Source organism: Centropristis striata, chromosome 1, assembly GCF_030273125.1.
Source record: "Centropristis striata isolate RG_2023a ecotype Rhode Island chromosome 1, C.striata_1.0, whole genome shotgun sequence".
NCBI lineage: Eukaryota > Metazoa > Chordata > Actinopteri > Perciformes > Serranidae > Centropristis > Centropristis striata.
Genome location: NC_081517.1, coordinates 20,762,549 through 20,906,727, shown reverse-complemented (window position 1 = coordinate 20,906,727; position 144,179 = coordinate 20,762,549). Strand labels below are relative to the sequence as shown.

The following is a 144,179-nucleotide window of genomic DNA, read 5'->3' as shown; positions in this document are numbered from 1 at the left end:
CACACACAAAGTTTTTATACAACATAATCACCACAAAGAAGATGATTTGTTGTTGCTGACTCTCCGGTGCAGTTTTATCATAAAATACCAAATCTGTATTTTATTTTATTTTGCCAACTCTATACGTTACATTTTTATACAGCATTGTCTGAAAATAAAATAAATTCTATTGCTGAAAATTGAAAGACAAAAAAGTTGGTATGAAGAGTTTTCAGCACCCTTCAGCTAAACCACCAGTGGTGATGAGGTAGGGTAAATACTGGATATATATATATATACACACACACACAGGTTATGTGGTGTGACATCACCCCTCTTTCAGGGGTGTGGTTTACTATATTCAACAACTTTGCAGTGAATGGCGATAGAAAATAAGTAGCTAGCAAGATATTTCAACAAAGATTTTTTAAAACTGCCTATGTTGAGCTAGTTTGCAATTTTAATACTAATCGTAATACTAATCACTAGCTAGCAAGTTAGTATAAAAAATAAAAAAGCTAGTTTGGATAATAATTTGTCAATGCACAGATTAATAATAATGGTGATAATAATATAAAAAATAATAGTATGAAATTAATGAGCCTATCAATCCCCCTTAACCCATTAACGCCTAAAGCGCCTGGAAAAAAATGCCTGGAAAACCTATGGGCGATTTTCAAATGACCCCCTAAAACCTGAAGTTTTTCTGGAAATTCAACACCTACTAAATAATAGATTTTTCAGCCTCTGTAGCAGATGAAAATGAAATTCAAAAAGTATTTGAGAGCTTATACCCGTGACTTTCATACGAAGTTGAGTTTATTTGTCCAAACCTTCAATACATTTTTTTTTTAAAATCTACAAACTTAGCAAATGTTACATTTGACTGAATAAAAAATCCTATGCATAATACTAATACATGCCCATTAGCAAGATGCAAACATGATATGACCACTGGAAGAACAAGACATAGTTCTCATTAGCCTACTCTAATAAAAAAAATTAAATAATAATAATAATAATAATAAATAATAATAATACATTTTATATATTGCACTTTTCAGGGTACTCAACGACGCATAAAGTAATATAAGACATAAACAGTCATGATTTCTTATATCATCATCACAATCAATTAGCCTATTATTATTATTAATATTAATATATTATTCAGATGGCCACAAACCTGTCTGTTCTTTGGTGAAAATATGTCGTCTAAAAACATATTCCTCATCCATAAATCCCGGTCGATTGGTTCCGGATTCCAATTAAATGATCGGCGCTGTTTTAATCAGATCTCTTCCGTCACGCCATGAAATATAAGTTCTGGAAAAGTCCAATGTTGCATTGCGACACTCCCGCATGTATTCTGATCATGTTCTGATGCATTACATTGGCCAAGAGACCGAAAATAGGTGGAAAAAAATACAAATACTACAAAATGACATATTCACTGTCCCGGCCTTAATGGTAGAGTGACGCAACATCGCTCCCGGCTTTAATGGTAGAAATGCGGTAATGCTTTCCCGGCGTCAATGGGTTAAACAGGGACTCTCTGCTGAGTAGACTGACACCTCATACAAGTTGCTACGACACATGGTTCAATATTTATAAAAAGGGGGCGTGGTTTAAGCATAAAGGGCGGGACTGTATCAAATATTATTATGTAGAACTATTCAGTGATGGACCATCATCATGCATGACAAGTTTGACGCAGATTTGACAATGTATGTTCAAGTTATACAGTCTTGTAAAATTATTATTTTATTTAAATTTTATTGAAATCAGTTCGTCTATTACTAGGGCCCGAGCACAGTGCGAGGACCCTATTGAAATTGGTCTGTCTATTATTATTATAATTCTGGAATTTCAAATGCCCTTTTGAGGCCTTTATCATTTTGAAAAACTCAGCATATTTGCAATATATGTCAATCTTCGGTGAAATTTTCGTATTCTACGCGCCCCCTATGAATTTTCAAAAGAGCTTCACAATCCAAGAAATTTACACGTAGAGAAATGAACTTTGTCTAAAAGTCTGAAAAAACAAGTCTGAATAACTCATTCCCGAAAACGAACAGGAAGTCGGCCATCTAGGATTGAATGTTGCACTTTTCATTGTTTTACCCCATTTTCACATCGCATACTTTAACAAACTCCTATTTAACCCAATCGACTTCAAATTTTGTCAATGCCATCATAAGGCCTTTGGGATTAAAAGTTATTAAAAGCTTGAGTTTTCATAAAACTATGTGGGCGTGGCATGGCAGCAAAAATATGCCGTTTTGTCATAAAACACAAGATTGTTCTAACTTTTCCATACTTTATCTGATCTGGTCCAAACTTCTCATGCAAGAGTCCAGTCCTGAACACTTGTACATACTAATATTTCTTAAAGCCCTGCCCCTTATCCTTCATCCACGCCCCCTTTCGTAAAATTACCACGTTGCATTTTTTAGTGAACTCCTCCTACCGATTTAACCCAATTAACTTCAAAGTTGGTCAGCACCATCAGAACGCCTTTGGGATCAAAAGTTATTAAAAGCTTGACGGATCGTCACACTATGTGGGCGTGGAATGGCGGCAAAATATGGCGTCTCACCACAAAAAAAATCTCACATATGATGAGAGTCCAGCCCTGAACACATCCACATTTCAATATAGACATATTGTCATAGTGACCTATGCTAGCGATAGGAAGTAACATGGTTTACACCTAGCCCCAGCAGTAGGTTTCATGTTTAGGCACGAAATTTCGTACACAAATGTATCATGTGGAGATGCACAAAAAAGCCTCTTGGAGCAATACCCCAAACCCAACAGGAAGTCAGCCATCTTGGATCGAAAATGGCATTTTCTGCTGTTTTTTTTTTTTTTTTTTGCCATTTCCATGTCGCATACTAAATCCTCCTACAATTTCAACACAATTGACTTCCGACTTGGTCAGCACCATCATAAGGCCTTTGGGAACAAAAGTTATTAAAAGCTTGAAAGACCACCACATTTATATTATATTTATATTAACCATTTTGCATAGAAACTTTTATGAGGTGTCAGTGTACTCAGCAGAGAGACCCTGTTTAAAGGGTGATTGAGACAGTCTTGATTGAGATATTGTTGCACTCGGCAGATACTGCCTTATTCCTTTGCTCCACCCATTTACGCTAGTCACGCCCCCTTTCACAACACAAGCTGTTTGTCGTCCACTCTTTTCAGAGGTGTCGTTGCACTCGCCACAGAGTTCCTATTTCATTGGTGTCACCCCTTTACCTGGCCACATCCGCTTCCGTAACCTGTTGCCTGTATGTCGAAGGTTCTCCCCCATTGGCTCCAATCCACTCGGGCCTGTTCATCGCTGCTTGCAGCTTTAATTATAATTGTTGTTGTTTATGTTATAATTGTGTATTCAGCCTTTTGATTCCATACAAACTGAATGGGTTTTAAGTGTCCTAATTTGACAGTAATGCCTAGAAAATGTGGTTTTGGGTGATGATGTTTGTGTTTTATGTTTCATTCTTTTGTATAGAATAGTAATAGTAAGAGTTCTTAATTTTTAATCATTCCTTACCTGTCTTTCTTCCTAACCCTCCTCTTTCTCCCTGTCTTACCACTTTTACCACTCTAGTTGATTTATGACCTTGGTGTGTCATTCCGCACCATCATGTGGGTTTGGTCTGGAATGGCCTGCCTAGTCTTCATGAACTGCTTCCTAAACTGGCCTGCTGAATCCTTCCCTGCGCCTGAAGACGTCAGATACATGTCAGTGCACTCTCCCACCTGTAGTCACATTATTGTACTCATAAAGAAACACACACAAACACATCATCACTGAAAATGACTGTGCTACTCCTCCTCTATGTGTTATGTGTGCCCAGAATGTGTCAGAAATTCTCATTATGTGATTAGATCAGGAAACTCCTTTGTATGCATCCAACACATGCTTGTAGTTTAGTCGTCCAGTTAAAAGACCCCCTCCAATTGACTATACTGACTCATATCTGTGCAGTGTCTCTAAGCTTTTCCCTTGTCACTAGAGGGGTGTTTTCCCATTCCTCTAACAAAGGTGGAGATGTTGCATTTCCCTAAAATCAGAGATTTGGTACGTCATTTCTCTACAGTCAATCAAAAGCTGTAAAAAAAACCTGAAATTCTCTGATGTTTATTTTAGTCTATCCAGCTTAATACTCACTGCTCTTCCACCAGTCAACCCAACTCAAGCAGCAGTGGTGTGTAACAAACATGACCTTTTTTCCTAAGCTTAACCAAGTAATTAGGGACCGAGCACCGAGGTGCGAGGACCCTATTGAAATTGGTCCGTTTATTATTATTATTATTAGGGACCGAGCACTAACGGTGCGAGGACCCTATTGTAATTGGTCTGTTTTTTATTAGGGACCGAGCACTAACGGTGCGAGGACCCTATTGAAATTGGTCTGTCTATTATTAGGGACCGAGCACTAACGGTGCGAGGACCCTAATGAAATTGGTCCGTTTTTAGGGACCGAGCACTAACGGTGCGAGGACCCTATTGAAATTGGTCCGTTTATTAGGGACCGAGCACTAACGGTGCGAGGACCCTATTGTAATTTGTCCGTCTATTATTTTTCTCCTTCTCCCAAATGAATCGCCTTTTTGGAGGCTTTATCATATTCAAAAACTCACCATTTTTGGAATATACATAAATCTCCGCTGAAATGTACGTATTCTAGTGGTCGCAGGAATGGGCGTGGCAAAATGACTCAACAGTGCCCCCTTGAAAGTGAAGAAAATTCAGCCCCTCGCACAGGAATGACGTAGAGACACGAAATTTGGTACATACATGTATCATGGGAAGACGCACCAAAAAGTCTCAAGAACCCATACCCTAAAACGTACAGGAAGTCGGCCATCTTGGATCAAAAATGGCGTTTCCTGTTGTTTTGGCCCATTTCCAGGTCGCATACTTTAACGAACTCCTCCTACAGATTTCACCCCATGGACTTCAAACTTGGTCAGTACCATCACACGGGCTTTGGGATCAAAAGTTGTATAAATCTTTACCGAATGTCACACTATGTGGGCGTGGCATGGCGGCAAAATATGGCGTCTCGCCATAACACACGAGACTGTATAACTTGACCATACATTGTCCAATCTGTCCCAAATTTCACACACATGATTAGGGTCCAGCCCAGAACACACCCACGTGTCAATATTGACCCACAGTCATAGCGCCCCCTGCTGGCAACACGAAGTAACATGTTTTATACTTAGCCCTTGCAGTAGGTTTCATGTAGAGACACGAAATTTGGTACACACATGAATCATGTGGAGACGCACCAAAAAGGCTCTTGGACCCATACCTCAAACCCAACAGGAAGTCCGCCATCTTGGTATGAATATTGAACTTGTCATCGTTTTTGGCCATTTCCAGGTTGCATACTTTAACGAACTCCTCCTACAGATTTCATCCCATTGACTTCAAACTTGGTCAGTAGCCTCACAAGGACTTTGGGATCAAAAGTTGTATAAAGCTTTACCGACGGTCACACTATGTGGGCGTGGCATGGTGGCAAAATATGGCTTCTCGCCATCTAACACCAGACTGGATAACTTGACCATACATTGTCCAATCTGTCCCAAATGTCACACACATGATTAGGGTACAGCCCGGAACACACCCACGTGTCTATATTGACACACAGTCATAGCGCCCCCTGCTGGCTACAGCAAGTAACATGTTTTACACCTACTTTGAGCTGAGTAGTAGGAGACACGCGATTTTGTATGCATAGGGACTGGGCCCACAGCGCCGCGCCTGACGTGTCCTCCCGTGACAGCTATTCTTCTTCTCCCAAATGAATTGCCTTTTTGGGGGCTTTATCATATTCAAAAACTCGCCATTTTTGGAATATACGTCAATCTGCCGGTAAACTCCCGGTTTACGTATTCTGGTATTCACGGGAATAGACGTTGCAAAATGACTCACTAGCGCCCCCTTCAAATTTTCAAAACAGCCTCCCAATATAGGATTGTTTCACCTACACACACAAAACTTGCTACGTATGTGTATCAAGGGCACACGCACCAAAAACTCTCAAGAACCCATCCCCGAAAACGTACAGGAAGTTGGCTATCTTGAGTCGAACACGCCGTTTCCTGCTGTTTTTGGCCATTTCCACCCCGCATACTTTAACGAACTCGTCCTACAGATTTCTTCTGATTGACTTCAAACTTGCTCAGTAGCATCATAAGGCCTTTGGGATCAAAAGTTATTGAAAACTTTACCGCCGCTCACACTATATGGCCGTGGCATGGCGGCAAAATATGGCGTCTCGCCGAAAAAACCCCGATCTTGATAACTTTTCCAGACTTTGTCCAATCTGCTCCAAACTTCTCATGATTCATCAGAGTCCAGCCCTTGACACTTCTAAATAACCATCTTTCATCAAGCCCCGCCCCTTATGCTTTATCCACGCCCCCTTTCATAAAATGACCACGTTGCATACTTCACATAACTCCTCCAACAGATTTCATCCCATTGACTTCAAACTTGGTCAGTACCATCACAAGGCTTTGGGGAACACAACTTATCAACACCTTTACTGACCTTCACAATATGTGGCCGTGACATGGCAGCAAAATATGGCGTCTCGCCATCTAACACCAGACTGTATAACTTGACCATACATTGTCCAATCTGTCCCAAATTTCTCACAGGTGATGAGGGTCCAGCCCTGAACACACACACATGTCAATATTGACACACAGTCATAGCGCCCCCCACTGGCTACAGGAAGTCACATGTTTTATACTTTGCCCAAGCAGTAGGCTTTACGTAGAGACATGCAATTTGCTACACACATGGATCATGTGGAGATGCACCAAAAAGCCTCTTGGACCCATACCTCAAAACCAACAGGAACTCCGCCATGTTGGGTTGAATATCGCACAATTCATCACTTTTACCCATTTCCACGCTGCATACTTTAACGAACTCCTCCTACAGATTTCACCCCATCGACTTCAAACTTGGTCAGTAGCATCACAAGACCTTTTGGATCAAAAGTTATTGAAAGCTTTACCGACGGTGACACTATGTGGCCGTGGCATGGCGGCAAAATATGGCGTCTCGCCAAAAAAAAACAGATCTTTATAACTTTTCCATACTTTGTCCCATCTGCTTCAAACTTCTCATGCTTCATCAGAGTCCAGCCCTCGACACTTCTAAATAACCATCTTTCATCAAGCCCTGCCCCTTATGCTTTATCCACGCCCCCTTTCATAAAATGACCACGTTGCATACTTTACATAACTCCTCCAAAAGATTTAATCCCATTGATGTCAAACTTGGTCAGTACCATCACAAGCCCTTGGGGAACACAACTTATCAACACCTTTACTGACCTTCACAATATGTGGCCGTGACATGGCGGCAAAATATGGCGTCTCGCCATCTAACACCAGACTGGATAACTTGACCATACATTGTCCAATCTGTCCCAAATTTCACACACGTGATTAGGGTCCAGCCCTGAACACACCCACGTGTCTATATTGACACACAGTCATAGCGCCCCCTGCTGGCAACAGCAAGTAACATGTTTTACACCTACCCCAAGCACATTGGTAGGAGACGCGCCCTTGGGTACGCAAATGGACTGAACCCACATCGCTGCACCCGACGTGGCCTCCCTCGACAGCTCCACTCTGCTCGGTCCCGTTCAGTCCTGCTTGCAGGCCTAGTTATTAGGGACCGAGCACTAACAGTGCAAGGACCCTATTGTTATTGGTCCGTTTATTATTATAACGGCAAATGAATCGCCATTTTGGAGCCTTTCTCACATTCCCACGCTCACCACATTTGGTAAAAAGAAGAACCTCCGGTGAAATTTGTGTATTTCAGTGGTTCTGAAAATGGGCGTGGCAAAATGACTCGACAGCGCCCCCTCGAAAGTCAAGAAAAATTGGCCCCCCGCACAGGAATGTCATACAGCCACAACATTTTCTACGTACGTGTATCATGGCAAGACGCACCGGAATGTAACAAGAACCCATACCCTAAAACGTACAGGAAGTCAGCTATTTTGAGTCAAACATGGCGTTTCCTGCTGTTTTTGTCCATTTCCATGCCGCATACTTTAACGAACTCCTCCTACGGATTTCACTCAATTCTCTTCAAACTTGGTCAGTACCATCACAAGGCCTTTGGGACCAAAAGTTATTGAAAGCTTTACCACTGGTCACACTATGTGGCCGTGGCATGGTGGCAAAATATGCCGTCTCGCCATAAAACACAACATCCTCATAACTTTTCCATACTTTGTCCGATCTGCTCCAAACTTCTCATGCCTAATCAGAGTCCAGCCCTTAACACTTCGAAATAACAATATTTCATAAAGCTTTTTTTATGCTTTATCCATGCCCCCTTTCATAAAATGACCACGTTGCATACTTTACATAACTCCTCCAACAGATTTCAGCCCATTTACTTCAAACTTGGTCAGGATCATCACAAGGCCTTGGGGAACACAACTTATCAAAACCTTTACTGCCCTTCACACTATGTGGGCGTGGCATGGCAGCAAAATATGGCGTCTCGCCATCTAACACCATACTGGATAACTTCACCATACATTGTCCAATCTGTCCCAAATTTCTCACACCTGATGAGGGGCCAGCCCTGAACACACCCACGGGTCAATATTGACACACAGTCAATGCGCCCCCCACTGGCAACAGGAAGTAAAATGTTCTACCCCTAGCCCCAGCAGTAAGTTTCACGTAGAGCCACCAAATTTGGCAGACATATGAATCATGTGGAGACGCACCAAAAAGCCTCTTGGACCCATAACTCAAACCCAACAGGAACTCCGCCATCTAGGTTTGAATATCGCACACTTCATCTATTTTACCCATTTCCACACTTTATACTTTAACAAACTCCTCCTACAGATTTCACCCCATTTACTTCAAACTTGGTCAGTAGCATCACCAGACCTTTGGGATCAAAAGTTATTGAAAGCTTTACTGACGGTCACACTATGTGGGCGTGGCATGGCAGCAAAATATGCCGTCTCGCCATCTAACACAAGACTGGATAACTTGACAATATCTTGTCCAATCTGTCCCAAATTTCACACACGTGATTAGGGTCCAGCCCGGAACACACCCACGTGTCAATAGTGACACACAGTCATAGCGCCCCCTGCTGGAAACAGCAAGTAACATGTTTTACCCCTACCCCGCGCCCAGTGGGACTGAGCCCACAGCACCACGCCCGACGTGGCCTCCGCCAACTTGGCCTCCCCCGACAGCTCCACTCGGCTCGGTCCCGTTCAGGCCTGTTTACAGGCCTAGTTTTGTTTGAATTCACAACAAAACGACTTGGCCACATGCTCAACAAGTTAGAAACGGACTCAGAGCATTAAAAAGTAATGCCAAGCGGTCCTGACCAAGTGTCAGAAGGCCCTTTCATACTGCCGTTTCAAGCTATAGATATTCACGCCTCTGTAACGTCTCGGCAAAACTAATAAGCGTATCAAGTGTTCCCGGCTCTGTAACGCCTTCAGAGGTACGAACAGAGATGTAAAATTGGTGGGACTGTTGGAAGCCGGACCACTATGAATCGGCCATTCCGTATGTGACGTATCATCAGAAAAACTCCTCTCACTGAGTCCAACAGTCATCAAATCATGTTTCGCTTGAGTCTGTAGAATCCCTACAGCTAATTGTGCAGCCTATTAGCGCTGTGCTACTGTGCAGTACTGCTGCTACTCTGTAGCACGTCACTATCATCTCCTCCCACCTCGTTCCACGACTGGGCACGAATATCATGCCTTTGTGGGACTTTTCCGGGAACACACTATGAAAGGGTCTAGTGTGCGATGAGTTGGGAATGAGAATGGGTTGACGATGTACTTCAAAGCCATACCTAAACAACATATATGCACTGATGAGCATCAGTGAAGCCTATGATACATTGAAATATTATTACCTTATTAAGTTGTTGCATTGCATTTATTTAGCTGACACTTATCCAAAGTGACTGGCAATAAGTGTGTTAAATCGTGGTAATCACATGTATATAATATGTTATTACATATTCTGAACTGCTTCGAGTGCTACATTAAGATAATTTTTAATGGGCCAAGATAAAGTCTGAAGAGATGATTCCTCAGTCACTGTCAGAATATGTGTGGAGTATCAGCAGTCCTTCAGATGTCGATAGGGACTTTCTTTCCACCATTGTGATTGTGATTCTCCAGTTTGGAGAAAATACTTGCTCCCTGAAGGTTTTCAAAAGCACATGACATTAGTGGTAATGGATAACGGTTCTTAACAGTAATGTCATTGAGGCCCCGATACTTAACACAGGGCCGGAGGGAATGGTCCTTCTTCTCTACAAAGAATAATCCTGAACCTGCTGGAGACGAGGATGGCTGAATAAGGGAGTTACTGAAAAGAGAAGGAGTTGGAATCAGAGAAACCTGAATCACATTGTCCGAATATCTGTGGTGTAGGGAGACACTGTGCTCTAAGCGTGAACAATTCCTCCTTGTGCACAGATCTAATTCTGCTGAGTGCAGATCTAAATAGCGCATGGATTTCTTCCTGACTGTTTCGACTTCCTGGAAGAGATAATCATTTTGCGCTCTCAGTGATTCTACTACCTTTTCTAGAACATCTTTGCTCTGAGAAGCAATGTTGGTTTGCCTGTGGAAGTTAAAAAGCAAACATCTTAACAATTGACCATTAGATGCAGCTTGTGCATCACACCTGTCTCTGAGCAGGGAGTTTATCTCATTCTTGCACTCACTGAAATTTAACCTGCTGATAAATTCAGGATAGCCGGGTTTAAGGCTCTGTGCTAGGGATGAAATGAACTGTTCTACGCAGGGGCTCTGCATTCTTAAGGAACAGAAAACCAACCAAGGGAGTTTAGTACACAAACAAAATGGTTGGTTGAGATGTTGTTTTGACACCTGGTGATGTAGCTTTGACACTACACTAATAAAACAAAAGGGCTCTACACTATAGAGAATAGCTTCCTGTGAAAGAGGACAGCTACAGAACCAACTGCTGGCTGGCATATGTTTTTTCCAGTAAATGTAAACCTCAGTTTACAAAGGGGAACTTTGCTTCTTAAGCTTCAAACTTGCACACTAACTGAAATGCAGGGCTGTAAACACGTGAAGTAACTGCTAGGTACAAAATTATTAATTTCACAGGGCTGGAAGCAGGCTGTGACTCAATCTCAGTCTCTATCTCTTCCCGATATTGAAATGCACAGAAAGCAGCAAAAATACAACTCTATGTGCACAGGGCCGGAGGCACACTGTGTCTTACTCAACAAAGGAAACAGGGGAGCACTTAATTTATCGCAATTTTGGGACGGCTGTGGCTCAGTTGGTAGAGCGGTCGCCTACTGATTGGAAGGTCGGTGGTTCGATCGCTGACCGTGGCAGCCTACATGTCGAGGTATCCTTGGGCAAGATACTGAACCCCAAATGGCTCCCAATGCTGCGTTCATCAGTGTGTTCATTAATTCCCAATGGATGCAGGTTGCACAGTTGAGGGTAGCCTCTGCCATCGGTATGAATGTGAGTAAGAATGGGTGAATGAGCGCAGCCTGGATTGTGAAGCGCTTTGAGTAGTTGCAAAGTGACTAGAAAAGCACTATATAGGTGCAGGTCCATTTACCATTTTACCAAATATCTGAAAAAGTTGCATTGAATACCCTGTATTCAGATGCTGAACTAAACTTCTTAACTTCTACAGAGTAGGTTAACTTAGATAGTTATCAACAGCAAGTGGTTAACTTACTGGGGATTTCCACCGGGCATGTTACAGCAGCAGCACGTCTCCACACCGTTTTTGCTGCGTCTTCTGCCCGGCGTCAATTCACACCGGGCGCGTTACAGCAGCAGCACGTCAGCTTAGCGAGCCGGTCGTATACACGCGAGATAACGACATCATGCGATAATCCTGACCATACGGGAGACCGCAAGATCCCGCTCTCATTGATTAGAGTGTTACCTATATGCAACGGCATACGCGACGCTGACGTGACGCTGCAGTAACGCGCCTGGTGGAAATCAGGCTTTAGCACAATGAACAGAATGGAAGGTTTAACGTTGGAAAATACCAATACACAAATCTCTTTAAAAAAAAAACTAAATTCATGAATAAATTATTTTCCAACATAATGTACTTTTGTAAGTACAGATATATCTACTCCTGTAGCAGACTACTGGTGTAAAATGTAAAGATAAGTAAGTCTTAAATTGTAATACATTTTTTTTGGTGAGGACCAAAAATGAATATGCTGTTATTAATATTGCACAATTATGAACGATTGCCAACTGTATGCATCATGTGGGGCACCAGGGTGTTGGGAATTTAAGGAAACCTCTTTTATGATTAAATGATACAGGAAGTCAAATATGTAAATAAAAGGGCATTACCATAAATGCTTTCCCTCCCATAAGGATATAAGATATGTAAGGATGAACCTGAGCAACACTTGAAGCCTGTCACACAAAGAGTCATAAAGTACCCTGCTCTGAAGGGATGGCCTGGCCTTTTCCTGCCTTAGAGGACAAATAGCCCTGTGCTATTTGGCCTTGAACATCTTGACAGTGCACCTCTCCACCACCTCCTCCAGTGTGTCCAACCTGTCTCCGATCACTGAGCCAGCTCTTTTGACCAGTCTGTTCAACCGCCTTGCATCTCTGTGTCTGACACTGCCTCCCCAGCAGACTGCAGCATAAAACAACGCACTATCACCACAGACTGATAACATACCTGCAGCATCTCACTATATACTTCCTTAAGAAAAAGAGGTGCCACTGCCCCTTTTGTGGAGAGCATCTATGTTTAGGGACCAGTCCACCATATTATCGAGGTATACACCTAGATACTTATAACTTGGCACATCCACGATGCCCACCACACAGGTATTCACTGGCTGAAGAGGGGGCTTGAATCTGCGGAAATCTATGATCATTTCCTTAGTCTTTGAGGTGTTCAGTAGGGGACAGTTCTTGTCACTCCAGTCACTGAAGGCTTTCATCAGATTCACATTCCTGTCCATTCCTGATACACGCCACAATAGCAGTGTCATCCAAGTATTGGACAGTGCACAGTTTGAACTGGAATGGAACCAGAACAGTCCCTTGTGGAGCCCCTGTGCTGCTCATTAATGTCCCAGAAACACAGTTCCCCAACCTGACATACTGTGGTCTTCCTGTCAGGTAAGGTGATCCAGGAGATAAAGGACAGATCCACTCTCATCGATGTGAGCTTGTTTTTGAGAATGTTGGGTTGGATGGTGTTGAATGCACTTGAAAAATCAAAGAACATGGTGGAGGAAGAGGAGGAGGAGGAGGAGGAGCAGCAGCATTGGAATTGGGCGAGGCCGCTGTATTGAATCTATTGAAGAACTGGTTGAGTTCATCAGCTCTTTCTACATCACCTGGCACTGGCTGTCTTTTCTTGATCTTGTTTCTAGATGGTGTTGATTCCTCTCCACATTTAACGGATGTTGCTGTGCTGTAGATTTCTCTCCAGTTTCTTCTTGTATTCCACCTGTGCCATCTTTAATCTCTTCTTCAACCTATATTGTACTTGTTTGAGCCGTGCTTTGTCACCATATCTAAAAGCTATCTTCTTCTCATTGAGGATTGCCTTAAAATCACTAGTAATCCAAGGTTTGTTGTTGTGGAAAAAGCATACAGTCCTAGTGGGTATGACCTTGTCTCTACAGAAGTTGATGTAATCAGTAAAGCAGTCAACCAGCCTGTCAATGTCCATACTGTTCTCCTCTGTTTCCAGCAACACATTCCAGTCTCTACATTCAAAGCAGTCCTTTAGAGCCTCAGTTGCCTCTGGTGTCCATTTCCTCACTCTGAGTTTAGTAGGAGACTTCCTCCACACACACAGGGGTTTTAACAAGTCTCCAGAAGAACTAAGTTGTGATCTGACCTTCCAAGTGGTGGTAAGGCAGTAGCCATATACGCCAGAAGCATATATGGCTCTGTGTTGTTTAGGCTTCGCCAGTGGTCCACGCTGTGCCCCGGCCACATGGTAACATTTTCTGGATAATATCCAGTATTGGTTGCTTACCCATAGCACCTTCTTGGAGACCAAACATACGCAAGTTCTTCCTCCTGCTCCGGTACTCTAAGTCCTCTGTCTTCATCTCCATTTATTTCAGCTGTTTTACAGTTGAAGCCAAGTCTGCCTGTACACTCTCAAGTTTTCCCTCCACAGCCATCACTTGGCCCTCGGCTATTTTGATACGTTGAGTGTGTTGCCCTCTAGTGCCGTTATAGTATTGGTCACGTCTCAGAGGCGGTAATTAATGGCGTCCATTTTTTGTCCAAAATCGGAACAGAGCAACATTAGCTCTTTTAGCACTGCTAAGTCGGCCATCTTTTCGGTGTCTGCTTGCTCAAGTGACGAAGCCACTTTCTTGTTTTGAACATTCAATCTTCGAGCTTTGGTAAAAATGTCACAGTCCTTTGAAGTTTGAGATATCAACATCATTTACATTCAGTTAAAAAAATGAATTCTAAGCCACTTTTCAGGGAATAAAAAGATTTATGTGCAACATTGACCAGAGCCCCTCTTCGAGGCTATCATCCTTGTTGAGTGACATGACTTCCCCTACAATAATGATTATAATTAATCATAATTTTGTTTTGCAAGGGCATAGATATCTTCAGGTTGCGTGTGTCACAGTTCAGCTCTGTCTCCCAGTAATTTTCCACTGAGGCTGCCTCCTCCTCACTCCACCTGTCAGCCACTCCTTCCTCATCAGCCAGACTCTCTTCACCTGTTCACCCAGCTGCCTCTGATCGCTAATCAAGCCACTATAATAATATATATATATAAACCTGTTACAAAGTGACTATGATGAAAACACAAGAAAACACCAAAAGGTCAATTTTTAGTCTCATACACATTTATTACAATACTTCAATTACTAAACACTAGTATTACAACATTTAACAACAAGGCAAAACAGGGAAAGGGAAACTGGCTAATGCTAGTGAATTATTTTAATGAAGCAGAGTTGTATATTTTGTAGCTGGTATGAGTCCTGATAAACAGATGTGATGACTGGTACATATCAACCATCACAGTTAACTCATGGTACAGCAGCTTAGTTCTAAATTTCTAATTTAAGTTACAACTTGGAGACTGGAGTTAGATGTGTTTCTTGGGTAGAGAAGCTAGAGTCTGGATCGGTTTATTCCTTTTGGGGAGAGATCCTAATTTTGGCTATCCTAGTTTTGAATCTTAGTTCATGACTGGGATCTTTTGATAGTTCACCATTTATTGTCAAAAGACAAAAGCAAAAGCAAATGGACCAAAACTCAGAAGTATCAAAATGGCAGCAGCCAGCGATCAACAGCAGGGTTTCCTTGGACAGGAGATCCTTTAAAAAGTTAGGACTGCCTCCAGAAGATGGATCCTGGTCAATCACATTGAAGAGTTCTGGGGGAGACAGAGTTAGTCCCTTTCTGCTCAGGAATGGTGTTACTGTTAAAAGCAATTGAATAAAGGTCTACTCAATCCAAACATACAGTTGAAACCAGAAGTTTACATACACTATATAAAAAGACACATATGCTTTTTTTTCTCACTGTCTGACATGAAATCAGACAATCACTTTTCCTGTTTTAGGTCCATTAGTATCACCAAAATTATTTCGATTTGCTTAATGCCAGAATAATGAGAGAAGGGTTTTTTAAGACATTTTTTTATTACTTTCTTCAAAGTCAGAAGTTTACATACATTAACATTATTATGCATTGAAACAATTTGGGAAATCCCAAAGACATGCTATCATGTCTTTGGAAGCTTCTGTTTATTGACAACATTTGAGTTAATTCGAGACACACCTGTGGATGTATTTTAAGGCACACCTGAAACACACTGCTTCTTTGTGTAACATCATGGGAAAGTCAAAAGAAATCAACCAAGATATCAGGAAGAGAATTGTGGACTTGCACAAGTCTGGTTCATCCTTGGGTGCAATTTCCAGATGCCTGAAGGTGCCACATTCATCTGTTCAAATAATTATACCCAAGTCTAAACACCATGGGAATGTCCAGCCATCATACCACTCAGGAAGGAGACGGACTCTGTGTCCCAGAGATGAACATGCTTTGGGCCAAAATGTGCATATCAACCCAAGAACAAAAGCAAAAGACCTTGTGAAGATGCTGGCTGAAGCTGGTAAGAGTGTGTCATTATCCACAGTGAAACGAGTACTGATTACAGATTACAGTTTTGTCAGACCACAGGACATTTCTCCAAAAGTTAAGGTCTTTGTCCCTGTGTGCATTTGCAAACTGTAATCTGGCTTTGTTATGTTTCTTTTGGAGTTATGGCTTCTTCCTGGCAGAGTGGCCTTTCAGTCCATGTCGGTACAGTACTCGTTTCGTATTTATACATTCAAATAAATAATGATATACTATCATTGTTCTTTGTCCACAGTGAGATTGTGAGTTGTCTTGACAGAAAATCCACAATAGATGTTTATTCAGTGGTGGCAAAGGTTCACACTGGGGTTTGAAGTGGTCTTGCCATCTTGTTGATTCTTTGGGATCTCGTAGGTTCAAAGGTCAGTGGTGTGGTGTGCTGGTTTGGGGACATGTAGGAGAAAAGGGAAGTAACTTTATCGTTGGTGTTTGCAGGATATAGTAAATAGTGAATGTTGCACAGAAGAGAAGAGATCTTTAAACTTCATTTATTGTCAAATACAGTTGCAAAAAGCACAACTTAATGAAACTGGATCTGTGTATGAACCCTTCTCTGCATTTACATGTTCTAAGCATAAGGAGCCCCCAGGGAACAACCTGGGTTTTAGTGTGCATGCACATGATAATGACCATAATATAGTCTGTGGTGATTAAAATTGTATTGCACATGATGTTAATTAGTCAGTCTGATGTATTAGCTTTCCTTCCTGCAGAAAGGGAAAGGAGTTTACAGTTTACAGTTTGATGGCGACAGGTCGAAAAGATCTCCTGTGGTGTTCTGTGTTGATCTCTGGTAGCCTCAGTTTACTGCTGAGGGTGCTTTTGTAGGACTCCAGAGTGTCGTCCAGGGGGTGGAAGGTGTTGTCAATGATGCTGAGCAGTTTCCTCAGTGTCCTCCTCTCTGACACCTCCACAAAAGACTCCAGTTTCACTCCCAGGACTTACTGAGCTTACTGAGTCAGTGTCAGCTGCCTTCAGCCTGCTGATCCAGCACACTACAGTGTAGAAAATGACACTGGACACCACCGACTTATAGAACATCTGGAGTTGGTTTTCCCAGCACCACTCCACAAACCTGTCCACCACACCTCTGTACTCAGCCTCCTGGCCTCTGCTGATGCAGCCCACGATAGCAGGGTTATCTGAAAACTTCTGAAGGTATACTTGAGCCAGCGCCATGGGAAAGCAGTCCAACATTTAAGTCCAATGTGTTGTGATTAAACAAGTACTGGAAAGATTACCATGAAAATGTTTAAGACGTAAAAGCCATCAGAGGATAATGCCTCATGAGCTTGGTACGTCTGTTCCTCTAGAATCACCAATCAAATTGCATCTAATAAACAGACGCAGATGTTCAGTATAGTAATCATGAATATAATACCCAACACTCTGCATGTTGGAATCTTTTCTCATCAGTAAAAAAGTGAAGCTGGATGGAGTTGTGACAGAGGACAAGATGACTGGGGACAGGTATGTCACCCATGTGACTGTAATGGAAGACATGATGGGACCTAAGGAGCCAGAAACCATGCAGAAAGACTCCAAAAGCACAACCCAGGGTAAGAAATATTACATTTTTGTTGAATTTACATAAAATGGGGTTTAACCTCTTAACACTCAAATACTTTTTTTGATAATTGGTGGTTGTGGGCAATGGATGTTTAGGAGGTGTGTCACATTTTATACAGTGAGGTCGAGACTCATGAAATGCCTTCACTGCAATGAACTGGCTATTACTGATGTCTAACATCATCCCACATGAAGAGAACTGGACTCATTGAATCCACAAGAGTTAGAGCTTTCCAGTGATACCCAGTTTATGTATAATTCACAGCCTGTTTAGAGACCCCAGTATGCAATATGATTATTATGATGATATTAATATGATCTCCAATATATTCCTAAAATTGAGCCCACTATGGCAACCAGAAAAAAACTAAAACGGCAAAACACGGTAAGTATTTTAATAACAAATTTCTATAGACGTCTTGTAGGGTGATTTCACAACAGGATTGAGAGTCTTCTGCAGCCGCTTAACATCGTAAAAATAAGGAGAAAAACAAACTGTAATTCTCAAAACACCTGCAAAGGGTTATTTGCACCTTGAACTATGCTGCCAAACAAAATGGGTCTCAATGCTCCGGTTCTATTCATTTTTTGCAAAATCAAAAATCATTTCTTTGCAAATGAGCATTACAAAAATATTACAATTCACAAACACCAGCACTATAGCCACACGCGGTTAGAATGAAATAATTACCATCTGCAGAGAGCTGGTGGGAAATTAAGCACATTTCTAAGGACAACTAAAGGGTCAACTCAAACTCCCTTATTTTGGTATTCAGTGACAGGATGCTCCCTTTGTGTGTCATTTTAAAATTACATGACAAATTCATGAAAAATAAGGTTATAAAAATGAATAAAATTCTGTCTCAGTCTGACTCTTGTGATGTCCACAGCTGGTTTCGCTCACATACATTTAATGTATGACTGTTGTTGTGATCGGACCACAGGTGAATCCTAGGTTCATTTGTGGACTTTAACTGATGTGGACTAAAATGCAACAGCATGCTCATTCAACTCACAAAATGACATTCTCCCTCAATTTTGGGGCATCTGGCAAGAAACAGCCAGATGTTTTTGTCCCGTGACACCGGCGTTTATGACCCCGACAGATCACATCATTGGTCATGAGACTTGTGACACCACATGGGGTCTCCTGTTATATCAGATCAGAGTCTTCTGATCTCTCTCTTTTCTGCACTGCTTGCTGAAGCAGCAACACCTCAATCTTCTTCAGGAGGGGACACAGAGGCCTAGATTCACAAGCCCCCTCCTCCCTCATCTCCTGCAGAGCCCTGCTCAGATGAGGCCCTCTGTTCAGAAATCTCCTTTCCATAAGGAATTCTGAAAAACTGCAATCCTGATCTACCTTGTACATCAAGGTTACATGAATGAATGCAAAGGTCATTGCAACTGCCAGAGAAGCAACAACGATGAGTGAGAAACTAAATTTCAAATTATTGAAACTCAGCCTGAAATCAAACTTCCTTCCACGGCCTCCATCTAATAGGATTTCTCCCCTTTTCCAACTGGACTGTGAGTAATATAACTGGTCCTCGATAAGCAATCAGCAAGGACTTTAAATACAAAAGATTTGACCTGTGATTAATGATTGGGTTTATATGTGTGTTTTTAAGTATAATTGTTGTGATATTGGTGTAGCTAAATCAGTTGTATGTTAACCATGCTTTACACCAGTCCTTCTCAAATAGTGGGGCGCGCCAAATATAAGGTGGCGTACCAAATTGCTAAGTGCAAAAAACCCCACACCATAGCAGAGGAGCTGATACTGCCTGCAGCATTAGACATGGTTTCTGTCATGCTGGATGACGCAAGTGCTGCAAAATTAAAAACTATCCCTCTGTCCAATGACACTGTGGCCAGACGAATAAATGACATTGCTAACGATCTTCAAGAACAGCTGGTAGATAAACTCAAACAAACGTTTTGCCTTACAATTTGATGAAGCAACTGACAGCAACAAAGACTGTTTGTTTATTGCTTATGTACGTTTTGACATGACAGACTCCCTGTGTGAGGATCTACTTTTTTGTAAATATGTCTGTTCTGCCCTCAGAGTTGTTTTCATAGTTTAAGATACTTTTGCATAATATTTGCATTATTTGAATTACATTAATATTGTGGTAGGAATGTACATGAAAGACACTCACTCAGTTGTTATAGTTTTAAAGAGAACTGGACCTTTATTTTGAAAGTGCAACTTTTATTTTGAAGCGTGATCAGAGGCTCCGTAGTGTTTACATTAGTGGCGACGTTAGCAGCCAGCAGTAAGAAAGACGGACAGTCACTCTGAATCTTCTCTTCTCTTCTCTTCTCATGCTCACGAAAGCAATGGCTGTAAGTTCATAAAGCAGCAGTTTATATGAATGATTAGGAGTACATGACATTAAGTTTAGTGTGACAACATATGTTTGTTGACTGATAAGTCATGCAAGAAGTTAATTTAATGAGCTAATGTAAGTGTATATCCACATTGTACGCTAGCAATGATAGTGTATTAGCCTATTGTTAATGTGAATGGCTATTTTTGGTGCACAGTTCTTGTGTTATATTTTAATAGTATACTTCAACATTGTTTATTGGGAACATGCTGTAAAGGAAACTGAGTTTTGTATTATTTTCTTTTGCAGTTTCACTTGTGGTATTTCACCATATTAGAAAGGAAATAAAGGGAGCAAGACGCTCCAATCCTGGCTCAAGTGTAGTGTCATACCTGAGTTTGGCTGACTGTTGAACTGTGATAACGTACAAGAAGTACTCAACGCACAGGGAGAACAGTACAGTGAAAAGCCACTACTACTACAGTGTGTTGAAGAATCGACGAAAGACTCAATCATGGCCACCTACAATGTATTAAGTGTTGCCGAAAGTGAATCGGTGAAGGCCGAAGAGCGACGACCCCCCTCACCCAAGTCTAGCGCTAGCTCCAAGGGCTCATCTTCCTACAAGTCTGTCATGGAGGCTGCCGCCAGAGCCAGAGCTTCAGCCGAAGCAGCGGCAACCAAGGTAGCCTATGCTAAGAAACAGTTGGAAATTAAAAAACAAAGAGCTGCGCTAGAAATAGAATTAGAAGAATTAGAAATTGAAAAGGAAGCAGAAGCTGCACGGGTGAAAGCAGAAGTTTTAGAAGCAGCTGCAGCTATAGAACATGAAGATGTGTTAAGTGTGAATAGTGATGTTCTGCCACACGTGATTCAGAAACGCACTAGAGATTACGTGCAACGCCAATCACGGCTCAGCTCACAGTCCATTTTGCCCTACAATGGAGTCTGGCGCAGCGAGAATAACTCCAGACAGTGGCCACCGCCTGCAGCAGCTGAGGAGATGCACCCACGGAGCGCCTTCACAGCACCGGTGAATGAGCGTGGGGAATGTGAACAGTTTCAAGATGACATAACCTCACAGTATTATGGCTCCCCATCTCACAGCGCAGTCAGGCGATGTGAATACAACCCTGCAGGGCAGTCAGAACCTGCAGCTACAACCAGGTCTCCTGCGGATGATCTCAGACCCCCAGCAAACCCTCCACGAGCAGCAGGAGGCACACTTGCCCCAAAGCCAATGAGCAATCCGCATATACAACAGGATCAGCACTCTCCCCACCATGCCAACACTCCACCCATGATGGACTTTGCCAAATTTCTTGCACGCCGAGAATTAGTGACTACCGGCCTCACAAAATTCGATGACACACCAGAGAACTTTAGGGCGTGGCAGTCGTCATTCTTTAATGCAACGCATGGCTTAGGGCTTTCATATAGTGAAGAATTGGACCTTCTAGTGAAGTGGCTGGGTAAAGAGTCATCTGAACATGTGAAGAGGATCCGTGCTGTTTATGTCACAAACCCCAACGCTGCCCTACAGCTGTCCTGGGACAGACTTCAGGAATGCTACGGCACACCAGAAATAGTGGAAAACGCCCTGTTCAAAAGACTTGATAGCTTCCCCCGTCTGTCTGCGAGAGACAACACAAAACTGAGAGAACTCAGCGATCTTCTCATGGAGCTATTAGCAGCCAAAAATGATGGATATCTCCCTGGCCTGGCCTACCTCGACACACCTCGTGGGATAAAGCCCATAGTAGAGAAGCTGCCTACAGGCCTGCAGGAAAAATGGCTCAACATCGGCTCGAAATACAAGGAACAGCACAGAAGAACTTTTCCTCCTTTTTCATTTTTTGTGGACTTTGTCTATGACCAAGCCAAGGCCCGAAACGACCCGAACTTCATCCTGTCAATCACCAGCCAGCCATACAGCAAAGGTGAGAGAACTCCATTTAAGTCTAGTGGATTCAAGACTGCTATAGCTGTGCACAAGACAGATGTGTCTGCCACTGTTGATACAGGCTACGTAGCTGCTACAGACAACGACCCAGCTCGATACTGCCCTGTGCACAAAAAAGCTCATCCATTGGACAAATGCAGGTCATTCAGAATGAAAACACTGACGGAACGGAAAACCATCTTGAAAGAACACAGACACTGTTTCAAGTGCTGCTCCCCAAACCACCTAGCGAAGGACTGCCAGGCAACACTGAAATGTGGTGAGTGTGACAGCGAAAAACACTGCTCTGCATTGCATCCAGACACTTCTCTGCCTCCTCATCCATCGCCCACTCCACAAGCAGATACAGCGGCACAAAGCAGTTCCCCTCTCGAAGTGACGTCACGGTGCACTAAAGTCTGCGGCAAGGGCAGCCTCTCACGCTCTTGCTCAAAGGTGTGCCTGGTGCGCGTCTTTCCCCAGGGTCAGCCAGAGCGCTCCATCAAGATGTATGTCATACTTGATGATCAGAGCAACCGCTCTCTGGCCCGCTCTGAGTTTTTCCACATGTTCAAAGTCGAGAGCAGCATCTCTCCTTATCTGATGAAGACCTGTGCAGGCACCACAGAGATGACCGGAAGAAAGGCAGCAGGCTTTCAGATCGAAGCAGTGAATGGAGGTGTGTGCCTGGACCTTCCACCTCTCATCGAGTGCAACGAAATAATGACCAACAAATCTGAGATTCCGACTCCAGAGGTAGCCCTTGCACACACTCACCTGAAGCACATTGCTCCTCACATTCCCAAGCTGGATCCTGACGCTGAGATGATGATCCTGTTAGGGAGAGACATGATACGCGTGCACAAGGTGAGAGACCAAGTCAATGGTCCTCATAACGAACCCTTTGCTCAGCGTCTAGACTTAGGATGGGTGATTATAGGTGAAGTGTGCCTTGACAACGTTCACAAACCAACCCTGAGCGTCTTCAGAACACACGTGCTCCAGAATGGACGTCCATCACTCCTCACTCCTTGTCACAACAACATCAGTGTGAAAGAAAAACTGTGCTACGGCGGGGAGCACAAGTATTGCCACTCTACACACACACTGAAGCCTATGCCAGCTGAGGAACGGCTCGGGCTGACTGTCTTCCAACGTACAGACAGTGACAACAAGTGTGCCATGTCCTTTGAGGATGAACTTTTTTTGGAAATAATGGAAAAAGAAGTTCAACAGGATGAAAAGAATAACTGGGTAGCTCCCCTACCATTCAAGTCACCTCGTCCTCTGCTCCCGAACAACAGAGAGCAAGCGCTATCCCGTCTCAGCTCTCTAAGGCGTACTCTGAGCAGAAATGTTGAGATGAAGCAGCAGTTTTCCTCTTTCATGGAAAAGCTGTTTGAAAACAGTCACGCAGAGATTGCACCGCCCATCAATGACACACAGGAACGCTGGTATTTGCCCTTTTTCGGGGTTTATCACCCACAGAAGCCTGGGCAAATACGAGTCGTGTTTGATTCAAGTGCCCAACTGAACGGCCTCTCCCTCAACTCGGTGCTGCTAACAGGCCCCGACCTGAACAACACTCTCCTGGGTGTGCTGCTGCGTTTCAGGAAGGATCTCATCGCAGTCACTGCAGACATCCAGCAGATGTTTTATGGATTCCTGGTGAGGCCAGAGCACAGAGACTACCTCAGATTCCTGTGGCATAAAGACGGTGACCTGTCTAAAGAAATTCAAGAGTACCGCATGCGGGTACATGTCTTTGGCAATAGCCCGTCGCCAGCCGTTGCCATTTATGGTCTCCGGCGAGCTGCTCAAAAAGGCGAAGCAAGCTATGGTGCTGACACAAAGCAGTTTGTTCAAAGACACTTTTATGTAGATGATGGGCTTGTGTCAGTGCCCACAGAGGCTGCAGCCATAGGCCTGCTCAGACGTACCTGTGCATCACTAGCAGAGTCCAACTTGAAACTGCACAAAATTGCATCAAACAGCATTGCTGTGATGAGAGCCTTCGGACCTGAAGAACTGGCCTCCGGCATCAGAGACTTGGGCCTGGAAAACGAGACACTGCCTGCACAGAGGAGCCTAGGCTTGTGCTGGGACATCAACACAGACATGTTCACCTTCAAGGTAGCCGTCACTGATAAGCCTTACACCCGTCGCGGGGTGCTGTCAATAGTCAACAGCGTCTTCGACCCGTTGGGTCTGGCAGCCCCAGTGACAATCAGAGGCAGGCTGCTGTTGCGAGAGCTGTCGAATGGAGTCCAGGACTGGGACACTCCCCTGCCTGATGAAAAGGTGAGCATGTGGGAGACGTGGAAATCATCGCTCGAGGAGTTGAGCAGCCTCCATGTGCCCCGATGCTATGTTCCAATGTCACTCTCAAAACCCAGGTACACAGAACTTTGCCTTTTTTCAGACGCCTCCAACTGGGCCATAGGGGCAGTTGCTTACTTAAGAGCTGTCACTGAAGAAGGCCATTGTGAAGTTGGATTTGTGATGGGAAAAGCTAAACTGTCACCGCAGCCAGAGCCCACAATCCCACGCCTCGAGCTCTGTGGGGCCGTCCTGGCTGTTGAGCTGGCGGAGCTGATTTTGGATGAGCTGGACCACAAGCCAGACGCTGTTAAATTCTACTGTGACAGCAAGGTGGTCCTCGGATACATCTTTAATGACTCAAAGCGCTTCTTTGTATACGTGCACAATCGTGTGCATCGCATACGCCTGACAACGTCTCCTGAGCAGTGGCATTACGTGCCCTCAGAACAGAATCCTGCTGACTTAGCCACCAGGTCAGCAGCTGCATCACAGCTGGTGGACACAATGTGGTTCAAGGGACCTGACTTCCTCCACAAGCCTCCAAAACCAGACATGCATGTGCATTTTGAACTGATAGAGCCTGAAACAGATGTGGATGTCAGACCGCATGTGACTGCTTTAGCCACACACATCGAAGCCAAGCTGCTCACATCTGAAAGATTTCAGCGTTTTTCCACATGGAACACTTTGCTGAGAGCTGTCTCCTTTCTGATACATCAGGTGCGTTCTCACAAGTCAAGCTCTGTCTCAGACACTTCACAGGGCACCTGTATAGGATGGCATCGGTGTAGTAAGCCTCACACTCCTGAAGAACTCGCGGCAGCAAGGAGACTCATAATAGAGACCGTTCAAAGAGATTCTTTTCTGCTTTCATGCTGCTCTGCAAGCAAAGAGGAAAATCCCTGACTCGAGTCCGCTCCTGACCCTTGACCCCTACATCAGTGACGGCCTGCTGAGGGTCGGCGGGCGTCTCAGACATTCCTCCCTGGAATCAGAGGTAAAACATCCTATTATCCTCTCAAAAAATAGCCATGTTACTAAACTGCTTGTGGAACACCATCACATGCAAGTGAAGCACCAGGGGCGACAGTTCACAGAGGGAGCCATAAGAGCAGCTGGACTGTGGATTGTCGCAGGCAAAGGGCTAGTACGTTCTATCCTCCATCACTGCGTGACATGCCGTAAGCTCAGAGGGAGACTGGAAGTACAAAAGATGGCTGACCTCCCGTCAGAGCGGCTCGACACCTCTCCACCCTTCAGCTTCGTGGGGTTAGACGTATTTGGACCATGGACAGTGGTGACCCGACGCACTCGAGGAGGTGCAGCGCAAAGCAAGAGGTGGGCCATTCTGTTCACATGCATGTGTACCAGGGGTGTACACATTGAAGTAATTGAATCTATGGACACAGCCAGTTGTGTAAATGCATTGCGGAGATTCTTTGCAATCAGAGGCCCGGCAAAACAGCTCAGGTCAGACAGGGGGACCAACTTCATTGCTGCCAGTGCTGAACTGGGAATGAGGCCTTCTGATGAAAAGCAGAACAGCATCCTGAATTATCTCCACAGCAAGGACTGTACATGGGAGTTTAACCCCCCACACGCGTCCCACATGGGAGGTGTGTGGGAGCGCATGATTGGGGTGACACGCAGAATACTAGACTGTATGCTTTTGCAGACCAGAAACACTCACCTGACACACGAAGTTCTGTGCACGCTGATGGCAGAGGTGTCTGCAATAATCAACGCAAGGCCGCTGATTCCCGTCTCATCAGATCCCTCCTCTCCAGTCTTGCTGTCTCCCGCTATGCTCCTGACACAAAAATCAGGCCTGCTCGCTCCACCAGGCGACTTCACTGGAAAAGATCTCCTGAAAGGCCAGTGGAGACAAGTGCAAGCGCTGGCTAATGAATTCTGGAGCCATTGGAGAAATGAGTACCTGAGCACTCTCCATCCAAGACGTAAGTGGCACAGGACGCATCGCAACCTTCAACCTGGGGACATTGTCCTTTTAAAGCAAACTCAAGTACCAAGGAACGAGTGGCCAATGGCTCTCGTTACATCAACCTTTCCAAGCAGCGACGGAAAGGTCCGCAAAGTTGAAGTGAAGACATCGTCCCAAGGCACTTCAAAGACTTACCTGCGGCCCATCTCAGATGTGGTTCTTCTCCTAGGAAAGAATGAATAGGGACGGTCTGAATTAACAGAAGGAAATGGTTTGAAGTTAGTGGCTTATGCCAGACGGGGAGTGTTCTGCCCTCAGAGTTGTTTTCATAGTTTAAGATACTTTTGCATAATATTTGCATTATTTGAATTACATTAATATTGTGGTAGGAATGTACATGAAAGACACTCACTCAGTTGTTATAGTTTTAAAGAGAACTGGACCTTTATTTTGAAAGTGCAACTTTTATTTTGAAGCGTGATCAGAGGCTCCGTAGTGTTTACATTAGTGGCGACGTTAGCAGCCAGCAGTAAGAAAGACGGACAGTCACTCTGAATCTTCTCTTCTCTTCTCTTCTCATGCTCACGAAAGCAATGGCTGTAAGTTCATAAAGCAGCAGTTTATATGAATGATTAGGAGTACATGACATTAAGTTTAGTGTGACAACATATGTCTGTTGACTGATAAGTCATGCAAGAAGTTAATTTAATGAGCTAATGTAAGTGTATATCCACATTGTACGCTAGCAATGATAGTGTATTAGCCTATTGTTAATGTGAATGGCTATTTTTGGTGCACAGTTCTTGTGTTATATTTTAATAGTATACTTCAACATTGTTTATTGGGAACATGCTGTAAAGGAAACTGAGTTTTGTATTATTTTCTTTTGCAGTTTCACTCGTGGTATTTCACCATATTAGAAAGGAAATAAAGGGAGCAAGACGCTCCAATCCTGGCTCAAGTGTAGTGTCATACCTGAGTTTGGCTGACTGTTGAACTGTGATAACGTACAAGAAGTACTCAACGCACAGGGAGAACAGTACAATGTCAGAGACAGAGCCACGGCTGAAGAGCTATTCAAAATGCTGGACTGCGTCCTGACTGAGAATGAGCTAAAGTGGGAGAACTGCATTGGTGTTTGCAGTGATGGTGCACAGATCATGGCAGGGATGAGAAAAGGACTTCGGGCACTCATCAAGAAAGCCTCACCTAATGCTGAGTGGACACACTGTGTTATTCACAGAGAAGCACTGGCATCAAAGCACCTTTCCTCTGAATTAAATGAGGTCATGACTGACATTTTGAGTGTAGTCAATTTCATAAAGACCAGACCACTAAAAACAAGAGTCTTCTCTGCTATCTGTGCCGAGATGGGAGCTGAACATCAAGCTGTGTTGTTTCACAGTGAAGTAAGGTGGCTGTCACGAGGAAAAGTCTTGTCCCGAGCTTTTGAACTCAGAGAGCAAATAATAATGTTTTTGTAGCAGGAGCAAAAGTATGAAGTCGCAGAAAAATTTGGAGATGAGAACTTCCTGGTGAGACTGGCCTACCTGAGTGACATATTTGGAAAGCTAAATGAACTAAATCTACAGCTTCAAGGGAAAGACAAACACCTCCCTCAGGTCACAGACAAGATCAGCTCTTTCACTCGAAAGCTTGCAATGTGGGGCAGGCGACTTGATGAAGGAAATACTGATTCATTCGAGAACCTGCATGAATTTGTTGACTCTACTGACTATGATGCCACCTCAGTGATTCCATGCATTAAGCAGCATATCTCATCACTGATGGGATTCTTCAAAAAGTACTTCCCTGAAAACAGTTTCCAGTATGACTGGGTGAGAGATCCTTTCAATGCACCAGCTCCGACTGGCTTCAGCTCTGCAGAGGAGGACCAGTTCATTGACATGACATCTGATTCCACATTGAGATTGAGGTTCACATCACAGAAACTGAGTGAGTTCTGGCTGAGTGTAGAGAGGCAGTATCCACTCTTAGGCCAGAGGGCTATGAGCATTCTTCTTCCTTTTGCAACATCCCATCTTTGTGAGACTGGCTTCTCTGCTGTTGCTGCACTGAAGACCAAGTACAGGTCCCAGCTAAACATTGAGCAGGAGCTGAGAGTTGCAATATCGTGCTTCAAGCCCCACTTCGAAAAGCTGTGCACTGCAAAACGTGCTCATTGTAGCCATTAATCCAGACTTCTTCATTTTGATGAAAGAAATATCAGCACATGTTGTTTTATTCATTTTTGTTTTGTAGGTTAAATTGTTTTATATAGAGTGCTCCTGAGTTAATGTTGCTGATCGATTTTAATTTATTATTTATTGATTTTATTTCATTTTATTTTTCAGTATCAAACTACTAGAGAAGGACTGAATTAAAAAATGTTTACAGTGAAAATAAGGAGTAAATATATTTTTTTATTTTGCAAATTGCAAGCATTGTGATGCACTTTAAATATTTTCTGTTACCACTGTTAAAAAACAATGTTAATAAGGTTATTCTTTGTTGTAAGTTATGTTGTAAGGATACAATGTTATGCATACAATATAGGTACACCTTACACCATTGTTATAAGTCTTATAAATATAAGAGACAAATTCTACTATTTATAGTCGCGGCGGAGAGGTGGGGGGGCGCAAAAGGTTTTCTTCTTCCTAGGGGGGGCATAACAGAAAATAATTGAGAAGCACTGCTTTACACAGACAGGTACATGCAAACTAACTACTAACTTCCTTGATTTGCTTACACACTGATTCACATACAATATACTTTAAATTGGCAAAACTTTGTAGGGGCTGCCGAGCAGCACCCAACCATTTGTCCTCCAAAGCAGGAAAAAGGCCAGTCATCCCCTCACAGCAGGATATTTTATGACTCTGACTTTGTTAGACGATTCACCCCCACACAACCACACACACAGTGTTTACAATATCGAACACACACAAACAACTAAATCATTACAGTGGCTGTTTGCTCTCTGGCATCTAACATCGAAAAATGCACATTTGCACAAACATGTTTACACATACTACAGCAACCTCTTTTTACAACACAAGCACCATCACATAACATCAATATATGTGCCCACCTAGCAGGAAAACAGCATACGGAGTGGTGACTTGATGTGAAAGATGAATAGTAGAGACTGGCTACAGCTTGGCCATGTCTTCTCCCCTCTCAGCATTATTGAAGTGCAATCCATAGACTGTATAAATAATGGACGTAATGACCGTGACATAACCCATTGGTTGGTGGACTGCCCGTTTGAGGCATTGAGTTCGGCGTTACACTTCTCGCCATCTTGCGTTGACATCTTGTTTTCGGAAACGGGGAGCAGACCATATCTGGACTGTGGAGGAGCGAGAGGGATCTGATCACTGACTACAGCCTCTCTACACCTCAACCTGACAGGGCAAATTCGCTGCTAATTCATGTTAGCATTTAATGTAGCATTTACTGGGATGTTAATTTTGGCTCGCAAAAAATGAAAACAAAATGTACATTACTTACCTAAGAAAACTGAACAGCGACTCCTTGGAGTTTCTATTAGTCCAACCAAACGCTGAACAAGACATTTTAATGGACAAAATGTTGAATTAATTGACTAAGGCATAAAGTGAAAATACAGTGTGAAAGGGTCAAAGTTATGAGAAGAAACCGGTAAGCCTCCTTTTAAAAAAAATACATATATAACTTTATTGACATGTTGCCGTGGATACGCATTGTTCTGCTTCTTTCCTGATGACGGCTTGCGTTGATCTGTCAATCAAAGGTAGCCACGCCCCAAATCATACAATTCTTTATCTTCTGTTTTCTTCTAAATGGGGCCATTATTTACACTATTTACATCAGATTGTCTTGAAGAACAGTCTTTACTAGCAATTGAGACCATAGTGTCATCCTAAAAAATTTTTTCTAAGGTAATAAATAAAGTTTTCTTATTTTGCATTGAAATGAATGGACGGAAATGCTTTTGGAACCTTCATCAGCACCCCCTATTTTTGGTAGAATGCAGGCTTTAGAAACCTCCTGGTTTGCCTCCCTGCTCGGACCCGGAGGCCGCCTGGTGCAAAAGCATGCGCTAGTCCAAAAACATGCAGCTTAGCTTAACTAATGACTCGAAATTGCCTGTAGGTGTGAATGAGATGAGTGAATGACATCTGTCTGTCTGTTCGTCCGTCCCTCCGTCTGTGTTTCAGTTGGGTCCAGCCAATCCCAGGTTTGGATAACGAAATGAAGATCCCAGATCCATATTCTTCATTTTAAACATGATAAGCCTATTACATATCTGTGATGTCCACAGTACCTGTTACTGTCGACTACATTACATTCAAAGCTGTAATAACTAAAGGACACATGAACCACATGAACCAGTGAAAATAGCTTCAACAATGCAACTGAAAGTCGACATGATTAGAACAACTAGAACATTTCTAAATACATTTTTAGTGTGCTTGACTCTGGCCTGTGACTCTCACCCATACATTATTGACACTGCTAAGTAGTTTACAGTATACTATCTCCACCATTGCTTAGGTATGTGACAGATCAAGCTTTCAACATGTGTGTGTTCATATGAAAGAAGAAATGGGCTGTTAAAATGTACCATTAACAGTTTGCTTTGAAATGTTGTAGAAGGGCGTAAGAAATAAATTGCATTTCCTCCAGAAAGTGTGGTGTGGAAGCCTTCTGCTGAAGTGCCCAGTGCAAGGATTTGTAGTTTGTTCAGATGCTGCTGCATGGAGAAGGCCAAAATGGCCGACAGACAAAATGAATGAGAGTAGACAGTCACACGGCATGGTTGAAACTATGTGCTATGTTCATCTATGTTCCATATTGAAATGTTTTCAAAATAGGTTTAGGTAGCAAAGCAAGCAGGGCCAGGTGGCGCCACCAATCAGAGTAGAGCAATCAACTGAAATCAACTGCTTCTGTTCCATTTGACGCCAGTGAGACAGAAAAACAGGTGAGAGTTCACCTCAAATAGAAAGCATTTTAGGCCAAACCGTAACTCCAGTCATTAAAGCAACTTCACTTTGAGCATCCTGTGTTCTTCCTGAACGTCTACATATGTGTTTTGTGAAGAAAAAAAAGAAGAAATTGTCTTTTTAGAGCAATCAAAGAAAAAATGGTACCTCTGCTTTCCTCCAGAAATTTTCCCTCCTTTTTAACACGGCAGTCTATGAGGCTGTGGGAAATTTTGAGCGTGCTTGCCTCTGGACCTTGATTCTCACCCATAAATAAACAGGTTACAATTCGAACTGTTTTCAAAATGGAAAAGAGGAGGAAGTCATGTAAGATAATAAAGCATACACACACACACACACACACACACACACGCACACACACACACACACACACACACACCGTGTGTATGTGTGTATGTGTATGTGTGTCTGTCTGTCTTTGTCCGTGTGTGTGTGTGTGTGTGTGTGTGTCTGTGTGTGTCTGTGTGTGTGAGACAACGAAAAAAGTCAAAATGAGAAAAAAGTCAAAGTCACCAGAAAAAGTCAAAACCAGTTAAAAAAATTCAAAGTGAGAAAAAAAGTCAAAATAAGAGAAAACATTGAAGTCACAAAAAGAAATCAAAATTAGAAAAAAAAAGTCAAAGTCACGAGAAACAAGTCACAATAACGACAAAATAGTCAAAATAACAAAGAAAAAGTGGAAGTCACTAGAATGAAATGAGGAGGAAATCATGTAACATAATAAAGCCGGTGTTGGTGTGTGTGTGTGTGTGTGTGCGTGTGCTGTCTGTGTGTGTGTGTGTGTGTGTGTGTGTGTGCCTGTGTGTCTGTGTCAAACTTTTGAGTGAGAAATCTGTGTGATGCTGTGCAGCAAAAGTCTCCTGCACATCGTAATCATAGCTCTGATTATCCATTTAGAAAACATACATTTTTCTCAAGATTTCTGCTTGTGGTCTTGCAGACAGACCTTAGTAAGCGAGAATTCAGACTTCTTACACATCAGCTTCATGATGATACCACTTCTGATTCATGTTTCTTGCATTTGAGGACGACTTACCACTTTTAAATGCAACAGGGCAAAGACCGTCTCTAAATTACTTGATTTTCTCGTCACTCCCCATTTTGAGGTCATTATTTGATTTTTTATTTGATCTCTTGAGTTGAGACTGACGAGTTTGGATTTGATTGATCACTATGTCATGTGGAGTTAGTTTTAAATACACTTGAAAGTTACCTGTTGCTTAAACTGAAGGCTGCATTTATGTGTCTTCTCTTTCTTCAGGCTCAGTGCCACTCTGTCATTCTATCTGCTCTCCTATCCTCCTTTGGAGTCTCATCACCATGTCTATGACCCAGCTGAGGCTGATCTTCTTTATGGGTGCCATGAACAAGATGCTGGAGTTCCTGGTCACCCACGGCAACCCCAACCGTAAGAATAATAACCTACATGAATATCTTTTCAAATAATATAAGTACTACTTTTGTGATTGAAAAGACATCAAGAAGAGCGTAAACATTATTTGGTTTCCTTTGTCATCAGTAAAAAACATGAATGGGAAGCTATAAGAATGATGTCATAGTGTTGAAGCCTCTTTGCTGTTTTCTGTTTCTTTCAGCCTCAGAAGAGCTGCAGAAGGACGTGGATGAACAAGGTGAGCTCAGGGGACAGAACTGACTGCAGCTACTATAGTGTTCTGACTCCAGTTATATTCTCTGTGTTTGCTTGATGTCCTTATACTTTCCTGACATTATTCTAATTCAGTGTATTTATATCTTCATCAGTTGGTATTTTAGGATCCAGTATTTCTAACAATGTGCAGAGGGCTGTTAGCGCTCAAATTTCATTTCGAACCTCCACACAGTCTGCAAACTACAGCCGTTTCTTAGCCCTGTTTTAGGGATCCAATCACAGAACGGGGAGGGACGGCAAGACGATGACGCGTACTACTCGGCAGACAGAAGCTTGTAGTTTTGTAGTTTTCTTATGGATCCAACATGGCTGCAGCAGACGCGAAACTCTCTTTAGCTGTAGACGACATTTTAAATAGTTTAGAGCGAAAGTTGATTTTAAAAGAAGAACAATGTTTGACTTTACACTGCTGTTTCACCACCAAAAAGGATGTTTAAGCCTTGCTTCCGACAGGATTTGGCAAAAGCCAACTAGCCCAGCTATCGATCACTGCTGTAACGCCGGTGATCTCGCTACAAGCCGGGGGACAGCGGAGCCGCCGAGAGACCTGAGTAGCTCGTCTATTGACCATAAAATCAGTGGATGTGTGTGGCTGAATGACATGAGGGGGAATAAGACGTAAAAATAAATAATCTTGAAAGCGAGAACTGGAGAAGCAAAGCAGCAAGCAACGCTCTCTCACAGACACACACGCAAACAGACAGACACACACACACACACACACACACACACACACACACACAACAACACTGCCAGTAGACGGTGAGCAGCCAGAGTCAGAACATGCTGCAGAAAATCGTTGCAGAAGCAGAATTGAGCATTTTAGTCTCAAAATATGGGCTATGTAAACATTAATTTCTGTCGCTCTACATACGTCATCTGGTATAACTGATACGATTGGCTAAGACCTACGTTCAGAGCTTTTGATAGACATTCATAGCGGCCAATAAACGGCTCTGGAGGATCGTAAACCACCCCTCCTCTACGGAGAAATGAATGGCTGGTTTCCAGACTAATCTCATTTGTGATTAGTCTGGCGTTAGCCAGGCTAGATGGCTATCATGTTGACAACTGAAACCTAAAAACATTTGAAAAATAGGACTTTCTCCATATGTTTCTATGGACTACACTGTCTCTGTTTTATGGCATCATATTTGAGTCATAAGTCGCACGAGCGATAACACATCTGCACAAGCTCAGATTTCAACTGCCGTGCGGACTTGTGAATCGAGTGAAGCAGAGGTAGGCGCGCGCGAGTAAAAAACAACAGCAACATGCACAACAACGCTCTCTCTCTCTCCCTCGTGCTCGCTCGTGGTGGAGCTCTGCAAGGACTTTTGACACATTGGGGGCGGAGACCAAGACTGACCCCGGCCATCTTGTGATTGGTCATTATCCAGCCCTCCACCTGGCCTTTTCAGTTTTCTGCTGACAGCTTAGTGGTAGCAGCGGCATCATGTAAAGAACAACAACGGTTGTTTCATGACGTTCACGACCACAGCTCTCCGCTTCATCACTGGTAATAAAAAGGTTAAAAAGTGCCTTACAATGGACATCATACAAATGACCATACAGTAGTTAAGAGTGTTAGATCCATGGGTTTGCTGTGACACAGAGCAGAGAGCTACAGTCAAGCGGTGCAGGCTGTCTCTCTGAAGCAGAGGATGGCGGTCGCTTTAATCTAAGTCAGTCTTCTCAGACAGCCCACAAACATTGAAAGACTTTCTGATCATATCCTTGTCCAGGTTTCTTGTTCTTGTTCTTTTCTTTTCTTGTTTTTTTTTTATTTTGAAGTTTTGATCAGGCGGCAATCTCCGTGTCTGAGCATGGAGGCCAACCAAGAAGTGCCTTAAGCCTGCAATCACCCGGAAATTCCAGCTGGGGGCGCTAAGTTTGGCTGCAAAAAAATTCTGCCCATTCATTTCAGTGCAAAATTTGAAAACTTCTCACTTGATTTATAACCTCAGAATTTTTTTTCAGGACAACACTATGGTCTCAATCACTAGTAAAAAATCTTCTTCAAGACAATTTGATGTCAGTAGTTCTAATAATGGCCCCATTTAGAAGAAAATAGAAGATAACGAATCATATGATTTGGGGCGTGGCTACCTTTGATTGACAGGTCACTAACAAGGCGAGCCGTCATCAGGAGAGAAGCAGAGCAATGCGTATCCACGGCAACGTGTCAATAAAGTTACATATAACGTTATATAGATAGAAAAGAGGACGTTTACCGATTTGGTCTCATAACTTTGACCCTTTTTTTTATTTTCACTTAATGATTTGAACGTTTTGTTCAGTAAAAATGTCTTGTTCAGTGTTTGGTTGGACTAACAGACACTCCAAGGAGTCGCTGTTCATTTTTCTGAGGTCAGTAACATACATTTTGTTTTTGTTTTTTGCTAGCCAAAACTAACATCCCAGTTAATGCTCCAATTAATGCTAACATGAATTAGCAGCGGCTTCTCTCAGTCGGGTTGCCAGTGTAGAGAGGCTGTAGTCAGCGTCGTCAGATCCCTCTCGCTCCAAATATGGTCTGCTCTGCATATCGGAAACAAGATGGCGACGCAAGATGGCGACGAGTGTAACGCTGAACTTGATGCTTCCAACGGGCCACAAACCAATGGGTGACGTCATGGTGACTACGTCCATTATTTTTATACAGTCTATGGTTTTGATCCAGCCTGTGCTTGGATCCGGCCTTTATTTGTTCATGTAAACAACGCCCCTGGCCATTATATGAGACCGGCTATTTCTTGAGAAAATACGGTAACTAACCGTCACAATTAATGATGTAACGTTAAATAAAACCAACATAGCAGTCAGAAATACTTAAGAATCAATGAATCAATAAAGGCTGGATCCAAGCATAGGCCGGATCAAAACATTAAACAGAAAAACAACAAGAAAAGAAAAGAACAAGAAGCCTGGACAAGGATATGATCAGAAAGTCTTTCAATGTTTGTGGGCTGTCTGAAAAGACTGACGTGCAGAGAGATCTGCGCGCATGCAGATGTGTTATCGCTCGCGCAACTTATGACTCAAATATGACGCCATACTGTTTGTCCTCCACAGTTGGATTCTACTCCTCTATCTTCGGTACAATGCAGCTGCTGTGTCTACTGACCTGTCCTCTGATTGGCTACATCATGGACTGGAGGTTGAAGGAGTGTGAAGAGGAAAATGCAAATACACAAACAGAGATAAGGTATGATTGTTAAAGAGCAAATACATAGCTGTCAGATAAAATAGATGATTCTTGTAAAGATAAGTCAGCTTTTAGAGATACTTGACACACCATGTGAACATGTGCTTGCCGTCTATATGCCGTGAAATGATCCCTGCCTTGTCTACACTGTCAAAGATGAAGAAAATGGTGCAGTTTTCAAATTCTGTTTCTTCTTGGACTCTAACATCCACACCTCTCCTGCATTTGACATTTGTCCCCTTTAGCCAATCAGACCGCCCAAAAAGAGACAGAAAGATCCAGAAACTGACCAATGCCATGAGAGCTTTCATCTTTACCAACATCCTATTGGTCATCTTTGGAATAATTTCCTTGATTGACAACCTGCCCTTACAGGTTAGAGAAATACTAGAGGAATACCATATACTGTCCAAATTCTGCTCATACAGACTAATGCCTATGATACACATACACACTCACACACACACACACACACACACACACACACACACACACACACACTCACAATTCATCATCATTTATTCATGTATTCTCTCATGTCGTTCTGACTTTCCTGCTCCGTCAGACGGTGTCGTTTGTTCTCCATACCATAGTGAGAGGATTTATCCACTCCTGCTGTGGAGGTCTCTATGCTGCTGTGTGAGTAACACCACATATATTTTTAGATAAAGACTGACCAGTGAAATGTGTAGTAAGAAACCCAGTTGACCCCTGACTCTGTAATCCTCCTCAGTCGTACACATTGCTGAATGGACTGACAAAAACAATCACACACACAATCTAAAATTTGACATAATGTTAGAAGGAGTTTCTGTAACAAGCTACACTCAAAAAATAAATAATACTGCATATAAAAATGAGTAATGAGTAAATTTAAGTAATATTTTCAAGTACGTTTAAGTGAATTCACTTGGCTCGATTACCACATATTAAAAAACAATATATGAAATATTATGTAAACCATATGGAAAACCTGAGTAGAAATCACTAAACAAACTGAGTAAATATAATTGAAAACATTTGTAGGATATAACTAATTTCTTCATGATTTACTAATTTTACACTTATTGTACACTTATTATTACAAATATTTAAACCACGTAATCTTCAAAATAAATTAATATTTGACTCACAGAGGTAAACTTAATTTATATATGGATATTTTACACAAAGATTCCTGTTGGAGTTCTACTAATGAATTTTGATGAAGTCCGTTCAAATACTCATCATGATGATATTCAGCATTTTTATTTAGTTTGCATAGATATGAATGTCACATTTACAGGCTCCTTGAATCATTTCTTAGAGTGTAGCAGTGAGAACTGCTCAACATTAAATCTGATCATTTCTACCAGAGGTTTGGTTTTTCACAATATCCGGTAACTGCTAGACACGAGGTGCTGCTCTCGTCATGAAAAAAAAGTCTAAGTCAGGGAAAAAAAGTCAAAATGAGGAAAAAAAAATAGTCACAATAATGACGAAATAGTCAAAATAACGAAGAAAAAGTCGAAGTCACTAGAACAGGGATGGGCAACTGGAGGCCTGGGGGCCGCATACAGCCCGCACCCTCACTTGAAGTGGCCCTCAGTACAACTACATGCATTTGAGCATGAAATCTTAAAAGCGCAGTCTAAAATTGCACAAAATTACTTTTTGCAATTATTGTTGGTCTGCTGTTCTTGCACTGAAAAAAAAAGAAATCACAGAAAGTGATTATTTTTTATTTGCTTCAAACCTTTTGTATTCCTATTTATATTGTTATACATGCATTTGAGCCTGAACTATGTTAAGTTACTGCACTGTAAACATATTTAAAATTGCAGTTTCATCATATCTGGTTAAGTGCACGGTCCTATATGTGGCCCCGTGGTAGTGTCCATTAAAAATTGTGGCCCTCTCCAGCATTTAAGTTGGGCCGTCCCTGCTTTAGAATGAAATGAGGAAGAAGTCATGTAACATAATAAAGCAGGTGTTGGTGTGTGTGTGTGTGTGTGTGTGTGTGTGTGTGTGTGTGCGTGTGTGTGCGTTCACTGTATTGTGCCCAGTTTAGAATATTTGAACTTTGAATTAAGAAAATACTTTATCTGTCTTTGGATTCTGAGGCATGTGTCCCGTCCTGCTCCAGGTATCCAGCCAACCACTTTGGAACACTGACAGGCCTGCAGTCAATGGTCAGTGCTGCTTTCGCCTTACTTCAACAGCCACTTTTCATATTGATGGTGGGACATCTCAGAGGAGATCCTTACTGGGTATGGAGCGCACACACACACACACACACACACACACACACACACACACACACACACACACACACAATCCGTGAGAAGACCAATACATACAACAGGTTGGCCACATACACTGACATGTCTCTCCTTACAACAGATCAATTTGGGCCTTCTCATCTTCTCTCTGGCTGGTTTCCTGTTGCCAGGCTATCTCTTCTTTCACCGTAGAAACCTGATCAGGGCAAATGCAGAGCATGATAGGTTGGGTGCCAGCCATTCAGACAAAGAGAATTCTCCTCTCACCCAATCAGATAGTGGAACTGCTAAAAGCCAGGCCAATGGGCATGCGGCTAATGGATACACCCTGAATGGATAAACTGACTGATACCAGTGAAATGATCAGTTCATAGAACAGTGTTTTTGTGATTACTGTTCAGTGTATAAATATTCTGAGGATATAAATGGTTTGAACACTATGACATCATCACAAAAACACACATATTGAGCACATTTTTATTTTATCCTTATTTAAAACAAGCAAAACACAATTTGGCAAAGTTCACAAATGGGATGGAGTATAACACGAATGTCAATCTTTATCTGACATGTAGAGGCTCAGTGGTTAGCACTGGGCCCTCACAGCTCTGCTCCTTCCAGCCTGGAGTTTACATGTTGTTCTCTTTTTCATGGGGATTTTGCTTCTCCAAAATTCCCTCTTCATTTTGTCCTGAACATTGTCCCCCTGTGTCCACTTGATCTGGACGGTTGAAACTTCATTTGAACCCCAGATAAACAGTTGAACGCATTTTAGAAAGAAATATTTAAGGAAATGCATGTTCATATGGAATCTCAAAATAAAGAGATGTTTAGAGTGAAACTCTAACTGGAAAAAAATACATACATCTATATAATTTTGAATCTTATGAATGAAAAGTAGAATCATTAATATTGAAGCACTCAGGGATTTTATCCTTTGTCCATTGAGACCAGGAGCTAAATGTTCCTGTTGCTCCAAACTTCAGCTCCACTAACTGCCATTAGGTTCTTTTACAGTGCAGTCCCGCAAGTCCCCCCTTAGGGCATTCATAGTGATCCCGGGAAGGTGTGATATTCATGCCAATTCATAGTGCAGTCCGGCATCGTGGAACGAGGTGGGAGGAGACGATAGTGACGTGACAGAGCAGCAGCAGTGCTGCACATTAGCATAGTGCTAATATGCTACACAGTTAGTTCTGTAGCAGTACAGTGTGTATGTGTTGCAGCAGTAGTATGTGATCAGTTAGCGACCTCCCTTTGTTTACAACAAGCACCAGACACTGTGCACAGTTAGCGGTGCCGGTTTGTTTACAACAAGCACCAGACGCTGTGCACAGTTAGCAACGGTGGCTGCAGTTGTTGTACATGCTGCTTAACAGTGATTCGATGACTGTCGGACAAAGTATGAGGCGTGTAAGACGTCATGCGCGACGTCAAATATTCCGCCTTGCCGGGATGCAATTAACCTATGGGTAAGCCCCGCCCCCTCCACTCACTCGGACAAACAGTCAACATTCGGTGACAGGCGCTATGGCAGCTGTCACAGTAGGAGACATTTTACAGGAGGCAATTGATAATTTTTGGAGAACAAGCCTTTTTACCATCTTTACCAAGAGTACCTCTCCGTTAGTTTGGTGCTGCGTTGTTGACCTACCTTAGAACAGATGTAGACATCCTGGTTAATTTTATCCACCTTTAGTTGGTGTTGAGGTCTACCGCATAACTTTATCCAGAACAGACACTTATCTGGGTTGAGATGTGGCTTGGGAAAGGGTAGAAAATCCATCCCGTGGCACAGCGTTTGACCATTTTAAACTAAAAATGTCAAGAAAAAACGAATGAAAACTGACCAACTCCAATGCATTTCAATGGAAGCAGAGAATGTCCAAGTGTATTGGGTTAGCTATGCGCACTGTGATTGGCTCATCGCATTTGGGGGCGTGGCTTAGCCATAGGTCAATTCATAGTGGTCCCACTCCCAACAGTCCTACCAATTTTCTGCCACTCACTTGATCCTGGCATCCCGCTTCTGGCGCTTTCAAAGTGCAGATGAGATGTTAAGGGGCCGTAAATGTAGCGGCTAAAAACGGCACTATGGATAGCAGTAACACAGTGTGGCTTTATTTTCTGATGTTAAGATAATGCACCCAAAGAAAAGCAGCACCGCAGCCACACTGGTATGAACATACAGAATATGACAGTATTGACTTAGTATTTTCTACTCTCGTGCATATTCTGCTAAACGCAGAATGCTCACATGAAAACAAACATGAAATGTTTGGGTTTATCTGACTTTATGAAATTAACATGAATGCTCATTGCTAAGTGCAACAAAATAAGGGAGGATCTTTTCTCTCCTGATTTTAGCTTGTGTTAACATGGGACTTTAGGTTAGAGTTGTATTTGCACAACTTTGGTATAGTTCTGTCCATGATGATCTGACATTACTACGACTGTAACAGCTGTGATTAAATCATTTCACAGGATTATTTTAATTTAAATGGAATACTGTGAGTTAATATTCTGTTAACAACATAGATTTTTAGTCCGAAACCTTTGAAGGTAATTTGATAGAAACATAAAACAGCACAAGTCCAATTTAAATCCAGTTTTATTTGGACTTGTGCTGTTTTATGTTTTTGTCCTCAAAATGAAGAAAAAATAAACCGAGACATTACTCAAAGCAGGAAACAGACTTTTCTAATTTTTGTACATTTAACAAGATCTCTCAACTGTCTGAAGCTGTCAGCTTGTTTTTCTCTACACTTTCACCTGTCACATTGTCAGTTTGATATATGGTGCCTTAACAACAGCTATACTGACAGTCTCATAGCAACCATCGTAGCACCTCTGTGATATTTGGATTCGATCCTATAAATGTTGATTGCATTAAAAAAAAAAAAGTAAAAGTTTTTGAAAGTTTCAAACCTCAGAGACTCATCCTCACCTGTGCAGGCACAGCTAAGGAGTTCATACAAGACTAGTGTAATATTGTACTTCCTAAAGCTAAAGCTGCTTTATCTTAATGTTGCACAAAGCCTTCTTGTTACTACTTTCAGCCTGAGAGGACATTGTGGCCTCCAGCATGTATAGTGTTAATACAGAAATGTTCAATGAGAAATTGTATTTAGTGATTACATGACGATATGTGAAAAAGTTAAAATGTGTGTTTGGATGTGTGACTTGCTTCGGAAGTGCAATCTGCTCATGTTTGAGCATGCTGATTTAAAGCCAACATACGCACAAACCAAGGAGACAGCTTGATTAAAAATAATCTTTTCTCCTGTGACAAAGGTCTATAGAAACACCGAACAGAATATACAGCAGAACATACAAAGTAGGAAGAAGCTGCTACAGTATGTAAATGATCTAAACTTGTGTGACCCTGGGAGGAGATTAAACCCAGATAAACTAGAATTATCCTGTTATTCTCCCAGATTTAAGTCAAACTCATGTATTGATTATTTCCTGATTTCCAACTCTATGCTCCCCTCTGTGATAGAATGTAACTATGGCCCTGTTTACACAAGGGCTAAAAACAACAAAATATTTAATCAGAAGTGCCTTTAGTTTAGACGGTGACGTCGTTTTTGGGGCATAAAAATGCAAAAAAGTGAAACCAGCCTCCAGAGTGTAAAACTGTAATCCGCTCCGCCGTAGCGTGTCCGTCTACACTGCCAAGACACAAAACTCTGCTCAGATCTGCTCACGTCACGTACGCGTTTACATCACATACATGCTCCAGTACAGGGAAATAAACAAACATGTGGGATTATTTCCATATGTCAGACCTTCAAGCTGCTCTGGCAGCTCTAATAAACTTACAGGAGTCTTTCCACCAAATGTACAGGATATGTACAGATAGTATTAGTGAACAGAGAAGGATCTGGAATGATCTCTATCACATTTTGGATGCACCAATTGGTCAGAGGCGAGCCAGACGGCTTTGGACGAGACCTGGGAGATCTAGTGGTTGGTGGAGAACTTTGTGGAAGGAGTAGCTGATGAAAATACGTGGCGTGAAAACTTCCACATGCCCAAAGATGCTCTTATGGCACTAAGTGATGCCGCCTGGCATGCATACCCAATCCAATTCACACACTTTAGCCTCACCGTATGCACGTGAAACGTAAAACGCTCGTCTAAACGCAGAATAAAAAGTGAAGACGCAACGCCACTTTTGCGTCTTCTGATCAGACCGTCATCATGTAAACGTAGCCTAAAACAGTATATTACTGCCAGACCACTCGCCTACTTTACTTGAAGAGCCCAGGGGGTAATTAAAGGCACTCCTAGATGGAGATATCATCCCAGATGGCTTACCAATTTGAACTTTCTACAGTTTTTAGAGGCACAAATTGAGTCCTTCTTCAATACAAATACAGATGAAACCTCTGCTATTGTCAGATGGGAGGCCTTTACGGCATGATCATATCTTATACCAATTCCATAACAAACAAACTCAAGTTGAAAATGAATGAGCTTGACCACAAAATTAGACAATTGGAAAGAGAGGCCTTTCTGGATAGCTCAACAAAAACAAAACAAGAATTAACGTTACGTAAAGCCCAATACGAGGAATTGTCCACATAGAAAGCAGAAAATAATTTAATCCGACTCAAACAGAGTTATTAGAGGACCAAGGTGAAAAACAGGGGAGATTGTTGGCTTGGCGAATAATGAAATTGGATGCAGTGGTGCAATATCAACAGACCCTCAGGAAATGAATGATACTTTATCCAGCTACTATGAAATATTATATACATCTGAATACTCAGAAAATTTGGAAACACAATCTAAATTCCTGGACAGTCCATACCATTTCAAAGGACATATGGATAGGGAACAAGATGTCACAGAAATTGCCGATGCCATTACCAATATGAGGGGCGGTAAAGCTGCATGGCCAGACGGCCTCCCAGTTGATAAGATCTTTAAAGATAAATTAATTCAACCTCTTTTAGCTATGTATGAGGAGGCCTTTAACAAAGTCGTCTCCCAGAATCCCTGAGGAGTGCGCTGATATCACTTATTTTGAAACCCAATAAGTCCCATACTAATTGCACATCATATCGGCCTATTTCACTGCTCAATACAGACATTATTGCTAAAGTAAGGGCTAGAAGACTGGAATCGGTGCTTCAGATTGTTATCAATTTGGACCAGAATGGTTTTGTGAAAAACCGTCAAGCCTTTCATAATGTCAGAAGGGTGCTGAATTTGATACATTCGAGGGAGGGAACCCCTGACACTGCCATTCTATCATCGGATGCTGAAAAAGCCTTCGATAGGGTGGAGTGGAGCTATTTATTTGATGTGTTATCACGCTTTGGCTTTGGTAACTACTTCTGAAAATGGATTTTGACACTTTATACTGACTCAGATCTGGCTGAGGTACCTGTCAGGGGTGCCCTCTCTCGTCAATGCTATTTGTTTTGCCAATGGAACCATTTGTGAGATCACACACCTCAATTTCAGGTATAAAAATATCGGACACCAAACATTGTATGCTGATGACACCCTCTTACTTCTAACAGATTTAAATAATTAAATTAGTTATCTTGTTAACTTAATTGGCACATTCTGAACATTTTCAGGCTTTAAAGTAAATTAAACAAAATCCTCTATCATGTTTCTGAATAAGCAGGAGCGAATAAGTCCAGTGATAAACCACAATTTCAGTAATGCAGTAAATGGATTTAAATATCTTGGTATTACCATTACCCCAACCATCAAGGATTTAGTATCCTGTAACTATGATCCTGTAATTTTCTCAGTAACTGAATCCATGAATAGTTGGTCAACAATGCCAATCTCCCTTTTAGGATTTTTTTTTTTAGGAATATACTACCTATGTTTTTATATCTATTTCAATCTATCCCTTTATCACCACCACCACACTACCCTACAAAACCTAACTGCAGTAATTACATTTTTGTAATTACTGCAGTTAGGTCAAAATCAAAATTGAGTTATAACTAAAAAAAAAAATAGAACTGCTTGATGTTTGTTTTATCATGTGACAAAGTTTTAGATTTCAATTTTGCTTCATTTCAGATAAATAATTATATAAAAACCACAAAATCCAACTCAAAACCAAGCAGTAATTGCAGTTACCATAGTCTGCTTTGGATATATATACTAATTTAAACATAAAAATAATAGAAATTATAATTTTATTTTAAAGGGAAATTATTATCTAGATAGTGATGAAGATAAAAAGTGAGATAAAATGATATTAAGACTAAAATATAACATTTCTTGATATTAAGTCTAAAATACACAAATCTTGGAATAGAGTTGTTAAACACTTTTAACTGCACTTCTAACAAAATCAATTTGAAAATGTTTATTCACTGAAAAATATAAAAGCTGAAAGAAGTCAACAACATTGTAGTTACTGTATTACTATTAGAACCTTTTACAGCAAGACCAGAGTGCAGTAGCTACATTTTTGGGGTCAAAGGTCAAATAAATCATCATGATTCTTCGCATAAAAATTACACCATCAATACATGTAGAAATAAATGTCATATCACTTATCTATAAATAACCAATTTGGCTGGCAGGTTAAACCACGTCAATTTTACCTTTTGCGTAGTTACTGCAGTTAGACTTTGTAGGGCAGAACAGTTCTTCTCAAAAATGAAGCAAATATTTACAAAGTTTATTTGGAATAACAGACAAAAAATAAGCAGATGTCCCCTTGATCCACGATATTTCTGATTAGGTAGTTCTTCTTAGAAAGCAGCTTTTATTTTAGACTGTTTCACTTGTTTGATAGAAAGATTCCACGGCTTTTGCTTGATTTCAAACATTTTAAGAAAAATATTGTACATACAGATAAAATTATTTGTATCTGTATCAAGAAAAGTACACTAGTTTATAGTATGACTTTGCTGGTTTCAAGAAATATAATGCCTCTGTATATCATCATGTCAAGATGATGGCTCTAGCATTTATTTATTATTAATTCAATAATATTTTTCAACATTCAGAGAAAATAGGTCACATGTATTTCATTAGAATCAAGAAAAATGCACTCGATATTAGTTACAATACACATATTCTAAGGTATTTGTGGGTTCATTGAGATTAGATATGTTTTACTTGTTTTGGAAAGTCTTGACAAGCCAAATTTTATTGTTCCATTGGCAGATAATTTTACTATTTTTAAGCAAAATATACCTATTTTAAAATATTTTTTCCCCCTTGTTTTTGAGAGCTGTTTTTTTTGCAGTGGACATGTGTTCGAGCTCAACTTCTAACAATAAATACTCATCTCAAACTGATTCAATATAATTGGATTATGAGAATTTATGTTACTCCAGAAAGACTGAATAAGATGAATCCAAATATTGCTGACAGCTGTGTTAAATGCAATGTTGAAAAGGCACCTTATTTCATTGTCTGTGGGACTGTCCTGGAATGAAGTTATAAAATGTATTTCTCAGATGACCTCAAATCCAATACCTGACTGTCCCATACTTTGCATTCTTAATTTGTATCCAAAGGATTGTATGTTATTGTATTTCTTTCCTTTAACTATTTATTGTTCCTTGGGGGTGGGTGGAGTGGATTCCTTATAGTTTGACTGTTAAATGCTTTGTCAAATGTATTAAATTATAATTTTGTAAACTGTTAAAACTCAATAAATACACGTCTATTAAAAAAAGAAAGAATACACAGCAGGTGAACCTTTAAATATACAACAGAAACACTGGCCAAATTCAGTAGTCTGCAGGCAACTGGACATTATATGCTTCACCAAGGTTGTATTTATTGTGTATTGTTGCATTGGCTTACATTTGCATACTGTGTGTTGTTATTTCATTGTTTGTTAGTGGTAATTAAATTCATCATCCCTTATTTTGGATCAATAAGATAAAATCAAGATGGAATGTAATTATTTTTGAAAACTTAATGACGAGGGAGAATGCAATTTAACATAATTGTTTAGTGTAAATACATTTTGTGTTATATTTGTTTCCTGATCAAATTGCATTGATTTGCTGTGTTCAAATGTGAAGAATAAAATTAAATAAAAGCATTGAATGACATTCTCTTGATGTTATTGTTCTTACATTTTACAGTTTTAATAACAGCATTTTGGCAAGAAATAGGGACTTCACTCCCAATTACTCACGCACACAGATGTCTGCAAGAGGAGGAAGACAGAAAAAGGAGGGGGAGAGAAAGCTAGAAACAAAACACAAACAATTTCAACTCTTTTTAAACACTCACAAACTCAGTTAAATGTCTCAGAACATAGGCTGTGCTAGGGCTGCAATATTAATTTAATTTTAATCATGATCACCATTTTGGCCGTCACGATTAAATGAACCTGATCGTCGGCGATATTTCCATTTTAAAATGCGACTCTCCTGCATATCTAATCAAGCACTTTCTACACCAGTAGTCCACCAACCACCAGGGGGTGAACGCATAGTTAAGGTTTCATGTAGCTGCCTAAATAAATAACGAGTGAAGGCTAAGCAGGATGTGACGTAGTACTCGACGCCACATATTTTAATATATATATTGCTATATTTAGCAGCTTTTCAGACCCCCTGAGCGACTATTTTTCAAAAAAGGGACTGGCGAAAAATCCAGCAACTTTTTCTGGTGTTATTGGAGACTCCTTCTTACTCTAAGAGTGAGTCGAAGCGGCACAGTTAAGGTCTACTCCCCGAAAAATTAATAAGGGACACCTCATTGGCAGGGCCGGCTGACCTGATTGCCTTCACCCATCCTGGAGTGGTGACATTTTTTAGCCCCTTTTTCGTGAGTGAAATTATTTTTTTAACGATTTGACTCCAACCTGAACTGAATTAGATGGATATTTTTGTGTGACATGAATACATGGAAAACAAATTATCATCCAGCAATTCACTTTAATACAAATAACAATTAGGCCCTGTTCTTCAAAGATATAGTGGAGTTTGCTAATAACAATTTGATTTACCCCTTTTGTTGGCTTTTAAAATGCAGCATGTATATAATTGAATGGCCATTTTGGAAGATTATGGCATTCCATATTTCCAAATTGGTTCAGTAAAAAGGCATGAAATTCATTTCATGAACACATGGGGACCTGGTCTTCAAGAATGCACTTGAGTTTAATTTGATTTACTTATTTTATTGGAGCAGCATGAATACAATTGAATGGCTATTTGTCATGCAGCTGAAAAAAGGTCTACCGTAAAGTACAATGTAATTGCGCACTAGAATTTAAAGTGGAGCTGGCGTGACCGCAGTATTGGAAGCATGTTGTTTCAGATCAGTCAGTCCACCATGGGCTATGGAAAAAGAGCGCCGGCACACCGTGCAGTGGCTTTATAGATGGTATCACGCACTTTTCCCACCCAGGTGTTTCCTTTTTCCCATTCCTCAGTATTTTTGCATCCTTTTCTGTTTTTTTCTCGGAGGAGTACTAGTGGCATTGCTGTTCGAAAGTGTATTGCCCCGTAAAGCAGTGTTGGCGTCTGTGTCAGTTGTAACCTACACATGCTGCTTTGTTGTCTTCTGCTATCTTCTCCTCGACCAATGGGATGAGCGTATTCTGTATCGTCATATTCTTACAAGTAAAAGTTATACATACATACAATTTGTACATACAGACAAGTTTACCGTAAGTTTACATATAAAGCGCTCTGTTATTCATTTTTCCTTGGCATATACTGACTATTTTTTGACTGTCACAATAATACGGGACAAAATGCGTCCCTTTTCATCTCAATATGGGACGGGTGCTTTTGTTTCTACATACGGGACAATTCCGTTTTTCAAGGGACGGTTGGCAACCCTAGGCACAGTCCTGATGTTAACCCCTTAGCGTTCAGTCTGCAAATTGCTAATAGGCTAACAATTAGCTCTGTAGCAGTACAGTGTGTATGTGCTTACACACATTACGCCTGGATTCCACTGGATGCGTAACGACTCCGACAGGGGTCTGTCCGCAACGGCTGCGTATCTACGCAGTCCGTCAACACCCACCGGATCCGTCTGTGTCGGAGCTGTTGCGGACAGCAGAGTCCCGAGGACGCACGAGATCTCGCAAATTCACGCCTAATCAATTGATATAACTGGAAGATAATCAACATCTCCTCGTTAATGACTGGAGACAAATCCAGCGACTCCGTCTTAACGAGCGCTAACGAGGTCGGCCGGCTTGTTAACGAGCCGGCCGACCTCGTTAGCGAACCCGAGGTATTTTATTTTGAAAATATACCGGTGTTTTATTTTGTGTCTGTGCAAGACTTCCTGTCCCGAACGATGTGCTCTGTGCTGAATTTATGCGTAGTGCTCCGTCGTCCGACAAAAATAGAAGCTCTGCGCAAGTGTTGCGAGGGCTGTCGGATGGCCCTGCGTTGTCGGACTCATTACGCAGCGGATCTGCAGTCGGTGGAATCTCACACATTGATTATAATGGGTGCGTAACGGCTCCGACGACGGATCTGCAGCCGTTGCGCATCCAGTGGAATCCAGGCGTTAGTACACACACTAAAAACTGTCCCTAATGTTTGTTTAAAAGTAGTACAATAAAAATACAGATGTTTTCCCTAACGCAATGAATAATCGTGATTAATAATCGTGATTACAATATTGATCAAAATAATCGTGATTAGCATTTTGGCCATAATCGTGCAGCCCTAGGCTGTGCCATATTTAAAGAAATAACTAAACAGTTGGGAACAATTGACACTGATATCCAACTCCGGAAAATTTTCCAACCATTGGAAAATGAGGGTCTTAGAACAAGAACTTGTAAATTACAATACATATTTTAGAATAACAAATTGAAAGAGGATTTAAACAAAAACAAATCATGGTTAAAGCTGAGTAGAGCTTGTCTGCTTCTCAAGACTATTGAAAGTGAATCCCCAATCCTGGCAATCACAGCCAGACCTTGAATTAAATAAAAGCACTCAGCCTACCCAGTGCTTTTAAGGTCTGATTAATTAATACACTTGATCATCAGTCTTAATTTAACAACGGCAGTATTAAAATGGACCCAAATACAGACACCCCTAAAGATGTGCTTCATTTTGGATCCACTTTACACTCTCAGAGTTTTTTTTTTTAATTAACACTGGGGTAACACTGGAGTTTTCTGAAAAACTTTAAATACTTCTCAACAAGAATACAGGTTTTCATGGAGGAAAAGGATCCACACTGAATGTTTTCTCTGCAGGCTTCTGCTTGCTGATTGTGTGGCCTGCAGCACTGGAGACCTGTTCACTGCTGGTGCTACAAAGCAGTGATCTGCACTGTAAAAAACCAAACTGTTGTTTTACGGTAAAAAAATGGCAGCTGTGGTTGCCAGAACTTTACCATAATAAATACGGAGTAACTTTTTCTAACAAACTGTTATTCCACTCCAAGATTCTTTAACAACATTCAACAATTAATTTACATTTCTTGGTTTTGCTTCAGAAACAGCATTTTTGATGTCAACCCACAAGTTCTCAATTGGATTAAGGTCCACTCCATAACATCAATGTTGTTGGTTTGGAACCAAGATTTTGCTGGTTTACTTGTGTGTTTGGGCTCATTGCCTTGTTGAAACACCCATTTCAAGGGCATGTCCTCTTCAGCATAAGGCAACATGACCTCTTCAAGTATGTTGACATATGCAAACTGATCCATGATGCCTGGTATGAGATAAATAGGCCCAACACCATAGTAGGAGAAACATGCCCATATCATGATGCTTCACCACCATGCTTCACTGTCTTCACTGTGTACTGTGGCTTGAAATCAGACTTTGGGGCTCGTCTCACAAACTGTCTGCCCTCGCACCCAAAAAGAACAATTTTGCTCTCATCAGTCCACAAAATGTTCCTCCATTTCTCTTTAGGCCAGTTGATGTGTTCTTTGGCAAATTGTAACCTCTTCTGCACATGCCTTTTTTTTTTAACAGAGGGACTTTGCGGGGGATTCTTGTAAATAGATTAGCTTCATACAGACGTCTTCTAACTGTCACAGCACTTACAGGTAACTCCAGACTGTCTCTGATCATCCTTCTGTTTTCTGCCACCTGTCTCTGGTTTTGCTCTCCATTTTAAAGCATTGGAGATCATTTTAGCTGAACAGCCTATAATTGTTTGCACCTCTTTATAAGTTTTCCCCTCTCCAATCAACTTTTTAATCAAAGTACGCTGTTCTTCTGAACAATGTCTTGAACGACCCATTTTCCTCAGGCTTTCATAGATTAATGCATGTTCAACAAGTGCTGGCTTCATCCTTAAATAGAGGCCACCTGATTCACACTTAATTTTACACAAAATTGATGACCTCACTGATTGGATGCCACACTGCTATTTTTTTTTAACACACCCCTTTCAACTAATTGCCCAATTGCACAGCCTTAAGAGCTGCATATCATGAATGCTGGGTCTTGTTGGTTTTGGTACCTTGTTTGCCATGTAGCAATAAAAAAATATACTAAAAACCTGGATTAATCTGGTTAGTCACATTTGACTGCTATTATATTGAACACTACTGTACATTTAGTCATTTAGCAGACGTTTTTATCCAAAACGACTTATGCTGGGCTTTCACCGAACGATTTTCACATTCCCAGACTAAAAACTGAAAGTCTTTAGTAAATCTAGGAGTTTTACTGGAGTCACGGCGTTCCCGTCATCTCCATGGTTAAGTTTAAGGTAGTAATCTGCTCTGTTTCATATCAGTCTTTTCCTAGTCTTGGGTTTGGATCATATCAAACGTGTTTGATATTATCTCAAGTCACAGTGAAGTATCACCATCAACAACCAATAGATGAGCGGGGGAAAGGTCCCCGGTTGCAGAATGGCCAGTAAAACCACTTCCACAGGAAAAAGGAACATCACAATGATGCTAGTAAACTCTAGCGTGGCTAACACCAGACTAATCACAAATGAGATTAGTCTGGAAACCAGCCTTTCATTTCTCTGTAGAGGAGGCATGGTTTACGATCCTCCGGAGCCGTTTATTGGGCGCTTAGAATGTCTATCAAAAGCGTGTGTAGGTAGCTCTTAGCCAATCGTATCAGTTATACCAGATGACGTAGTAGAGCGACAGAAATTGATGTTTGTTGTGTGTGTGTGTGTGTGTGTGTGTGAGAGTGTTGCTTGCTGCTTTGCTTCTCCAGTTCTCGCTTTCTGCAAGATTATTTATTTTCACGCCAGAAACAGCACTAACAAATTGAATTTTAAATGTCAGAACACACAAAAACAAGTCTCAAAGACAGAGACACAACAAAAGCAATATTGCCTCCGGTGATCCTCAGAATGGTCCTTTTTCAGGCTGAACACACCATCTCTGATTGGCCAGCCCCACAGGTGGGAATCAGCTTTCCAGGTGGATCCAATCAGCTGGTTAGCACCTGGGAATGACACAGAAAGGAGAGGGGGAGGAGGAGAGGCAGAAACACACACAAACAGTCCTCTGGCACGTAACAGACACAAAATTACAAAAAAAGACACAAAATGACAGAAAAAAACTAAATAACTTAAAAAAATAACTAAAATGAACACAAAATGACCCAAAATGACACAAAATAACTAAAAAGGGACACAAAATGACCAAATAAAGACATAAAATTACTAAAATAGACACAAAATAACTAAAAAGGACAAAAATTGACACAAAATGACAGAAAAAGACACAAAATGACCAAAAAAGACACAACAAAAAATGGACACAAAATGAAAAAAAAAAGACACAAAATGACCAAAAAAGACACAACTAAAATGGACACAAAATTACTAAAAAAGACACAAAAAAATTAAAAAGGACATAAAAATGACCAAAAAAGACACAAAATAACTAAAAGGGACACAAAATGACCAAAAAAAGTGGCAAAATAACTAAAACAGACACAAAATGACCAATAAAAGACACAAAATAACTAAACAAGACACAAAATGACCAAAGAAAGACAGAAAATTACAAAAAAGACACAAAATGACAGAAAAAAAACTAAATTACTTAAAAAAATGACACACAATGACGGAAAAAAGAGACAACATAACTAAAAAAATCACACGAAATGACAGAAAAAAGAACACAAAATTACTAAAAAAGACACAAAATGACCAAAAAAGACACAAAATAACTAAAAAGGACACAAAATGACGAAAAAAAGACACAAAATTACAAAAAAAGACACAAAATGACCAAAAAAACATAAATTACTTAAAAAAGACACAAAATGACAGAAAAAAGACAAAAAATGACCAAATAAAGACATGAAATAACTAAAAAAGACACAAAATGACAGAAAAAAATGAAATTACATTAAAAAAAGACACAAAATGACAGAAAAAAGACACAGGATAACTAAAAAAAATCACACAAAATGACCAAAAATAACTAAAATACTTAAAAAAGACAGAAAATGACAGAAAAAAGACACAAAATTACAAAAAAAGACACAAAATGACAGAAAAAGACACAAAATTACGAAAAAGACAAAATGACAGAAAAAAAACTAAATTACTTAAAAAATGACACAAAACAACGGAAAAAAGAGACAACATAACTAAAAAAATCACACAAAATGACAGAAAAAAAGACATAAAATAACTAAAAAAGACACAAAATGACAGAAAAAAAACTAAATTACTTAAAAAAAGACACAAAATGACAGAAAAAAGACACAAGATAGCTAAAAAAAATGACACAAAATGACCAAAAATAACTAAATTGCTTAAAAAATGACACAAAATGACGGAAAAAAGAGACAACATAACTAAAAAAATCACACAAAATGACAGAAAAAAAGGACACAAAATTACTAAAAAAGACACAAAATGACCAAAAAAGACACAAAATTACAAAAAAGACACAAAATGACCAAAAAAAACCTAAATTACATAAAAAAAGACACAAAATGACAGAAAAAAAGACACAAGATAACTAAAAAAAAATCACACAAAATAGCCAAAAATAACTAAATTACTTAAAAAAGACATACAATGACAGAAAAAAGACACAAAATTACAAAAAAAGACACAAAATGACAGAAAAAGACACAAAATTACGAAAAAGACAAAATGACAGAAAAAAAAACTAAATTACTTAAAAAATGACACAAAATGACGGAAAAAAGAGACAACATAGCTAAAAAAATCACACAAAATGACAGAAAAAAAGACATAGAATAACTAAAAAAGACACAAAATGACAGAAAAAAACTAAATTACTTGAAAAAAAAGACACAAAATGACAGAAAAAAGACACAACATAGCTAAAGAAATCACACATAATGACCAAAGAAAGACCCAAAATTACTAAACAAGACACAAAATAACTAAAAAGGACACAAAATGATCAAAAAAAGACACAAAATAACTAAAAGGGACACAAAATGACCAAAAAAAGAGGCAAAATAACTAAACAAGACACAAAATGACCAAAGAAAGACACAAAATTACAAAAAAGACACAAAATGACAGAAAAAAAACTAAATTACTTAAAAATGACACAAAATGACGGAAAAAAGAGACAACATAACTAAAAAAAATCACACAAAATGACAGAAAAAAGGACACAAAATTACTAAAAAAGACACAAAATGACCAAAAAAGAGACAACATAACTAAAAAAATCACACAAAATGACAGAAAAAAGGACACAAAATTACTAAAAAAGACCCAAAATTACTAAACAAGACACAAAATAACGAAAAAGGACACAAAATGATCAAAAAAAGACACAAAATAACTAAAAGGGACACAAAATGACAGAAAAAAAACTTAATTACATAAAAAATGACACAAAATGACTAAAAGATACACAAAATGACCAAAGAAAGACACAAAATTACAAAAAAGACACAAAATAACAGAAAAAAAACTAAATTACTTAAAAAATGACACAAAATGACGGAAAAAAGAGACACCATAACTAAAAAAAATCACACAAAATGACAGAAAAAAGGACACAAAATTACTAAAAAAGACACAAAATGACCAAAAAAGAGACAACATAACTAAAAAAATCACACAAAATGACAGAAAAAAGGACACAAAATTACTAAAAAAGACCCAAAATTACTAAACAAGACACAAAATAACGAAAAAGGACACAAAATGATCAAAAAAAGACACAAAATAACTAAAAGGGACACAAAATGTCAGAAAAAAAACTTAATTACATAAAAAATGACACAAAATGACTAAAAGATACACAAAATGACCAAAGAAAGACACAAAATTACAAAAAAGACACAAAATGACAGAAAAAAAACTTAATTACTTAAAAAATGACACAAAATGACGGAAAAAAGAGACAACATAACTAAAAAAATCACGCAAAATGACAGAAAAAAGGACACAAAATTACTAAAAAAAAGACACAAAATGACCAAAAAAGACAAAACAACTAAAAAGGACACAAAATGACGAAAAAAAGACACAAAATTACAAAAAAAGACACAAAATGACCAAAAAACCCCTAAATTACTTAAAAAAGACACAAAATGAGAGAAAAAGACACAAGATGACTAAAAGATACACAAAATGACCAAAGAAAGACACAAAATTACAAAAAAGACACAAAATGGAAGAAAAAGACACAAAATTACGAAAAAGACAAAATGACAGAAAAAGACACAAAATTACGAAAAAGACAAAATGACAGAAAAAAACTAAATTACTTAAAAAATGACATAAAATGACAGAAAAAAGACACAAAATTACAAAAGAAGACACAAAATGACAGAAAAAGACACAAAATTACGAAAAAGACAAAATGACAGAAAAAAAACTAAATTACTTAAAAAATGACACAAAATGACGGAAAAAAGAGACAACATAACTAAAAAAAATCACACAAAATGACAGAAAAAAGGACACAAAATTACTAAAAAAGACACAAAATGACCAAAAAAGAGACAACATAACTAAAAAAATCACACAAAATGACAGAAAAAAGGACACAAAATAACTAAACGAGACACAAAATGACCAAAGAAAGACACAAAATTACAAATAAGACACAAAATTACAAAAAAAGACACAAAATGACAGAAAAAGACACAAAATTATGAAAAAGACATAATGACAGAAAAAAACTAAATTACTTAAAAAATGACACAAAATGACGGAAAAAAGAGACAAAATTACTAAAAAAAAGACACAAAATGACCAAAAAAGACAAAACAACTGAAAAGGACACAAAATGACGAAAAAAAGACACAAAATTACAAAAAAAGACACAAAATGACCAAAAAACATCTAAATTACTTAAAAAAGACACAAAATGAGATAAAAAGACACAAGATGACTAAAAGATACACAAAATGACCAAAGAAAGACACAAAATTACAAAAAAGACACAAAATGACAGAAAAAGACACAAAATTACGAAAAAGACAAAATGACAGAAAAAAAACTAAATTACTTAAAAAAGACACAAAATGAGAGAAAAAGACACAAGATGACTAAAAGATACACAAAATGACCAAAGAAAGACACAAAATTACAAAAAAGACACAAAATGACAGAAAAAGACACAAAATTACGAAAAAGACAAAATGACAGAAAAAAACTAAATTACTTAAAAAATGACATAAAATGACAGAAAAAAGACACAAAATTACAAAAGAAGACACAAAATGACAGAAAAAGACACAAAATTACGAAAAAGACAAAATGACAGAAAAAAAACTAAATTACTTAAAAAATGACACAAAATGACGGAAAAAAGAGACAACATAACTAAAAAAAATCACACAAAATGACAGAAAAAAGGACACAAAATTACTAAAAAAGACACAAAATGACCAAAAAAGAGACAACATAACTAAAAAAATCACACAAAATGACAGAAAAAAGGACACAAAATAACTAAACAAGACACAAAATGACCAAAGAAAGACACAAAATTACAAATAAGACACAAAATTACAAAAAAAGACACAAAATGACAGAAAAAGACACAAAATTATGAAAAAGACAAAATGACAGAAAAAAAACTAAATTACTTAAAAAATGACACAAAATGACGGAAAAAAGAGACAACATAACTAAAAAAAATCACACAAAATGACAGAAAAAAGGACACAAAATTACTAAAAAAGACACAAAATGACCAAAAAAGAGACAACATAACTAAAAAAATCACACAAAATGACAGAAAAAAGGACACCAAATAACTAAACAAAACACAAAATGACGAAAAAAAGACAGAAAATTACAAAAAAAGACACAAAATGACCAAATAAAGACATAAAATAACTAAAAAAGACACAAAATGACAGAAAAAAAACTAAATTACTTTAAAAAGACACAAAATGACAGAAAAAAGACACAAAATAAATAAACAAGATACAAAATGACCAAAGAAAGACACAAAATTACAAAAAAGACACAAAATGACAGAAAAAAAACTAAATTACTAAAAAAATGACACAAAATGACGGAAAAAAGAGACAACATAACTAAAAAAAACACGCAAAATGACAGAAAAAAGGACACAAAATTACTAAAAAAGACACAAAATGACCAAAAAAAGACACAAAATTACAAAAAAGACAGAAAATGACAGAAAAAAAACGAAATTACTTTAAAAAATGACACAAAATGACAGAAAAAAGGACACCAAATAACTAAACAAAACACAAAATGACGAAAAAAAGACAGAAAATTACAAAAAAAGACACAAAATGACCAAATAAAGACATAAAATAACTAAAAAAGACACAAAATGACAGAAAAAAAACTAAATTACTTTAAAAAGACACAAAATGACAGGAAAAAGACACAAAATAAATAAACAAGATACAAAATGACCAAAGAAAGACACAAAATTACAAAAAAGACACAAAATGACAGAAAAAAAACTAAATTACTTAAAAAATGACACAAAATGACAGAAAAAAGAGACAACATAACTAAAAAAACCACGCAAAATGACAGAAAAAAGGACACAAAATTACTAAAAAAGACACAAAATGACCAAAGAAAGACACAAAATTACAAAAAAGACAGAAAATGACAGAAAAAAAACGAAATTACTTTAAAAATGACACAAAATGACGGAATAAAGAGACAACATAACTAAAAAACACACAAAATGACCAAAAAAGACAAAATAACTAAAAAGGACACAAAATGACGAAAAAAAGACACAAAATTACAAAAAAAGACACAAAATGACCAAAAAAACCCTAAATTACTTAAAAAAGACACAAAATTACAGAAAAAAAACTAAATTACTAAAGAAATGACACAAAATGACGGAAAAAGAGACAACATAACTAAAAAAATCACGCAAAATGACAGAAAAAAGGACACAAAATTACTGAAAAAAGACACAAAATGACCAGAAAAGAGACAACATAACTAAAAAAGACAGAAAATGACAGAAAAAAACTAAATTACTTAAAAAAAGACACAAAATGACAGAAAAAAGACACAAGATAGCGAAAAAAATCACACAAAATGACCAAAAAGAACTAAATTACTTAAAAAAGACATAAAATGACAGAAAAAAGACACAAAATTACTAAAAAAGACACAAAATAACTAAAAAGGACACAAAATGACGAAAAAAAGACACAAAATTACAAAAAAGACACAAAATGACCAAAAAAACCTAAATTACTTAAAAAAAACACAAAGTGACAGAAAAAAGACACAAAATGACCCAATAAAGACAACAAAATAACTAAAAAAGACACAAAATGACAGAAAAAAGACACAAAATTACGAAAAAGACAAAATGACAGAAAAAAAACTAAATTACTTAAAAAATGACACAAAATGACGGAAAAAAGAGACAACATAACTAAAAAAAATCACACAAAATGACAGAAAAAAGGACACAAAATTACTAAAAAAGACACAAAATGACCAAAAAAGAGACAACATAACTAAAAAAATCACACAAAATGACAGAAAAAAGGACACAAAATAACTAAACAAGACACAAAATGACCAAAGAAAGACACAAAATTACAAATAAGACACAAAATTACAAAAAAAGACACAAAATGACAGAAAAAGACACAAAATTATGAAAAAGACAAAATGACAGAAAAAAAACTAAATTACTTAAAAAATGACACAAAATGACGGAAAAAAGAGACAACATAACTAAAAAAAATCACACAAAATGACAGAAAAAAGGACACAAAATTACTAAAAAAGACACAAAATGACCAAAAAAGAGACAACATAACTAAAAAAATCACACAAAATGACAGAAAAAAGGACACCAAATAACTAAACAAAACACAAAATGACGAAAAAAAGACAGAAAATTACAAAAAAAGACACAAAATGACCAAATAAAGACATAAAATAACTAAAAAAGACACAAAATGACAGAAAAAAAACTAAATTACTTTAAAAAGACACAAAATGACAGAAAAAAGACACAAAATAAATAAACAAGATACAAAATGACCAAAGAAAGACACAAAATTACAAAAAAGACACAAAATGACAGAAAAAAAACTAAATTACTAAAAAAATGACACAAAATGACGGAAAAAAGAGACAACATAACTAAAAAAAACACGCAAAATGACAGAAAAAAGGACACAAAATTACTAAAAAAGACACAAAATGACCAAAAAAAGACACAAAATTACAAAAAAGACAGAAAATGACAGAAAAAAAACGAAATTACTTTAAAAAATGACACAAAATGACAGAAAAAAGGACACCAAATAACTAAACAAAACACAAAATGACGAAAAAAAGACAGAAAATTACAAAAAAAGACACAAAATGACCAAATAAAGACATAAAATAACTAAAAAAGACACAAAATGACAGAAAAAAAACTAAATTACTTTAAAAAGACACAAAATGACAGGAAAAAGACACAAAATAAATAAACAAGATACAAAATGACCAAAGAAAGACACAAAATTACAAAAAAGACACAAAATGACAGAAAAAAAACTAAATTACTTAAAAAATGACACAAAATGACAGAAAAAAGAGACAACATAACTAAAAAAACCACGCAAAATGACAGAAAAAAGGACACAAAATTACTAAAAAAGACACAAAATGACCAAAGAAAGACACAAAATTACAAAAAAGACAGAAAATGACAGAAAAAAAACGAAATTACTTTAAAAATGACACAAAATGACGGAATAAAGAGACAACATAACTAAAAAACACACAAAATGACCAAAAAAGACAAAATAACTAAAAAGGACACAAAATGACGAAAAAAAGACACAAAATTACAAAAAAAGACACAAAATGACCAAAAAAACCCTAAATTACTTAAAAAAGACACAAAATTACAGAAAAAAAACTAAATTACTAAAGAAATGACACAAAATGACGGAAAAAGAGACAACATAACTAAAAAAATCACGCAAAATGACAGAAAAAAGGACACAAAATTACTGAAAAAAGACACAAAATGACCAGAAAAGAGACAACATAACTAAAAAAGACAGAAAATGACAGAAAAAAACTAAATTACTTAAAAAAAGACACAAAATGACAGAAAAAAGACACAAGATAGCGAAAAAAATCACACAAAATGACCAAAAAGAACTAAATTACTTAAAAAAGACATAAAATGACAGAAAAAAGACACAAAATTACTAAAAAAGACACAAAATAACTAAAAAGGACACAAAATGACGAAAAAAAGACACAAAATTACAAAAAAGACACAAAATGACCAAAAAAACCTAAATTACTTAAAAAAAACACAAAGTGACAGAAAAAAGACACAAAATGACCCAATAAAGACAACAAAATAACTAAAAAAGACACAAAATGACAGAAAAAAGACACAAGATAGCGAAAAAAGACACAAAATAACTAAAAAGGACACAAAATGACGAAAAAAAGACACAAAATTACAAAAAAAGACACAAAATGACCAAAAAAACCTAAATTACTTAAAAAAGACACAAAATGACAGAAAAAAGACACAAAATGACCAAAGAAGACACAAAATAACTAAAAGAGAGACAAAATGACCAAAAAAAGACACAAAATAACTAAAAAAGACATAAAATCACTAAAAAAGACACAAAATAACTAAAAAGGACATAACAATGAGCAAAGAAAGACACAAAATTACAAAAAAGACACAAAATTACAGAAAAAAAACGAAATTACTTAAAAAATGACACAAAATGACGGAAAAAAGAGACAACATAACTAAAAAAAATCACAAAAAATGACAGAAAAAAGGACACAAAATAACTACACAAGACACAAAATGACCAAAGAAAGACACAAAATTACAAAAAAGACACAAAATGACAGAAAAAAAACTAAATTACTTAAAAAATGACACAAAATGACGGAATAAAGAGACAACATAACTAAAAAAATCACGCAAAATGACAGAAAAAAGGACACAAAATTAATAAAAAAGACACAAAATGACCAAAAAAGACAAAATAACTAAAAAGGACACAAAATGACGAAAAAAAGACACAAAATGACAGAAAAAAGACACAAAATAAATAAACAAGATACAAAATGACCAAAGAAAGACACAAAGTTACAAAAAAGACACAAAATGACAGAAAAAAAACGAAATTACTTAAAAAATGACACAAAATAATGGAATAAAGAGACAACATTACTAAATAAATCACACAAAATGACAGAAAAAAGGACACAAAATTACTAAAAAAGACACAAAATGACCAAAAAAAACTAAATTACTTAAAAAAAACACAAAATGACAGAAAAAGACACAAAATGACCAAAGAAGACACAAAATAACTAAAATAGAGACAAAATGACCAAAAAAAGACAAAATAACTAAAAAAGACACAAAACGACCAAATAAAGACATAAAATAACTAAAAAAGACACAAAATAACTAAAAAAGACACAAAACGACCAAATAAAGACACAAAATTACTAAAAAAGACACAAAATAACTTAAAGGGACACAAAATGACCAAAAAAAGACACAAAATAACTAAACAAGACACAAAATGACCAAAGAAAGACACAAAATTACAAAAAAAGACATAAAATGACAGAAAAAAAACTAAATTACTTAAAAAATGACACAAAATGACGGAAAAAAGGACACAAAGTTACTAAAAAAAGACACAAAATGACCAAAAAAGACACAAAATAACTAAAAAGGACACAAAATGACGAAAAAAGACACAAAATTACAAAAAGAAACAAAATGACCAAAAAAACCTAAATTACTTTAAAAAGACACAAAATGACCAAAAAAAGACACAAAATAACTAAAAGAGACACAAAATGACCAAAAAAGACACAAAATTACAAAAAGAAACAAAATGACAGAAAAAACCTAAATTACTTTAAAAAGACACAAAATGCCCAAAAAAAGACACAAAATAACTAAAAGAGACACAAAATGACCAAAAAAAGACACAAAATAACTAAAAAGGACACAAAATGACCAAAGAAAGACACAAAATTACAAAAAAGACACAAAATGATATAAAAAAGGACACAAAATAACTAAAAGGGACACAAAACGACCAATAAAGACACAAAATAACTAAAAAAATCAAACAAAATGACAGAAAAAAGGACACAAAATAACTAAAAGGGACACAAAACGACCAATAAAGACACAAAATAACTAAAAAAACACACAAAATGACCAAATAAAGACATAAGATAACTTAAAAAGGACACAAAATGACAAAAAAAGACACAAAATCACCAAATAAAGACACAAAATAACCAAAAAAATCACACAAAATGACAGAAAAAAACCTAAATTACTTAAAAAGGACACAAAATTACAGAAAAAAGGACACAAAATTACTAAAAAACACACAAAATAACTAAAAAGGACACAAAATGGCCAAAAAAGACACAAAATAACTAAAAGGGACACAAAATTACCAAAAAAGACGTGAAATTACAGAAAAAAGACACACAATTACTAAAAAAAAGACACAAAATGACCAAAAATAACTAAATAACTAAAAAAGACACAAAATGACAGAAAAAAAAAAAAAAACTTAAAAAAGACACATAATTACAAAAAAAAGACACAAAATGACCAAAAAAACCTAAATTACTTAAAAGAGACATAAATTGACAGAAAAAAGACACAAAATGACCAAAAAAACCTAAATTACTTTAAAGAGACATAAATTGACAGAAAAAAGACACAAAATGACGATAAAAGACACAAAATAACTAAAAAGGACACAAAATGACGAAAAAAGACACAACATTACACAAAAAGGACACAAAATTACACAAAAAGGACACAAAATGACCAAAAAAAGACACAAAATAACTAAAAGGGACACAAAATGACCAAAAAAAAGACACAAAATGACAGAAAAAAATACACAAAATAACTAAAAAAAATCACACAAAATGACCAAAATAACTAAAGTACTTAAAAATGACAGAAAACTACAGAAAAAATACACAAAATTACTAAAAAAGACACAAAATAACTAAAAAGGACACAAGATGACCAAAAAAAGATACAAAATAACTAAAAAAAGACACAAAATGACAGAAAAAGACACAAAATTACTAAAAAAAGACATAAAATGACCAAAAAAAACTAAATTACTTAAAAAAGACACAAAATGATCAAAATAAGACACAAAATATCTAAAAATTACACAAAATGATCAAAAAAAGACACAAAATAACTAAAAGAGACACAAAATGACCAAAACGATCTGGTGTTTTATGGCGATACGCCATATTTTGCCACCATGCTCCAAGAGTGACGTGACCCAGCCTCCAGCAAGCAAAAGGCCGGCAAGGTGCTTTACGGCTGCCTTTATGTGGTAGTCTCCCACCGTGATTGGCTGGGACTGCAGCACAGCTGATGGTCACCATGACGACTAACTACATGTTGCCACGCCTACAAACCTAACCCAAAGCTACAGGAAAATAGCACGACTGCCTTGTGGCCATCACAGGAGTGACCAAGACTAAGGGAGACACCCCCGACAGAAAGTCCGAAGAGAATCCCCGAAGGCGTTTGGACGGCACACCTGTATTTCTTCGGCAGCTCCAGCATTCCTGGTCCTCCCGCCGCAGTCTCAACCTCGTCCTGCCACTGGACCCAGGAGTGCCAGGACAAGAGAGTGAGGTTGATGCAGTGCAAGTCACCCTCACTATAATCCATTTCCGCTCAAGTCATGGCATCTATTTTAATGTGTTTGAAACAAATATCCTCTTCTACTAACCAGTACATCTGTTGAGTTCTTGCAGATAGCCACCTTTTTCTCCAAGCTCAAATGTTGAAGTGCCTACCACCTGGTCTGCATTAAGGAGGGAGATGAGTGGAAGACTGCGGTTAACACACTGACTCATTTTGGAAACTTGGTTTAACTGCACTCTCTAGTCCTGGCGAATGATGTGGTAAGGTTTGGTTTTTTTAATGGTTTGTACTTTTGTCTCTCGATGATTGCAATTTTTTTCCAAGTCCCTGAATGAATACATCACTTCATAAGTCCGTCAGGTTTTGCAGAGGCACCTGGAGAGCAAGCTTTTTGTGAAAGCAGAGAAGTGTGAATTTCCACATCAGATCAGTGACCTTCCTGGGTAACATAATTGAGAGTGGGCAGGTGAAGACAGAGACTGAAAGGTGTCAGTGTTGGAGAAGCTGCAACCCAGTACCCACATACAGCTGCAGTGGTTTTTTGGCGTTGCCACCTTTCAGCAAAGCTTCACACAAGACTTCAGTCACATAGCCGTCCCATTAACCAGACTTACTTCCATTAAGACCCAATTGAATAGGATTTAGCTTAGCGCCCTGGTCCAAATGAAGAATAACATCCACCATGTTAGCGGATGACATTCTCAAAACACCTTAACCCATTTAGGCCTAAAACACCTGGAAAAAATGCCTGGAAAACCTATGGGCGATTTTAAAAGAACCCCCTAAAACGTTTTTCTGGAAATTCAACAGAAGATTTTTCAACCTCTGTAGCAGATAGAAATGAAATTCAAAAAACTATTTGAGAGCTTATACCCGTGGTTTTCATGAGAAGTTGAGTTTATTTGTCCCAACCTTCAATAAAGGTTTTTAAAAAATCAACAAACTCAGCAAATGTTACATTTGACTGAATAAAAATCCTATGCAAAATAGTTCTCTTTAGCCTACTGTAAAAAAATAAAATAATAATCATAATAATAATAAATAATACATAATACATTTGAGCTATATTGCACTTTTCAGGGTACTCAACGACGTATAAAGTAATATAAGACATTAAAAGTCATGATTTCTTATATCACCATCACAATCAATTAGTATTATTATTGTTATTATCTCCAGATGGCCACAAAATGTCTGTTCTTCGGTGAAAATATGTCATCTAAAAACATATTCCTCATCCATAAATCCCGGTCGATTGGTTTCGAGGGTTCAAAGTCCGTATCAGCAATAAAATCGGCGGTGCTGTTTTCATCAAGATCGCTTCCGTCACTTACTTCTGAGCTCCCTCCGCTATAGTCGTCTTCCACCATGATTTCAAGTTCTGGAAAAGTCCCATGTTGTATTGCGACACTCCCGCATGTATTCTGATGCAGTTCATTGGCCAAGAGACCGAAATTAGGTGGAAAAAACTACAAATACTACAAAATGACGTATCCGCTTTCCTGGCTTTAATGGTAGAATAACACAACAGAAATGCAGTAGGCCTAATGCTTTCCCGGCTTGAATGGGTTAAAGAAGTCTCTGGTTCTGTGTTCGGAAATGAGAGGCAAAAGCGCAGAATGAAGAAACAAGCAACGAGACAAGACACAAAGGGGGGGTTCAGGATCAGGGATCAGGAGCCCACAGACTCTTAGCCAATCGTATCAGTTATACCAGATGACGTATGTAGAGCGACAGAAATGGATGTTTACATAGCTGGACTAGCCCATCTCTACTTTGAGACTAAAATGCTCAATTCTACTTCTGCAACGTTTTTCTGCAGCATGTTCTGACTCTGGCTGCTCACCGTCTACCTGCAGTGTTGGTGTGTGTGTGTGTGTGTGTGTGTGTGTGTGTGTGTGTGTGTGTGTGTGAGAGAGTGTTGCTTGCTGCTTTGCTTCTCCAGTTCTCGCTTTATGCAAGATTATTTATTTTTACTCCCCTCATGTCATTCAGCCACACACATCCACTGATTTTATGGTCAATAGACAAGCTGCTGCAGGTCTCTCGTGGCTCCGCTGTCCCCCGGCTCGTATCGAGATCACCGGCGTTACAGCAGCGAGTGGTAGCCGGGCTAGTTGGTAGATTAGGCTTTTGCCAAATCCTGTCGGAAGCAAGGCTAAAACATCCTTTTTGGTGGTGAAACAGGAGTGTAAAGTCAAATGTTCTTCTTTTAAAATCAACTTTCGCTCTAAACTATTTAAAACATCGTCTACAGCTAAAGAGAGTCTGCTGCAGCCATGTTGGATCCGTAAGAAAACTACAAAACTACAAGCTTCCGTCTGCCGAGTAGTACGCGTCTCTCGCCGTCCCTCCCCGTTCTGTGATTGGATCCCTAAAACAGGGCTAAGAAACGGCCGTGGTTGCCAGACTGGCTGGAGGTTCGAAATGAAATCGAGCGCGCAAGGCAGTATGGGTATTCCCAGGCTAAACAGACAGTGGAATCATGACACATACTATGACAAAATAAAACACAAAACATAATCAAACCAAGAAAATAAAAACCTCTTGATAACTGAGCATATGAAAACAACCACAATGCAATACGAATATAAGTCATGACAGAAATGAGCCAGAATCAGAATAAACAGGAAACAGTAAATGAATGAACAAATAAACCCCCCAAAAACTAGAAAACAACCCCCCCCCCCCTTTTTTTCTTTTTTTTTTTTTACAACAAAACTCTTGATGGAGAACAAAGACCGAACAAATCTAGACAACAACAAAAAAAAAAACTGAAAGTCAAAAAAAGTAAAAGCAGGACCATAACAGTTTTTAGGCTTTCAGGGAATCACACAAGAGTTTGCAGCACTGGAATCTGATCCTTGTGTCACCTGTGTTTTCATCATACTTCTAATGTGATACACCTTATTTTAAGTCTTTGTAATTTTATTGTACGGAGATGGCTTGTTTGATGGGAACTCTTTGTTGGTGTCTTCCAGCAGACGAGTCCTGTTATTTGAGATTCTTTCATAGTGTTTATTATTTATATTCTATGTATACTTTCTGAATATGTCAGTATTTGCAATTTTTTGATCTAGTTAGAAGGTCTTACTCACTGAATGTAGACCTTCATCAAGTATTTATATTAAATTGGAGGGTTTCTCTCTCGTGGCATATTTGACTCTAGCGTTTTTAAATTGATTTTTTATTGTATCTATTAATGTCCTAGCAATGAAAAATACATTTCACCGAATGTTACATTAAGAAAATATTGAGTTTTGCAGTTTCCATTCAGGTATTCTTCTTTTATACAGCCATAGATATATACAGAGATAGGAACCTAGATACACAGAGTGAAGAGAGAGAGCTGAGCATTGAAACAGGGACTTCCTGAGCCTCCAACATCTACAGGGAGAGGGAAAAAAACACTCTCTCACACACACAGCCTCCCACATACACACAAGTACACTGTGCTCAGAGCTAGCAAGGGGCTTTAAAAAGAAAAAAATAGAAACAAAGGGATTGTAACTTGCCACAATGGAGGAAAATATGGATGATTCTCAAAGCCAGAAAGGTAAGACCTTATAATTACAAGAGCATTTCTATCTTTAATCAGCAGTGCCATTGTTCTGTTCATCCATTTGTCTCGGTATCGTGGAATTCTATTGTGTGTGCTGTGGACAGAGAGAAAAATACAACATACATGTCCTACAAAAAAATGTTTGTCTGTACATGTTATTTTTGGCATAATTCACAGACTGTTTAATCCCAGCAGAAATAGAGTGATGGACTGTGAATTTTACTCGTGGCATCTATTCGCTGCTTATGATAATACCACAAATTATATAACCCTCTTTAGTTGTCCGTTTCAAAAACTGGATGCATAAATATACAGATTGTTTTGGTTGAGGATGGAAGGAGAAGGCAGACACTGGAGGGCTGGTGTTGTTTTGGGGGCTGGACGGACAGATGGATGGACAGATGGATGAAAGGATAGATGGAGTAGGTGGGAGTGGCAGGGAGGGAGGATAAGGGGTAGAAAAGGGCGATAGAGCATTGGGCAAAGCCTTGCAATAAGGACTAAAAATCAGAGGGAGGAGGGATAAGTGGAGCAGTGATTGACGCCTCCATTGGGATTTTCTTTGTTAGCCTCCATTGTTGATGCTTCACGGTTGTCTGAATGCCTTATCCTCTCCTCTATCCCCCACTCTCTGCATGTCTTTCTTTTTTTCCTGTTGTCTACCCGGTCGCCCCATTTTCTTTGACTCACTATGATTCAAACTGGATATTTGGGCCAATTAGGCTTTGTCTTTACCTTTGCAGGTCTCTGTCTCTTATTTATTGTGGCTATTTTTTGTGTCTCACCCATTATTTTAAATCATCTCCCACTCACCGTGATCTCATTTTTGTCAGATCCATCCATATCTCCTCTTGCTGTGTGCATTTTTTTTTTTTTTTACAGATAGTGTTTTTTTCCCGCATCGTACCTTATGATACCATACCAAATATTGTTGTTGCTGTGGTAAAAATGGGTGTGCCAGTTTTCTTCATCGCACCTTCAGTCTGAAATCAAACAGGAGCAGCCCTGCCTACACTGACTCAAAAATTCAATTCAAGGTGAAAGTATTTTAGATGAAAAATAAGTAATTCTTACCAATTATCAATTAAATAACATTTTGTAACACAAATTCATGCATTTCCTTTTTTAATAAACCAGTTTTAGCCAATCAGGAAGCTGAATAGGGAGGTATGATTATGATCTTTTCTAGCTGTCACCCCCACTCCTATTCACGTAGTCAACTAGTTCCCATCCTACACATATGCCTCATTCTTGGCATATTAATTCCTTTCTTTTTACATCATTCTTAGTTTAGCTGTCACTGGCCTCACCCTTTATCTGCCTCATCTTCTAATTTTATTAATGGGACGCACAAAGCTGACAAAATATCCGTGTGTGTGTGTGTGTGTTTGTGTGTGTGTGTGTGTGTGAGTAAATGATGAAATATGGCAGGTTGAGTGAAAAGGAGAACACAAGTAATGCCGAAAGGCTACAAGAAACATAAAGACTACAGCCCTCCAATACTGCGATGAAGAGTTTCTTATTCTGAAAAATTGTATGTCAGATAGATCCTAAATCAGGATTTTTGTATAGGTTGATTCTCTCAAGCTTTCACACTGTGAATCAAGGCAACAACCAATTACATTGTGTTGTTTACTTATGAGGATTATAAAACAACAAAACAAAGGCTATGAAGTCTGAAACAAGACGGTAAACTTATGTTCTTTTAACCTTGACAGAGGCAGTGCATTACCGGTTCCACCAGGGGCTGACTGACGGCTGTCCCACGGACCCTGTCTGTGGCCGTTGTGGTTCATCAGGAAAAAAAATATGATTAGCGACACTGTAAAAAATGTCTGTAGATTTTACGGTGAAAAACTGCTAAACCATGACAGTAAAAGACCGAAAAATGATAAATGGGTTAATTCAGTTTCAGTAACAATGAAACACTGTAAATGTATCTATCAGCCAAAACAGTATTTTTTTTTTTTTTTTTTACAGTTTTTTAAAAATACATTACTCTACTGTAAAATACACTGGCAATATACTGTAATATATATAAGCCATCACTGTAATTTTTGCATTTATTTTTTGTTAAAAATTTTTTTCTCATTGTTAAATGTACAAAACACCATATCTCTAACAAAAATATACTGTAATATTCAATAGTAAAATCTTTAATTTATGCGGCATTTATAAAGTATTTTCTTGTCAATTATATGGCAGAACAGTTTCTTTTGATGGGAAAAAAAAAGATTCCGGTAAAATATGGAATAAAATGCTTATCTTAAACGTGAGATCAGCAGTGCTAATATAATTTGACCGTAATATTAGAAAAAGTTGCAGCATATTTATTACGGTAAAGTTCTGGCAACCACAGCTGCCGTTTTTCTACTGTTAAAACAAGAGTTGTTTTTTTACAGTGGATTATTATAATAATATCAAAACAACAAGAAAGCGACTGGAGACAAATCCAGCGACTCCAGCCGGAGGGGATGTTACTTAACCCCTTAGCGTCCAGTCTGGAAACAGGCTAACAGTTAGCCCTGTAGCAGTACAGTGTGTATAGTACAGTACAGTACAGTGTGAGATATCACACTCACTAGATACAGCAAATAAAAATGTCCCAAATACACAACTCTCGACACCAAGTAAAAGTAAAAAGTCTTTCCTTGACAAACCACAAGATTGACCAGATGAGCACAGACAAAGGTACGAAGCAGAAGGCTAAATCCAAAATCAATGAACAAAACATAGACATCAAACACAACGCGAGGGAATGGCTGGGACACGTACTTACAAGACAAGACAAACACAAGTTCTGGATAATTGGTAACAGGTGAAAACAATCAGGGACAAGGAAAATAATCACACAAGGCAGGAAAACACAAGAGGGCAGCAAAATGACCTTAAAGTAATAACAGTATGAGTTACAAAAACAAAACAGGAAACCAAACCAAATTGAAAAACCAAAGGCTCTTAACAGAATAAATTCCATTCACTCTCCACAAACTCATAGTCAACATCACCTAGTCGTCGTGTGACCACAAAGGGTCCTTGTCATTTGGTGAGAAATTTGGAGGTGGAAGATGGGAGTAATACAAGTACTTTATCTCCAAGTGAAAATTGTCTTAACCTAGATCCTCTATTGTACAGATGCATTTGATGTTCCTGGGCCCACAGCAAATTCTCACGTGATAACTGACCCTGTGTGTGGAGTTTTGCTCTCAGGTCCAGGACATATTGGACTTCGTTTTTACTGGGGCTTGGACCTTCCTCCCAGCTTTCTTTAACCAGGTCCAAAACCCCATGTGGTTTCCTGCCAAACATCAGTTCAAAGGGAGAAAATCCTGTCGAGGCCTGGTGCCTGAGGATCTAGCCACTTAAGTCTTATTTAGCCACTCAACGAGGCTGTCAGTTTGCGGGTGGTAAACACTAGTTTGAGTAGACCTGATGCCCAATAATCCGTACAGTTCCGTACAGGCAAGACATGCACAAGCAGTGCACGTCTGCACAAATGCCTGGCCAATAGAATTGGGCCATTACACGGTTCAGTGTCTTCTCACATCCCATACGCCCAGCCATCGGGTTAAAATGAGCCGCCTGGAAAACTATTTCCCGACAGCTTTTGGCATCAACAACTGGGTAATTATTTCATTTGTCTGAGTGTCACGACTCACTCTGTATAGTCTGTACCTGCGCAATGAAAAGTTGTGGGTATGTTAACGCTACGGTTGTCACGACACTAAAATGATAGCGATACCGATATTCAGAAAAATATTCGATACTCAATACCATTTTCGATACCACCAGGATAAAAACAAAGACCCCAAAATTTAACAGAAATATTTTTTTTAACAAGAAAAATGCAACATGTTAAAATTAACAGAACCACAGGTTAAATATTTAAAAACAGTTGTGCAAAAAGAAACTCCAACTATGATAACAAGCTTCAGGTCTGAGGTAGTGCAAAAAATAAAATAAATACAATAAACAATAACAATTAGAACAATATTTTGAGGTTGTATGCACAATATTAGGAAAGCTTGATAAAAAAGAGGTAGAGTCGGCTGTGTGTGTTGCTGTTTGGTTGCAGGTTGACTTTTCTCTGCTTCATTCTGGGACTTCAAGAGAGAAAATAACACTTTTTAGTGTAAACTTATAAACTCTATGCTTATGTATACTGACACTGTGTCAATTAATGTAATATGGGCATACTATGAGCCTGATTTATTTATGTACGTTGTTTATAATCATTAACGTGACGTCAGCCTTTAATTGCTAGCTGCGCCTAATGGCTAATAATAACACGGGCAACATTATTGCGAGCCACCGGCCACGATAACATCAGTAACAGGTCAGTTTGAAATGAAAGACACTAACCTGTCAAATTGACTGTAAAGGCTGTAAAGGGTGTCGCTCCTTAAGATGTTTCGCCAAGTTTGAAGTACTACTTGTGCACGTCACGGTGAGGGGGAGGGGCCTGCTGCTGTGTGTGTGTGTGCAGGCAGAGAGAGAGATGGATGTATCCAGATACAACGTTTTAGTATCGATACTTTTTTGAGTGTCGATACTTTTGACAACCATAGTTAACGGTGCGTCAGGGAGCACCATGTGACCATCAGTTTTTATCACTTGGTTGAAGGCACAGTCTCGATGTTGTTCCAGGTCTTCTGACTCCCAGGTCCAACACGCTACTGAGTTAAAAGGAGAGAGTGACTGTCTAACAAGATCTCACCTGCCGCTGCTCTCCTGAGCCCTCTCCACACTTCTCTCCTGCAGCTGATGCACCATGCCCCCTCCGACATATTTACTAAGCAGTAAAAAAAAAATCTGATTTACAGAAGGCAATTGAAAACTGACAGAAGTCATACAACTGAAAGTGCACTTTGTGTATTTGCCTCATATCCATTTCATTATTATGACCACTAATAGAAAGGAACTTAATGGAGAGAGCAATAAGCCAATACAAATTGACTTTGCAGGCCCACAGAGGGTGAAAGCGCAGAGGAGTAGAGATGGAGAGAAACATACTGGAGAGGAAAGAAGCAGAAGGAACTATTGAAATAATAATACTGTGAATAACAATAACACAATTATTATTATTATTGTTATTATTATTACTTTTAATTTAATTTTATTAATAATAATGGGTGAAAACCATAAACCTGATCGCAATTTATTATTATGCTAGTGGTTAGACTGCACAACCAACTTTGATCAACAGATTTCTTTTTTTTTTGGCCGATTTCCAATTTTCAATTTTTTCTCACAAAACCTGTTTTTTTTTCTCTTTGTAAGAACAAGAACTGACAACATTTAACCGAGAGGTAACAAAAGCATCAACTAGTCATCCTGCATCTTCAATGGTGCTTGAAAGTTTGTGCGTCCATTTTCTATATTTCTACATAAATATGGCTTAAAACATCATAAGATTTTCAATCCTAAATGTAGATAGAGAGAACCCAGTTAAACAAATGACACAAAAGTATTACACTTGGTAATTTATTTATTGAGGAACATAATCCAATTTTACATATCTGTGAGTGGCAAAAGTATGTGAACCTTTGCTTTCAGTATACGGTGTGACCCCCTTGTGCAGCAATTACTACAACTAAACGGTTTTAGCCCATTCCTCCATACAGAACAGCTTCAACTCTGGGATGTTGTTAGGTTTCCTCACATGAACTGCTCCCTTCAGGTCCATCCACAACATTTCGATTGGTCTAAGGTCAAGACTGTGACTTTGCTATTCCAAAACATTAATTTTATTATTCTTTAACCATTCTTTGGTAGAATGACCTGTTTGCTTAGGGTCATTGTCTTGCTGCATGACCCCCTGTCTCTTGAGATTCAGTTCATGGACAGATGTTTTGACATTTTTCTTTAGAATTCGCTAGTATAATTCAAAATTCATTGTTCCATCAATGATGGAAAGCCGTCCTGGCCCAGATGCAGCAAAACAGGCCCAAACCATGATACTACCACCACCCTGTTTCACGGATGCGATCAGGTTCTTATGCTGGAATGCAGTGTTTTCCTTTCTCCAAACATAACGCTTATCATTTAAACCAAAAAGTTCTATTTTGGTCTCATTCGTCCACAAGACATTTTTCCAATAGCCTTCTGGCTTGTCCATGCAACAGTGTTGTTTTTGGAAAGCAGTGGCTTTCTTCTTGCAACCCTGCCATGCACACCTTTGTTGTTCAGTGTTCTCCTGATGGTGGACTCATGAACATTAACTTTAGCCAATGTGAGAGCGGCCCTAAGTTGCTTAGAAGTTATCCTGGGGTCTTTTGTCTCCTCAGCGACTATTACACGCCTTGCTCTTGGAGTGATCTTTGTTGGTCGACAGTCCTGGGGAGGTTAACAATGGTCTTGAATTTCCTCCATTTGTACAAAATCTGTCTGACTGTGGATTGATGGAGTTCAAAGTCTTTAGAGATGGTTTTGTAACCTTTTCCAGCATAATAACCATCAACAATGCTTTTTCTGAGGTCCTCAGAAATCTCCTTTGTTCGTGCCATGATACACTTGGTGGCTGTGGCTCAGATGGTAGACTGGGTTGCTCCCCAACCGAAGGGTTGGTGGTTCGATCCCTGACCATCGCAGCCTACATGTCGAAATATCCTTGAGCAAGATACTGAACCCCAAATTGCTGCCGATGCTGCGTTCATCGGTGTGTGAATGAATTCCCAATGGTGGCAGGTGGCACCGTTTAGGGTAGCCTCTGCCACCAGTATGAATGTGTGTGAACGGGGGAATGAGTAGTCTGTAGTGTAAAGCAATTTGAGTGGTCGCAAAGCGACTAGAAAAGCGCTATATAAGTGCAGGTCCATTTACCATTTACTTCCACAAACGTGTTGTGTAGATCAGAGTTTGATAGATCCTTGTTTGTTAAATAAAACAAACATTGAAAAAAAAAATTGATAACACAAGACTCTAATTCCAGCTGTAGAAGAAGAAAGGTGATCAAGAACAGCACCTTCAGTCAGAGACTAATTGCACCAATGTGCAAAATGGAGCGCTACAGGAAGTCCTATATACCAGCTGCCATACGGTTTTATAATGCACAAAAATAACTTTGCACTTTGTAGTATTTATTATTGTATTTATTGTTTTTTATCCTTTTAAAAAAAAAGTATTTTAGCTATATGAGGGAATGTGTGTTTGTTATGTCTGTCCATACGCTGTTTGTGACACTGTAATTTCCTGTAAAGGATTATTAAAAGGATCTATCTATCTAGAGGAGAGGGTGTTTTCCACGGCGGGACAAGTTAGCCCCCAGAGGGATTTAGAGACTCAGGAGGCTGTGGCTCAGCTGGTAGAGTTGGTTGGCCCCCAACCGAAGGGTTGGCGGTTCGATCCCTGACCGTCGCAGCCAACATGTCGAAGTATCCTTGAGCAAGATACTGAACCCCAAATTGCTCCCAAAATGCTGTGTTCATCGGTGTGTGAATGAATTCCCAATGGTGGCAGGTGGGACCGTTTAGGGTAGCCACTGCCGCCAGTATGAATGTGTGTGTGAAAGGGTGAATGAGCGCAGTCTGTAGTGTAAAGCGATTTGAGTGGTCGCAAAGCGACTAGAAAAGCGCTATATAAGTGCAGGTCCATCCATTTACCATTTACGTATGGTTTTCAACGTTGCTAACTGTGCACTGAGCTGAATAATCCGTGTATCTATACATTGTTCCGGTAATCACCAGTTTTCATGCCATGAACTTTCTGTACCAACACCAACCTTAAATTTCCAGTTGTAATATAAAAATACCAAAATATAAAGGGCAGAATGCTGAAATGCTGAAGGTGAAATTTACTAAGCATATTTGTGTTCCTTAGAGAATTATACTTTTCCAAACTGAGTACTCAGTCATACCAACCAGGTGTTGCCTGGGTATTCTGTTTCACTGTAAAGTCATGAAGGCTGTTGTCATAGAGAGGCAGTGTTGTTGTTATTCCTAACCATTTGCATTGAATTTCTAGGTTTACATATGAACGGTCTACAAGGTTTTGTTTGTTGATTGCAGGAAAAAATGTTTGACGAATTATACAGTTAAATACAATGATGACAAGTATTGTAAAGGCCTCCATTTGCTGTTTAGCTTTCTTTCTCTTACCTTCTCCACTAATTTCAGTACAGAATGACTATTCTTTTGTGAGACACTTTGATGTACCAGTGTCGATGAATACTCCATGACGACATTTTTCAAAGTGTTGAAGGTTTGCTGAGAACCTTGAAAATACAATAATCCACCAATTGATTGTGGTCAGTCACAAAATAGAAATGAACTGGTAGAACTTAAAAAAAAAGAAAGAGCTGTGAGAGGTACATTATCACATACATTCAATACTGCCAACATATAACCAGGCGGCAACCTCCAGGTCTGAGCAGGGAGGCAAACCAGTAAGGGCCTTAAGCTGCATTCTACCAAAAATTCCAGCAGGGGGCGCTAAGTTTGGCTGCAAAAACATTTCAATTTCAATGCAAAATGAGAAATCTTCTCATTTGATTTATTACCTCAGATTTTTTTAGGACAACACTATTGTCTCAATCACTAGTAGAAAATCTTCTTCAAGACAGTTTGATATTAATAGTTCTAATAATCAAATCAAATCAAATCAATTTTATTTATATAGCCCAAAATCACAAATCACAGATTTGCCTCAAAGGGCTTCACAGACTGTACATGGTACGACACCCTCTGTCCTTAGACCCTCACATCGGCCAGGGAAAAACTCCTTTAAAAAAAACCCTTTTAGCAGGGAAAAAAAGAAGAAACCTCCATCTCCCAGGACGGACAGACGTGGAATAGATGTCGTTGTACAGGGCAGGTCAACAGAGTAGAATAGAGTAGATAGAGGTTGGGGGGGGGGGGGGCAATAGAGAGAGAGAGGGAGAGAGGGAGAGAGGAGCAGGAGTTCTGGGGGGGGGGGGGGGCACAGCAGCAGGTGATGATGATGCGGCACCATTGGCCAGTAGCGATGGTGAGTGGACCAGGAGAGGAACATTCCCATCTGGGGCAGAACCAGATCCACGGCAGTGAGACCAGCAGGAGTGATGGAGCAGGACCACAGCTCCACACCCTGTGAAGAGAGAGCAGAGAAAAGTGCAAGTATTCTGGGAAAATAAAAGTTTGTGTCATGTATTATTGGGACAGAGAGAAAGAGGGCCCCGGTGTATCGTGTCCCCCGACACATTGGGCCTATAGCGGCATAACTAGGGGCTGGTCCAAGGCAGGCCTCGGCCAGCCCTAACTATAGGCTTTGTCAAAGAGGAAAGTCTTAAGTTTACTCTTGAATAAAGAGAGGGTGTCTGCCTCCCGTACTGAGACTGGGAGATGATTCCACAAGAGAGGAGCTTGATAACTGAAGGCTCTGGCTCCCAATCTAGTTTTAAGGACTTTAGGAACCACAAGTAACATAGAATTTTGGGAGCGTAGTGCTCTAGAAGGGTAATATGGCATTATGAGGTCTTTAAGATATGATGGTGCCTGACCATTTAGAGCTTTGTAAGTAAGAAGAAGGATTTTGAACTCAATTCTGGATTTTACAGAGAGCCAGTGCAGCGAAGCTAGAACAGGAGAAATATGATCTCTTTTCTTGGTTCTTGTCAGTACACGAGCCGCAGCATTTTGGACTAACTGAAGAGTTTTAAGGGATTTATTGGAGCAGCCTGACAGTAAGGAATTACAGTAATCTAACCTTGAAGTAACAAAAGCATGAACTAATTTTTCTGCATCCTTTTGAGACAGGATGTGTCTAATTTTTGTAATATTACGTAGGTGAAAAAATGCAGTCCTTGAAGTTTGTTTTATATGGGAGTTAAATGACAGATCCTGATCAAAGATAACTCCGAGATTCCTTATGGTGGTATTGGAGGCCAGGGTAATGCCATTGATGCTAATTAAGTCTTTGGATAATGAGTTTCGGAGGTGTTTGGGTCCCAGTACAATCACTTCCGTTTTTTCCGAGTTTAACATTAGGAAGTTGTGGACCATCCAGGTTTTTATGTCTTTAAGGCATGCATTAAGTTTGGCTAGCTGATCAGTTTCACCTGGCTTGATTAATATATATAACTGAGTGTCATCAGCATAACAATGAAAGTTAATTGAATGTTTTCTAATTATATTACCTAGAGGGAGCATATAAAGGGTGAATAAAATTGGTCCAAGCACAGAACCCTGTGGAACACCGTGGTTAACATCAGTGCGCATGGAGGATTCATTATTCACATGAACAAACTGGAACGGCCTAATAAGTACGATTTAAACCAGCCCAGTGCCGTTCCTCTAATGCCAATTACATGTTCCAGTCTCTGTAATAGGATACGATGGTCAATTGTATCAAATGCAGCACTCAGATCTAGTAAGACAAGGACTGAGACAAGTCCATTATCAGAAGAAATTAAAAGGTAATTTGTAATTTTTACCAATGCTGTTTCTGTGCTATGATGAGTTCTAAATCCTGACTGGAAGTCCTCATACAGACTATTGTGTTGAAGAAAATCACAAAGTTGATTTGCGACTGCTTTCTCCAGGATCTTAGAGATGAAGGGGAGGTTAGATATTGGTCTATAGTTTGCTAAAACGCCAGGATCTAAATTAACCTTTTTGAGAAGAGGTTAATTACAGCTACTTTAAATGATTGTGGCACATAGCCTGTTAATAATGGCCCAATTTAGACGAAAATAGATGAACAAGAATCGACTGATTTGGGGCGTGGCTACCTTTGATTGACAGGTGGCTAACAAGACGAGCCGTCATCAGGAGAGAAGCAGAACGATGTGTATCCACGGCAACGTGTCAATAAAGTTATATATAACGTTATATAGACATAAAAAAGGACGTTTAGCGGTTTGGTCTCATAAATTTGACCCGTTCACTGTATTTTCAATTAATGACAGTTTATGTGAATGTTTTGTTAAGTAAAAATGTCTTGTTCAGCGGTAAGTAACATACATTTTATTTTTTGCTTTTTTGCTAGCCAAAACTAACATCCCAGTTAATGCTCCAGTTAATGCTAACATGAATTAGCAGTGACTTCTCTCAGTCAGGTTGAGTTGTAGAGAGCCGTGTAGTCAGTGATCAGATGCCTCTCTCTCCTCCACAGTCCAGATATGGTCTGTATACCAATGTCAAAGATCCTTCCTTGGTAGGCTCCTTCCTACAGAGTCAGGTCCTCCAGGGTCGAGGCCAGAGCCCTTCCTTTCACTGTAATAACGCACAAATGGAACAGCCTTCAGTGTGCAGCTGTGTGTCATTGCGTAATTTGACGTCCTGCTTAAATTCAGCACTAGAATTTAAAAACCAGTTCACAACATGAATATGTCTCTGTCAACACTCTGACACATATTTGTCGAAATGGAAAAAGATGCTTTAAGGTTGAATCTCCATGATTTAGCAAGTAAAAGCCAAAAAGTGGATTAAACCTGAATATTTCACTGATTCTGGATGAATTTGACTGCTACTTAGTTTCATAAAAGCAGCGGAGCAGAACTCACCACGGAGATGTGTTCTGTGCTTTTTAAAATTTTATTTCACATTACAGTACAATAACAGTTATTTATAAATAACAATAAGGGATAATAGCTGACTGTCGGTCTGTTAACACAATAAAGAAATGTATAACTTTCTGAATGGCAATGCTACGTATACTTTGCACATCATACATCATCATCTGACGCATATATATGAATTAATAATAAAATAAAAATAACTTTAGCAACTGATACGGCATCAATTTACAGGCAATGTATCAAAATTATGTTTATTATCTTTTAGTTAAATATTCTGGCATTTGTTTGTTTATGTTTTGCTTGACTTTTTGTCAGTTATGTGATGACAAATATTCAGTGTAAACTGAAAATACTTATATAAATAAAATATTAATTATATAAATAAAATGATTAAATTCATGTTAAACTGATTAAGTTTGTTAAGCTGTTTCTATGCTCGCCATTTCTAAATCTCCCGTAGACCGGTGTGTGCAAGGCATTATGGATAGTCGGAGCGCACGGAGGATACACACATGCATCCTTGGAATTTGGGCAGAAGAAGGACTCTGTCCTCTGGAGCAGTGGTTCCCAACCCTTTTCTTGAGGGACCCACATTTTTACCATTGTAAACTTTGCCCCCCCCCCCCCCCCCCTTGTCCATTGCTTCTATGAAGCCGAACTCAATGTGACTTTCATGGTACCCTCTCTTTTTCTTTTTGAGATATTCAGCATTTTCGTCTCCCTGACGCTTCGAGATTTTCCCATTAGCTCTGCGTTTCTGTTGTTAGGTGAGGTTACCGCTAAGTGAGGTTACCTCTAGGTGAGGTTACCTCGGTTACCTGTGTATACTGCAGGAGGGATGTTACACATGTCCTTATTCTCAAGATATAGCTTTTATTTTGAAACTTTTCTATAGTGATTTTTCTATTTAAATAAATGAATAAACGTTTAATGTAGCCCTTATGTAGTTGTTTTTGTCCCACTAATTAATTAAATGTTGACTCATCTATATTTAACACATTAGATTTATTACATCCCTTAAAATCAAGAGGGCTTTGCGACCCCCCTTGGATCTTTGGCGCCCCCCTGGGGGGGTTGGGACCCCCTGGTTGGGAATCACTGCTCTGGAGGATCCTGGACATTGGGACAGTCCTTCAGCTGTCGATGACGTAGAATCCTTCAAATTCAGCCGTTTGAGGATCCTTCCTTGACTTTGGGATACAGCCATGGTCTGCTCCCGGTATTGGAAAACAAGATGGCAACGAGTGTAACGCTGAACTCGATGCTTCCAACGGGCCACAAACCAACCGTCACGGTGACTACGTCCATTATTTATATACAGTCTATGCATGTACGGTTTTATTAAACCAACTATGTTAATCTAATAACTCCCACCGTATAGGGTGGTCTTAACTGATGAAACAGTGTCTCAATCAAGCTCGGACAGTCGATTACAGTCTTTTCACTTCTTTATTTAGCACTAGAATTCAACAGTTTACATGCTACGCTTCTTAGCACAAGGATAGCAACCGTGCAGTTCGCCAGGTAATCAACTGAAACGACACAAATGTAAACAAAAGCACAACATTAATAACACGACATATAATGAACTGTACACCGCATAAATGAAGATACTCAAGGGCTTCAACACAAGCTGCAATCACAGTTTTCATACATATCTCTCAACTCACCAGCTCAGTTTCACCAGTCAAAACAACAGCATCATAGGGGTGTGCCATATCGTATAGTTCACGATTATACCGGTATATTTTCTTTATGGGCATATCACGATATTGGCAACATGCCCTACTTCTTGACATAGTGGCATATGGATTTCCTATTAATTACCTAGACCTTGGTGGCCCGCCAGAGTCTCTTGTGCTGCGCTAACGTCACATTTCAAGCTACTGAAAGTATATCTACACTATTCATAACATAAAGTTATTTTGCATTGTGTCTCTGCTCAGCAGTGTTTGTCACCCGTCAGTCAGTCAAAACCCAGACCCACCTCTCTGTCCTCCTCCAAGACATGCACACGCATTCACACACGCACTGAATATACCGAGCTGCCGAGAGCTACCGAACTGCGCTTCAAAACAAGCACCTACCTGTCTGTAATGTATCAGTCCTGTCCCCATTCTCTCTCTGTGCATCTGTGTGTGCGTGAGCCGATCTAAATACTATCAACATGTCCTGTCAGAGGTCCAAACGGTCCAAACACACTGTTGCATTGTGCCGTTTGTTAGCCGCGAGCTAACATTAGCTAACAATTAAAGTTGTTTTAATCACAAAAAGCTACTATTACTTCCTGTCGCTAAACAAATGCAGCTTTCAAAATAAGAGCACAGAATCCACCACAGAAATTACAAGAAGACTGTCAAAATAAGATGCCTTAAATAAAACATAGAAGAACCTTTATTCTCCTTTACAATAATTAATTAAAATAGGCAATGATGTGTTTGTGAGGTGTTTGCTCACATTTAGCTCTCAAAGTGGACGAGATTGATCACATTGTACTATAAAATGTACAAACCCCCTAGAAGGTTATTTTTTATTATTATTTGCTAATACTCAAGTAAGTAATTTTTTTGTATTTGGCAACTGTTGAGATTTGCAATTTACACTACATTTAGATTCATGATTGATTTTTATTTTGTTGTTTTATTTATTTATACAGACTAAAAAATAATTTTCTATATATTTTTCAGTATTTTTTAATATCGTCAAGAATATCGTTATCGCGAAAATACTCGGAAATATCGTGATAATCTTTTAGGGCCATATCGCCCACCCCTACGGCATCAATACAAAAGAAGATCCGTCCGGTAAAAGCATCCGCCCCAAAACACACTGATAGGACTGCCACCACGAGAGGCTGCCACAACAACCATAAATGTGGGCAAACTTCACACAATGCATATAACACATAAACCACATTTTCAAACCTGATTTCATCCTGAGCAGTAATAATAACAATACATTTTATTTGGAAGGCGCCTTTCTTGGCACTCAAGGCCACCGTACAAAAAGATAGAAAAAAGAAACAATAAAATACACAAAATTAAGAAAAGGGCAATTGTCATCATAGGGAATAGGCAGTTTTAAACAGATGTGTTTTGAGTTGTGATATGAAATGAAATGGGGGAGTGAGTCAATGTTTCTGAGTTGGGGTGGGAATGAATTCCAGAGGCGGGGAGCAGAATGGCTGAATGCTCTGCTCCCCATGGTGGTGAGACGGGCGGAGGGGGAGTGTATGGAGGAAGAGGATCTGAGGGAGCGGGAGGGAGTGGGAACATGGAGGAGGTGGGACAGATATGGGGGGCGAGGTTGTGAATAGTCTTGAAAGTTACCAGGAGGACTTTGTATTGAATCCGGAACTGAACCGGGAGCCAGTGGAGCTGCTGGAGGACAGGGGTGATGTGGTGGATAGAAGCGGTTCTTGCGATGATGCGGGAAGCTGAATACTGTAGAAGTTGAAGTTTATGGAGTGATTTGTGAGGGAGGCCAAAGAGGAGAGAGTAGGGCTGGGCGATATGGCCCTAGAAGATTATCATGATATTTCAGAGTATTTTTGCGATAACGATATTCTTGATGATATTAAAAAATACTGAAAAATATATGGAAAATTATTTTTTAGTCTGTATAAATAAATAAAAATCGTACAACAAAATAAAAATCAATCCTAAATCTAAATGTAGTGTAAAATGCAAATATCAACAGTTGCCAAATAAAAAAAAATACCTCGGACTCTTGAGTATTAGCAATTAAAAAAATATCTATCTAGGGGGTCAGTTATATTAGATATACTTTCAGTAGCTTCAAATGTGACGTTAGTGCAGCACATGAGACTATAGCGGGCCGCCACAGTCTCGGGAATTAGTGGAAACCCTTACAGCACTACATCAAGAAGTAGGAATGTTGCCAATATCATGATATGCATTTTTTTTACCCATAAAAAAATATACCGGTATAATTGTGAACGATACGATATGGCACACCCCTAGGAGAGAGTACATTAACATTCCAGTAGTGTGCCCTTTCATAATATTATTGAATGTAATAGTGTCTCCCCTTTCCTCCCATCTCAAAAGCATCTATCACTGAAATCTGATTTGTCTCACTGGGGCTTCTCCCTTCACCTTTCTCTTTTTGCTGCTCTGTATCCTTTCTTGTGGTGATCACAAGAGCGGCAGATACTAAATTATAAAAATAACATCCAGTAAAACAATTATATCCTGTTTAACAGTTATTGTAATATTTAGTGCATTTAACTACTGTATATAATATTGTTGGCATGTAAAACCTGCAACAGAACAGTGTTTTACATTGATTTTTTTTGTCTCACTTGACTCATGGTAAAACTGATCTCCCCAAATGATCAACTGATTGATTACTCCCTTCTTGTTTTTATTGATCATTACAAGATATATTAAAAAATAAAGAGAAAGAGAATATCTGTCTCCGTGGCTCACTGACAGACAGCACAGACTCTTGTGTGGACAGAGTGATGAAGAAAGATTGAGGGATTTGTGGATAAACAGACAACTTGACTTGCAGCTTTTTTGTGTGTCACGCAAGTCCTCAGATTTGGCAAAAAATTGGTAATATTTTTTTAATTTTATTTTTTTATTATCACAACTTGAAAAAAAGAAATCCCAGATGACGTCCAGTTTATTCTTTTGAGAATATATACACTGCAAAAACTGAAATCTAAGTAAGATTAAATATCTTAGATCAAGGCGATATGCTTATTTTTTGTCTGATAAGATAGTTCTTCTTAGTCAGCATCTTTTTTTTGTTAGACTGTTTCACTTGTTTTAAGTGTTTTGGTCCTTAATTATCTAAATAAGATATTACAGCTTGTTACTGAGATTTTATGACCTTCACTGAGTAAATACATGCTGGAAACTAGAATATCAAAAGTTACAAAGCTGTTTCATCAACACTTACAAGTAAAAAACTGCTATTTCAAAGTAATAATTTCTTATGTCAAGCATAACTAAGAAATCATAACTTTGACATACTTTTACCTCTTCACATACTTAAAACAAGCAGCCAGATGGAATCAATTGTTTTATTATCAATGAAACAATAGAAATGTGTATTGTTGTGTAGTGTGTATGTAATTAACTAGTACATTGGCACAGAGCTGTGAATTGACAATTGATATTTAGACACTTGTTATTAGTTAGAATACGTCTATGGAATTTTTGGGTTCGATAAGATTAGATATTTTTTTCTTGTTTTGGAAAGTTTAGACAAGCCAAATTTTCTTGTTCCATTGGCAGATAATTTTGCAATTTTTTAGCAAAATACGCCTAATTTTTGTACTTTTTTTCTTCTTTTTGAGAGGTGGCTTTATTTACATTTATCTGGGTCCATTATGCTTAACTGCATCTCACTCGAAATGGTACAGTGAATCATTTTGCATTAGAACAGGCCTTTGACTCTTGATGTCAGGCCACACTGTCCCTCTCTTTCTGTCTGTGTGTGTGTGTGCAGAGAGAGAGAGAGAGAGAGAGAGGAACCTCCATCATCCTCAGGGTTAAGACACAGTGACCCAGAAACACAAACACACATGCAGTAGTGGATTGGACAATCAGCCGAGACAACACTATCCAAATTGCTGCCTAATAAGCAGCCAGTCTCACATTAAAGTAAGAAAGATGCTTATTAACTCTCAAGGCACCTTAGGGACCAAAGGTGTACATTCAGCTAATTTTACGTTTTTGATTCTCAATATATCGGTCAGTTTAAAGGCTAATTGTATGAAACTTGGCCAGGGTTTATTTTCTATTATAATTTTGCAACCTGAATAGAATAGGAGATAACACTCACACTTTGACCCTTAAGGCCCGGTTTGGTCCCATTGACTCCCATTATCAACACATCTTTTTGATACACTTTAATCCTGACATAATATAATGCTTTTCTCATGAATACCTAATAAATCTAAGCCTCTCCCTTCAAAATACATGGAAAATAGGTTTTAGGTCTGACGACCCCCCTCAAACCACCAGGGGCAGCAGAGCTAAATCACATACAGTTTCAATGGAGGCCTGCTTCTCTTACCTTGCAAAATGCATGGCAATGAAAAAGCTTAACACCTTAAAAATGGTCTTGGTGTGTTGGGATTGATATAAAGGAGTTTTCAATAATTGATCTAGTCAAGGCTGTAATAACCTCACCCCAAATGGGTGAGGTTAATTCACTTTGCACCTTATTTTTTAAAATATTGCATATTTTGTGTTTTTGCCCTTGAGATATTCAGGGGTTCTTATGACAGAAAGAGCATTAAAACAGAAAAAATGAAAAGAAGATTTTAAAAAATCATATCAATGTTAGGTCTGAAGCTGATAAAAGGTTTGATGCTGTGAAAGTGAAAAAAAATATTTATGTATCATATTTTTATGACACTTGTATGAGAGGGACCGTTTCGGGACCTTAAAGTATAAAGTGTAAGGTAACTTTAAAGAGGCCTCGAGGCCAGATCGGCTTGGGGTCCTTCGCCTGTTGGTTATGTCACACAATATGATTGGCTGTATGCTTAAATGGGAGTACAATGTACAACGGACAGTTGTGATTGGCTGTGTGTCACACAGCTGTGATTGGCTGTATGTCGTGGCAACGGCTGTAGACATAGCAACGCTTGCCTGTGGCTAAACCAACGTTCAAGTTTTGTGTATTTGTGTGCTAAGCAGCAATAAACTGCTTTTTATTTTGACTATAAGGGTGTGGTGTGTGGAGTCCTGTAAAATATAATAATAATAATAAAATATGAGAATAATTGTGTTTCTGTTGGATATTTGCGTGTGTATATATTGATAAATACACACATGGACAAGTGTGTGTGTGTGTGTGTGTGTGTGTATGTGTATATATATATGTGTGTGTGTGTGTGTGTGTGTGTGTTTATTTGTGTATACGCGGTGCGGGCTGGCGAGCGCGCGCGCGCACGCGCCCATAGAAATATTAACGGGAACGGCAAGCAGTTTGCCTCGTTCGTGCTGCCTGAGGCTTGACTGAATTCGCGTGGTGATATCCACCGTGACCAGAGCGTGCACATCGAGGAGTCAGAGTGCAGACCACCAGAAGCTGGAAGTTGGATTTACCGGACTGAATCTAGTGAGTGATGGTTTCAATCATTTTGATATTTTCTGGTATATCTAAGTTACCCAGGAGCTCTGTTGACATAGGCTTAGTTAACGTTAGCTACAGCTTGATGAATTGAGTCATTGAACACAGCGAGAGAACATAACGTTAGCTGCTAGCCAGCTAAAGCTCCGGAGGAAAATGATTAGCTAATGCTACTGTTAATTAGATATTGTTACTGAAGTTAGCTTCGAGCTTGTAAAGCTAACGGTAAATCACAGAAAAGAAACAATGGTTATATTGCTTCTTTCTAAATTCTCTATAACTTGTATTTCCAGGACGTGTGGATGCTATTGAGGTGAGAGGACTGGCAAGGCTGAAGGTGAAGTGGTCCAACTTTCTATCAATAAGGCTAAACTAGAGAACATCTTAGTAGCAGTGGTGTAGTCTATGTGATACGCAGGTATACGCCCTATATACTCGCTAGATTTTTTAAAAATATATCCACTTGATGCGCGAGCATAAGTAACAACGGCTCTCAAGCAACTGGCAGTGGTCAGCAGGCCAAGAAACAGACTGCTGAAGGGGAGACGAGGGCAAGGCTGAGACATGTGGCATCCAGGCAAAAAACTGGAAAAAATGATCACTATCCCTTGAAAAGTGTTTTGATTATTGTTCTTGACTTTCTTCTTTTTATTATTTGTTATTATTATTATTCTTCCAGGGCATAATTTAGAAACTCTGTTCAAATTTTTATTTGTATTTCCTTGTACAAATGTTAAGTCTATTTTTATTGTCATTATTGTGCACCTTTTAATTCAATGTTCAACTCAATACAGTATTTTTTCAGAACCTGATCTTGGCTTATTATTGCACCCACTCAACTCATTTGGCTACTGTGAAATTGGCAAAGTGAAACTTTGATTCTAAATCAAACATCATATTTTTTTCTGCCATGCTCTGTCTGCAATTGTAAATTGCATTTCTAATTGATGGTATGTTTCGATAATGGTGGAAAACACTTATAAGGTTGGTTTCTTAATAAGGTTGGTTTAATACTTAAACCCCCAAACCCCTCTTCCCCCATGTGCACCCAGTTTGCAATAAAAACAACGCAGGAGCAGGGGCCCTAGAGTCCCCCCACCCCAGAGACCACGTCGCCCCTCGCGCATCCTTCTCACCTTTTTCACCCCTGACCCGTTTTCATGCCTGATTGATCCAAGGTTGAAATTGTAAAAGTTGATAGAAAACTGATGTCCTTGCAAAATTTGGTTCAAATAGCATTTACACAGGTAAAGCTATTGAGTATTTAAAATGGAAATGTGCAAAAAATGTACCTAGGGGTGCACAAGGGTTAATGGGTCGCCTTTTGAAAAGGTCATACTTGATTTCTAGTTGTTAGTAGGGACCATGCATGGGTAGGCATGGGTCCTGTGTAAGTTTGACAAATCAAAATACAAAATAGAAATGTCAGATTAGCTCTGACTGGCACCTTGGCACTGTCATTTTTTTTTCTGAAATAAATATATTTATATGAGAAATGAATAACGAACATAAAAAAAACAACTAAATATGACAAACCCTAGTAAGGGCAGCATTTATACATAAAGAAAGATACAAAATTTAACTATATCAATATATGTGATAAAGTCTAATTCCTCATCACATTTAAAAATATATCGATATATCTTTTATAGCTGTATTAAATATGTTAAGGAGGTTTGGTATTGGCTCGGTTCTGAAGGTCAAGCTGCCATCTTCGCTGCGACCCGGAAGCAATCCTCCAATCTGTAACATATTTTTATCTAGTTATACAATAAGGTTGTCAGACCTTAGACTTTATCTAAAAAACATAAGCCTGAAATAAATGAACAAAAGAAACAAACAATAAATAAGATTCATGTTTTTGTCATATATACACAAGATAGAAAAAAAACAAGGTTTCTTCCCAGCTTCAAATCAGCACATTACAAAATGCAACTATCCCATCCTAAAAATAAAAAAACTTAAAAACATTCCAGACACAGTTAGGAAGCATAGCTCTGTGACATTTCACCTTCACTCTGAATGTCCCAGAGGCATGATGAGTGAAAAAAGTGATCGTGGCTCTGTAGCACCTTTGGAGGTAGTAACAGAGCCATTAAATCAGTGAGACTGTGCAAAGTGGGATCAATGTGAACCGGAGAAGTCAGCAAGATGGAAAATACTTGACATGTGCAGTGTAAATGTACTACCTCTCTGAGTGAGAAAGTGGATTAAAGATCAAGTTGAAGTTCCTTTTAGTTTTCTTCATTATCAGACATCAGAATACACTGCCTAGGTACAGCGGAGGAGAACTTTTAATTCAGTCAATTTTAAGGCTGCTAAAAAAAAGGAGTCTCTGCCTTTTCTGTCTATGTGTAAGAATATTTAAACAATTCTGTTCGTAACGTCCCCCACCCAATGTATGGGCACGCTTTTCGGGAACGCGCACGCTGCTAAGTCTACTTTTTAACCTTAAAAGGAATTCAACCTATACTGTTTATATTTCTGCTTCCGAACGCCTCTATGGTCTGACAAATCCCAGATCCTACAGTTCATTATTCTGGTTTAAACCAGTTGTTACAATTCTGTTCTGAACAAAAGGTCAGACTGTGGCCCTTTAGTAAAGCAGAAGACTTACATTAAAAGTAACATAAAATATACCACTTGTAACATAAAATATACTACATATGTTATCAGTGCGACCGGGTAATAACAAAAGAAGGGCACCGTATCATCAGAAAAATGCCCTTCACTTGAATCCAAAAGTAACTGACTCATGTTCAGCAAAAGTCTCTCTATCGCGAGAATCAGCACAAAGTGCAAATCTTCCACCATCCTTGTTCTGAATGTACTCGCCGCTGCTGACGCTTATTGTACAGATAGTGCTACTGCTCTCCTACACACCGCTACCGTCTAGGTGAGGTTACCGCTAGGTGATCTTACAGCTAGGCGAGGTTACCGCTAGGCGAGGTTACCGCGAGGCGAGGTTACTGCTAGGTGAGGTTACCTGTGTATACTGCAGAAGGGATGTTACACATGTCCTTATTCTCCTGATATAGCCTTTATTTTTAAACTTTTCTATAGTGATTTTTCTATTTAAATAAATGAATAAACATTTATTGTAGCCCTTATTTAGTTGTTTTTGTCCCACTAATGAATTAAATGCTGACTCATCTATATTTAACACATTAGATTTATTACATTCCTTAAAATCAAGAGGGCTTCGTGACCCCCCGTGGATCTTTGGCGCCCCCCTGTTGGGAATCACTGTCCTAAGGCGTAATGACCGCAGAGCTTGTTACAGCACTTTTGCGGAAACACAATATGAAAAGGGTTAATGGTGCCCCTGTAGAAGCTGGTGGGGAAAAAAAAGGCAAACTTTATTAATTTGAATTATCCTAATTGACAGCATTTACTTATAAATCAAATATTTTAGTATGTATATATCATGGGTTTTTTTAAATGACTTATTCAGTTATTTCAGTTTTGAATATTTTTGTTATTACATTTTTTTTCATTCAGTCCTTAATTCTCACATTGCTTCTTTATACTGTATGCAATATATTTTTGTTGTATACATATGGTGAATAACATTAATCATAAATGACAATGTCCAATTTGTAATTAACAAAACAGAAATGCCTGAAGTACAATTTAATTTGTTTCCTAAATCAAAATAATATATATTTTAAAAATGTTCATCACATGACGTGTAATTAAATCATCAGCAGTTTAGATTAAAAAAAAGAAAAAAAAGAAGGCGGAGAGGTGAGATGTGAGAAGAACTGCCTTTCTGGGTCTCCGGAGGGCGTGGAGCTGCTGGACTGTTTTGATGGTAGCTGTGCTGTTGATTGACACATATATTAATCCTCTGGGGTCTATGATAACATGGCTTTTTTAAAGCGCCGTAACAAAAAATAAGGTGACGTGGAGCGCTGCTGCTGTTCACTCCAAATTACAGACTTGAAACTTTCTCCAGTTTTTGTTTGACGTCCTGAGGTCATGCAAAACCAAAGATATGATCGTTTTAATTTGATAGTACAAAAATATTTATTCAAATGTAAAAGTAGGATGGGACGAGGCAGGCATGGCATTCTGTAAAAATGGGAAAAAAAGGGCTCTAATAATCCAACACTGTTCCTATAAATAAACATGTTTTTATGGTTTAGGGCTGAAACAGACAATTGAGCATATTTGTGGTTTTTATTGTCATAAGTAGTATAATTTTATTTGAGATTTTATGATTTTTGTGTATTTTTTGGGCTCAATATGTTAATAAAGTGGGTTAAAGTGAGATCATGTTGAAGTTGTACTGAGAAAATACCAAACATGAGGATGGTAAATATTATGTGGTATATCAGACCCCAGAGGGTTAATGACTTTTGTAGTAAAGCATACTTTTATACTAGTAGGTAATGCTATCTAAAAGCACATCTCATCTCATTATGTATGTTTCTGCTGTGTTTAAACAATACCAAACATCTAAATGTTACTGTGTACATCCCTAAATAAGGATTAAAGCAGTGATAATCTCTTTTGAATGCAACAGATGCATTAAGGTATTGTACAGCGAATGGGTGCCTGCTGTCAAGTCACATCTGAAAATAGATATATCTTCCTTAACATAGAAAACAGCCACACATCTGTTTTCAGTACACTGTGTGTTTAGTCCGTCCCAGTTTTTATCAGGTCACTGGGTCTTTCCTGTGTTCACAACCCAAATATTGAAAAATGATGAGGATTATAACATGGTTAAAATTCAGGACACACACACACACACACACACACAGTCAAGAAAATATTTACACACAAACAAATACATTGCATGAAATCATCTTTAGAAACACATTCACACATGCTTATAATGCATTTATATCCAAATGTCACACTTCTCCACCCCAACTGTCTGCCCATCATAAACAATAAATGCACTTTGTGTGTACAAGGTGTGTGTACAAAGAACCAAAATAAGTATGTAGCATATTTGCGACTGATCTTAAATAGAGCCAGTCAGTGTAAAATGGTAGCTATCTACTGAGCATAGCAGCCTTTTTTCCTCCTGTGAAATGCCTCATATTTTGTTGAGAACATTGAATTTGTACAATGAACATTTTCTCTAACTAAGACAATAATGAAACGTAAAACAGACTCTGTCTGTTAAAATGGAGGCTGAATGTCAGTTTAATCTATCTGTATTCGATATGTGAAAATATGTGACTGTAACACTCACAGAGCCGCACTGTTACCATGACAACGCTACAGGCAAAGTGGGTCAGCAGGCTCCTGCCACACCCCTGTTGGTATGGCAACAAGGCTAGTCAATTAAACCTGAGCAGCACAAGGACTCTCTTTATCTCTCTCTCTCTCTCTCTCTCTCTCTCTCTCTCTCTCTTACACACACACACACACACACTCACACACAGTCTGACTTAACAGACAGAAAGCCTGTGGGTGAAAGCCTGCCGTCGGTCAAGTCTCTCAAACGGCATCCTCCCTCCCCTCCCCTTCCACTACCTCATCTATCAGGGGCACCATCCTGTGCTTAGCTCCAAACAAGAAGACTGTAATTAGTTTAACGTCTTACCATTCCAGGTCCTTTTTTTGAGGATTGGTGGTTGTGGGCAGTGGATGTTTAGGGGGAGATAGCAGGACAACAATAAATGCCACATAGAAGTGATGTACATCATCTGATAGCAGTGAACCTGAGGTTTAATTTGAGCTGTGCAGCTGTGTGTCAAGTTGTTCTGGGGCGGCTGTGGCTCAGTTGGGAGAGTTGGTTGGCCCCAAACCGAAGGGTTGGTGGTTCGATCCCTGACCATCGCAGCCTACATGTCGAAGTATCCTTGAGCAAGATACTGAACCCCAAATTGCTCCCGATGTGCTGTGTTCATCGGTGTGTGAATGAATTCCCAATGGTGGCAGGTGGGACCGTTTAGGGTAGCCTCTGCCACCAGTATGAATGTGCGTGTGAAAGGGTGAATGAGCGCAGTCTGTATTGTAAAGCGCTTTGAGTGGTCGCAAAGCGACTAGAAAAGCGCTATATAAGTGCAGGTCCATTTACCATTCTGGTCAAAAATATAAATTAAAAAATTACTTATTTATTTATTTCAAATTATTAAGGTGTATAAGGGGTTCCCATAAGTTTTTGCAGCAATTTTTGGGTTGATACGATGAGTTAAACACATTTGGTGCTGAATTATGCAATTTTATTCATATTGAGAATGGATAAAAATGGTCAAAATGGAGTCACGTGACACAGGTGATGGTGATGGCTACTTGAAGGATTTGCTTCTGCAACCAGAAGTTGCTTTCGAGTTTTGCCGCTGCTAGCACGAGGGCTAACGAACAAGCTAATAAAGCTGATGTGGATGTGACTGTGCAGGAGCCAACAGCTAGCAACGGTCCTGCAGCCAGCGACAGCGAAGTTGCTAGTGAGCTTGCCATATATCCAGGCTGATACACAAGATAAGAAGCTTGAAGACATCTAGGCAGTTGAAAATGAGCTAACAGAGATCTCAGAGCGTCTTAAACGGTCTCGTCCAGAGATCTTCAGGACGACTGATGGCAAAGTAATAGTGGCAGATGAGTTACTAAGGTTTCTTGCTGTGAAAATTAAGACTCTAAGCTAGGATGAGATTGTTTTATTGGCCACAAACATATTTGACTCTGAGGCGACTGAAGCCTCTAAGAAAGTTTTGTTTGAGCTCTGTCCGGGAACCTCGCAGAGATATGCTGCACACAAAGGGCAGCACAGAGACGCCAACAACATAAAACTCCGCCTTAAAGTTCTGAATGAATGCGGGTCGAGGCAGATTTGTTTCCCATTACTCGGATGTCTAGATGTCTCCTGTTTGCTTCGGAAAATTGAGCAGCTTTGTGCGGAAGTGGGAGCTCTAAAACACACAACATTACATTACATTGCATTATTACATAACCCAGCTCCAGATGGGTGTTTGTTAACAAGTTTGTGCTGAATCTGTGGAAATCAACCACCGGGTATCTGTTCTGGAGTGCCGATCTGGTAACCCGACTGCTAGTGCTGCAGCTGCTGCTGCTGGGATCACTCCGGGATCAGAGAAGGCCTTTCACCGTGGCCCGGGGAACGCTATGGAGCCGCCGCCGGGGGTACGAGGTGGCGAACATGCACTGGCTTTGGAGAAGGGGGCTGGAGGCTTGGAGGACTTGCTTACAATGGGAAACGCATTAGGGGAAGGATCCTGCTGGGTCAGTGTTTTGCACTGGCTCCCCACGTTGGAGTACAGTTGCGAGAAACGGCTGGGCTCGGCAGAAGACAAAGTCTGTTTCTACAGCCTTGGTTGGGCATGCGACTACCGCGGGACGTAAAAGATCTGGCCCTGCTTCCATCATCGGCACTGGAGCCGTGAGTACTATTAGGCCTCATTCAGACTGCCAGCCAAAATCCGATTTTTATCCCATCCAGATTGGAACTGGATGGCTCTTTTGAAGTCTGAACAGTCACAAATAACATGAAATCTGATGTTTGCAGATCAAATTGGTTCAAATCGCATTTGGACAGTCTGAACCGCTCCAAACACTCAGATCGGTTTTGACTGTCCGTGACGTCACTAGCACGGAGACGAGGTGTCCACTGGCAGCCGCGCCCGACTCATGTGGGCCCGACAGGGGCGTCCATCCGCCCGGTTTCTCCCCTGACCTAGGGCCTACTGTTATAGAAAGGTGTTGACATGGACTATAATGTGAGCATAGTCACTAAGGGGTGGGAGCGGGGGGGCTTTAGGATATGCTGAAAAAATAAAAAATCCCCCATTGAACAACACAATATTTAAAGTCTGATGCCAAAAATGTGATTGACATCCCCTCAAACCCCTGGAAAGCCACTAATTAAGTATTTCCAACTTCCAATTTTAGGGGAAACCTTGTTTTATTAAAAAAACTACAACTCCCTAGACCTCTCTTCAGTACAGTCGACACCAGTGACGTTTTGTAATTCTTCCGTATTAGGGTTGTGAAAACCTATTTCTACCCAATATATCGAATATCACACACTGTCTAATAAATAATTATACTGTATGTATATTATCTATGCTAAAAAAAAGACAACAATGTTTGTTTAATGAATGAATTTTAACTAAAACAGGAGAGCAGAGTCCGGGCCATTTACAGTGAAGCGCGATTCAATGAGATCGCACAGCACATCCGGTAGATTACAAAATAAAACAGATTTCAAAATAAAACACAGCGGATCGTCTTTTTCTGGCGACATCGTCACCACAAAGTGATCATGTACATTCACTGAGTGAATATTTAGAAAATCAAACATATATTTCTCGCTAGAAATGTAATCAAAATCCATTTTTATGCAGAAACAAAGTCAAAATATACTTTTTTTTTTCACTAAAAATGAGAGAACTGTCCGCCATGTTTTTTGTTCTGACCGCCGGAGCCTTGAAAGTCACCTGACTTGGACACAAACCAATAGGAAAAAATACCAGGTTGGGATATGACTGTCATTAACTTGCATTGTAGCGAAATCCGTGTCAATTTCACTGTAAATATATCATAAAACACTTGGCCACATTTACTATCTTATTATGACGATAATTCTGACTGGTGATTATTTTAGAATAAATAAATTAATAACGGGTAGCGCAAAGCGTATTGTTGATGGTCAGCACGAGGGTCTGTCACGATCAGGAGACGGGGCTCTCTGAAAGCTGCCTGGATCTGATTGGTGAAGGTACCGGGGGTGAACCGACCGTGGAAGGTGGTGGAACCGGTGGCAGAGGCAAACTTCAGCACAGCCCTCTGTCCAGTGTTCCTGGAAGAGATGACGCACACATCAGCTGGGTTTTCAATGGCAACAATGGCCAAATTAGAGAAATGTCCGCCAGCGGATTGCCGTAGCAACTGTTGTTGAGGATTGTGGGTAATGTAGGCCTTTCCGCTATCCAAAACAAACAAATAAAAGTTTATTTCTCAGAATCGAAGGAGAAAAAAATGATACTGAGAGCCACAACATGAAGCTATTTTATTGTTGAATTATCAGTGAGACTTTGATGTGTTTGTGTTGAGAAATGTTGACGATGTCATTAAAAGAAATCCTTAAAATAGTGAGAAAAATACTTCCGTGCACAGGGTCCTCGGTTCTCCAATCAGATTATCACTCGCAGCGTCATGTAGGGCTGTGGTCGGGTTATTATTGGAGTGAATAGACGGCTGTAGCCTCTGCTCTAAGCGTTTCTCAGCGCTGCGAGCGGGTTTATATTGGAGTCAATTGAGAACCCAGAGCTTTTCACACAGACGTGGAAGGGTGCCCTTTGCGTCAGTATGATACGTCTAGGGGTGTTGATACACACTAAACAAGACACACTGAACAATGTTATTAGCAATAAAGGTTAAAATGATTTCTAAGTAGCCAGCAGGTTCGAATTATTTCCTGTCACGATACAATCTTGCACTGAGTATGATGCAATTAGAGTTTTCTAAACCCCCATCGCTTCATATCTCAGTAAAATGTGTATTTTGCTCCTCTGGGGGGGGGGGGGGGGATAAGGGTGACTTAAATAAAAGAAAAGGCAAAAGAAAAGTCTCGGGGTGAGGCATCTGAATCGAGTTTATATTAGGTAACGGTATTTAAATTATGCTCGTTTCCAGCCACCACATTTATGTAACAGCTGATCATTCTCACGCTGTGATTGGAGAGATATGAACGTTTGATGAATCACATGCGAACCCTGTCGTAAGACGATATACTTTCAGATCTGCGCTGGTTTCTGTAATAAAGTGTAATTTGAACAACTTATGGAGGTGCACTGAAGCAAGGTTAGCAGTTTGCCCCTACGTTGAGTCTTCAAGCTGAACTTAGGCCATGGTTACACTTGTCTTTCAATGTGATATAAGCCTTGTGTTACTATTAGAACAGGGTTACCTGCTGGAAAGTTTGTTAAAAACAGTGGATAAACATTCTTCTAATTCATTCCCAATAACCATGTCCCTGATGTTTGTAGCTCTATAACATCTCTCCCTGGCTGTTTCTGCTGGTATGCCCCCAAAGTAAACTTGACAGTGCTGACAATGTTCATCACTACTCTCCACCAGTGTTGGTCAAGTTACTTAGTAATTAGTTACTGATTACTGATTGCTTCTCCAAGAAAGTAATCCAGTTACTTTACTGATTACTTATTTTTACAAAAGTAATTAGTTACTTTAATTACTTTACTTAGTTACTTTTCAAAAACATGATGCACAAACTGAATATGCTATAAAGCAATATAACTTTTAGCCTAATTCTATTCTTTCTGCATATTACATCATATAAAATTGAATCAAATTAAACAGTAATATTCTCTCTCAAGGTGTCCTGAAAATGACTTTCTCTGAGGCAGTTTGAACTGCTTTTGGTCGGTATTTTTTCTATGATGCCTCAGAATGATTCAGTCTACAGTTGAAATGGGTAATGTGTCCTTGACAATATAGCCAATGTCGAGCTTCTTCAGTTCAGCGTTTGCCTGGTTGAATTGGATGTGGTAGCCTCAGCGGTCATGTCAGTGGGGGGACCCGGGGATGTCTCAATCAGTTTCACATTCCTGTGCCGGCTTGCTAGCTGCTTGCTCAGATTTGAGCTGGAATATTTCACTGTAGATCAAAGTTTTCTTCCCACTCAGAGTGTACATCGGACACTAATGTTTTTGTCACTTTTTACCGAGTCAAACTCAAAGTATTGTGGGTACTTCCAGGCATTAAACATTGCATGGTCCTGCTCTCTCCATCACTCCATCTCTTGTTGACACACGTGTTTGTTACCACTGACGTAGCACCGCTCAGACCTGGGGCCGTTGCACAAAACTAGGATAAGGGATTAAGCCAGGATATGTTGGTTATCCTGGCTCAATTTATCCGTGATCCGGTTGCACAAAAGCAGGATAGGGGGCAGTAGGATATGTTATGGTATAAGTTACCATGGAGATTTGTTCTGTGGAGCTAGCCTGCCCCAGACCAGGCTAAGTTCCAGGATCTATTTAATCTCATCCCTTATCTCAGTTAACAGTCACCACAAATGGAAACCAATAGTTATTCCACTGCCCTTTACACATTGTTATCACATAGAACTAGACCCACTAGACAGGTGTTTGTGTCACTTCAGTGATTTTAGGGATAGGGAGGCAATTGTATTAGGGTGATAGACACACCTCATTTTGTGTTTTCCACGTAATGGTCTCACTGTGTACAGTGTGCCTTACATGTTGGGCCAATACCAAAAAATACAAAAAGACAACCCTTTTCAATGTGGCATCAATTTCAACATTCTGGGGGTATAAAAAGCTGGCATTGTCAGTAAGTCATTCCCAGTTCATCATTCAAGCAGCCATGAACACACGACGTCACTTAACGGATGAGCAGCGCCACCTGGCCAAAGGACGCCTTCAGGTCGGTAGCAGGCAGTCAGATGTTGCTTGTGTGTCTCAAAGTGTCATCAGCAGACTTGCAGCAAGACACAGAACTACTGGCAGTGTCCGAGACAGACCCAGGTGTGGAGCCCCACGAGTGATGGACCGCAGTGATGACCAGTACCTAAGGACCTATGCTCTCAGACACCGTTTTGCAACTGCCATACAGCTGCAGGCCCGTTTACGAGGAGTGAGGGGTACTATCTGAGCTATCTTCAATCAACTATCCTGCTACCTGCATAGGCACAATCTCCTTGACCCTCACCAGTCTGGTTTTAAGAAGGGCCACTCAACAGAGACTGTCCTTCTCGCTGTGACTGAACAGCTTCACAAGGCGAAGGCGGCCTCTCTCTCATCTGTGGTGGTTCTACTGGACCTTTCTGCAGCTTTCGATACTGTTGATCATCAGATCCTCATCTCCACCCTTCACCACCTGGGAGTATCGGGCTCTGCCTTGTCTCTGCTCAAATCCTATCTCAAGGACCGCACCTTTTGTGTAACTTTGAGGGGTTCTGTTTCAGAACCCTGTCTACTCACCACTGGGGTCCCTCAAGGCTCTGTCCTTGGTCCGCTCCTTTTCTCGGTATACACCAATTCCCTTGGCTCTCTCATCCAATCACATGGCTTCTCCTATCATAGCTATGCCGACAACACCCAGCTAATCTTCTCATTTCCCCAGTCTGAAACACAGGCAGCAGCACGTATCTCTGCATGTCTGGCCGACATCTCCCAGTGGATGTCCTCGCACCACCTTAAACTCAACCTGGGAAAGACTGAGCTACTTTACTTCCCAAGGAAGGGCTCTCCCACCACTGACCTCCACATCACTGTCCAGAACACAGTGGTTGTCTCCACAAAAACCGCCAAAAACCTTGGCGTGACTCTTGACAACCAACTGACCCTCTCCACAAACATCACCACCACCAGATCTTGCAGATTCCTGCTGCATAACATCAGGAGAATCCGCCCATTTCTCACCCAGAAGGCAGCTCAGGTCCAGGCACTGGTCATCTCATGCCTGGACTACTGCAACTCCCTCATGGCAGGTCTGACTGCCAAAGCCATCCGATCTCTGCAACTCATCCAGAATGCAGCTGCTCGATTGGTCTTCAATCATCGGTGGCTGCATGGATACGATTCAAGACTCTAGCTCTGGCGTGCTCCGCTGCTAATGGTTCAGGTCCTGCTTACATCCGGGACCTTGTCAAACCCTACACCCCTGCTCGTCCTCTCCACTCTGCATCAGCCAAACAGCTGGCGACTCCCACCCTGCGTGGGTCAACTCGCCTCAAAACCTCCTCCAGACTTTTCTCTGTCTTGGCACCCAAATGGTGGAACGAGCTCTCCACCGACATCAGGACCTCAGACAGCCTTTACATCTTCCGCCGCAGGCTGAAGATTTACCTCTTCCAACAATACCTCGGTTAAGTCATGGTCACCTAACATATATATATATTAAAAAAAAAATTTTAAATGCTCTTCTTTTCTTCTTTAACATATAGCACTCCTTTAGCGATGACAGTTGGCTCTTAAAGTTATGTACTTACTTGATTCCTGTGGTCTAAGTCTAGTACCTTCAGGTTGAATGCACTTATTGTAAGTCGCTTTGGACAAAAGCGTCAGCTAAATGACATGTAATGTAATGTACTAGGGTTTCCAGACAAACAATTCGCAACCAACTCCACCACTTTGGCTTGAATGCCAGACGACCGTTGCAGGTGACTCCACAAGACCATGTGACCTGGACAATGCTGCAGTGGTCTACCGTCCTGTTCACTGATGTTTGTCAAGTCACCTTGCACAGAAATGATGGTCGTCAGCATTGCTGGAGAAGGCAAGGTGAGCGATACGCCGAGGTCAACATGGTCCCCAGGGTTTCGCTTTGGTGGAGGAGGTGCAACAGTCTAAGCAGGCATCACCAGTCAGCGCAGAACAGATTTGGTGATTGCAGATGGCTCAGTCGCTGCATGTTCTTACCTCAGAGACATCATAGAACCCATCATCACCCCCCAATTCCGCCAGCACACCCCCAACTTTCTGTTCATGGATAATAATGCTCCACCACATCGTGCCAGAATTGTCACAGCTCTACTTCAGGAAGTCGGAGTGCCTCATATGGTTTGGCCAGCAATGTCCCCTGACCTGAACCACATAGAGCACGTCTGGGACCAGCTGAAACAGCGACTGGATGCTCGTATCCCACCCCCACGTGACCTGGCAGAACTGCGTGTAGAACTTGTGGAGGAGTGGACCGCATTGCCTCAGAACAACATCATGAGGCTAGTTAGAAGCATGAGACATCGCTGTCAAGCTGTCATTGCGGCAAATGGTGGAAACACCCGCTACTGAATTTGTCAATTTTGGTTACTTATTTCATTAAAATTCAGACCAAATAGGAACACATGAACATTAAAGCTGTGAAAGGATTCCCTATTCACAAAATCCACCTCATGGGCACCTGAAGGGGATTTTATCCACCAATGACATTGGGGAAACCTGTAACACAAAGTAATGAGTATCCTACTATGACTGGTAACAGTTGTCCTGTAATCTGTAGATTTTCTTACCTGCAATCCTATAGAACTCCTCTTTGATGTCACGGAGTCTTCTGTGGCCAGGGAAGGAGATGAAGACACATACACACTAAATATAAGAAAAGAGAAACTTTATTTATTCCATTAGGAAATACAATGAAGTCAGTGAGCGACCGTTGGCCCTTTGAAAGGCACTATATAAATTCAAGTTGTTATTACTATTATTAGCTCATCTATTTATCAAAGAATAATACAGCCTGATGGAGTTATATTCACACAATTTCACTCATATCTGCAGTCATTTTCAATTAAAAATTCAACTGATTCATAATCACAGTACAACTGCGTTTTTGGAGATGTGAATTAACTATCAGGATTGTAATTGTGATGTGTCAGCGGAGCTGTGAGTGTGTAGTTGTGCACTACTTACGCATTCAGACGGTCAGCAATACTTTGCCACGCATTCTCTTTGCTTTATCACTGTGGCTTTTGCCTTTCTTTTTATTTATGTGTTTCACCTCCTCGTATGCCTCCATCAGGATTTCTCCCTCCGACGGGGAAAAGTAAACTGCTCTACTCGCCATGGTGAATCAGTGAATCTGTGATCGGTGGCGGGGTCTATTTGAGGGAGCCGCGAGAGCTCACTTATCATTATTATTAGTTTATTTAAAAGGGGAAAGTGCATGGGCGTAGGGGTGGGCGATATGGCCCTAAAAGATTATCACGATATTTCAGAGTATTTTCGCGATAACGATTTTCTTGACGATATTAAAAAATAATGAAAAATATATAGAAAATTATTTTTTAGTCTGTATAAATAAATAAAAATTGTACAACAAAATAAAAATCAATCATAAATCTAAATGTAGTGTAAATTACAAATCTCAACAGTTGCCAAATACAAAAAAATTACTTACTTGAGTATTAGCAAATAATAATAAAAAAAACCTTCTAGGGGGTCTGTACATTTTATAGTACAATGTGATCAATCTCGTCCACTTTGAGAGCTAAATGTGAGCAAACACCTCACAAACACAACATTGCCTATTTTAATTAATTATTGTAAAGGAGAATAAAGGTTCTTCTATGTTTTATTTAAGGCATCTTATTTTGACAGTCTTCTTGTAATTTCTGTGGTGGATTCTGTGCTCTTATTTTGAAAGCTGCATTTGTATAGCGACAGGAAGTAATAGTAGCTTTTTGTGATTAAAACAACTTTAATTGTTAGCTAATGTTAGCTCGCGGCTAACGAACGGCACAATGCAACAGTGTGTTTGGGACCGTTTGGACCTCTGACAGGACATGTTGATAGTATTTAGATCGACTCACGCACACACAGACGCACAGAGAGAGAATGGGGACGGGACTGATACATTACAGACAGGTAGGTGCTTGTTTTGAAGCGCAGTGGGAGGGCAGCTCGGTATATTCAGTGGGTGTGTGAATCATAGACTGTGTGGATGCGTGCGCATGTCTCGGAGGAGGACAGAGAGGTGGGTCGGGGTTTTGACTGACTGACGGGTGACAGACACTGCTGAGCAGAGACGCAACGCAAAATAACTTTAAGTTATGAATAGTGTAGATACACTTTCAGTAGCTTGAAATGTGACGTTAGCGCAGCACAAGAGACTCTGGCGGCCCGCCAAGGTCTAGGTAATTAATAGGAAATCCTTATGCCACTGTGTCAAGAAGTAGGGCATGTTGCCAATATCGTGATATGCATTTTTTTTACCCATAAAAAAAATATACCGGTATAATATGATACGATATGATATGGCACACTCCTACATGGGCGTCCCGGTGGCTTACACTGGTAGAGCGCTTACCATGAAGGCCGTGTGCTTGCTGCAGCGGACCTGGGTTCGAATCCGGCCTGAGGTCCCTATGCTGCATGTCTTCCCCTCTGTCTCCCCCTTTCTATCTGTCAGTATCTAATAAAGCTGTAAAAATGCCAAAAAAATAATCTTTAAAAAAAAAAAAAAAAAAAGGGGGACAGTGCAATTTCATAAAACACATGGTTACACATGGTTAAAAAAGCCAGAAGGCTAGTTTTCATCTGTAGTCCCCTGGCCATGATGTAAAAAAATAGCAGAGAATTACGAAACAAAAAAACAAAAAACACGCACAAAATACATATACAAACACTTACGAAACATATCCAGGATTGGTTTCACCTGGCTTGATGAATCTGTGTCTGCTCATTCTGGTTTGGTCTTTGTGCAACCAACTAAGCCTGGACGCTCTTGTTTTGGATTCATTGAGCCCAGCTCAGTCACATATCCTGGATGTCTTAATCATACTTTTGTGCAACGGGCCCCTGATTGTCATGAGACACTCATGACAATCAGGGGGTCATACAAAATTGCTGTTTACTAACGCAGTAACAGTACAGTTTTTTGCAATAGTAATGCCTTACTTTACCAGTTACTTGAAAAAAGTAATCGGATTACAGTAACACATTACCTCGAACGCGTTACTGCCCATCACTACTCTCTACTGCCTGCCAAAATAAACAAAATATAAAAAGAAACAACTTTTGGATATGAGGAAATATATCCTATCATCTGAACAGACGGGTCACATTGAAATGACAAGTGTAACCACAGCCAAAGAAACAGGCATCATGGAAGTGTCTCTGCACTTGACACAGAGGTTAAATGATATTGATGTGGTCACTCTGATTTCCAGCCGACCAGGTTGTTCACAACCTCTTAGGTTGGGCTTACCTCTTAGGTAAGAAGGGTTTGATAGGATGACTGACATCCAGCGCACTTCACTAAACTGAAATCAAACCGTCCAAGGCAGCACTAATCCAAGATGAAACAAGATTCTGTTACTGTGTTGCCTATTTTGTGCCTCATTGTGTTTTCAGGAATATATATATATATATATATATTCCAGTTTATTAGCTTTTATTTAAGAAAGTTTGAGACCTTGTCCCTATGTTTGTCCTGCTTGAAAATGCACCATGTAAATCTAACAGAGGAGGACTGGGCTACAGTCAAACATAAAACAGCCAGATAACAGTTTTGTCAGACCACCGGACATGTCTCCAAAAATTAAGGCCTTTGTCCCAGTGTGCATTTGCAAACTGTAATCTGGCTTTTTTATGTTTCTTTTGGAGTAATGACTTCTTCCTGGCAGAGTGGCCTTTCAGTCCATGTCGGTACAGGACTCATTTCACTGTGGATAATGACTCACTCTTACCAGCTTCAGCCAGCATCTTCACAAGGTCTTTTGCTTTTGTTCTTGGGTTGATATGCACATTTTGGACCAAAACACATTCCTGAGCGGTATGATGGCTGGACATTCCCATGGTGTTTATACTTGGGTATAATTATTTGAACAGATGAATGTGGCACCATCAGGCATCTGGAAATTGCACCCAAAGATGAACCAGACTTGTGCAAGTCCACAATTCTCTTCCTGATATCTTGGTTGATTTCTTTTGACTTTCCCATGATGTTACACAAAGAAGCAGTGTGTTTCAGGTGTGCCTTAAAATACATCCACAGGTGTGTCTCTAATTAACTCTAATGTTGTTAATAAACCTATCAGAAGCTTCCAAAGACATGACAGCATCATCTGGGCTTTCCCAAATTGTTTCAAGGCATAATAATGTTAGTGTATGTAAACTTCTGACTTTGAAGAAAGTAATAAAAAATTGTCTAAAAAAAATCCTTCTCTCATTATTCTGGCATTTAGCAAATAGAAATAACTTTGGTAATCCTAACGGACCTAAAACAGGAAAAGTGATTGTCTGATTTCATGTCAGACAGTGAGAAAAAAAGCATAGGTGTCCTTTTATATAGTGTATGTAAACTTCTGGTTTCAACTGTATATATGTAGATATGCAGTTATTTATTTATTTACTTACTTTTCATTCATTTATCTTTCTACAACCATGATTTTGTATTGTGGTTATAAATGCCCCCTTTTGTTTCCCTTTTCCTTCCAGTTATTTATTTATTAATTTTATTTTCATCATCATTATTGCTATCATTATTGTTGTTGTTTTCTTGTATGTGCTTTCTTGTGCTACGTCACATGCACTAGTTGGTTGGGGGTGTATGTTTCTTTGCTCTGATTGATTGTAGGTCTTTTCAGAGGCAATTGTGTCTGCAGCGATGATAATCAATGATAGCAAGACAATTTAAAGCATACAGTGATCATTAATAAACTGTTCTTGTTTGAATGTTTGTGATTATATACAACTTATTTTTGATCAAGTTGTAAAACTTGCAAACAATTTGTAACCTATTCACAATATAAATTTGTTAGTTTAGATTAGATTTGACTTTATTAATCCCACAGTGGGGAAATTTCTTTGTTACAGCTGCAAAATTTCACACAATTTTTAAGATAAAGATAAAAAATAAACAATCTAAGAAAAGACATTTAACAATATACAAAATATACAATAATATACTATATACAACTTAGTGCAAATTCAGTGGAGAATGTGCAGAGTGCAGATTATATGAAAAAATGACAATTCCGTTGACTACTGTAATAATTAATAGATCGCTTTAGATTTAACTTAACTCATTTTATTTATTTCATCATACTGAATGTGTAATACAACTCTGAAAAAAAGTTGTAATAATATTTTCATGGTCAAACCATAGACTGTATTTAAATAATGGATGTAGTCACGGTGACGTCACCCATTGGTTTCGCTGCTAATTAATGTTCGCATTAACTGGAGCATTAACTGGGATGTGAGTTTTGGATAGCAAAGAAGAAAAACAAAATGTATGTAACTGACCTCAGAAAACTGAACAGCGACTCCTTGGAGTGTCTGTTAGTCCAACCAAACGCTGAACAAGACATTTTTACTTGTCATTAAGTGCAAATACAGTGAAAGGGTCAAAGTTATGAGACCAAACCGCTAAACGTCCTTTTTTATATCTATATAATGTTTTATATAACTTTATTGACACGTTGCCATGGATACGCATTGCTCTGCTTCTCTCCTGATGACTGCTTGTCTTGTTAGTGACCTGTCAATCAAAGGTAGCCACGGCCCAAATCATACAATTCTTTATCTTCTATTTCCTTCTAAATGGGGCCATTATTTACACTGTTAACATCAAATTGTCTTGAAGAATATTTTTTACTAGTGACTGATTCAAGTGAGAAACTTTCTAATTTTGCAATGAAATGAATTGACAGATTTTTTTTGCAGTCAAACTTAACACCCCCTGCTGGAATTTTTTGGTAGAATGCAGCTTAAGGCACCTCCTGGTTTGCCTCCATGCTCAGACCCGGAGGTTGCCGCCTGGGTCAAAGATAAGCTTTTTGTAGCTACACACTGAATTCTGAATTTTGATGCATAACCTTTTTGTCCTTTTTGCATGTTCAGGCTGTAAGGAGTGCTGTGAGCGATGTGTTGGCAGCCTGCCCTGGGCCTCTCTCATCGCAACTATCCTCCTCTTCATGGGCGTGGCCTTGTTCTGTGGCTGTGGCCATGAGGCTTTAAACGGCACTGTCACCATCCTTCAGAACTACTTTGAAGTCATCAGAGCCCCAGAAGAAACACTGGACGTGTTCACCATGTAAGTGACTTGCTTAGTTTCATTTCTCAGAAAGATTAATGCACTTTACTGATGGGTTTTCATATATAGGCATATAAATTGCAAATTACATTACATATTCCCAAAGATTTCTGAAAATGTTCCCCTTGTTACAAATAAAAAAGACTTAAATAAATAAAAATATAAAGACTTGTAGATAATAATAATAATAATAATAATAGTAATAACAATAATAATAATAATAATAATAATAATGGTAATAATAATAATAATAATGGTTATAATAATAATAATAATAATAATATTAATAAAAAGGTACACAGAACAGTAAGAAAATGGAACATGATCCAGTAGATAGATTTTTGCTGGGGTGCTACAAAAATTAACCCCATTTCTGCCACCATTAGCTAGTGTTTTTTTTCTCATTATAGTTAAATGTGGGATTAAATACAATCGAGTATGATAGGTGAAAAAGTCCTTGTTGTCCCAGCAAAAACAAACCCCCCATCAAGATCCAGGCTCAACCCTCCATCTTTACTTCTTAACTCTGAATTCTTTATGATGGTTACACATGGTTAAAAATATTAAGTGTACAAAAAACACTTTAAGATGCAGTGTAGCATTTAAATAAACAAATACTCATTAATCACTGTCACTGTGTGTGTGTCTGTGTTCTCTCAACAGTATTGACATCCTGAAGTACATTATCTACGGTCTTGCAGCTGGATTCTTTGTGTTTGGTGTGCTGTTGCTGGTGGAGGGCTTTTTCACCACCGGAGCAATTAGGGATCTCTATGGAGAGTTCAAGATCACTGCTTGTGGACGATGCCTGACTGCATTCGTAAGAAATCTTTGTTACAGTGCAATTTTAAGACCTTTGTGACTAAAAGTGTGTCATAGCAGTGAAATATCATGTGTTGCCATAAAATAGAAAGTTGTTGTAACTTGAGCGTACATCTGACCCTATTTTGTCATGCCTAATAAGTGTCAAGATATAATAACTCATGGACTGTCTGTTGTAGACTCTTTTGTGACTATAGACTTTATATAAATAATGGACGTAGTCACCGTGACGTCACACATTGGTTCGTGGCCCGTTGGAAGCCTTGAGTTCAGCGTTACACTCGTCGCCATCTTGCATCTCCATCTTGTTTCCGATACGGGGAGCAGACCATGGGTACATGCCAAAGCTCTTAATGTTCGCCTCCTCTATCCTCTATCCTCGCTTGAACCGGAAGTTCTTTCGCGGGCGCCATCTTTAAGACCGTCCCAAAGCTCTTATTTGTGATCGGAGGATAGAGGATAGAGGATAGAGGAGGCATATCGGAGGAGGCACAAGCGAGGATACACGAGAGAATCCTATGCGGAAGTCTTTTAGCGGTGGCCCCGCCCCCTGACTCGTTGAATAGACGCAGCAGCTGATCGGACTGATGTTATACATCAACATCTCTGTAGTTTGATACCGGAGTGAAGACAGATCACAGATTAAACTAAAGTGTGTCACCACAAGTTTTATATTTTATTTATATGATTCACCATGTAATTAAAATCGGTTTTATTGTGACTCTGAACAACAAAAACACCACAAACATATTTCTACATTTATAATAAATTAAGAGAAAGATCGCTCTAGAAGTTTTTTTTCCTTTTTCCTTTTTTTCCTTTTCGTGATCTGTTTTTTCCACCGTACAGATTTATTATGGATATAATATATATATATATATATTAAAGTTAAAAAAAACAAAACAGTAGAGAGTATGAGAGTCTGTCCGTCAGCAAGAAACACTTTTACATTGTTTGTCATTTTCATCAGTCCCACTGAGGGCTGATCATTACTGAGTGACATAATTTACATTTTACCTTCATCATCTAACCTAATAAAATATTGGCCGGTGTTCAGCGGACACAATCATGTTCTGGGATATTAAATAATTAATTTATCACCAGGATCGTCTACTACGACGGCGTATTAGGGCCATATATGAAAAAAATAAAAAAATAAATAGGAACCCAGGGGAGAGGGACCCAGCCACCATGGCATGATTAAAAACAGATAACATGAGGTGATGTTACGACATCACCACATTTCATTCCTTTCTACCTGCGGGATGTCTCTTCTTCTCCATCACTCGCTCTGTTTAAGGTGTTTTATCAGAGTGATCCGACTGACGCTCCCTCCTCCTCGCGTTCACACGGAGCGCTCTCTTTCAGACCTCCTCTGCTTCTTGTTGACAGTTACAGTGTGTAACGTTCTTCTAAACTTATTTCACAGCAGCAGGTTTATTGTTCCCAGCCTTCATTCCTCACGGACATTCTCATGTGATGCATCTTTACGCGTGCCATGAAGCGTGTGCCTTTTGAAGTGTGTGTGTGTGTGTGTGTGTGTGTGTGTGTTTGTCTGTGTGTGTATGTGTGTGGCACCGGACGGACCCAGGGATGGACCAGTATTATCCCCCTCCCCTGCGTCGGTTTTTTTTTTCATACTTGGCCCTAATAGTCGTCCTAATATATACCGAAGCAAACAATAATAAATAAATAATATGAAGGCATTCCCGTGCCCCTGAGCTGGACACAGTTCACAGTATAAATACACAATGGAGGTTGTTATTCATGTGCACGTGTTTGTTAAACAGAGAAAACACTTATTATTATCATTATTATTATTATTATTATTATTATTAGTGCATGTCTCCAGCTGTTAAAGCGACTGACAGCTGATCCAGCTGTGATCTGCTGCCGCCGTCATTAGAAACGGACGTCGCTTCACGTGACGCTCCGGAGGGAAGGACGTCTCATGTCTCTTAAATCGTTTCTCCTCTCCTCGCTTCCCTCACTTGCGTCTCTCCATGCATCCCCGGTGGGCGGGACTAAGACGCAAGTGAACGGTGCAAGTGAGGGATGCAGGGATGCGAAATAGACGACATGGGACGCACCCCATATCTGGACTGTGGAGGAGTGAGAGGGATCTGATCATTGAATACAGCCTCTCTACACCTCAACCTGACTGAGAGAAGTCACTGCTAATTCATGTTAGCCTTAACTGGGATGTTAGTTTTGGCTAGCAACAAACAAAAACAAAATGTACGTTACTTAACTCAGAAAACTGAACAGTGACTCCTTGGAGTGTCCAACCAAACGCTGAACAAGACATTTTTACTGAACAAAACGTTCAAATAACCTGTCATTAAGTGAAAATACAGTGAAAGGGTCAAAGTAATGACTAAACGTCCTTTTTTATATCTATATAACGTTTTATATAACTTTATTGACACGTTGCCATGGATACGCATTTTTCTGCTTCTCTCCTGATGAGGGCTCGTCTTGTTAGTAACCTGTCAATCAAAGGTAGCCACGCCCCAAATCATACGATTCGTTATCTTCTATTTTCTTCTAAATGGGGCCATCAAATCAAGTGATTGTGACTTATTAGCGACTTATTTTGCTCTGAAATGAATGGACCGATTTTTTTTAGCCAAACTTAGCGCCCCCTGCTGGAATTTTTGGTAGAATGCAGCTTAAGGCACTTCTTGGTTTGCCTCCATGCTCAGACACGGAGGTTGCCGCCTGTTTGTGACACACCATTGCACTCGGCAGAGTTCCTATTTTATTTGCTGACTGTTTGCCCTGACCGCTTTCATGGCTCTTGATCTGTAGACTTGTGTGTGATGTGTCAGCAGCGAGTTCTTATTTTATTAGTGAAGGTTTACCACACCCCTTTACAGTAGCCAAACCCTTTTTAATAACTTGTGACCCTCTTTGTCATAGACTCTGTTGGCATCATTGGATCATTGGATGATACCTCCTTTTATAACTCATAAACCATTTTTCATAAACTCTTTTGGGAGGCTTCACTGCACTCTGTTGAGAGTTTCTTTTTCATTAATGCCTGTTTGCCCAGCCCCCTATCACATAACTTTTAGACATCTTGTGGTAGACCCTGGTGCATACCTGTCAAGTATCCCGTTTTGGCCAGGGAAGTCCCGTATTTTACCCTTCTTTCCCACCGTCCTCCCTTAGTATTTTCCCGTAAATCTCCCGCATTTTAACTGGGCCCGGACGGAGTAAAAAAAAACAAAAAAAAACATTCAGAATCTGAGCTCTCTAGCCTCATGATAACTGCCACCCGCAGTAGCCTACTGAAGGTAGGTGGCAGCTGTCGCGAGGTTAGTGTGTGACGTCAGATGAGCGACAACCATACACTGTATAAATAATGAACATGGTGCATCTCAGGAGGCACACCTGGAAGGGCGCATATAAATAGAGGCTCAGTCCTCGTGAGCGGGCGGCGCAAGTTCGAATCTGGAATCGGGACTGCTCGCAGCGGGTGCCGGAAAATGTCCCTTATTTTTAAATCCAAAACTTGACAGGTATGCCCTGGTGGACACAAAAGTTGAATAACATTTGCAATAGGTAATATCCAGTGCTACACACCACACAGGGACCTTGTTCCATCCGGCACCCTCGACGTGCGGGGGCCCATTCATTGCTCATTGCTGCTTTAATTATTTATGATTTTTAGGGTCCAAGCACTGAACTTACCCTATTGAAACTGAAGGAATTATTATTGCTTTTGTTCTCTGGAATGAAAGCCTTTGTGAGGAACTAAACATGCTGAAAAACTCCTGGAACTTTGAAAACGTGTCTGTTGGAAACATATGGGTGAAAATGTGCATGGCAAAATGCCTCTAAAGAGCCCCTAAAAGTTTTTCAAGGCCCCACCTTTATCTATCAAGTAGATTAACATACCTATGGAACCACACTCTTTACCCAACAGGAAGTAAGCCATTTTGAATTTATTTATGATTTATGATTGTGAAGACTGCGATTCCCAAATTTCCAGGCCTGAAAACTTATACATCTCAATAATGACTCGGGCACCCCCATGTAATGTATTAATATGCCAATTTCACAGATTTAGATAAGAAATAATGGGTTTGGAGCTGAGAGCCACAGACACAGGGTAGGAAGTCTCACAGTACTGGTAGATAATAACATAGACCTGTTGTTGGTTTGGGTGTTTGGATGGAAAATAAAGACACCTTATACATGCTGGGTAACGTAAGCATATCCCTCCTGATAAGTGATACATTTTCGAGGCCAACTAAGTACATTAGCCTGACAGATCTTTGTGCAGTTATTCCCTGAAATTTTTTGTCTGTGTTTCTTGCTGGAACAACCCAAACTCAATGTGGCATCTGGTCGTTAATCACGTCTGATTCACATTGACGAGGTCGACAGAGAGTGTGTAAGAAATGACCACTTGCGCCCAGGAAATGATTTCCTTTCATCTGTATGTCTCTATGCATGGGATAAGGAAGGAAAAAATTCCCGTACAAGCCTTTAGAGATATCAAACACACTTACACACTAAAAAACAATATATAGAGTTTTAAAATGAGTACATTTTTTAATGGTTATAGAGGTGGTAAAGGTGGTCATAGGTTCTGCACAAGTTGAAGGCCTTAGGTATATTTTTGTGCAGATCAGTCTAAAAGCACTAAGATGACCCCTGGGGGTCACCACGGTGACCAAATGCAATATGGCCACCGCCTGAAAACAGTTTGGGCTATATTTTTTGTGCCAGATGAGCTACAAATGCAAACTTGGTGTCTTTTTTATGGTTTTTGACCATGACAAACATGTTGGAATACTCAAATTTATGAATGAATATATGCAGAGCAATGTAATGTACATGTTAGGATCCCATTCCGTCCGGTAATATCCCTTTTTTTTTCGTTTTCCCCCATCCTTTTTCCTCATTAGTTCCTGTCTGTATTTGTGGGTGTGCCTGAGTGTGTGTGTGCCTCCTCCTCCACGGTTGAACTGTCTATTCCCTCCCCGGAACGCTTTGCTGGCACTCCGGGTAAGTGCCGCACCATTCCTTATGCAGTGTGCGTTAGTTTTAAACTTCAGCTACGCACATTTGCTTCCGATCGTTCCAAAATTACCTTTATTACTGGACTCCTCATGGGGGGCGCCCTTGCCTGGGTGTGCGCCGTGTTGGAGACACTGAGTCTCCTCTGAGCCTGGATAATCGACTCTGCTTCCTCCCACCCCGAGCCTATGATAGTCAATAACACCAGTTTGGTGTTACACATTGGTTGGAGCTCTTTTTGTCTTGGGTTCTTACCGAGTATCACAGTCTAGCCCAGGTGGTCAGTAAACAATGGGCCCTTTCGCTTCCCCCTCATCACCCTTATGATTGTGCCATCGATTTACTTCCCGGGGCCTCCCTGCCCTCTAGTCGGTGTTATAATCTAGCTTAACTGGAGAGAGAGGCCATGGTGAAGTACATTGGCGAGTCCCTGGGGGTAGAGATCAGGCCCTCCTCTTCTCCAGTGGGCGCAGGGTTTTTCTTTGTTCCTAAAAAAGGCATGACTCTCTGCCTGTCTATTGATTACAGGGGACACATTCCATCATCAGCAGAATTAAATACCCTCCTTCTCTCCTAGATTCGGTGTTTAAATCACTAGTAATCCAAGGTTTGTTATTGTGGAAACACCATACAGTCCTAGTGGGTATGACCTTGTCTCTACAGAAGTTGATGTAATCAGTAAAGCAGTCAACCTGTCTGTCAATGTCCATACCGTTCTCCTCTGTTTCCTGCAACACATTCCAGTCTGTACATTCAAAGCAGTCCTTTAGAGCCTCATTTGCCTCTGGTGTCCATTTTCTGACTATGAGTTTAGTTGGAGGCTGCCTCCACACACAGGGTTTGTAACAAGTCTCCAGAAGAACTAAGTTGTGGTCTGATCTTCCTATTGGGGGCATGGCAGTAGCTCTGTAAGCTTGTTTGACATTAACATGCAGCAGATCAAGGGTTTTATTTTCTCTGGTGGGACAATTAACGAACTGTGTAAATCCAGTCAGGTGAGAGGTGAGGGAAACATGATTGAAATCCCCTGATATGATCAAGAATGCTTCTGGGTGTTTAGTCTGTATCCTAGCAAAGAGGTCATGTAGAACTTCACATGGAACTTCAGCAGTTGCCTTGGGTGGAATGTACACAAGTATTGTTATGATATGACTGAACTCCGTTGGTACATAATAGGGTCTCATACTAACTGCCAATAATTCAATGTCTGGACAGCACATCTTCTCCTTGACAGCAACATGTGCAGGACTGGTTCACAATAAAGCCAAGCCCCCATCTTTCTTCTTGCCACTAGCTTTAGCATCTCTGTCTGATCTTATGAGAGTGAAGCCAGGTAGATCCACATTGGAGTCTGAGATGTTTTGATTCAACCACGTTTCAGTAAAACGCAAGAGACTACACTCACGGTATACTTTCTGAGTCTTCACCAGTATCTCCAGTTCATCAGTCTTGTTGGGCAGAGAGTTGACATTCCCCATGATGACTGACGGCAGAAAAGGCTTATATCTTTCCGAGCCTTAACTTTTGCACCAGCACGGCAACCATGAAAACACCTCTTCAACTCAGCTGGAATTGGGTGATGGTGTCCTCCAGACTTGCTCCGTTTCAGTGAAAGAAGCTCCTCTCTTGAATAAACTCTTCTCTCCACAGAAGTATCCATCAAAAATATTATAAAAAATACATAAAAACTTAGCAAATTTATGCAAAAACAGAGAGCTACCAAACTTTTGCTGCTCCTACGCCCAAACTATAACTCTGACAGCTTTACAAGAGGATTGTGAGTGAGAAGACAAATTTTCCTACGTTTCTATGTATAAATTATTTCTGTAGAGTGGAATTTGCACCCTTGAGCGCAGTTTTTCAAATTAATTTCTTGACAATTTTTTCTCTCCCTCTACACTCTTGTGATGATGTCACACACTGACACTAGCATACTAGGAAAAACTAGGAAACAAATTGAGAAAAAAGTCTAGAAATATCTCGAAAAGCTTTAGAAAAATTTAGAGAAGGATCTAGAACAACCTAGAAGGTGATATTGAAAAAAAATCTAGAGATCTAGAGCTTTTCTAGATTTTTCTTGATTATTTTCTAGATTTTTCTTAATCCTTCTCTAAAGTTTTCGAAAGCATTTCTTGATATTTCTAGATCTTTTCATGGATTTTCTAGATATTTGTTTTCTAGATCATATTCTAGATTTAAAAAAAAATCTTTTTCTGGATTTTTTCCCTACTTTTTACGAGAGCATTTCTAGATCATTTTCTAGATTTTTCTAGATCCTTTTAATTTTTCGAAATCTTTCTAGATATTTCTAGATTATTTTCTAGATTTTTCTTGATCTTTCTCTAAATTTTTCTAAAGCATTTCTAGATTCTAGGAAAAAAATCTAGAAAATCTAGAAAAAGATCTAGAAATATCTATAAATGCTTTCAAAAAATCTAGAGAAGGATCTAGAAAACTATAGAAAGTGATATTGAAAAAAAACTTAGAGATCTAGAGCTTTTCTAGATTTTTCTTGATTATTTTCTAGATTTTTATTAATCCTTCTCTAGATTTTTCGAAAGCATTTCTAGATATTTCTAGATCTTTTTCTGGATTTTCTAGATATTTGTTTTCTAGATCATATTCTAGATTTTCTTTTATCTTTTTCTGTTTTTTTCAAGTTTTTACAAGAGCATTTCTAGGTCATTTTCTAGATTTGTCTAGATCCTTTAAATTTTACGAAATCTTTTCTAGATTTTTCTAGATTATTTTCTAGATTTTTCTTGATCTTTCTCTAGATTTTTCTAAAGCATTTCTAGATTCTAGGAAAAAAATCTAGAAAATCCAGAAAAAGATCTAGAAATATCTAGAAATGCTTTCAAAAAATCTAGAGAAGGATCAAGAAAAATCTAGAAAATAATCAAGAAAAATCAAGAAAAGCTCTAGGAAAAACTAGGAAACAAATTGAAAAAAGTCTAGAAATATCTAGAAAAGCTTAGAAAATTTAGAGAAGGATCTAGAACAACCTAGAAGGTGATATTGAAAATAAATCTAGAGATCTAGAGCTTTTCTAGATTTTTCTTGATAATTTTCTAGATTTTTCTAGATCCTTTTCATTTTTTGAAATCTTTTCTAGATTTTTCTTAATCCTTCTCTAGAGTTTTCGAAAGCATTTCCAGATATTTCTAGATCTTTTTCTGGATTTTCTAGATATTTGTTTTCTAGATCATATTCTAGATTTTTTTTAAATCTTTTTCTGGATTTTTTTCCTAATTTTTACAAGAGCATTTCTAGATCATTTTCTAGATTTCTATTAATCCTTCTCTATGTTTTTCGAAAGCATTTTTAGATATTTCTGGATTTCCTAGATATTTGTTTTCTAGATCATATTCTAGATTTTTTTAAAATCTTTTTCTGGATTTTTTCCCCTAGTTTTTACAAGAGCATTTCTAGATAATTTTCTAGATTTTTCTAGATCCTGTTAATTTTTCGAAATCTTTTCTAGATTTTTCTTAATCCATGTCTAGAGTTTTCGGAAGCATTTCTAGATATTTCTTGATCTTTTCATGGATTTTCTAGATATTTGTTTTCTAGATCGTATTCTAGATTTAAAAAAAATGTTTTTCTGGATTTTTTCCCTAGATTTTTCTAGAGAAAGATCAAGAAAAATCTAGAAAATAATCTAGAAATATCTAGACAAATTTCGAAAAATTAAAAAGATCTAGAAAAATCTAGAAAATTATCTAGAAATGCTCTTGTAAAAACTAGGGGAAAAAATCCAGAAAAAGATTTTTAAAAAATCTAGAATATGATCTAGAAAACAAATATCTAGGAAATCCAGAAATATCTAAAAATGCTTTCGAAAAACCTAGAGAAGGATTAATAGAAATCTAGAAAATGATCTAGAAATGCTCTTGTAAAAACTAGGAAAAAATCCAGAAAAAGATAAAAAAAAATCTAAAATATGATCTAGAAAACAAATATCTAGAAATCCAGAAAAAGATCTCGAAATATCTAGAAATGCTTTCGAAAAATCTAGAGAAGGATTAATACAAATCTAGAAAATAATCAAGAAAAATCTAGAAAAGCTCTAGATCTCTAGGTTTATTTTCAATATCACCTTCTAGGTTGTTTTTTTGAAAGCATTTCTAGATATTTCTAGATCTTTTTCTGGATTTTCTAGATTTTTTGTCCTAGAATCTAGAAATGCTTTAGAAAAATCTAGAGAAAGATCAAGAAAAATCTAGAAAATAATCTAGAAATATCTAGAAAAATAAAGCATTTCTAGATTCTAGGAAAAAAATCGAGAAAATCCAGAAAAATATCTAGAAATATCTAGAAATGCTTTCAAAAAAACAACCTAGAAGGTGATATTGAAAATAAACCTAGAGATCTAGAGCTTTTCTAGATTTTTCTTGATTATTTTCTAGATTTGTATTAATCCTTCTCCAGATTTTTCGAAAGCATTTCTAGATATTTCGAGATCTTTTTCTGGATTTTCTAGATATTTGTTTTCTAGATCATATTTTAGATTTTTTTTTTTTTATCTTTTTCTGGATTTTTTTCTAGTTTTCACAAGAGCATTTCTAGATCATTATCTAGATTTTTCTAGATCCTTTTAATTTTTCAAAACCTTTTCTAGATTTTTCTTCATCCTTCTCTAGATTTTTCTAAAGCATTTCTAGATTCTAGAAAAATAATCTAGAAAATCTAGAAAAAGATCTAGAAATACTTCGGAAAAATCTAGAGAAGGATCAAGAAAAATCGAAAAAATAATCAATCTAGAATCTAGAAAAGCTCTCAGAAGAACTAGGAAAAAAATCTAGAAAAAAGTCTCGGAATATAATTTTTTTTTTTTGAAAAATTAAAAGGATCCAACAAAATCTAGAAGATGACCTCGAAAAAATCTAGAAAATCCAGGAAAAGATCTAGAAATATCTAGAAATGCTTCAGAAAAGAAATGAGAAGGATTTTAGATATTTTTTACTTGTTTTGGAAAGTCTTGACAAGCCAAATTTTCTCTTTCCATTGGCAGATAATTTCGCTATTTTAAGCAAAATACACCTAATTTTTTAAAATCACAAAACCAACCTAAATTAGTAAATAAATAAATAAATAAATAAGAACTTTAACACATTAAATAACATTAAAACTAAACTAGTCACAAACAAACATCAAACATAACTAGAAAATTTCCTCTGGGGAAATTCTGAAAGGGCCACAGGGGCTACTGCCGGTGTGTGTACACTATGATGAGATTCTTTAGAGAACTATGCCCTTTAACCTCAAAAAGCGTGTTTGTTTGTGTGTGTGTGTGTAATTAAAATCACATAAAGTTATGTGTGTGTGTGTGTGTAATTAAAATCACATAAAGTTACCTTCTCATGGCTTAAATCAGCAGTTAAACAGAGACTCTGTCCTGAGTTCACAGACACCTCATACAAGTATCTAAGACAAACGGTTCAAAAGTTATGAAAGGGTGCGTGGCTAATCAAAAGGGGCGGGGTTATAAATGACCAGTTAAACAGGGACTCTATGCCGAGTAATCTGACACCTCATACAAGTATCAAGGACAAACGGTTCATTAGTTAATAAAAGGGGGCGTGGCTAATCAAAAGGGGCGTGGCAATCAATCAACAGTTAAACAGGGACTCTATGCCGAGTAATCTGACACCTCATACAAGTTTCTAGGACAAACAGTTAATTAACTAATTAATTAATTGTGAAATGGGGCGTGGCTAATCAAAAAGGGCGGCACTTTTTGAAATATTGTTATGTAGAACTGGTCACTGATGAAACATCATCATGCATAACAAGTTTGAGGCCGATTGGACAATGTATGCTCAAGTTATAAGTTCCCATGTTTTATGAAAAAACGCCATGTCTGTTGAGTTAGAGTTACCTGTGTTGGGGGGGGGCTTTGGTAGCTAAACAACCAGGTGGCCAGGTGGAGTCGACCAATCAGAGCAGAGCAATCAACTGAAATTTACCGACAGTGGAGACAGTTCCGCCACACTGAGCAGCCAGAGGTCGACAAACTAAAATTTCTGGCCTAAAAACAGAAAGCATTTTTGGCAAAACCATAATACCTATCATTGATCCGACTTCACTTTGAGCGTCCTGAGTTCTTCCTCAACGTCTACATATATTTTTTAAAGAAAAATGAAAGAATAGCTTTGTTGGAGCGATCTAAAAAAAACTGTTAGATCTCCTTGTCTCAGAAATCTTCCTGCGTTTTTAATATGGGAGCCAATGAGGCAGTTAGTGCGTGTTGGTGGCGCTTTTGTGTGTCCCACGCCCAAACTATAACTCTGACAGCTTTACCAGAGGATTGTGAGGTAGAGGACAAATTTTCCTAAATTTCTATGTATAAATTATTTCTGTAGAGTGAAATTTGCAGTTTTCAAATTTATTTTTTGACAAATCTTCCTCTCCCTCTACACTCTGCTTGATGACATCACCACTCTAGACTCTCCATAGGGTTACATTGGGGGGATTTTTTGACGTGTTTTTGCCCAATAATTTGCAAACCGTTTATTGAAAACCTTAGAAAAGCACACAGCACACTAGTCATGGGTGAGCCGGTCGGTTTGATACCTTTTTTGTGTATGTGCGACCAAAACTCTGGGAGGAGTAGTCGATGGAAAAACAACACGGAAGAATAAAAATAAGAATAGACCCGGTAAATAGTAGTTAGTGTGCTTTTGCAAGCAAGCACACAAAATAAAGTGCATGTACATATTAAATAACACATCAGTAAGTTGGCAATTAAGCTACATACAAATATCACATGCCACAGACTAGATACAGTAAGACTGGTTATGTTATCAGTTGGCTGGATAATAACAGCTGTATGTTCACATGTATGGTGTAGGCTAACTTGGGAGAACTCAAAGCTGCAACGAATGTACTGCAAATTGGCCTAACTGGGCGAAGTAACCCTGCCCTATATTAATTATTCTGTTACTTCTAAACAGGAACATTCTGAACTGCTAAAAAAGGACTTGGCTGCGAGTGAAAACTTAATAATGTTTGGGCTGTATCTTCATTCTACAGATTGTGTATAACCATGCACCGCATGGACACAGCTGGAACAACCACAGCAGCAAGCAATGATGAAACTGAGAAATTAAATAATGATTGGCAACTACATAATCAGCTACTCTTTGACACGTGTTCTTTCACAGGATGTCGTCTCGATCTACAAGCATCATATACTTGTAGTTTTGTGGAACTGAAAACCAAAAACTCGAAATGGAGACAAAAAGCTAAAAATGTAATAAATTAAGCTGGAGATAAAGAAACTAGAGAATGATGTCAGTATACATTTTTCCAGAGCAGCAGCAGAAGTCCTGGTTTAGACTGTATTTAATGTGTTTTTTTTCTCAACAGCTAGGGAAAAAAATGAATAAAGGACTTTTGCACACTTTTCTTATATTAATCATGTTAAGCTTTCAAATAAAGGGTTCACTCCAAAATTTGCATCAATTAATATTAAGGCCTAAAACGCCTGGAAAAAAATGCCTGGAAAACCTATGGGCGATTTTGAAAGAACCCCCTAAAACCTAAAGTTTTTCTGGAAATTCAACAGAAGATTTTTCAGCCTCTGTAGCAGATAGAATTGAAATTCAAAAAGTATTTGAGGGCTTTCATGAGAAGTTGAGTTTATTTGTCCAAACCTTCAATAAAGTTTTTTTAAAAATCAACAAACTCAGCAAATGTTACATTTGACTGAATAAAAAATCCTATGCATAATACTAATACATGCCCATTAGCAAGATGCAAACATGATATGACCATTGGAAGAACAGACATAGTTCTCATTAGCCTACTGTAATAAAAAAAATATATATAATAATAATAATAATAATACATTTTATATATTGCACTTTTCAGGGTACTCATGACTGTTTGTCTTATATTACTTTATGCGTATAAAGTAATATAAGACAAACAGTCATGATTTCTTATATCATCATCACAATCAATTATTATTATTATTAATATATTATTAATAATATTATTTTTATCTCCAGATGGCCACAAATCTGTCTGTTCTTCGGTGAAAATATGTCGTCTAAAAACATATTCCTCATCCATAAATGCCGGTCGATTGGTTCCGAGGGTTCAAAGTCCGGATGAGCAATAAAATCACCGGCGCTGTTTTCATCAAGATCGCTTCCGTCACTTACTTCTGAGCTCCTCCGCTATAGTCATCTTCCGCCATGATTTCAAAGTTCTAGAAAAGTCCAATGTTGCATTGCGACACTCCCACGTGTATTCTGATCATGATTCTGATGCATTTCATTGGCCAAGAGACCAAAAAAATGATAAATGACAAAATGACATTTCCGCTGCCCCGGCCTTAATGGTAGAGTAACGCAACAGCGCTCCCGGTTTCAATGGTAGAAATGCGGTAATGCTTTCCCGGCTTAAATGGGTTAAGAAATGGATTAACTGAAATAGGTGTGTAAATTTATGCCTTGTCACATTATGAGGAAAAAGGTCCAAACCAGACTGTAACATAAAAAACTACGTCTAAACTTTCCACACGGATCTGACAAAAATTACCCGTGAGCGAACATAAACATGGCGGAACTGTCTTTTGGGATTTTGTTCCTGCCCGTCAGGAATAATTTGACACACAGCTAAAGTTAGCTCAACAGTTAGCCTGCCCCGTAGCAGGCTACTTCAGCTGTATAAGTTCCCATGGTTACTGAGCGGGGAGTCACATAAACCACTTTAATAGAATGCATCTTTTACTTAATTTAGCGATACTCATCATAACAAGCAAGGCTTTTACCTAATCCACCTTGATGGAACACCCCTCTGGTGCAACAGACTTCAAAAGCATTGCAGGACCAGTTACCAAAACAAAGAACAGAGAAGCTCTGATCATAACAGGCCCAAAGGGAGTGTGACTCCATTCTCTGCTAAGAAAAACATTACCTTACCTTATCTTTACATAGCAAATCTTTGTTTACTGCTAAATTAAGGTTCTGAATGGCGTGCACAGAAGCTTTAAAGAACACATCTATGATACAAAACCAACCCATTCTCTCAGATATGCATACAAATAACATGACTTTAGACCTTGAAAATACTGCAATGCATACAACCAAATCTAATTTTGATTCATACATGACCGCCTATAAAGTTGTATGAAATATTTTTTACCTTTTTCCAAGAAATTATTGTGCCAATGTGATTTATCATTGACAGATAAAGTGTATATCTTCTCAAAACTTTTTTAATCAGTCTCTTCCAAACACATCACAATGAAAATGAAACCACAATTAACAGAGTATTGTATCTGAAACAAAATTATTCAAACTTTACGCTAATCCGTCCCCATGTTTACGTTTGAAGTTAGTGGCACCCTATATTAGTGTACAAAAGTAGCACTAAGGGTATGAGGTGGGGGTTGTGAATAGTTCAAACAAACCCAGGAGAACATGGTTTGTGTCCCATGTGATAGTCATGTTGTCCTTGTTACTACTTCACTTCCAGAATTTACATCATAGACTGTATATAAGTAATGGACGTAGTCACTGTGACGTCACCCATTGGTTCGTGGCCTGTTGGAAGCATTAAGTTCAGCGTTACACTCGTCACCATCTTGTCTGACTACACGCCTCTACACCTCAACCTGACTGAGCGAAGTCGCTGCTAATTCATGTTAGCATTAACTGGAGCATTAACTGCGATGTAAGTTTTGGCTAGCAAAAAACAAAAACAAAATGTATGTTACTTAACGCTTAACAAGACATTTTTACTGAACAAAATGTTCACATAAACTGTCATTCAGTGAAAATACAGTTAAAGGGTCAAAGTTATGAGACCAAACCGCGAAACATCCTTTTTTATGTCTATATAACGTTATATATAACTTTAATGACATGTTGCCGTGGATGCGCATTGTTCTGCTTCTCTCCTGATGACAGCTCATCTTGTTAGCCACCTGTCAATCAAAGGTAGCCACGCCCCAAATCAGACGATTCTTTATCTTCTATTTTTGTCTAAATTGGGCCATTATTAGAACTATTAATATCAAACTGTCTTGAAGAAGATTTTCTACTAGTGATTTATACTATAGTGTTGTCCTTAAAAAAATTCTGAAGTAATAAATCAAGTGAGAAGATTTATCATTTTGCATTGAAATTGAAATGTTTTTGCAGCTACACTTAGTGCCCCCTGCTGGAGTTTTTGGTAGAATGCAGCGTAAGGCACTTCCTGTATTGTCTCCCTGCTCAGACCTGGAGGGTGCCGCCTGGTTATTTGTTGGCAGTATTTAATGTATGTGATAATGTACCTCTCACAGCTCTTTCTTTTTTTAAGTTCTACCGATTGCTCTACCAATTCTACCAGTTCTACCAAATCTAATTAGGGCCACGGGGCAATCGCACCGAGCACTGGTCCCATACAGCAATACTGTTATACTGTGGATTTCTTCTTCTTCTTCCGGACGCAATTTCATCCCACTACTAGTCCTACAACTTGAAGAGTTGCAGGAACAATTAAATATCAAAATGTGCGGTTTGATTGGGATCGGTGTGCTATTACTTTTCTCTACAGAATATGAATTTTTTGCGACGCCCAAAATCTCTGTCGTCATTTGTCTTGTCTCTGTGTTTGCAGCTGATGTTCCTGGCCTACCTGTTCTTCCTGGTATGGCTCGGAGTGACAGCATTCACCAGCCTGCCGGTCTTCATGTACTTCAATGTTTGGTCCATGTGTCAGAACACTAGCTTGGTAGAGGGAGCCAACCTCTGCCTGGACCTGCGTCAGTTGGGTATGTGCCATATTACTTAAAATATCTCTGAAATAGATGAATGGATGGATGTGTCATATCTGTCAATTGTCATATCTATTTGTATAACTGAAAGAGTTTCTAAGGGTTTCATCTTTGCATGATCTTGGGCAATGTTCTTAATGTTGCAACAACTGTCAGCTTCTGTCTACAGTCTGTTCAGGTAATTCCCAAACGTGTATTTATATTTGTAACACTTAGTTACAAATTTTCCAAATTTTCCCTGCACTGCCTGATTACAGCTGGTACACATAGTTGCTGTGTTACAGACACGCACAACGTGAAAAACTTCACTGTAAAAAAAACAAAAACAACTGTTGTTTTTATGGTAAAAAAATGGCAGTTGTGGTTGCCAGAACACTACCGTAATAAATATGGTGAAACTTTTTGTAATATTACAGTAAAAAGATATTGGCACTGTTTCACGTTTAAGATTGCCATTGTATTCCATTTATTACCGCATAAATAAAATGTTTTTCCATCAAATTAAACGATGTTCTGCCATATATAATTGACAAGAAAATACTTTATAAATGCTGCATAAATTAAAATTTTTACCATTAAATATTACAGGACATGTGTTTGTTTTAGTTGTGGTAGTGTTATTTCAGGGATCACACAGTGATTGAATAACTCAGCACCCCCTATTTACTTTTCTTTGGCACTTCTCAGGCACCCTGAGAAAGACTTTTATTTTACACTGCAAAAAACAACTGAAAAAAATAAGGAATAAATAACTAGAACCTGTACCACTGAGATGTGAATTAAACCTACCTGTTTCTTGGGCTCATGACAATCAAATGAATCTTTCCCAACTACTGATGCCTTTTTGAAGCTGTCGTGTGTAACTAACATTCAAGCTAGCGCCACACTGTAACACATTGCTGTGTATTTACGGTGTATTTACAACAGAATCCTACTGTATTTTAGCCTGGCTAACACCAGACTATTCTCAAATGAGGTCTAGTCTGGCAACGAGCAATGGATTTCTCCGTAGAGGAGGTGTGGTTTATGATCCTCCAGAGCCGTTTATTGGGCGCTTAGAATGTCTATCAAAAGCGTCTGTAGGTAGCTCTTAGCCAATCAGATCAGTTATACCAGATGACGTAGTAGAGCAACAGAAATGGATGTTTGTTGTGTGTGTGTCTGTGAGAGAGTGTTGTTTGCTGCTTTGCTTCTCCAGTTCTCGCTTTCTGCAAGATTATTTATTTTCACGCTTTATTCCCCCTCATGTCATTCAGCCACACACATCCACTGATTTTATGGGCAATAAACAAGCTGCTGCGGGTCTCTCGGCGGCTCCGCTGTCTCCTGGCTCGGAGCGAGATCACCGGCGGTGACCGGCGGTCTCGGCGGCTCGGCGCTAATCACCGGCGAGACCGCCGGTGCGGCGCTAATCATCGGCGCTACCGGTGATCTCGCTCTGAGCCGGGGGACAGCGGAGCCGGCGAGAGACCTTTCGCCTTTCAACTTTCGCTCTAAACTATTTAAAACACCATCTACAGCTAAAGAGAGTTTCGCGTCTGCAGCAGCCATGTTGGATCCAGAAAACTACAAGCTTCCAAGTGCCGAGTAGTACGCGTCATCGTCTTGCCGTCCGTCCCCGCTCTGTGATTGGATCCCTAAAACAGGGCTAAGAAACCTCTCTGGTTGCCAGACCGTCTGGAGGTTCGAAATTAAATTAGAGCGCGCAAGGCAGTCTGGGTATACCCAGGCTAACTGTATTTTAAAATAATTGTAAAATACTGTTAAATATTCATCCCTCACATGTAAATTAACAGTTAAATCAGTCAATTTACAATAGATAACTGTAATTTAACAGCATTAAACTTCATTATACTGTTTGATAAATTACAATAAATGCCCTGTAAAATAACCCCAACACCCACTGTTACCTTACGGTCATATACTGTAATTCAAAATACGATAATATACTGTTAAAATAAATTATAGTACTATGGACTGTAAAGTAACAGTTAAATACTGGCGTCCCCGCTGCCAGTATTTAACTGTTATTTGTTATTTTACAGTGAAATTCATTGCAGTGCAGGCTTGACTTTGTTAGGCGCAATTGCACAGACCATATGAAGAAGGAGAAGGGGGGCACCATGATTTATTTTATTATTTCAAGGACATATGTATATCATTATATAACCTATTATCTTATGATATCAATTGTTACTGTGCTTCATCTAAAATATCAATCATTATGAAAAGTATTTCAAAATAAATCTGGTGCTGGCCTTGGAAAATATATTAATACGAATACATGAAGTGGATGTCCAGTGTAATAAAGAGATTGTGTTTTATAATATTTCTTCATCAGGATTGGTGACCATCTCCGAGGAGAGAAAGGTGTGTACAGGATCTGAGAAGTTCGTCAAGATGTGTGAATCCAATGAGGTAAGAAGAAGCACAGAGAAAAGATTGAAGACATTTGAAGTAACACATTTATTAAGTATCATTTATGTCTCAAGACAAGAGCAGATTAGTCTAAACTCTGAATTTCCATCAAAACTGACTTGTGTGGTGCGTTACAGCTGGACTTGACCTTCCATCTGTTCGTGTGCACTCTGGCAGGAGCAGGGGCTGCTGTCATCGCAATGGTGAGTACTATTACTCTTATCTGCAGCAAGGTTATAATAGTTTTGGATTTTTCATTAGTTTTAGTTTTAATTTCATTGTGACTTTTTGCTTTCAAATTCAGTTAGTTTTAATTAGTTTTTAGAGTGAGTTTGCTAGTTTTAATTGTTTTTATTTTTTGGAAAATGCTTAGTTTTAGTTTAGTTTTTATTAGTTTTAGTGTTAGTGTTAGTTTTAGTTTAGCGAGATTCAATGAGGTTACAATAAATGTTGCCTTTATTTCCTTTGTCTGATCCATCTGAAAAAAGTGACAAAGACGAAAACGAAGAACATTTTCATTATAATTTTAGTTCATTTTAGTTTTGTAACCACACAATACAGTTTCAGTTAGTTATCGTTATTTTTAAAAAACTCGTTTTTATTTTTAATTCAGTTAACGAAAATGTTTTTTCAATTCTAGTTTTCGTTATTTCGTTAGTTTTCATTAACTATAATAACCTTGGTCTGGAGTACTAATTGCCACTGATTGGTATGAACTCCAATGCAGGGCTCAGCTTTATAATAGATGGGCACACAGCTGGAACGCCTCTTCAACACTCTGACTTTTACAAAATTTGCAGTTGAAGCCTCTGTGTTAAAAGTGAGAGAGAGAGGAACCCTGTCAGACTGCCATTTAAAGCTGTGATATTTACGCCTCTGTGATGTTTCACCTTCAATCTGAACATCCCAGAAGAAAGTAATACCAGAGGCGTTCAAGAGACTGTTCAAGGCAGGATCAAAGTGAACTGGTGGAGCTGGCAAGACAGGAAAAATGTGATGTATTGTGCGACTAACACTTGACTATGTTATGACACTGCAAAAACTTTTCAACATATTGACAAAATAGGTCACGTGTATTTCATTAGAATCAAGAAAAAGTCACTTGTTATTAGTTAGAATACACTAATTCTAAGGTATTTGTGGGTTCATTGAGATTCTATATTTTTACTTGTTTGGGAAAGTCTTGACAAGCCAAATTTTCTTGTTCCATTGGCAGATGATTTTGCTATTTTTAAGCAAAGTACACCAAATTTTTGTACTTTTTCTTCTAGTTTTTAAGAGCTGACTTTTTGCAGTGTAAAAACACTTGAGTCTGACAGTAATCGAATATTATTAAGCAAAATGCAAAACAACTTTGCTTGAGTATGTAGAATCTTTACAGCACAACATGTAGTTCTTCCATCATCATTGTTTTGAATGCACTCGCCACTGCAATTGCTTATTGTACACATAGTAGTGACTCTGTTACACATCACTACCGTCTCCTCCCACTTCATTTCACAATGCCAAATTGCAGTGTGAATTAACCAATTAAGGCCTAAAACGCCTGGAAAAAACGCCTGGAAAAACGCCTGGAAAAACGATTTTGAAAGAACCCCCTAAAACCTGAAGTTTTTCTGGGAATTCAACAGAAGATTTTTCAGCCTCTGTAGCAGATAGAAATTAAATTCAAAAAGTATTTGAGAGCTTACACCTGTGGCTAGAAGTTGAGTTTATTTGTCCAAACCTTCAATAAAGTTTTTTTAAAAATCAACAAACTCAGCAAATGTTACATTTGACTGAATAAAAATCCTATGCATAATACTAATACATGCCCATTAGCAAGATGCAAACATGATATGACCATTGGAAGAAAAAGGCATAGTTCTCATTAGCCTACTGTAATAAAAATAATAATCATAATCATAATCATAATCATAATAAATAATGATAATACATTTTATCTATATTGCACTTTTCAGGGTACTCAATGACGCATAAAGTAATATAAGGCATAAACAGTCATGATTTCTTATATCATCATCACAATCAATTAGTATTATTATTGTTATTATGTCCAGATGGCCTCAAATCTGTCTGTTCTTCGGTGAAAATATGTCGTCTAAAAACATATTCCTCATCCATAAATTCCGGTCGATTGGTTCCAACGGTTCAAAGACCGGATCAGCAATAAAATCGCCGGTGCTGTTTCTGGAAAAGTCCAATGTTGCAACACTATTCTGATGCATTTCATTGGCCAAGAGACCGAAAATAGGTGGAAAAAAACTACAAATACTACAAAACGACGTATCCGCTTTCCCGGCTTTAATGGTAGAATAACGCAACAGCGCTCCTGGTTTTAATGGTAGAAATGTGGTAATGCTTTCCCGGTTTAAATGGGTTAACAGACTCGGGACGCCAATATTCTGTTACTATTCGATATCCCCCCCACCGGCGAAGCAGTGTTCCCAATTTAGTAAATTTAGCGACTTTTCAGACCCCCTTAGCGACTATTTTTCAAGAAAGTGACTGGAGACAAATCCAGCAACTCCTTCTTACTCTTCTTAACACACAGTGTCACACACACATCTCTAACTGTGCACAGCTAGAGATGTCATTAATTCACAGTCACTATGTTTATGATCAGCGGAGACGCTGTGCATAATTAGCCATGCTGCTTTGTTTATGATCAGCTGCTGACGTTGTGCACAGTTAGCGATGGTGAAAACCATACGTCACCTCCGGAGTCTCTAAATCCCTCTGGGGGGTAACTTGTTCCCGCCATGGAAAACACCCTCTCCTTTGTTTGTTTCTTCTTCTACAGTTTGGCATCTAGCCGCCACATTGTGTATCATCAAATGCTATGCTGCCCCCATGTGGAAGGGACCAGTAATACAACTTTTTTTTTCCAGATATGATGAACTATTCAACTTTTTATGATTTAATGACTATTCAAATATTCGAGAAGCGATGTCGATCTCTAGTCCAGAGGCAAAATGACAGCAGAGCTTCTTACAGCACTTTTGCAGAAACGCAGTATGAAAAGGGTTAGAGAGGGAGAGAGGGACAAAGCAGAGAAAGAGAAGATGGAATCGACACTTGTGTGTCTGCAATACAATGCAGATGGTGAATCACCACAACCTGTGAAGATTTAAGTCGTGTGAACAGGGTTCAGGTCCTTGATATAGGCTTTCCCTCTCTACAATTTCTGCATTCAGCAGATGTTTACTAACCTGGGCCCATACTGTTACATCATGTTATCTCTCTCATGTCCACTACAAATGTTAAAAGTAGAGCATTCACACATTCGTCCGATTTCTGCACCTGCTTATTCATGCTCAAAGTCACAAGGGGTTGGCATTAGAATTTATTGAAAATGATAATAAAATAGTTGGCAACAAATTCCATCATCAATTAGTCGCACTATTACAGACTGTAAAAAAAACCTGTTGTTTTTACTGTAAAAAAAACAGCAGCTGTGGTAGCCAGAACTTTACCGTAAGAAATACGGTGCAACTTTTTCTAACATTATGGTATAAGGATATTAGGACTGTTGATTTCACATTTAAGATTGTCATTTTATTCCATATTTTACCGTAAAAAAAGAAGATTTTCCATCAAAAGAAACGCTGTTCTGCCATATAATTGACAAGAATACTTCATAAATGGTGCATTAATTAAAGATTTTACCATTATACCACATTATTATACCACAATTAACAGAGGTTTGTGTCTGAAAACAAAATTGTTTAACCTTATATAATGCTAAATAGCTGAAAAGAAATAGGCAGCTACACAGCTCCTGTCATTCACAATACACTGCAACAGGAAATTTGGAAAATGTAATCAAAGACAGTATAAATGTGAAATATTGTTTCTTCAAAACAGAAACTGAAGCAATATCTCATCCATTATGTGTTGACTGATCCTCTGTTCTCTCAGTGCTATGTTATTTTAATGGCAATGACCCTCATTTATCAAACAAACGTAGAAACCAGCGCAGATCTGAGCTTATATATCGTCTCGCGACAGGGTTCATGTGTGATTCATGAAACGTTCGTATATCTCCAATCACAGCGTATGATTGGTCGGCTGTTGATAATTGTGGCGGCTGAAAACAAGGGTCTACGCCCTAATATATACTTGATTCAGAGTTTATGATATCGAAGAACACAATACAGCCAAAACGAGGATTTTTTTTTCCTTTTCTTTTTTTTTTTTAACCCCGTGGAGTCCATCTATTTATTGAAAATACACATGTTTTATTTACAGTAATAACTTTATTTATATATGATATGTAGACAAGCTGAGAAAGCCAGTTAAAGTGCAATCATAGGAGCTTTCACAGTTGTTTCACATTTATGTTTCTAGACCATTTTTAAATTGTGAAATTTCTTTCTACGATGAAAACTATTACTATTTTTAATTTACATGCAAATAGACTGTTTTGTAGTTTTATTATTTATAATTTTTTCTGCCATTTTTGTGTGTATAAATGGTAAAAAAAAAAAAAATGTTTGGTTCCTGGCAGCTTTATACTTTGTTAATTAAAATAAAATGTAAAATCTGACTGATAGCCAATTTGTGTGGAGAAAAATGGGAGCAATGCATGTGATGTAAGGACAGACTGAAAGATGCTAGACAGACCGAAATGAATGCATAGGAAGTTGACATATTTGAACCAAAATCTCCTGGACTTCAGAGGTTTAAGTCACCTTTATTAGCATCAAGCAGCCTAAACATGTTTTAGTTTGTTACCATTACAAAATAAAACACTGCAGAGTTCTATCAGCTCCATGCATCGATAAAAGTCTAAGAACAATTCTCCGAGTCAGATGTGTGAACTTAAATTAAATTTGCGTACATGAGCTGAGACCTATGGTGGCCCTGAAGTTCAAATCACAACGGCAAATCAGAAAACACAAAAAATCTAAAATCACAACAACACATCAAGAAACACAACAATAAAACAGAAAACACAACAACAACTGAAAAAACACAACGGCAAATAAAAAAACACAACAACAAATAAAAAAACACAACAGCAAATCAAAAAACACAACAGCCAATCAAAAAACACAACAAATAAAAAACACAAAAAACACAACAGCAAATAAGAAAACACAACAACAAATCAAAAAACACAACAACAAATAAAAAAACACAACAACAAATAAAATAACACAACAGCAAATCAAAAAACACAACAAATAAAAAACACAAAAAACACAACAGCAAATCAGAAAACACAACAACAAATAAAAACACAACAACAAATAAAAAAACACAACAACAAATAAAAAAAATAAAAAAACACAACAACAAATCAAAAAACACAACAACAAATCAAAAAACAACAACAAATCAAAAAACAACAAATAAAAAAACACAACAGCAAATCAAAAGACACAACGACAAATCAAGAAATACAACAACAAAACAGAAAACACAACAACACGTTATGTGTTGAGTTGCAAGTAACTGGAAATGTTTAAAAGTGCGTTGTACAAGAAGAGGTAGAATAAATCCTTAACATACAATTTGGAGGCCATATAATGCAATTTTGTATCATATTTAATACACAACTTCTTGCAAACTCTATGTGATCCACATGACCAAAATTTTTGTGACAAACTTCATGTATACAATCCCATACATGTTATCTGCCCACTAGATTCCCCATGGACTCCAGGCAGTAGAGACCTTTTGAAGAGAAAAAACAAAAATGGCCACCATCATTCACAGACCTGCAGACTTTTTGCACAGAAATCTTTATTAATTAGAAAAAGTTACTGTAAGAAAAAACTTTCATTGAGTAGTAGTTAATTTTTGTTGCTTTATTGACAGTAGGGATATTGAGAGTGAAAGAGGGAGACAGAGGGGGAGACATGTGGGAAAGGGCTCCGAGCCGGATTCGAACCCGGGCCACCCGCTCACGAGGACTGGGCCTCTGTGGTATGCGCTCTACCAGGTGTGCCACCGGGAACGCCCAATATTTCATTTTTTTAAGTGTTGAAAATGTATGTATCAAATTTGATGTTGCTGGTATGTATGGCATTTTATCTGTAATTTCCTCAACCATCATGTCATTGCATTTTATGATGCAATATGAATATTGCCTCCTACAAAAAGTTGGACTGAATAAAAATATACATTTCCAGTTTATTTAGTTTTGAGAAGAATGCTGAGCAGTTACTTCCATCAGCTGTTAAAATAAGTCATTAGAAACATGCTAGAAGTTGGAAAAAAGCTGGCGATTTTTTTGGAGATTCAGGAGAGTTTGATTGTCACATCCAATATACAGGTAGAATGGAGTGAAAAACTTTAGGTGCGTGCTCAGAGGCATAGCAGTACAACAATAATAACCACAACAACAAGAATAAAACTCAGTAAGAGGCACAACATGAGGTATACCAGGGGTCGGCAACCTTTACTTACTAACTAAAGAGCCATTGTTGGCCAAAAAAAGAGAAACTCAGCCTACTGAGCCTAAATGAACCTACCCATAATACTAATAGGTCATAATGTACCCAATATAGGGCTCTTGAGCTAGTGTTGCCTACACAGTATCACAACTTGAACCCAAGTAATGGGTGCTCTGCTGTTAAATTATTACAATATTGGGGAATTATTACATTATCAGGACTTGCTAAATGAAGGCTAACCTGATAATGTAATAACCTCCCATTAATGTTATACTTTATTACATTACTGGTTAAAAAAAGTGTATTACATTATTGTTCCCAATAATGTAATGCACTTTATTACATTATCGGGAAGTAATTATATTATCAGGTTTTATTACATTTTCAATGGACTCAAGTGCAGATTTTTATTACATTATCGGGGTTATTACATTATCGGGAAGGTAAAGAAAAGTGTGGGATAGTGATATGTGTATGGCTGTATATTAATGGGCGATTTACATGGATGAATGCAATATGTACAGGTGAGATATATTTACTAAGGACCTTAGGAAAAAGGCTGTTTGTCAGTGTGTTGGTGCGGGCTTTGATGCTGTGGTACTGTTTACCAGACTGTAGCAGTTGGAAGAGTCTCTGGTTTGGGTGACTGGGGTCCTTGATTATTCTGCTGGCCTTTCTCAGACACTGCCTGGTGTGGATGCCCTGAAGGAAGGGATGCTGACCTCCGACAGTGTGTTTGGATGAACTGATAATGTATTGAAGAATATTAACCCATAGGAACCCAGACTCAGTAATCCTTAAAGGAAAATTATGGAGGATATACCACAGAACAAGTGGACCACATATAACACATTCATGATGTTTTAAAAAAAAATTATACCCCTAAATGTCAAAGTTCTGTGATGTAACATATATATTAAATTGGGTGTTTATGGTATTTATGTTTAGGATATTTCTTATTTTAAAATAAAATAACTAGACACATTTTCTGCTTACAGAGACGCATTTGCCTTTTTCTTTTGCATCTCCACTACATTTATCAAAATTGTGACATTAATAGTGCTGTTTAAGAACACATTAATTTTCAGATTGGTTTCTAAGTAACAAAATAATAATAAATCAATAATAAATAAAAACAAATAACCATTTGCCTTTTTGTTTGCATCTCCATAACATATATCAAAATTGTGACTTTAATTTGTTCAGGAAATATAGTCAGAACGAATTAAATGCAATACAGCAAACCCTATTAACGGATTAGAATTGTTAAATGGGTTTAAACTTAGCCTCGTAAACAAAAAATAAGCTCATTGAAATTAGCTACTTTTTCACATTTCTGTTTCCAGTCACAGCCACATTTTGGAGAAGTCACTTCTTGTCACAGTCACATGACCACCACACCAGGGTGTTGAGTATATGTCGCTTAGGGATTTAATGAGTTACCCCCCATGCCACATTTGGGTCAAAAGTCTGAACCTGAAAAAAAAAACCCATCTGAAACGGAAAAAAGACAGACCTGAAACAGAATGTTTTTTGAAGAACTGTAAAAAAAATAATAAGATCTGAATCTGAAAAGATAAAAACAATGCAACTGAAAGAAACATGAAAGTGAAAAAAGAAAATTTTAAATGTATTCAAAAGAATTACCAGAATTGATCATAATTGTATTTAACCTGAAAAAAATGTGTATGCCTTAAACTGCCTAAAATGGGTTAATTATAGTCTGTTGATACATATTTGAGCATAATATGGCCAGAAATGACAGAAAAACACAATATTTTGAGTTGTTCAAAATTAGAAAATAAGATTTTGGTCAAAATTGGTCAAATTTTTAAAATGCCTAAAACTGCTTAAAATGGGTCAATTATAGTCTTTTGATGTGTAGTAGAGCATAATATGACCAAAAATGACAGAAAAACACCATATTTTGGGATGTCCAACAAAAAAAAAGTCATACTATAGTACACTTGTTTTTATTTTGAATACTTCACCTGGAATATTGAACAGATCAATCTCAAATTTGGTCAGCATGATCTCAAGATCTTCGCAATGATAAGTTGCAAAGCTTTTGTGTTTCATGGCACGAGTTGCCATGGCGAGGTGGGCAAATTGCATGTTTTACACACAGTAGGCTTTTAAAGCTTGATTTTACATAATTCAGTTGCTCCCAGATTTCACTTGCTGGATAATGTTCCAGGCCTGAAGATATCTACATGCCCCAAATGAGTCACAGTCATAGCGCCATCTACGCTATCTATGAGTGGTTTAAAAATTAAAACATTAAAGACATTAAAAATGTCTGACTTCCTGTTGGGTTTAGGGTACGGTACAAAGAAAATTCTTAGGGGACACTACCAGGCCAATTAGCCACAACCATGCACATGCAACCATTCATGAATTTCATGAGTTTTTTGGGTTGCCCCAGAACCTCAAAATGTGATAAAATGCATAAAAAATTAAAGGTACACTGCAAAAACTGAAATCTAAGTAAGATCAAATATCTTCGATCAAGGGGATATATGCTTAATTTTTATCTGATAAGATATTTCTTCTTAGTAAGAATCTTTATGTTTGACTGTTTCACTTGTTTTAAGTGTTTTGGTCCTTATTTATCTAAATAAGATATTACAGCTTGTTACTGAGATTTTATGACCTATACTGAGTAAATACATGCTGGAAACTAGAATATCAACAGTTACAAAGCTGTTTCATCAACACTTACAAGTATAAAACTCCTATTTCAAAGTAATCATTTCTTATTTCAAGCATCAATAAGAAATCATAACTTTGACAAATTTGTACCTCTTCACATACTTAAAGCAAGCAGCCTGATGGAATCAATTGTTTTATTATCAATGAAACAATAGAAGTGTGTATTGTTGTGTAGTGTGTATGTAATTATCTAGTACATTGGCACATAGCTGTAAATTGACACTTGATATTTAAACATTTAAAATGAAACATTTAACGACAACATTAAAAAAAATCACTTGTTATTAGTTAGAATACACTAATTCTAAGGTATTTTTGGGTTGATTAAGATGAGATATCTTTACTTGTTTTGGAAAGTTTTGACTAGACAAATTTTCTTTTTCCATTGACAGAAAAATTTGCTATTTTTAAGCAAAATACCCCTCATTTTTTACTTTTTTTCTTCTTTTTGAGAGGTGGCTTTTTTGCAATGTAGGCCTTTTGTGACAAAGATAATCCGATTTTCATGAAATTTACATGGTACGGTCTAAACATGATACACACAACAGAGCAACATGATTCATAATTAGTGTGTTCTGTCGCGCCACATAGTGAAAACAAATACGTTTTTGAGTAAAACAGGCATCCGACCAAAACTCCCCACATGCAGTAAGGTTACTGGGCCTGTTAATGTGCTTGCGGCTTTAGGTGGCACATTTGTTGCAAATTCATTAAACACAACTTGGGTACCATTTGGACTAAAGTTGTCAATACAAAACAAACTTGTGGCTAGTTGTCTTGTTTGCTTTATATGTACTTTCATTAACCTTGACTTTCCCTCTCCTCCCCCAGGTCCATTTCCTGATGGCTCTAGCTGCTAACTGGGGTTATCTGAAGGATGCCAGTCGAATGCAGAAGTATGAGGACATCAAGTCAAAGGAGGAGCAGGAGCTCCATGACATCCACTCCACACGCTCCAAAGAACGTCTCAATGCCTACACATAAACATACACCTTAGAGAAACAGCACAACACTCTTACCTTTCAGACACACACACACACACACACACACACACACACACACATTTACACAAGGCCTGACACAAACCTAAGGATAGCACAAACATACAATACACATGAAAAAAACAACAAAACATATATTTAAAGACACAAATCTATGTTGGCAGAAATCAGTTGTTAACATAATTATGATGAAAACAAGGACACCATGCAGTAGAAAATTGGCTCAGTTGGTCTGTAAATTGGCTTAGTTGATCTGTGCTACCACTTTAGCATCCGCTATGTTGGTTTGCTTCATAATCTTACTAACCCTGACTTCAATTTTGAGCAAAAGCCTTTTCTTAAAAGTGCAAATAGGCAGAGATCACCTTCTCATCAGAGGAAGATTGTATACTGCTGAAAGCTGAAAGTTCATATTTCTTAATATAAAGACCTAAATTTTCCAGGGTTGGCATTGCCTTCCCTTCAACCCCCAATACCTCAAAGTACCGCAATGTGTGCAGAGCAATCAACTGAAACTGTCCTAAAATCACAGAAAGAAACCAGACATAAACACAGCTTGTGGAATGACAGCTAGGAGCTGTTAGCATGGCACATGGAAGTCAACAATTTACAGCAGGCACACGGTTGACCTTGGTGTCAGTGGGCTCATCCTTTAATATAGGGGCGCTCCAACAGGACAATGTCACTATATCTCCCCAACAGGCCCAATACCTGCAGTACATGCATCGCACACAATTTATCCACACGGACATCAACACACACAAATAGATGTGGCTGAATGGTTGGTGTTGTGCAGGCAGTGTTATATGGTGGTGTCATACTGTGTCGTGTTGTTTTGCTACATTATAATGACTGGTATTTGCAAAGAAATATGGTCCCCAATGAAATGTGTACATCCCAGGGACGAATTCTGATTCCTTTTTCCTCCAACCCATCCCATCCTCTTACTTTACTATGTGACATCTTCATCTTGAGCCTAGTTTCTATAGTTGTTCCACATATTTTTACTACACATGCTGTTTAACCCACAAGCAGCCATTTGCTGCACAGTAGGTTTAGTTTTTGAATTAAAATGCAGGCTTAATAATAATAATGAAAACATATGTGTACAAGATTAAGAGTATATCAAAAATCCAAATTCCCCTAATATTGCTTATTTGTACTTTTTGTCATGTGCCGGGCACCTTAAAGGTGGAGACATTACAGAGCCATAAAAGTTGCGGCATGAAACGGCACTAAGAAAGGGCCTTTAGACACATAGTAAAACAGCTTTGTCTCTGGTGATTTACCCTAAGAAACAGCACATCTTAGCAGGAAAAGTCTTTTTAACATGTGGCATGTTTTCATAAGTCTGACAAATAGTTTTTGTTACTTTTTGGAATTGCCACCTTTTTAATAATTTATGTGAAATGCGAGCATTTAGGCTATTTAAATGGGGCAGTCGTGTGTGTTTGTGTGTGTGTGTGTGTGTGTGTGTATGAGTGTGTTTGTGGCAGGGAGGGGTTTACATCACATTCATATCATATTGTCATGTAATGGTACTATATTGCATACACACAAACACACACATACGGACATATATATATATAAATGAATAATGTCCACGCTGATAAGCTCAAGGTTTAGGAATGATTTGTTTTAATGGATAGGTTAGTTGATTTAAGGCTGGTTCCAGTTTCTATTTGCTGTGTCAAATATTTCTTCATGTGCTTTTATACGAGATGCTGTTATAAGATTTTGATCAGCTAAACACGTTGAGTGACCTTGCCAAATCGTATCTCAAAACTAGCAAAAACATTTTTTATTCAAGGACTACTTTTAAATTGTATCTTGCTGCTATTTAAAAAAAAAAAAGGCCAATTAGACTTGTTTTAGGTAACCCCCCCCCCCCCCCCCCCCCCCCCCAGAAAACACACACACACACACACACACGCACCACACACACACACACACACACACACACACACACACACACACACACACATCATTGTCATTACTCTGACCTGTAATTCTTTGCTATTTTACTCACCAATTATCAATTTATCAACTTTAATCTTTGGCATCTTTAGATGTAACATTGTTTAATTAGAATAATTAGACTATATTGTAATATTGTAAACTTTTTAAAAATCTTTTCCCCCTTTGTGGCCAGTAACTGAGTAATGCATTTACCTACATTAACTCTGTAAAAATATAGACAATATATGTGAAACAGCAGCCAGGAGAATTGTTTCCTATTGGTTTCAGTCTGGAGGAGGCGGTTCAGTGCCAATGTCCTGAGCTTCTACTCCCAAAGACAGCTGGAAAGACAAACAGGAAAGAAACAAATTCATTATCCAAAAGTATAAAAATAAAAGTTTTATGTATAACAAAACAGATGTCTTCCAGAAATCAGTAAGTTGTGAGTCTCAAGATAATTTCCACATGGTAGTGGACGTATTGACTGGTTTGACGGCAATATATCTGAAATTATTAGTTTACTTAGAAACGGTTCTGCAATTATGCTACATTCACAATATTTAAATTGTAGTAAAATTAGTTAATCATGCAAAACCTATGTAGTCATTTAATAGCGAAAATGATCACAAACCTCAAATGAAATGTGTGGGTTGACATGATCAAACATGAATAAATAAAATAAGAACAGTCTCATAGAGTAAAGATATTCTGGTATTTTAAATAAAGACAATGGCCCGCATTTATCAAACGAGTGTACGACAGAAAGTAAGCGTAAAGTGGGCGTTCGATCATTTCTACGCAAAGCTCGGCATTTATCTATTTGGACGTGAGGGGAGGGTACGATCAGATCTCATGTCTGCGATGACTTTAAAGTCTGTGCTCCAGATGTAAAATATTCACAGAACTTGTTTGAGTTTATAACTACGAGTACTTTTATACCATAAACCTCCGTCGATTCGTATTTCTGAAATATGCCTATTTTGCTCCTTATGTTATTTGTAACGGTGGACTTTGCTAATAAAGCTGACTTTAGGAGGGGAAAATCCTCTCTTTGGCTGTACTGCGCCATTCGATGTCGTAAACTCTGGAGGCGAGCCATCTGAATCAGGTGTATATTAGGGCGTGGTATTTAAATTACGCTTGTTTCAAGCCGCCACATTTATCAACAGCTGATCATTCTCATGCTGTGATTGGAGAGATACGATCGTTTGATAAATCACACGTGAACCCTCTAGTAAGACGAAATAGGCTCAGATATGAGCGTATTTCAGCACTAGAGTACTAGTTTCTACGCTCGTTTGATAAATGAGGGCCAATGTGATCAAGTCTCATAACTGATACTCTGATATTTAAGTTGGTATTATTCAAGCAGACCATATAAGGTTCCACACTTATAAATGCCAAACTGATGGAGACAGCCAGTCGTCAAAACATACAATAGCCCTTTTAGTGACTGACTGTCCACACAAGGACTAAATATTTGCTTGGACCAAAATGTTAGCACAAGTTAGAATCCACTTCTTTGTGTTGTGTAAATGGAGCTAATAAAATTAAAACAAAAGAAGAAAAGTACCATCTGTGACAATGAAGGGAGACTTCACCAGACTCATCTGCAGTTCAGTTATAGCTTGGCTGTAGACAGTCAGTATTTTTAAGGATCTGGTTTTACAGTCTTTCATCATTTCATTGCCTGACAACGGATGTCTTGTCAGTAATTTTAAATTCAGATAAATGAAAAAAAATGTGCACTTACTGACCATTGTGATCATCCCCCCCCCCACCCCCCCCCCCCTCTTGTTATTTGTGTGTAAGTGCAGAGAGGTCCCCATTGTTGGATCTGTGTATAGTCTTGCAGCAATGGTTATAATCTGAAGAAATAACAATAATAAAATTGAATTAATTCATAATAATGAAGATAATCTAATACTAGGTTAAAAAAAAGACAGTCAATCTAGTTGTTGTTTGTAGCATGGTTATGCATTCAATGGTCATAATGTCAATGATTAAAACAGTATAAAAAAAACTTTATTTCCCACTGGTGCTGTTCTGCTGTTTTTATGTTTTCCACTTTTCAGTGTGCAGTATTGCAGTTCCTGTTCCTAATGGTGTTGCTAAGCTTGCTTGCTTGCTAAGTTGTTTACCACCAGAGCAATATATTTTAGCAGTATGACAAAATCAAGACGTAAACGAGAAATCTATACCCATACATTTCTAGCAAACGTCAGTGCATGAATCTATGATTGCAAGTCCTTAGTGATATGATCATGGTGTTCTTCATTGTATATCCAAATAAGCACATTTGCAGATGTGGTGTAAAGTATTGCTCTGGCCACCCATTATCCTGCACCTACTTCTGCTCACATCCTTTTTCTTATATTAGCAATTTCAGCAAAAATCACACAACAGCACAGGATGTCCAATTAATTTTTTTTAAATTTATAAATTAAAAGTGACCCATGTCTGATTTTCTGTGAAACAACCTGCATGTCATAAACAAGAGTCACTGATGCATAAGAAAAGCTACATGTAACCTAGCAACAAGCAAAGTCTGCCCAGCTCACACAGTCAAGTTACCATCTGTAATGGACCTAAAAAGGCAAAATATTATTTCAAGTTACATTCAAAGCCTAATTAGAACTGCACATTCACATTTGAAAGTGATGTGGAATGAAGCCTGGTTTTAGGCAGCGGTGACTAACATTGGCTCCACTGTGGATGTGGTCCAAATAGGTCTTAGCATATGTAGCTAGTAATATAAGCAAAAATGTCAAATTTGCTTATCCTTTCAGGCAAGTAAGTGTCGAAGTAGTGGAGAAGTAGCATGTAAAATTACAGTTGCACTGCAAAAACCAACTTACAAAAATAAGAAATAAATAACTAGAATTAAGCAATTAACAAGCGTCAGTGCAGTGCAGTAAGTAAATTTTTCTTTGTAAGAATTCTTTAAATATGTAAAAATATCTCGGCACTGAAAAAACAATGATGTCTTGAAATGAGTCAAAAAATATTTATTTTGAGCAATTATGGCTTTAAAAGCCCATTAAAATAAGCCAGCAATACTTGAAACTAGCACTTTTTTTTCTAATTTCAGTATCTGTGGGTGGTAGAAAATGCTTTAGAAATAACATTTAAACGACATGCAACTAAAACTTTCAACTGGAACCAATATTTTAGGTAACAACTCAGCATATTCAACAGTTTAAAAGATTGAAAAGCATGAAAAAGCTCACAATGTCAATGCTAAAAAGAAGTTTTTACACAAGAATGATATCCCTGTGAAGGGTTATTCACTCATTTTTGTTTCGAAATGACTTTTTTTTAGGTTTTACTAACAAGACAAAAAAGGCACGTTCTCAAAATAAGCACATAAAGCTATGGTCAGTAGGTAAATTATACTCAAAACAATATAATTAAGACACTATTGCTAGATATGAGAAGATAATACTTGGTAAATTTCATGTTTTTTGCAGTGTAGAAAACTGCCATAACAAAATCCGACTGCAATTGTAATCAGGAAGATGATGTGAGCTGCTCTCACTTCATTTGTTCAAGTCTCCCCATTTACTCTTCAACCCACATCTCCTTGTAAAGATGAAAATGTTTATTGACACGAACTAAGCTTGCCTCCTTTGGTCTTACCACTGACTCAACAAGGATTAACTTTATCGTTCCATGATCCTGACAACCAACATTTGTAACAGAATTCAGAAAACTGACCATGACAGTCTAATAAAGAATTAATTTAAATAACTGATTTGTAAGTCTCTGTGAAAAAGATTTGTTCTGTTTCTGACTGTTTTTGCAGCTTTAAAACCTCAGCTCTGTATCAGAGGATGAAAAATCTGATCCTCTGTGCCTAAACAAATTCAGCTCAAGCATTATGAAAATGATCATCACGTTTCAGATCCATGCATTAGGTCAGGTTGGACAATGTGGATGTTGAAGTAGAATTTTTCAGTTTCACCATAGCATTCTACACCTTTTGTACTATACTCTGCTATCTTAGTAGCAGCCTTTACCTGATTTACTCCTCCATTTTTGTACATATTTTTGCCAACAGCTTGGGCAGACAGTGGCTTTTTTATTTGTAAATATATTAACTTGCTTGCATATCTAAATAAAATGATACACTTGTGTACTTGTTGAAAAGGGAATGTTTCGAGTTTATGTCTTCATTTCACATTATAGCACTTTTGGTTGTCTAAAAGGCTTTGTGGATAATTGCATGTTGTACAATTCTGTTGCTTGATTGATGTTATGATAACAAATCTACAATGAAGTTGCATGGGCACGTTTCTCCCCAGAGAAACGTGTCCATGCGTTGGGTATGGACTGGAACATTTGAATTAAATGATCTGACACAGACAGAAAAAGGCAGAGAGACGTCAGGCTTGATTAAAGAAGTACCCTCTTTTCAGCAGCCTTTGAGATTGGACAAAGTTCTCCTCCGCTGTACCTAGGCAGTGTATTCTGATGTCTGATAATAAAGAAAACTAAAAGGAACTTCGACTTGATCTTTAATCCACTGTCTCAATCAGAGAGGTAATACATTTACACTACACTCTTACCCCTAAACGGGCCCTCACAGCTTTCTGTTCATCAGGGGTACTGGTGGGATACCGGATGATGTGGGTGCGGGTCTGTGCATGGTGTCCATGACCATCAAACACTGCTCACATGAGTTAGATGTTTTTTCTGGCTATGGTTAAAGTATGGAGAAAAATAAAATGACAAAAAAAATCCATCAACTTAAACATTGATTAAAAATTAAAACATTAAAGACATTAAAAATGTCTGACTTCCTGTTGGGTTTAGGTATTGAATATGAATGAAAATGCATGTTGCCTGCTGAAAATGAGTTGAAATCACAAGAAAAGAGTCAATATTATATTTGGGTCTTACAGTGTTCAAACATGACTGCTTGTGCGCAAAACAGCCTTATTTCGGCGAGAGAAGAACAATTTCAGCCAGTCCTTGATACTAATGATGATGAATCAATAAATCACTACAGGGATTGAATATGAGTGAAAATGCATGTTTCCTGCTGAAAATGAGTTGAAATCACAAGAAAAGAGTAAAAATGATACTTGGGTCTTACAGTGTTAAAACATGACTGCTGGTGGCCAAAACAGCCTTATTTCGGCGAGAGAAGGACAATTTCAGCCAATCCTTGATACTAATGATGATGAATCAATAAATCACTACAGGGATTGAATATGAGTGAAAATGCATGTTGCCTGCTGAAAATGAGTTGAAATCACAAGAAAAGGGTCAATATTATATTTGGGTCTTACAGTGTTCAAACATGACTGCTTGTGCGCAAAACAGCCTTATTTCGGCGAGAGAAGAACAATTTAAGCCAATCCTTGATACTAAAGATGATGAATCAATAAATCACTACAGGGATTGAATATGAGTGAAAATGCATGTTGCCTGCTGAAAAGGAGTTGAAATCACAAGAAAAGAGTCAATATTATATTTGGGTCTTACAGTGTTCAAACATGACTGCTTGTGCGCAAAACAGCCTTATTTTGGCGAGAGAAAAACAATTTCAGCCAATCCTTGATACTAAAGATGATGAATCAATAAATCACTACAGGGATTGAATATGAGTGAAAATGCGTGTTGCCTGCTGAAAATGAGTTGAAATCACAAGAAAAGAGTAAAAATGATACTTGGGTCTTACAGTGTTAAAACATGACTGCTGGTGGCCAAAACAGCCTTATTTCGGCGAGAGAAGAACAATTTCAGCCAATCCTTGATACTAATGATGATGAATCAATAAATCACTACAGGGATATAATATGAGTCAAAATGCATGTTTCCTGCTGAAAATGAGCTGAAATCACAAGAAAAGAGTCAAAATGATACTTGGGTCTTACAGTGTTAAAAACATGACTGCTGGTGGCCAAAACAGCCTTATTTCGGCGAGAGAAGAACAATTTCAACCAATCCTTGATACTAATGATGATGAATCAATAAATCACTACAGGGATTGAATCTGAGTGAAAATGCATGTTTCCTGCTGAAAATGAGCTGAAATCACAAGAAAAGAGTAAAAATGATACTTGGGTCTTACAGTGTTAAAACATGACTTCTGGTGGCCAAAACAGCCTTATTTCGGCGAGAGAAGAACAATTTCAGCCAATCCTTGATACTAATGATGATGAATCAATAAATCACTACAGGGATTGAATATGAGTGAAAATGCATGTTTCCTGCTGAAAATGAGCTGAAATCACAAGAAAAGAGTCAAAATGATATTTGGGTCTTACAGTGTTCAAACATGACTGCTTGTGCGCAAAACAGCCTTATTTCGGCGAGAGAAGAACAATTTCAGCCAATCCTTGATACTAATGATGATGAATCAATAAATCACTACAGGGATTGAATATGAGTGAAAATGCATGTTGCCTGCTGAAAATGAGTTGAAATCACAAGAAAAGAGTCAATATTATATTTGGGTCTTACAGTGTTCAAACATGACTGCTTGTGCGCAAAACAGCCTTATTTCGGCGAGAGAAGAACAATTTCAGCCAGTCCTTGATACTAATGATGATGAATCAATAAATCACTACAGGGATTGAATATGAGTGAAAATGCATGTTTCCTGCTGAAAATGAGTTGAAATCACAAGAAAAGAGTAAAAATGATACTTGGGTCTTACAGTGTTAAAACATGACTGCTGGTGGCCAAAACAGCCTTATTTTGGCGAGAGAAGAACAATTTCAGCCAATACTTGATACTAATGATGATGAATCAATAAATCACTACAGGGATTGAATATGAGTGAAAATGCATGTTGCCTGCTGAAAATGAGTTGAAATCACAAGAAAAGAGTAAAAATGATACTTGGGAATTACAGTGTTAAAACATGACTGCTGGTTGCCAAAACAGCCTTATTTCGGCGAGAGAAGAACAATTTCAGCCAATCCTTGATACTAATGATGATGAATCAATAAATCACTACAGGGATTGAATATGACTGAAAATGTATGTTTCCTGCTGAAAATGAGTTGAAATCACAAGAAAAGAGTGAAAATGATACTTGGGTCATACAGTGTTCAAACATGACTGCTGGTTGCCAAAACAGCCTTATTTCGGCGAGAGAAGAACAATTTCAGCCAATCCTTGATACTAATGATGATGAATCAATAAATCACTACAGGGATTGAATATGAGTGAAAATGCATGTTGCCTGCTGAAAATGAGTTGAAATCACAAGAAAAGAGTAAAAATGATACTTGGGAATTACAGTGTTAAAACATGACTGCTGGTTGCCAAAACAGCCTTATTTCGGCGAGAGAAGAACAATTTCAGCCAATCCTTGATACTAATGATGATGAATCAATAAATCACTACAGGGATTGAATATGAGTGAAAATGCATGTTGCCGTCTGAAAATGAGTTGAAATCACAAGAAAAGAGTCAATATTATATTTGGGTCTTACAGTGTTCAAACATGACTGCTTGTGCGCAAAATAGCCTTATTTCGGCGAGAGAAGAACAATTTCAGCCAATCCTTGATACTAATGATGATGATTCAATAAATCACTACAGGGATTGAATATGAGTGAAAATGCATGTTTCCTGCTGAAAATGAGTTGAAATCACAAGAAAAGAGTAAAAATGAAACTTGGGTCTTACAGTGTTAAAACATGACTGCTGGTGGCCAAAACAGCCTTATTTCGGCGAGAGAAGAACAATTTCAGCCAATCCTTGATACTAATGATGATGAATCAATAAATCACTACAGGGATTGAATATGAGTCAAAATGCATGTTTCCTGCTGAAAATGAGCTGAAATCACAAGAATAGAGTCAAAATGATACTTGGGTCTTACAGTGTT

General features: G+C 38.6%; 2 protein-coding genes across 2 annotated transcripts in view; both read left to right on the top strand.

Moving 5' to 3' along the window:
* slc43a1b (solute carrier family 43 member 1b) overlaps positions 1–46,551 on the top strand; it is a 163,145-nt gene extending 116,594 nt beyond the window's left edge. Inside the window, exons 7-15 of the mRNA XM_059334301.1 lie at positions 3,602–3,735; positions 17,646–17,788; positions 32,596–32,742; positions 32,930–32,965; positions 36,079–36,211; positions 36,457–36,586; positions 36,777–36,850; positions 38,337–38,460; positions 38,594–46,551. Of these exons, the coding sequence (XP_059190284.1) occupies positions 3,602–3,735; positions 17,646–17,788; positions 32,596–32,742; positions 32,930–32,965; positions 36,079–36,211; positions 36,457–36,586; positions 36,777–36,850; positions 38,337–38,460; positions 38,594–38,812 (1,140 nt within the window). The 3' untranslated portion in view covers positions 38,813–46,551. The remainder of the gene's footprint in view (positions 1–3,601; positions 3,736–17,645; positions 17,789–32,595; positions 32,743–32,929; positions 32,966–36,078; positions 36,212–36,456; positions 36,587–36,776; positions 36,851–38,336; positions 38,461–38,593) is intronic.
* A 20,372-nt stretch (positions 46,552–66,923) lies between these two features.
* Positions 66,924–136,176, top strand: gpm6ab (glycoprotein M6Ab). The gene is made up of 7 exons (XM_059334324.1): positions 66,924–67,093; positions 105,017–105,209; positions 105,873–106,029; positions 121,680–121,833; positions 124,178–124,254; positions 124,392–124,457; positions 134,202–136,176. Exons 1-7 carry the CDS (start codon positions 67,057–67,059, stop codon positions 134,352–134,354), a joined length of 837 nt encoding a protein of 278 aa, XP_059190307.1. The 5' UTR covers positions 66,924–67,056; the 3' UTR covers positions 134,355–136,176.
* The last annotated feature ends 8,003 nt before the right edge of the window (positions 136,177–144,179 follow it).

Excerpts from the sequence above, each read along its gene's own strand:
- gpm6ab (XM_059334324.1), top strand. The coding sequence starts at position 67,057 with ATGGAGGAAAATATGGATGATTCTCAAAGCCAGAAAG. Across the intron at positions 106,030-121,679 it reads GACGATGCCTGACTGCATTC|CTGATGTTCCTGGCCTACCT; the intron begins GTAAGAAATCTT and ends CTGTGTTTGCAG. Across the intron at positions 124,458-134,201 it reads GGGCTGCTGTCATCGCAATG|GTCCATTTCCTGATGGCTCT; the intron begins GTGAGTACTATT and ends CTCCTCCCCCAG.